Raw genomic sequence first — 116,208 nt, 5'->3', positions numbered from 1 at the left:
TATAGACTAGGTTGCTCAAAGCCTCATCCAACCTGGCCTTGAACACTTCCAGGGAGTGGGCAGCCACAGCTTCTCTCTTCCTAATATCCAGTCTAAACATAGTCTCCTAGAGTTTAAAACCATTTCCCCTTGTCCTATTGCTGTACAATCTTATGAAAAGTCCCTCTCTAGCCTGGCTGTAGGTTCCCTTTGGGTATTTTAAGGCACCTATAAGGTCTCTTTGGAGTCTTCTCTTCTTCAGGCTGAACAATCAAAGCTCTTTCAGCCTCTCCTCACAGCAGAGGTGCTCCAGCACCTGGATCATCTTTGTGGCCTACCTCAAGCAGCTTGAACTGTGGAGAAACATCCATCTGCCTGTGAGCCTGGAGCTGGCTCCTCCTTACTCCTGTCAAGGGGGGGTCCTCCTGCTCCAAAGTTCTTCATGAGCACTTGCTTCTGTGGTGGAGAGCAGAGCTGCCCACTGGATGGCACCAGGACTGCATACATTTGGCTCCAGGAGAGTGCAGGCTGCCCTGCAGCATCCCTGAGTGTCCCAGCAGCAGGCTGAGCCATGCTGTACAAACACACACAGGAGGACCCTGGAAGCAAAAGGCCACAGCAAGAGGAGTATGTAGATATTGGGAGATTTAGCACATTTTAACTGCAGGATTCTCTGCATTAAAGTGTATTGGCCTCCCAGAGGTGACCCAAGTCAGAGATATTGATGCTGCTACAGTGGAAATACATTTTTAGGTATCTCTACAGAAAGTGCACGCAGCAAACCTGTGGCAGATATTTTATAGAGTAATGTTCAAGTAAGTGCTGATAATGCTTTTCTCCACAGAAAATGAATCTGGGCTTGCTGCCTGACTGTACATCTTAATGTACTTACTGAAGCCAACAAGCTTTACTGAAGTCATGAAAGAATGGGGAGGTATTTGGAACTTTAGCATTGAACTCCATTCCATTGTAATTCTTAATATTCTCTGATGACTGGTTATTTATTTGTCACTTCTCAGGCAGAAATGTAATAACCTGTGAAACTGAAGCCAGCCCCAAATTTACTTAAGAAACTGCTCCTGGTGGCAGCAAGGAATAAGAGCAGCCCAAGACTGAGGTGTTTGTGGTGAGCGCCCACCTAGGTACTCCGAGGCTGTGCAATAACCTTGAGGAGCAGCCTTCCTCACAGCTTGGATGGCAGAGGTCAGTGGGTTCTAGGTGTGGGATGCAAACCCAGGAACTTCTACCTGAGGCTTAGAGTACCATGTCCAGCAGCTCTTTCAAACCTGCTGTTTATTTTTTTTCTACCTCAACAAAACAGCAAGGGCCAGTGTATGTAGAGGAAGAAAAGCTAAGAGCATTGCCTAGACATGAAAGGGACCAGCAGCCAAAAATCTCTGTCCCACCACCCTGGAGTGGGAAAGCAGAGATAGAGACCCAGCCTTGACTGTCATATCAGGGCTGCAGGCTGGGCTGCTGTCAGAGGTGGCAGCAGGGACACTGTGGGGACCACAGGCTGAACCAGAACAATGCAGAGATGTTTTTAAACCACATCCTGTTATAATTGAAAATTCCCTCACTCGGGAGTCAAATAAAAATCAAGAATGAATGTCCTGGGAATATTACCAAGGGCAGGTTCATGCTCCTTCCAAGATGTGTTAACTAAAGGAAAAGATTATTTTACTATTGACATTTTTTCTGTACATTCAACATCTGGGCAGGTTACATGTGACCCAAGTACCATCAGCAAGGCCTTGGGTTCCTCCAGACAGCCTCCTTCTGAAGGCATCAATATTCCCCTCTGCTCCTAAGCCACAGAGAGGGCAGATGAGTTTTCTGGTTTTGTAGGATTTTGCTGGAGGGAGCTCTCTGAGTTAGTGAGAGGGAAAGTTCCTGCTACAACCCCTGTGTCCAGGCTGGGTAAGGTGCTTACCCCTGAGAGTACAGAGAGCACATTGTTCATCCAAACAGCTGCCTAAAAAGCTGATGGCTTCAAAGGGTCAGAGCTCCATGGCTAAATTTATATAAAATTACCTGAATAACTCTCCCACTAAGCTGCCACAAAAGTCATCCAGATTTAATAGAGGAGTTAAGGGACAGCAGATGCTCTGCCTGTCTCCTGGGGAGATGCTGCACCACCTGACATTGAAACATGGTGTAAACAAGTACCTTCCTCTTTATAACACAAACAAAGCTCTCCTGAAACTAATATCCTGTCTCCTTACACCCTTTCTCTTTAAATTTAATCCTTGAATATTAAAACCAAGGGATGACAATAAGTAGCACAGCTTCTCATCCACCAGTGGAGCTGACCTAAACTCTCTTCAGTGGGCTGGGGTGGGAGCAGAGCTTTCTCCCAGAGAAAATTGGGAGAGGAAAAGCTTTCTCGTGTCTCATCCCCTTGTGTCTCATCCCTCTCTGAGATACTGAGTGAAGTGAGTGTTTTAAATTTAATTTTCATATCAAGACAAGGAAAGCTACCAGTGGCTGATAGGCACAAGGCTGTCTTATGTTAGACATGGTAAATGATGGGTTTTTTTCTCCTTTTGTTTGTCATTGTATAATTCTGTAATTTGTTGAAAAATTAAAGCATCTTCATTTAAAAAATCAGGAAATTAAAGGAATGAGGGTCAGTAACAATTATAATTCACTTTTCTAAATTTTGCCTGCATAAGAGGTTGATTTTCCTTGATTTCATGATATGATCCCAAAGCCACAGGACTAGATGTGTAACTTTTATTCCTATTCTTCTCACTTGTTAAAATTTTAGCAATTTCCACTGATATGTCCAGGGTTCATTTTGCTTTTCTTATCTTTTGTCTTTTGCTCACATGAAAAAGACAATAAAATAAAGCTCTAAAGAGACAATTATATCCATTACATTCCCAAAGAATGGAGAAGTTGGGAAAGATCAATATACTTGAAATATGTTAAATTTTGTAGGTAATGTGTATTTTTACAGATATCAGTGAGAAAAAAAAAATGGGTCGTCTTTGTTTTTTAAAGTAGAACTTAAAGAAAAAAAAAAAAAAAAAAAAAGGATGGATTTGAGACTAAGATTCCAGACAGACTGTCAGGACGTCAGGACGTCAGGACGTTTAGGTGCCATTGCAATACTCCACAGCCCCAGTGAGGTCCAGGCCAGGCGGTTTTCTTCCTCATTTCCAGCAATTCTTTCCTTTCACCTGGGTTAAGAGCCACCTGCATGCTCAGGTATTTCCTCCCCTCTTGGCCATGACCTGTTCAATGGTTTTTTCCCTCAGCAAGGCTATGGTTGGCTTATTTAGTAAATTTGATCTATATTTCTTGAAAGTGCCAGAAGTTCTGAGATTCAGAGAAAGGTAATTGACAAAAAAACAAAACAAACACACAAAGAAAAGAAAAAAAAGAAAAAAAGCATTATTACAGTAAGGTGAAATACTTGTCAGTAGAATAATGAAATGAAAAAGAAGCGTAGTATAAATTTACACTTTCAATTTAAATTTGTTTAAATTAGACCCGCGCTTTAATAGTCTGCAGTTGAAAAAAGATTTAAAAATCTAATTTTCTGAAATGCCAGGAGTGAAACATCACCTTTTTTGCTTGTCACAATTCCCTGTCACTCAGCAAAGAGAATAACTCTGCAGTGCTTATTTATAGAATGTGCTTTGTGAAGCTGTCCTTTGTACCTTCCTGCCAGACAGAGGTAAAACAGTGCAGGAGGAAAGTGAAAGAAGATTTTGGATTTGTTAATATTTAGGTAGATTAGGGGGGGGCAAAGCCTTTTGGAAGCACATCAAGCTGAAGAACAGAAGCTACTGCTGGTGCTCATAACACTGTGAAAACTTACAAAGTTGAAATGAAGTTACTGAAGGAGAGAGAGCATTAATTCAGAGTAAAGCAAGTCTGTCTCCTTGAATTCAGGGTTCAGGAGTTCCTTCTTGCACATCTATCAGTCCCAGGCTGTGCTTGCCACAGGCAGTGCTGGACCCTGGATCAGCTGAAGGATCAATAACCTCACCAATCAATCACCTGATGAAAAGGGGCTGATGAGTAAATAGGAAAGGACTTTGCCTTTAGAAAAAGGACAAGTGCACAGGTTATTTTAGGGTGAGTTTTCTGTGTTTGCTTTCATGCATTACCTTCAACCCAGATTATTTTTTTTTTATTTTTGTTAGAGCATTATATTGTATTTTAATGTGGCTTTGGACTATGAGCTTTTGCTTCATACAAGAAAACACAAGCCCAGCTGATCTGATGGATCTGTGATACTAGAAAATCTGAACCATTTTATACAAACCCAGAGACAGACAAATAAAGCATTAGGAATTTTAACTCTAGTTAGATAAATGCTTACTTACACTTGGTGGAAGACATTGAAAAAAATCCTATTTAATTATGGTTACTGGTTTGTATTTTGGAGGTAACAAATATCTTTATTAAGAGTTAGAACACCTCCTTAAATTCAAGTATAAAATGGTTATGGAACTTACTGCCATGGAGAGCCATTATGTGTACACATATATATTTAGACTTTGCAGGGAAACAAAAGTGTACAAATCCAATTAAAAACAAATGAAAGCAACAAATGGCTTTTGCACAGTCTCCTTTAAAAATCCATCTGTGAAAATGCCTGACTGTGAGTTCAGACATGGCTATTTGCATAGCTGTACAAACAGACCTCAGTACCCTGACAAATAAGCAGCCCAGACAATGAAAAGCCCTTCTCCTCCCCTCTGACAAAAACTGGCACCCCAGTGAGATTATGGTGGGACCCCACAGTTCAAAGCTGCCTCTCCTGTCACTTCAGGAATAGGAAATCCATGATGGTTGTGCTGCAGTCTCCTGAGAGCTGTTGGCTTTTCAGCTGGGAGAACTCCCTGTGTGTTTCTCAGGGAAAGGGTATAGATCTCACAGAGGTTGACTGGGTTTTTCCTAATTTTTTTATCTGTCTGCAGCAAAAACAAATGACCCAGTCATACACATTTCTTGTTCTGTTTTAGTGACTGAGGTTGCTCAGTGTCTGCATAAGCCCAGACCTTCAATGCAGGAGACTTCCACCTAGCAGTGGAACTGTCCCTGAGGCTGGCAGGAGCCATTGCATGCTCCACATCTACTGCTGCTCTCAACTTACCCGTTATCTTCTCTTCGGTCATGCAAGACTGAGAAGTCTTCGTTTTACCAGCTGCAAGTTTAACAAACCTATTCTGCTCCCCAGCAAGAGCATGAGCCCCAGTCCCAAGAGAACTTCTTCCACAAAACCTTTGTCCTGAGATCTACCTCATGGTGGAAGCCTCTACTCTTCCTCATCACTTAGCTTGGGTCTGAGAGGCCAGAAACCCTGAAGAAAATAATGTGATTTTGGCATATAAATAATCAGTTTTGTCAGTGCATAACTAGAGGGAGTGAGAGGGTGAGGAGAGAGGGCAGAATGAAAATAACTCTGGTTTTGACCGTTCCCATTTCTGATTTCCTGTAAACATCTCCCAAAGAGCATGGATTTAGATTCTGAGCATCCATAGGTACCTTTCCTCACCTTCTCCTTCTGGACTGACAGCTGAAGTTAGAGTGGAAACAAGACATAAGAGGAAGTATAAAGGCAACCCACTTGGAAAAACTTGTGCCTACAGGCGTAAAAAATCAACTTTTGCTGATGTTTGAATCTAGAAACATCCTCGATGCTCTTGCTGCTGGTACTTTCTGTGACCACCAATGGACAGAAAGTACTTGCCTTCCATCTACCACTCTGTGTAAAGTAATGAACTAGTTTGTCAGGACCTTACACCTCCTTCTCTTCCCCTGCCTCCTTATCTTGAAGCAGCCCTTGCTGGAGCTGCTTATGTCTGAAGAACCAGATACCTTTTAGGCAATGGGTGAGATGGAGGTCTCTTCACCCTCCCAGCACAACACGACTGTGGCAATGAGCCCTTGCTGTAGGTATGAATTCAGCTTGCAAATAATGGAGCGGTGATTTATGGCATCCACTGCTAATAATTAAAGACACGGACTTATATGTGGTGTATTAAAGGGCATTTGAACCCCAGAACTTTGAGCAGCCATGTGATAGTTTCTGGGATCTGAGCAGCCTGTAAATCAGATGGGCAACTTTCCATTCTCATGAGTCAACAAAATTCTACCTGAGAGAGAGTGATCCAGTAAAGTCTTGAAAAAATGAGACCTGATGAGAGTTTCAGTTTGTTTTTTCATGTGCCTTTGATCAAAACTGGTTCCTGCACAAACAGTTATTTCTCAGATGTTGCTATCCTGCCTCTTAAGACATTGTGTCTCTTTCCTCCAGTCTGGAATGCCTTCATCTGGTGAGTCACCTAATGTGTTTGTGTTAAGATGAGACTAAATAACCTCTGGAAAAGCCCTTGGTTTTGACCATAAAGGAAAATTGGACTGAGTAGCTCAGACAGACACATCCATTTTATTCCCATTTAAGTGAAAGCAAATTAATGCCTTCAAGCACTACAGGCAGAAAGGTCCCTTCCAACCCAAGCTATACTATCATTCTAGGATTCTATCTAAACCAGAAGGAGCTTTCTCTCACCTTTGTGGGACTGCAGAGATGCCTGCAGTTAGGTAAGGACATAGAGAAGGCACTTGTCACTTGCACTTGTCCCTTTTTAGAAGTGCTTTACATCCACTTTTTTAGCCATTGTTTGGGTTTGGGTTTGCCTTGGCAGTATTTGTGAAAACTTCTTGCACGTGGCGTTTAGATGCTACCATGAAAATACTGAATCTGGGAAGAGAATGAAAGAATAATCAAATGTAAAACTGGTTCTTAGTCCAGAATGTTTCCACCGAGGCTATTAATTTGTGCATCACTAACATTCACATCTTTATTGGTTGCACAGTTTTGAATGTTATTAATAAATAACCAGGACAGGTCATGTTCTTTGCTGCAATGTGCCATCAGCCCATTTCTCACAACCTCAAGGGCAGATTGACAGTGACTGGTTTGTGTTTTTGTTTTGCAGATGTTGTAGAGTTTTCCAATGGAAAGGCTGGTGTTTCTGATAACCTTTTCTTCCTTGCTGTCGAATACACAGCAAGCACCATCGTAAGTATATTTTATTAATTATTTTTCTCTCCTAAAAAAGCCCTTGAAGGAGAAAGTAGGAATGCTCATTGTCCTAAAAGGGAATCAACAAAGCCAATTTCTCAGGCCACTGAAAATTTGTGTAACCTTAAATAGGTGAAAAGTAAAAAGCTTAAATCTACCCATTTAAGGGGAAAGTTCTCTGTTCAGTAAAAAATAATTAAAAAGGTCCTACTAAAGCTTGATGTTCATGTTGTCATTGCTGCTTGCTTGTCTTCAGTTTATGAGATTTACTGGATTGGAAAATCTCGGGAAAATGTCACTCTCTCCTTTCTGTATTTGATTTATACATTGCAGAGAGCGAAGTCTTTGCATTTGAGAGAGCTTCAGAATTTTTCTGTATTTATCCTCTGTTTTACTGAAGATTTACATATGTTGATACTTTTAGTTGGAAAAAAATCCTGGGTTTAGGAAACAGATGTAATATTTTAAGAGGCATGTTAAAATTCCTTTAAAAATGACCTTTATCTGTCGGGCAGAGGTACAGAAGACTATTGCTTTGTTCCCACCACACTCGAGTACATTCAGATACTTGCCATAGCCAGAGGAGTTCTTTGATGAGCACTTGGGTCAGGTAATCCCAAGCAGAAATAGAGCTTGAGCATAGAATTCTTCCCCTCTAATCTGCTCTGAGTCCCCACCTGGAATGCTGCCTCTACTTCTGGAACCTCCAGCACAGTCAGGACATGGAGCTGTTGGAGCGAGCCAAGGAGGACCACCCAGATAATCAGAGGGCTGGAACAGCTCTCCTACTAAAACAGAATTGGGAGTACTGAGAGAATTGGGGTTTTTCAGACTGGAGAAGAGAAGACTTTGGATGAACATTAGAGCAGCCTTCCAGTAGCTGAAGGGGATCTACAGGAAAGCTGTGGAGTGACTTCGTACAGGGGTGTGCAGCAGTGGATGAGCGGAATGGCTTTTAATGAAAGAAAGTAGATTTAGGTTGGACATTAGGAAGAAATTCTTCAATATGAGAGTGATGAGATGCTGGCAGAGGTTGCCCAAGGAAATTGTAGATGCCCCATCTCTGGAAGTGTTTAAGAACAAGCTGGACAGGTCATGGAATAACTTGTTTCAGTGGAAGGCATCCCTTCCCATGGCAGGGTGGGTTGGAACTAGATAATCTTAAAGGTCTTTTCCAACACCAACCATCCTGTGATTCTATGACTTTATGATATTTGAGCAGGCAAGACAAAACCTTCCTCCTCTTCCATGTCAGCTCAACTTTGATGTTATCTCCAGTCCCAAATACTTATTTCTAGTTTTTAGCCAGGTGCAGGCTCCTGTCTGCAGTCTCACGTGGACCTCCAGTATCCTCAAAAATCAGGCTACTTAGTGGCCAATCTGTTTGTGTGCTGTTTCAGGTTTCTCATTACTGCCCCAAATGTGGTGCATTTGGGAACACGTGAGACAGTAACTGTGCAAGTCCATGGAGCACAAAACCCTCTGCAAGTTACTGCATACTTCAAAGATGAGACCAAAAATAAGCTCCTATCAGAGAAGACTGTCTTTAACCTTAACCAAAATAACAACTACCAAGAGATGAAAGAACTAATGGTGAGTCTACCATCATAGTGTTGTAAAGCTGGTGACAGAAAATACACAGTCTATACGAGGAATATATTGGAACAGAGAAAACTCTGAATGTTGGGAATAGATGGCAAAACATCAATTCCAGTGAGAGCAGCACCCGATTTACCCAACCAGCTAATAAAACAGTGCCTGATATAATTTCAGTGGTGATTGTGAGTGCCCTTTTGTGGCCAACAAGCAGGCTTGAGATTTGGTCTCATGACAATGAAAGATCTCCTCATTGCTATAGATTGGTGATAAAATTAAATGCATTTAATTGTTTTATCATTGTTGTTCTGCAGCACTTACACTATGACTGCATTAATGCCTGTAGCATTGCAGGAATTAATTATTAATTATTATTAATAATTATTAATTATTACAAAACAGGAGAATCCTTTAAAATTTAAAATATTTCAGACCAAAAATATGAAAAAATATCTATTTTTGCAAACCTATAAGCTGATTAATGCTTCTTTATATCCTGCTTTATACGTGATTTGATTCTAACATGATTCTTTGAAGTCTGGCAGCATTTAGTTCAAGAGTACTAGTTTGGGTTATTTAGTTGCAAGACTCAGTTTAGCTCCCAACTTACTCCCAGAGCTAAAAGCTGAGCTTCAAATCAGGTTCCTCTTAAGCATGGTGTCTAGTAACATTATATTAACCTGCATGAGGTAAAGTTCTGATCTCATGGCCAAAATTTTAACAAGTGAAAGATCAGAGGATGCTACCACAGCTAGCAAATGACTTGGTAACAGGAATTTAAGTGTACATGCATGTAGATTAAGTCACTGGGCTTGAGTTACTGCCACTGGGTGGAAGAATGTGTATTTCTATGGTGGAAAATGGGTCATTATATAGTATTTCTACTTGCAAAGAAATATCTAGTAAGAAATATATATTTTATTATCTTTTCTTGAATGGTACTAATAAATTTATTTAAGTATTTGAGCTGCTTTTGGTCCTCAGCTGTTGTGGCTCTGAAGTTACTGTCTTCATAGATGACACTGGGGGGTTTTTTTTCTTCTGTCCTCTTCAGGTCAAGCCACAGCATCAGGATCTGTTCAAGAAGGGTGAACAGCCATATGTTCTTCTGGTCACTGAAAGCAGGGACCTTTATAAGGAGACTGTTCAAAGCATGCGCATCCCTCTGTCTTCCAAGAAAGGCTACATTTTCATCCAGACAGATAAGCCTATCTATACACCAAGTTCCAAAGGTTAAAATACAAATTATGCATTTATGCATTTCAGATGATGAACATAGATATTAAGGGCATGATTTAAAAAAAAAAAAAAAAAAAAAGTAATAGTAACTTGATCCTTCCAAGGTAAATCCTTCACATTTTACCTCAGCTATCTCTGTGCTTATCAGCCCAGATTTTAAACCCCACCTTCTGCAGCCAGGACTTGTGAAGGGTCTGCACTCTGCATTGTAGCAAGCCATGGAATGGTGGAAATGACACCAGACTAAAAAAGTTGTTCTCTCTTCTGACAGGAGCAAAACAAAAACTTCTCCTTCTTGTTCAAAAAGCTTAATGATGACTTCCCTTTGGAAAACAAAACTGTGAGAAACCTGCAAAAACTTCCTCTTGCTTCTGTTTGCCACAGGAGCACTAAGTATCCTTTACACTTTATGACCACAGCTGTTTTGTTACTTAGCAATTTAATTTAGTAACAAGACTGGGAAACCAAAAAAGTTGAGTTTGGTTGCAGGCCTTGACTGCAGAAGGAATACAAAACTAAGTGAAGCACCTGAAACAAATTCCAAGCAATACTCAAATAATATTTGATTGGTCATGTATCACATAAAGCCTAAGAAAGAATGTAATTCTTTTTGTTAAATTTCTCAGGCTTCTTTTCATGAAAAGAAAGTATTTTATCTCTTTTATCACTTGTAATAATTACTATCTGGAAAGACCAGAAATAAATATGTGAACACATTTTTTCTTCTGTCAAACAGTAAGATACAGGATCTTCATTCTGGACAATGCCATGAGGCCAGCAGATGAGACAGTCACAATTGCTGTGCTAGTAAGTACACAAAAACAAAACAAAACAAAACAAAAAACTGGTAATGAGCACTTCTTCAGCACAGAAACCAAGAAAAAAAATCCACAAAAAATCCAAGACTAAAACTATAGCTACCAGTGCTCTCCAGAAATCAGTATTTACACATTATGAGATAGCCCCTGGGAAGTTGTGGCTGCCCCCTCCCTGGAAGTGTTCAAGGCCAGGTTGGATGGGGCTTTGAGCAGCCTGGTCTGGTGGGAGGTGTCCCCACTTGTGCAGGAGGTTTGGGACTGGATGATCTTTAAGTTCCCTTCCAACTCAAACCATTCTATGATTCCACAATTTTTGGCCAATATCAGAAGCATGGAGTGAATTTTTATGTGAATATAAATGTAGGAAAGTAAGCATAACATTTTGTCTTCCTTAGGACTACTATATGAGCTAGAGTTTTTGGATGTAGTATTTGTCATCCAGTGCATAATTTTATGTTTGCTTTCTCTCTCTCAACAGAATTCAAAAGGATTGGTGGTTAAAAAGTCAGACAGGAAAATAAAAACTGTGTTCAGTGAAAACTTTGAAATACCTGACATTGCTGAGTATGTTACAGCTGTTCCTTGTGTATTAAAACAGCTCATGTGTCAAGAATGTCTCTTACAGCAACACTATCTTCAAGCCCTTCTTTCTGCTCTGCTCCCCTGTCTTTCTTTCTTCATTTTTTTTTTCTTTACTGCCTATTGCCTGCTTTGCCATTTCTTTAGAGCAGACAGATTTGCTCAGATCCCACTTGGGAAGCTTGCCATGGCAGAGCCTGGCAGCAGGGAACCCAGCATAGTTTCCCTGGAGCCTCCTCTCTTTTAGGGGTCTACACCTGAGGTGGTCACCCCACATTCCCTCCTCTGACACTGGAGAGAAAGTCACATATTTAGGCAGCAGTTCCGCTCATCTGTTTGAGATGTTGATGTCAGGATGAGATGTACCCTGCCTCAGCACTCGGGTTTTCTCCATTGTCTGCAGAGAACCCTGAGGGGACTTCTGAGATGGAAATCCCCACAGTATAATGGCTGAAGTGAGGAGGAATAACCCCACCTCCAATTAGCAGGATCAAATTACCCAGGTTGATTCCCTTTACCTGTTGAAGTACTTAAGATTTTTAACCACTGGATTACCATTCAGAATTGTCTTTCTCTCCATTGGAGCAGAGATTGGTTAATCCCCTTTTGCATTTAAGCACCTCATTTTGGAGAGATGAGACCTGGCTGTAACACTAATATGCTGCAATTAGTAACATTTATCCCAATAAGAAACAATTTAGCAAACTGCTTAAAAATCTCAACCATGAGACCATCCATACCTTCATGAGACAAATTCTGCAAGGCAAGGGCTCAGTTTGAAAAATCTACTTAATAACCTCTAATTCCAAGCAGTCAAGCTTCCACTTAATATTCAGTGTGTTCTTGCATGCTAGATAATCTGATTTTGACATTGCTCTGAAACTATAGAAAATGTACAATGACTTCTCATGTTTTTTTGGCTTTTCAAGGACAAGGTATCTTGCATGGGGGTTGCAAATATTTTATCTTTTAGTTCCCCATAAAGCCTTTTTGAGTGTTTCCTAGGACATCTGGAAATATATTGCTGGTTCCTCTCAGCAAAGAGAAACCCATTTATAAACTGGGATGAGATCAAATCAAGCAAAATAGTAGCATTTACTGATAATATAATATATTAGCATGATGAAATATCAGAGTTCTCCTAATTAATTCTTTTCTGCTGAATTTGAACTTTAGGCCTGGAACTTGGAAAATCAAAGCCTGGTTTCATCATTATGGAATGTCTAATGTTTCTGCTGAATTTGAAGTTAAAAATTATGGTAATAAATATTTAATTTGCATTATAAATCTATGAAATCATCACTATGTGTTAAAAGTTTTCATTAAAGATTAGAATGAAGAAAAAGGTACCTATTTTCTCATAGTAGGATTCAGTTTGGAAGTTGGTTTAAGTTGTTGCTATATTGGGATATGCCTTTTTAAAGAAAAGTAAGTGAAGGAAAAAGAGAAAATTAGAAATTTAATAATTTGGAGTAAGAAATTGTGATCTGTGTTGAAATTATGCATTCTTGTAAAATTTAGTGTGGGTTTTTGGGTGGTTTGTTTGTTTGTTCTTAAAGGCAAAAAGAGCCTCAGGATTACATGACAATTTCAGTTTAACAAAACTGGTTGTACCTTAGCTAGTGGATGTAACAGAATAGTGGAGACCACCACATCCTCTGCAAACACCAACATCCAGGAGCAAAATTTTCTGGCTATATCTACAGTAGCCAAAAATTTGGCTTTCTAGACACAAATTGCAGAGTGACACAGCTGATGCTAAGGATCTCCTGTACACACTCAACCCACCTCAGGGTGGGTTTTCTTCAGGCTGCTTCTAGACCAGGGTTAGAAATGATCTTCTGGTTTATCTTCATGGTAAATAAATCATTTTTTTACACTCCAAGACTGCCCTACTGTGTGTAGCAAAGCAGAATAAGGGGAAAAAATAGGTTTGCTTCAGAAGTGCACTGCTAATTCAAACTAAAACATCCTCTCACTGCATCTGCAACCTCCCAATGGATGATAGGAGTTCAAGGTATGTTTGAAATTCATGTCATGATCTTTTGTCTTCTTATTTATTTTTTTTTTTTCATGCAGAACTTCCATCTTTTGAAGTCAAACTCACCCCACTTCAGCCGTACTACCACATCTGGAATGAAAACTTTGTGTTTGATATCGAGGCAAAGTAGGTGTGCTCACAACAAGGGGGTTTTAGGTGGCTGATAAGGCAATAATGAACTTTGCAGCTTCTTCCTTTTTCTTGTCATTATCAGCTGATCAGCTTCTGGCTTTACTTGAGTCTTATTTTGGTCATATATACTCTCCTTTTCCACCACTTACTTCAGCAGTCAGTGTAAAATGCTGTCTGAGTCCAGGTGGTGATCAAAATGGAACCAGGTTCTTTGAATATTTTAGTTTGCTAATAGAAGGTGAGTATTTAGGGGTCTCATCTCTGTTGCTTGCTAAGGTTCCAGGCAAACTGATAACATGCTCTTCTTTATATATCTTGGTTTAGATATTTAGAAACATTCTGGCAGCTCAGATGTTGCTATTTATGTAATTGAAATAGAAATGGATTCAACTCTGTGTTTGAATAAATGCAGTTAATAGAGGAGTTTCCATGACCATCATTCCAGACACTGATCTGGAGATGTGGCTACAAAGCTCTCAGGCTGGCCATATAGAATAAACTACACCCAATCCTCTAATAAATCAGAATGGCATCAAACACAGAGAAACTTAGAAAATCTGCAATGAAAATTTAACCCTATAAAATATTTTTGATACTTTGGAAGAATCAGGCTGAACCTCGATTGACCAAGTATTTTGCATGGTGTGGCTCTGCTATTTTTGACTAAATTTGCTGTATGATCTAACCCTGGATCATCAGCATGTATGAAGCCTTCTTGGCTGTTTTATTTTCAAGTTTCTTAGGAGTGGTAATACAAGCCAGCTGCCTGTTAGGAGAGTGTTCATCCTTTATTTACCACTCAGCTGGAATCCAAAATTACTAGAAATGTCTTGACCACCTTGCACTTTGGTAAGATGGAGAGAGAAATCAAATAGTTAATCTGGAGGCTCAGCAATGCATCTGCTTTTCACTGAAGTCACCATTCCTGCATCTAAAGTTGATGACTTTGGTAGGATACATTTATAGGTCTAGGAGCTATGTGTCAGTCACTTAAGTTGCATTAGTTCAGATGTTATAAGCTTCATCTACAGTTAGATTTTAAACCTGTTTTAAAGATGACCTTTTGCAAAAAGAAAAAATAATCTCAGTCATAAAATGTTATCACATTGTTTACAGAGTATGTAAAGTCACTTAGTGAAAAATAATATACTAGAAATTGGCAAAAACAAACTTTATATTACACTTGAACAGAAAATTATTATGTTTTCTGAAGTCAAAGAACCTCTGCATTAAAAGTTAGACAAATTAATGCCCCCAGGGTAACACTAATGTTTAGCCAACACTAAATTAGAACTTGATACTTTTTTTTTTTCTTTTTCTGAAGAAGAATGAATTTATTTCATGAAAACAGGCAGCTGAAGGCAGGTGGTCTTCTCATTGCTGGGAGAAATTTGATTTTGCTACATGGACCCCAGCACTGTAGTCCACCCCAAGTGGAAGACTGATTCTCCACAAGCTCTAGAGGGTTTTATTTCTCATTTAAATTCATCCCTGTCCATCTCATACCCTAGTGGTCTTCTGTCTGCTGTCCTTGACCTCTGCGCCTTGACTGTGTTGATCCCTCCTGTCCCCAGCAAACCTTGAGAGAGCAAACAGAACCCTCTGTCCTTCTCCTTTTGCTTGGATGAACAAACTCTTTTAATCTTGGACACCTTCAATTTCTTTATTTGCTTCTAATGAATAATTAATTATTAGCTTTAATCATGATTACTTGATATTGTGATACGAAACGGTGTCAGATAACTGGGTTTAATATACTAATCCTTCCTACATTATGTTATTGTAGCACTTAATTTTCAGTTTATGGACTGTGCAAATCCTTCATACATACTTCCCTACTCATTAACATCATGGGGTTGACAACCCCCCAAAAATAAGGTTGCATAACTAGATACTTTTGTCTATTGGAAAAAGTCCTAGTGGTGCTACACAGGCCTGCCTGACTTTTATCAAAATCAACACAAGGAATTCCCAATAATTGAATTTATTTCTCTATTGAGCTGGCCATGTGTGTAATGAACTGTTAGTTGGTATATTGGCTGTTGTTTTCTGCAGTTGTTAGTTATGGCAATTGAAGCAGTTTCCATAAGAAGTGCATCTCAGTTAGTTTCACAGGTATAGATGCTTCACAGGCTGCTGACCAGGTCAATTGGAAAGTGGTTTTATTTAAACAAAAATAAGCTATTACATAACTAAGAAACAAGATTTTCACAAGCAAAAGCCAATATCATGGCGGTGACAGGTCTCAGGTAGAGAGAATTCTCCACATGGAGAGTTCAGGACTGTTCTGGTCAGATGCCCATATGCCAATATTTCACTTGCAATCGGTCCCTATGCTATACCAAATAAATCCATAGGAGATACATGGAGTAAAGGGTGTCTGCTCTGCTTAATGCTGATACTAAAATTTCATCAGGTATGATTTCTCTCTGGAGATCTTCAGAGGTACTAAATATTTCAGATTAGTACCCGAGATGATTCTCTAGCCTCTTATTTTACATATTGCTCATACAAAAGAATTGCCTGTTCATCCAAGCTAAATAGAAATGATGCCCCCACATGTTATTTTACCAGTGATATGCACCATATATTTGTCTGCATTTGAAACCCTCACTTTGTATATGGATCTTCATGTTTGTAATGTCAGTGAGTGCATCTGTTTTTCTGGTTTCATGCTATTAGTCATAAATGAGATTCCTACAGAGATCCCAATTTTATCTCAGCATAAAATGATTAGTCTGATTTATGCTTGCTTTTTATTGGTGTCTTTTTTTAATTATTATCTCCTTTCTCTTTTTCCTTCCAAAGACACTTTTATGGGAAAGGGATTCAAGGGGTTGCATATGTGAGATTTGGCATAATTGATGAAAATGAGAAAAAAGTATTTCTTCCAGGCCTGGAACAACAGATATCAGTAAGTACTGAAGTTCAGTGGAACAATTCTGATTTAACTCATGTGAGCTGAATATTGTCAGAAATTATAGAAATATTATTCCCTGTAAAACTGTAGTCATTCTATAAGCAACATTTTTTAAAATTTTAATTGCAGCAAACCATTGAAGGGTTGTCACATTTTTTTTTCCACTTTTGCTTTAGATTCAAAATGGAAAAGGAAGAGTTACTTTAAATACAACACTTCTGGAAGAGAAATCAAAAAAGAGCATTTTTACTCTGGAAGGCTTTCATTTATATGTTGCTGTTACCACTGTAGAAACTGCAAGTGAGTACCCTATGGCTTGGCTGGTACATTAACATAACTATTACAAGCAGTTTTTCTAGTGTAATCTTCATGTTGGAAATTTTGTCTCACTGGGCCAGTCTCACTGCTGGATCATGGTTTGTGCATGAGTTTTGTTCATCTGACCCCCTTCTGTGCACAGACTGATGTGAGGTGGGATCTGCTCATCTGAATACTGATGTCCAGTATCAGTTTAAATGCCCTGTGCAGTCCTGTGTGGCCTTCCACTGATGCTCCAGAAATGCCCGTGTCTCCTGGAAGTACCCCCTATAGGGTCTGTCCCACATAAAACATCCCTGTGGGAATATAGAAGATATCCTTGTCCATCTGAAGTGGCACCAGACACTTGTATGAATCCAAATTATTTGCTCCCCTTGCACTTGCCTCAGGTGTATTTATGGCACTCCTGCCATAAATACACAGTTATGAGTTGGGCTTGGTATCTGAGGCTGATTGGTACTTCAGGTGGCTAAGCTATCAGCCTAGGTCTACAAAGATGATCAGTGTACTGGAGCTTGTCTCTTATGAGTAAAGTCTGAGAGAGCTGGGGCTGGGGAGAGAAGACTGAGAGGGGATCTTACCAGTGCTTATAAACATCTACAGGGCAGGTGTCAAGGGGACGGGGCCAGGCTCTGTACAGTGGTGCCCAGTGACAGGATGAGCAACAATGAGCACAAACTGAACACAGGAAGTTATATCTGAACATGAACCAAAACTTCTTTGAATCCTAAAATTAGATCAAATGCATTGCAGCTGTGCAGTTCTTTAGTATAGTCTGTGAGAGGTACTTACATGCACTATTGCTGCAACATTTACTGCTGAGAGCCCTCCCATTGCCACACCAACATGATGGACATAAGATCTTGCGGTATGGAGTTATCTTCACTATGCTGTGCATGCTGCTTCTTTCCTCTGTGTGCTGACTGCCTCCACATTCTTGTACTTGCTGGTTTGGTACTAGTTATAGGTATGACAGGGCAGAGCTGGGTTGGTTTCTAATACATCTCAACCTTGGAGTGTTAAAGTGGAAAATAAGAATGTGGAAAGTATGCATTTAGTTTAAATCAAGCCATGCAACTGGTCTTTTGAAAGTAGTTATGGATAGTTTTTTAGCTAGAAGTTAACTAGAAGAATGAAGGGCTTAACTAGAAGAATCTTAATTGAGAAGCAGATGCTCAAGCTGCCTTGTAGGTGCAAAGTTGCAGAAGATTAAACTAGGCAATACTAATCCTCACCAACAGTCAAATATGGAAAAAAAAATCCCTTTCAGAAAATGAGAGGTTTACGCCACAAACCTTTCCTGCTGATGATTCTGAATGATTTTTATGTAGGGTTTCAATGTAGCCTTACCCCAGGGATAAAACCCTGACAGCTTGGAAAGGGAGGGACACAGTCACAGCAGCTTCTGTGATGCCTTAATTTGCAGGCACCTTGTTCCAATCAATGAGTTAGATGGGAATTTTTATGCTTTGAGTAACAAACTGCTTTGCAAGGCTCCGTGTCTGAGCTGTTGAGAGCACACATCTGCTAGTGCTGGAGCACTGCACGCATCACACAGCCCTTCCACTGGCCTGGTTCTGGTCCTGCTTCCCACTCGCCTGCACCCACCTCTTCCTCTTCTCAGGACTGAAGATCTTTAGTGAGGGTTCATATTTCTGCTTTCTTTACATACACTGCTAAAAACGCAATTAATCTTGAAAACAGAAGTGGTGGATGCTACGGTAATATGTAGGTACATAGTTATTCCTCCCTTAGCAACATGTACTGTTTGATATTTACAGGTGGTGAGATGAGGGAAGAGGAACTCAGCAATGTGAAGTTTGTGAAATCTCCTTATGCTGTTGATCTGTCTAACACCAAGAAGTATTTTGTGCCTGGAGCCCCCTTCACTGTTATGGTATGGAGTATCTAGCTGACTGCGTTCATTTGCCTCCGTAAGAAGGGATTTACATATGTCCTGTTTGTAAAATCCTGACTTGATCCAATAGGAGCTCTACAGGACAGAGGCCTTCAGGATCAGGTCCAACATGGAGTTACTGTTTCTGTCTGTTTTTTCTTGTTTCTGTACATACAGAGCCTGAGCAGGGAAGGTGTAGTCAGAATGTGCCGGTTTCTGTTCTGGAAATCATCCGTGCACTGTTGCACTACAATGTTTTCCTTACTTCCATAACAAAAGATTAGAATAATAATTTAGGTTAGACACTAGGGAGAAATTCTTTACTGTGAGGGTGGTGAGACACTGGCACAGGTTGCCCAGGGAGGTTGAGCCTGCTCCCTACCTGGAGATGTTCAAGGCCAGGTTGGATGGGGCTTCGAGCAACCTGATCTGGAGGGAGGTGTTCCAGCCCATGGCAGGGAGGTTGGGACCAGAGGATCTCCAAGGTCCCAGGCCATTCTATGGTTCTATTTTTCTATTTTAATGTTGTATAAAATTAATCCCATATCAAATAAAATTCTGAAAATTAAACCACGAAATTATTTTTTTCTTTTTTTCTTTTTCTTTTTTTTTGCATTTTAATTTTAGAGTTCTTAAACCTCACAACTTCAACTTTTTCCAAAAGATTTCTGTAATGAGTCAAAGTTAGAAATTTACCTTGTAATAGCTGAAGACAAATGTCTCTGGGATAAGCTGAGATCTACTAGATGCTAAGTGAAAACCTGGGGTAGCTCTTAATCTGTGTTCACAGATTTTTATCTTAGCTGGAGTCCAGATTGAATCCATTGCTACCTCCTCTCAAAGCTCAAATTTTCAAACACTAATGTGTAGGGTTTTGTATTTCTCCTCTGTTTATAGAAGTAATTTTGCATTGTTTGTAGGTATTTTCTAAACCCAGCCATTTCCTTGAAGTAACAAAAAAACTTTTTTTTTCCAATAGGCAAGTGTCACTTTGACTGATGGGGCTCCTGCTACCTTTATAGCTGTCACTGCTACAGTCACCATGCCTGGAAAACCTCCAATGAAGAAGACTGCACTCTCTAATAAAAAGGGCTTAGTTCCCTTTACATTTGACATTCCTGGAGATGCTCAGAATCTTCAAATAGTGGTAAAGAAAAAACAAACCTCCATGTTAAAAAATATACCATTGATAAGAGCTCATAAGACAGATACAGACTTGAGGTTTATTAATGTTCACTAAACCAGCACAGAGGGTGGAACTTGAATTCTTCTACCACCTGCACAGCTTTGTCCAGATTATGTAATACATTTTGGAGAGAAATTCCAATTCCTCAGGGGTCTGAGGAATGTTGTGAATGAAGTGAAGGACACTCTTGTACATCAGAGCTTTGGGAATAAATGCTAGCAGTTGTTGGATGGTAGTGGTACTTTTGTTTTGTGGTTCAGATATGCATTTTCCTGGCATGAAGGATGAGAATGGGGCTGTAAGGAATATCCCCAAGAAATGTTACCAAAAATTATGAGAAGACAGTGAAGGAAAAGGTCCTGAGCAATATATACACTAGGTTGCACCTGAACACTAGAGGGTTCAATTATGAGTGCAATATAAAAAGAGGGGAAAAATGTGATTTTTAGTCATTAATTCTGACTCAGGAAGAGTCAAGCCTGAAAAATATCAAATGCAAATACAGCAAGAGACAAACGAGGGTGAGAGAATCAAATGGTTACAATCCTATTTTTTTATTCCAGGTTCTGCTGATGAGGTGTCAGCAGTAACTTGTGTCATATCCCAGCATGTTCTGAATAACCTGGCAAGATATGTATTATGGGTGTCACTATTTTTGTCTCCTGAGGGATACTTCACTCATTCTGTCCTTTTCTTCTCTAACAGGTAAAGGCTAGAGAGGGTAAAGAAAAATTAGAATCACCTGAAACAAGTATCAGAGCTGAAAGATACCAGTCTGCTTCCCCGAGTTACCTTAGCATCAGCATCCCCCACACTGTTGTGGCACCTGGAGATACCTTAAGCATCACTTTGAATGATATTCACCAGTCTGGCAGTGGAAAGATTGACTATTTCTATTATATGGTAAGCAGAATGGTAGCATATCAGCAATTTCTTTTAGAAATTATACAACCCAGAACATCTATCTGGTTACTAATACAGGGGAAACCAAAGGGATAAAACAAAAGGCAACTGAGGTGATCACTGTCCTCACACACCTGAGCTACCAAGAGATGCTGAGGGAACTGGGCTTGCTGGGTTTGGTGAAGAGGCTACAAACGAGTTAACAGCAATTTAAAGTTACTTGAAGAGGAGCTGCAGATATAATAGAGATGAACTATCTTAGATGGTGCCATGCAATATAACAAGAGACAAACGCTACAAATTATGGCCTGGAAGGTTCCTTTTGGAAAAATTTTTTTCACTAGTGATGAATGCAACGCTGTAAGAGGTTCTCCAGAGGGGTCAGGGAGTTGCCATCCTCAGAAGCATTCACCACTTAACTAGAGAAAGCCACATCTGAACTGATCTGATCTGATGCTGGTGATATCTCATTGTTGACCAGGCAGCTGGACTAGAGACCTCCATAGGCCCCTTTCAGAAACTATTTTGATTATTCTGTTATTTTTATATATTTGCTTATATTTTTGTGTATGTAAAACATAAATCTTTGTAAATTTTTCTTCAGAAGAAGGACACAGGAGTACAAATTTTAGTATGTAGTCTATAATACATTCCAGAGTGGGAATTTATGTGGATATTTGTGAAAAATACTAAACTGACAGCCTTGAACTCTGAAATACTAGACAGATTTCTATGATGCCTATGACAATTTCCTTGCATATCTTGCTCTTTCTCATTCCTTCCAGTCAGAATTCTTTCTTCATAAGAAGCCAATGTTTTTATTGGCCTGATTCACATAAATACCTTCTTCTCAGCTATTATAGAACTGCCCACCTACTTGTAGGCAGATCACACATATACATTGCTGCAAGTAGAAAACCTAATTGGGCTTTAGGGGACCTTTAATACCTCAGAAAATGCCTTTTGTAGTTAATTATGGTTTATTTCATGAATAAATAACACATGATTCTTCTGTTAGTGGAGGTCCATGTTGCCTCCACCTGATTTCATTTATGATGTTGTGTCCAGCAAATAAGGTCTCAAGGCATTCGCTGCTATGGCCCTAAACAGCAATCTGAAATTAGGACTAAAAAACAGTTCTATAGATGGAAAATCCAGGAAACAATCCTGCTCAGCCTCGGCCCAGTAATGCAAAGTATTTATTTTGCTGAAGGAGACAAATTTGTTCATTAATACATTCCAGAAGTGAATCTGTTGAGTGCCAAATATGTTTAAGTCTCCTTCTCCTTCTCTTCATCCTAATTTCCCTTGGCAGCTTAAATTTCCCAGGATGATGAGCACCACGAGCACCTGTTCCCATTTATTTTTAATAAGACTTACATATATTGGAATAATTATATCCTTAGGAGTTAAATTTGGGGTTTGAGGTTTATTTTCATTGAATGACATAGCATAGGGTTGTAATTACCTCTTCTGAACTCTGTGAAGGGCTGGGTTGGTGGAAGACACTGCTGGACCTCAGTGGTGATGCTGTCTGCCAAACTTTGGCCACCTAAATGAAGGCAGTGACAATCTAGGACCATGCTTTGTTTTGAGTTGTTTTTTGGGTTTATTTTTTTTCCTGAAGCCTGTATATGGTGTGCTTAGTAAAGCTGCATGCATTTTGCTCAGGGAAGAGCAGTATCCATCCAGCCACTGTGTCTGTTTTCCACTCCTCTGACAATCCATGGATAATTACCATAACATGGGAACAAAGGAGTTAAATAATGCAAGATGGGCTGAAATCCACTAAAGACCAGTGTGTGTTACTTTATCCTGAAAAATACTTTTTGAGTTAACGTCCTGCTACAACCTCTCAGTAGTGATGACAGATTAAATAACACTTACCCTGTCCAGGGGGTGGTGGATTGTTATTGTAGAAGGCAATAATAAGACTGCAAACTCATTTTCAAGCTGTAAGAATTGGTGGAGGGAGGTACATTTGGGTTCAAACTTGGGCCATAGGATGAGTACATCAGAGGCTTATCCCCATTCTCCTGTATTAGAGGCACTGGGTGCTGATCTCTTCCAAAGTATTGGTATGAAGATTATGAATTAAAACTATTAGGTGACATTAGAAGAGGACAAAATTTAAAATTCTCAAAAAATTCTATAAATGTATGTAAAATTATGCAAAGTAGGGCCCATATATATTCAAAATACTTGATTTCTGTTTGTTGTTTCTTCTTTGCAGGTTGTGACGAGGGGACAAACTGAGCTTTTGGGAAGGGTTCCCTCCTCAAATAAAGTCATAAACCTCAGAATCACCCACAAGATGGTGCCTGCCTTTCGGTTTTTAGCTTACTACTTCATTGCAAATGAGGGCCGGGAAGAGATTGTTGCTGATTCTGCATGGATAGATGTCATGGATGTCTGTGAAGGAGAGGTACTTTCCAAAAAGTGGCTTCTTTATTCTGTTCTAAAATAAAGAGAAAAACATGGGGTATGAGCAGAGAAAGTGCAGACCTGGGGTTAAAAAGTGAAAGACATGGTGGAAATTTTGATTTTTATTGAAAGAGAGTCATCAGGATTCTGTTTAACAGCTCAGAAAGGTTCCCAGGAGTGACAGCAGAGATGGCTTTCTTCCATAGGACAATTTGTGCCAGAAAGAGATGAAAAATATAGTTTCATACAGATAAATCCTCCTCTGCATATATCTATAGAATGGCAAAACACAATGAAACACCCAGAGAGTTGTTGACAGATAGACAGTCTTTTTGTTTCTATAGTGAGGTTCATCAAATGAAAACGAAGTAATTTTAGTAATTTTCTAGAAAATTAAAAAAAAAAAAAAAGGAATTTGAAGTAATTTTCAAGCTCTTTAGTTTCTGACATTTTCTAGCACTTCAAAAGCACTTTAAAACAATACATAACAGTTTACATTAGAAAAGTCTCATCTGTCTTAGAAAGCATTCCCCAGCCTCTGACAGTCACAGCTGGCAGTATCCCTAGCCCAAAGAGTCTTCCCTTTTCATTAACGAGTGTGACTTTTTTATCTCCATCTTTTCTATTTAGATTAAAGTGAGAACAGAACAAGAGATATACGAACCAACAGAGAACATCAATTTAATGATTGAAACAGACCATGCAGGAACAGTTGCCTTAGCTGTGGTTGATAAAGCAGTTTCTACTCTGAACAAGAAAAATAAACTTACAGACAAAAAAGTAAGTTATCTGTAAGAAGAAAATACCATATTTATTACTCAAGCAAAATTTTCTATGACTATTGAAAGCATCAAAATTGAATTAATGGCTACTAATTGCTTAATCAGAGAGTTGCTAAACTTTGAAATGCTCTTAGTTTTGCAATTTAGGATCTATTTAAGATGAATGATATATTTAACATGAGGTTTTCCATGCTACAGCAAGCAACCTGGTAAATTAAAAAGCATTACTCAAAGCATTCTCCAACTAAAACATCCCTCAGCTCTAATCTCAGTTTTCAAATGTAGCTCACACCAATAGTTTGTCTTGCTTCTGTGAATCAAAGGCTACAATGTTGGGGTTTTTAATACACATTAAAAAAAAAAATTACATTTTGCAAGCATATTCAGTCCATCTATGCTATTTTATTTGGCAGGTATTTAGTGCTATGAATTCATATGATCTCGGGTGTTCTGCAGGTGGTGGTGCAGATAATGTTCAAGTTTTTACTGATGTTGGTCTGGCCTTCTTATCAAATACAATTAAGTCAAATATTCAGGAAGGTAAGTTCAATCTGCCCTTTTTTAGATGTTTATTCAAGACCATTACAGATCTGGGTAGGCTGATTGCTTAAAAATTAGGAACATATTGTCATGATGTTGTAAGAACTTCCTTGCCTATCAATTTTTCTTTTTCCACTGGCAGCTCAGATAGCCCAGAACCTTAGTTGGTGGCCCTTTGGTCCCCAGCTCTGAAAGACCAGGCTGGTGTTGTTGCAATATGATGACCAAGCTCTTCTGTTCTGCTTTCCCAGGCTATAAATGCCACCAGGGTACCGGAAGGCAGAAGAGATCTTTGGATTTTCAGAAGGAAATGTCAGGAATTGGTATGTGTGCCCAAACAGGTGGTCTGAAAGGTTTAGCAACAGGAGGCAAAGGGATGTGGCTGATATTCAGAGGTCAAGAAGTGATGAGATAGTAAAGGATACTGAGGTATTCAGAGTCTCAGTTCTTACATTAAGTGGCATAAGATCACACAAGTATGCTATGCCCTGTGACCTGATGCATCATCTATCAAGACATCCCAAACAACAAAACCAGGGTGGTCCAATTACAAATGGAAACAAATTCACCAGTTTATAACCCCAAATGTGAAATGCTTCTACTAGATATAATGTCATGGAAGCACTAGTGGCTTTAAAGTTTTTCAACATTATTTGTACGTCCAAAAAATGTTTTATAGTTGCTACTTTTTTTCCTCGACATTCTGTTTTAAAGTTTTGCCACCTCTGGTACTCTGCCTCAGTTAATAGAACAGCTAGGATAGCTGATCTTTTTTTTTTTTTTTTTTTTTTAAGTTACTCTGAATTTAAAAAAGCAAAAGGTTTTCTTTTAGACCTATTTACACAAATTGATATTTGTGTAAATGACACAATCTTCCCTATTTTTTAAATCGGTCTCTTTATTCAAGAATGAGAACACTGCCATGACTCTCCAGATATATGACATCAGTGTGCCAAGGAGGGGGTTTTAATTCACTGCCTGGATTTGAAGAGAAGGTTTAGAATAAAATATTTAGGATGCTGGAGGGCTCATGCTTTCCTTCTGTGCTTGTAGACTCTTTTTAGGATGCAGAACAGGTCCCTGGCTGAAGGTAGGCTGTTGCAATAACAATTACCATTGACTGCAATGAATAACATGAGTTAGCTCAGTTAACACCTTTGCACTTATTGCTACTTCCTCAGCACTAATTCTGATTCTTAATTATCCTGCAGCCAGTACATACCTAAACACTGATCTGCAGAAATGCTGTGAAGATGGAATGAAATTGAATCCCATGAGGTTTTCTTGTCTGAAAAGGCTGACAAAGGTGGCCAGGTCCTCCGAATGCCGGAAAGCCTTCCAAGAGTGCTGTGAGAAAGCCACTGCCCTCAGGAAGAAAGCCAAGAGGATCAGAGTGGGCTTGGCACGATGTAAAGAATGGTGACATACAGCTGCCTACAGAAAAATCCCATTCCTATGGTGACAAGGAAGGGCTGAAGGGCATTTAATGCTGTGGGGCAGGGGGGAAAGGTCTCGTGTCACCATTTCAGTGAGCCCTGGTATGGTGCAGCACCTGCACACCTTTGCATCTTCACAGTTGTACAGTGTGAAGGTGGGAGTGAGACAGGATAACTTCTTGGGTCAAGAAAGAAATCACTTTAACCACTTTTGGACCCAGGACTGCCTTACAGAGGAGCTGGGGGCTTCTGTCCACACCCCAGAAGACTCCACTGTGAACAGTGGAACAGAATAAGGGGGTGTTTACCACCATTCCAGGCTCTGAGTGATCTCTGATTGATGACTATTTTATTAGTTCTACTATTATAACATTCAAATACCTCCTAAACAGTCCTTGATGAGAAGAGGCCACTTCAGACAAGGATAATTTTGTGTCTTTCTTCTTTTCCTCTCCCCAGTCTGTCTCTGATCACAGAGGAGCTCATGTCACACCCAAAGAATATTTTGTGTTGAAAATGACTATTCAAAGTGTAATTTCTGATATTTTCTCAGAGTTCCCCTTTCACACTCTGCCTGTCACACCTATGGGATAGTGGGAACATATTTGCTACACTTTACTAAAATGGAATATTTTTATTGTTTGGCAATTTCTAATTATTGAACTTAGAAAGAAGAATTAGCCTTTTTTTCAATTACAATCTTTGGTCATGGCTTCTCTTTTTTTCAGCATTTTTTTTAATGCAGAGGATGAAATCTTTCCATTTGGAGGATTTATCCTGCTGCTTTCTCTCTGACAAACCAACATCCTGCAACACACTTTAAGGTCAGTAGAAGAAAGCCCTGGTCTTATTTTACAGACTATGACGACCACGAAGAATGGTTTGATGAAAGCTCTGTCAGCTTGCGTAGTTATTTTCCTGAGAGCTGGTGGTGGAACCTTGAAGAAGTGGAAAACCCTGGAAATCATAGGTACTGCATTCCCTGACTAGGGGAATATCTCTAAATTTGTACAATAAACTGCCTATAAGTATCTGTTGCATGTGTTATCTGGTGCAGAGAACTTCAGAATATTTGAAAATCTCAGCAACAGAGAGCATGTTTTTCTCCCTTACAATATTTAAACTTAAGCAAATAGCAATGTTTACATTTTTATGTCCTTCCTAACACATTTTACTTTGTGTTTCATAGTGTAGGAAATGTTGTTCCTGACTCTATAACTACCTGGGAAGTTCAGGCAATCAGCATATCTCCCCAAAAAGGTATAGGTGTTGGGTATTTTATTTGGTTTCTTTGTACAGATGAACAGAGAATATTTTTTTAAAACAGAGATACAATGCTACATTGACAAAGTGGACAGTCTGTTCTGAAAAACACCAAGTATTTTGATCATATTTGTTCCTTTCTTTTACCATATTAAAGCCCAGCTAGAATGTAAGGGATTATATGTTTCTCACACACACAGGAAACCACAAGAAAGGCAGCAGTAATAACACCACTTTTATTTTAATATTTCTGGGGGCAAGTTTTGACCATCTCAGAGAAATATGGAAGCCTTTGGTCTCTGGAAAGCAAGAGAAGAGCACCAGGAGAGTAGCAAAGGATGAGCAAGGGCTGGAAAACAGAGACACCAGGTTCCCAGATGCTGCTCTCTGGGAGCATCTAGGTATTGTCCAGGACCACAAAAGGGGACCAAATGGTCCATCTGGTGGGTGCTGCTCACTCCCTTTTGTAAAGGGAAGCTCATCTAGGGGTGCAGTGGTGGGTATGCAGTTTATTTACAGAAAGTGAGGAAAGGTTGCTCTGTTTTATACAGAGTCTTGGCAAGAAAGCTGGGCCACATTTCACTCACAAATGATGCAGATACTGCTGACAAATTTTACCTGTGGAAAATTATAGCAGCAGTGGTGACTCTAGGGGGGCAAATCATCCACCCCTGACATAAGTCTCTAGGACAGAACATTGAAATGCTCTCTGGAGGTGTCTGCCTCTGTCTCCTGCTCTTGACCTCAAGGGAGACCAGGCAATTAGTATTAATTAGACATCTAACTTTTTATCAGTTTATGTTGTGTAATTCTCAGCTCTGATTTTTGTTGTGTTGTTTTGTTTTTTTTTTCTCTTTCCAGGATTTTGCATAGCTGAGCCTCACACTTTTGCAGTTTTTAAAGACTTTTTTGTATCCATGAGATTACCATTCTCAGTCAAACGACATGAACAACTAGAAATAAAAGCAGTGATTTACAACTATAAGCCCATGGCTCTCAAGGTACCACCAACTACTGTCCTATACACATCAAGATATATAGCAATGTGATAATTTAATGTAAATGACCCAGCCACCTTTCAGTGTCCTCCTACAGCTCAGACAACCTGCTCCCATTTTGGAAGCTTCCCCAAGGATCCAGTTCTACTTGTTAGTCAAAATTAGCATACAAACCAGGTTTTGTTTACTGTATTACCCAGCCCAAATCTTTATCTTTGGAGACATCTTCTCCATGAAGCAACCAGCTCCTTTTTTGCTGCCTACTGATCTGGCTGACACACAGCTGCTGATAAAGGAGGTATACAAGATATAGAGCTAAATTGTGAGCACACAATCTGATACGCTAGCCAGAAAATTCTTTGTGCATCAATGCCAAACCACTGCCTGCCTGCAAGGAACACTTATCCAGCTCTGCATATGGACACAGTTGTCACTGAGCTTAGGGCCTCCAGGATCTTCAGGCTGATGTTTTCTTTCACCTCTTCCCATCTCTCAGGCAGCTCTGCTTCACCAGCATCTTCTGAATTTTGCTCTGTGATGTAGAGTTGGGATGTATGTACTATGCTGCTTACTTCCCTGTAAGTCAGGCATAGGCCAAAACTGTTGCAAATTCAGAGCACACTGAAGAAATACTGGATAATTTATCTTCACAGCCTTAGTTAATGTAGATGAATGTTCACAGACAATAGGGTAAGAGAATAATTTAGGTTGGAAAGTACCTCCAGAGGTGTCTAGTCCAACCTGCTGCTCAGAGCAGATCCAGTTAGAGCAATTTGTTCAGGGTCTTGTTCAGCCAAATACTGAGTATCTACAAGGAGGAAGACTCCACCACCTCTTTACATAACATGTAAAGAGCCACTGTGCCAGCATTTGATCACTTTATGGTGGAAAAAGTTTTCCCATTTTATAGGTGGAAAATAGGAAATTCAGGGGAGGAGTAGTGGGAAACATTTTCCCTCTTGCAAAATACCCACATTCCTATTTCTTTCTTAAGCAAAATTCAAAGTCTTATGTGACACTTCCTTTTGCTTTCCCATTCTTACGTAGACATGGTGGAGCTGGAATATATTTCCTGGGAATATTTTCCCGGTGTATTCCCAGCAATACACTGAGCCTGCTCACAGGCATTGCCTTGTCCCCACAGGTTAGAGTGAAGATGGATGCAGCAGAGGGGCTGTGCACTGCAGAGGTGAAGGAGAAGGCTGTGCAGCTGGAGCTGATGGCTGAGAGGAACTCTGCAACAGCAGCCTACTTCTCCGTGGTCCCTCTGACAGTGGGAGAAATCCCAATTACAATTACTGCTTTTGACATGATTTCTGGGGACAGTGACAGCATCAGGAAGAGCCTCAATGTTGTGGTAGGTTGAACTAGCTGAGGGAAGGCACTGCATGAATATGTGTGTCTCCTCAAAGAGAATATTCAGTGTGGGGGGAGTTTTCAGGGAGGGAGTAAATCCCTAGAAACATAACTTCAGGAAAGCTGTTTTGCAGCAAGGACTGGGCTGTAGCAGGGGGAAACAATTTAACCCTGTGATGACTTTGTGGGTAGTGTATATGAAATGAATTGTTCTGCAATGCAAAAAGGCACCCTTCTTCCCATGACACAGCAACAACTTCCTTCATACAGACCATGCTCATCTCTTATCTTTTAATTTCCACCTGCTTCATCAGGATTTATAAAAAGGCTTTGTCCCTTATGAAGCCAAAATGGATGTTCCCCTAGCAATATTTTGAGGGGGAAATAGCCTCTGCTAGACATGAATTTTAACCCTATCTTATTCCTTCTAGTTACTAGATCTTCAAGCTTACAATTGCATAGATAAAATACATACAGGCAAACAAACACAATGTACTGATTATTTAATACCTTGGTTCTCTTTCAAAATTATGAAAAGGAGGAGCCCTTCAGTAAAGATGACTTTCTGAGAATCAGCACTGGCTGACACAGACCCATTACTCTACCCAAGTAGTTCACACAAAAAGTGTAAAATAAGAAACCTTAAATCTTTACTGCCAAGGTATAGCCTTGTAGGTAAGGATAAGGCATGGGAAGTTGGAATCCTGTTGTCATCACGGGTCATAACTTTTCTAGAGATAGACACAGTCTCCGAGTTAAGTACTACAACAGAATATTAAAAGTGTCTGCAAAAAGAGCTTTACTACAAGATATAATGTTGGAAGAAGAACAACTGGAAATAAGAAGAAAAATTTTTGTTTTACCAAGAAGATGAGCTCAGAGCTTGGTGGATTTCACATATGAGAGGTTTATAAAAGTAAATAACGTCTTGAACTTGACTTGCATAGCTTACAAAGCTGAGAATAAAATGTGAAGTTTATTTTATTCTGAATTTTTTTTTCCAAGAAATCTCATTTTGGGAATATGTCTAATAATAAGAAAAAAGTCAACAGAGTTCACTAACATTTCACCTGGGAGACTGAAATTCTGATTGCCAGCTTTATATTTACCTGGAGAGAAATCTCACTCCAAAATAACCTATTTCTTCCACCTGCTGGTCTAATGCAAGGGCAGAGATCATGGCTTCCATGCAGCTCTATTTTATCTGTGGGTGCTTGCAAAAGTTTTGACTTTTGTTTCCTTAATTGTACAGGCTGAAGGTGTTTTACAGAGAGAAGAAAAGACCATTTGCATTAACAGTGACTGTAAGTTACACAAAAAAGATGATGAGGTTTGGGGTAGGGACAAGCCTGATGTGAATTCCTAATGGGTGCAGTGAACTACTTCTTGAGAGACACATGTTGCTTTGGCCAGAAATTGTCACAGATCTCTTCATCCAATACACAGCATGAGACTCAAAAAGGAAAAATAAATTAATTCTAAATGGTTAAAATTGATTTGGCTATGCTTCAAGGTAGCATTCTTTAAATATTAAGTAGACATCTCTTGTTTGCCAGTGGCTCTTAAAGGTACTAAACCCAAGCCTCATTCAAAACAAAAATATTACAAATAATTGTAAATTAAATCAATATAAGAAATACAAATATATTTCCATTCAGAAATTTCCATTTAACTTTTCCAATAACATTTCTGTCATAATTGCCATCCACTGTGAGATGGCAATTGAGCAACAGGAAAAGCCTGTTCTAAAATGATACTGTGTGTTTTTATGTTGAAAGAGTTTGGATGTAGATCTCTTCATTATTTATTTACAGTAAAGTCCCACACACTCGACCTAAGCAGACCATCTGATATGGTACCGGGTTCTGATAGCCACGTGTTTGTTAGCCTGCAAGGTAAACATAATTTTTTTTGTTACAGTTATTTGTTATAGTTTTTCCATACATTAAAAGTGACATGTCCCTTTTTGCTGAATTTTAACAAGATGCTACTCCAGCCTGATTTTTCTGTCATGACTCAAGCAGTCTGTGCAGTATGGTCATTAAACAAAATTGCCTCAAGGCTGATTCAGTACCTTTCCTCTTTTTAATTACTCCTTCTTACTTATATTTTATATAAGAGTTTTACACAGTCTGTCCTGCTTCACTGTGCCTAGGCTAACTTTATGGGAAGGCCAGAGAAGAAGGGAAGACTTCATCTTCTTTATTATTTTCACACTGCAGGTAGTTATGTAGAAATCTGCTTTATTACTCCAAAATAATAATGCCCAACTCTGCTGTATAAGTTCTGGAAACTTCTGTTTTTCTAAAGAGAAGACATGTGCAATCATGTATTTGTTAAATCAAATGATTGTATACATATATGCATGTGTATGTGTAGTTATGCATATGTATTTTTAAAACATCTACTAGTGAGTATTTGTATTAATTATTAAAACATTTTTTTCCCCAGAAAATACAAAATAATGCACTCTTGACATGAAGACTATTGGCTTCCATTTCAAATCCCTGTTCTAAAGTATGGGGATGCTTGAATTCATTAAATAAGAAATACACCAAACGGTCTGCACAGCGAGTTTGGCATGATTAAGGCATGATCTTTTTGCCCTCTGTGGGAGGATCAAGTCTGGTTTGACAAGACTTGTTCAGCCTGAACCTGAAGCACCTGTCTTTCCCCTTCTCCTTGCTTCCATGCCTTCAGTAGCCTCCGGGTTCTTTCTCCTCCATTCTCCTTCCGTTCCCCAGCCTCCTTTCTCCACTGTGCCAATCCTTGTCCTTCTCCAGCCTTACAAAGTCAGAAGTAGCTGAAAAGAGGGTTTATCACAGAGAAGCATCAGGCCATGTTGGAATGTCAGCCTACACTTAATAGCACCTTTCTTCTTGTTACATCAGCTAGCTTTAAACATGGTATGTATTATGGCTTGTGTTTTTCACAACAGGGAATATTATGGATGAGTCTGTCGAAAACTGTCTTAGTCTCACTGGAGTTGAGAAACTCATTAAAGTGCCCACAGGCTGTGCAGAGCAAACAATGGTGAAAATGGCCCCTACAGTCTATGCTTTTGAGTACCTGGATGCCAGCAAGCAGTGGGAGGACTTGAAACCTGAACAGAAGGAAGAAGCCATTCAGATGATTGAAAAAGGTAGGCAACAAAATCCCCAGGGAGCAGCTGGCACTGTCTTTGTTATCCCCCTGCACTACCCACTGACCATTGCCAAAGGACCCTGAACACAGCCACAGAGCAAAGCCTCTGACAGTCTGCAGACAGACATGAGACACAGAACTGATGAGCAGGATTTAGGTGACTCATTGCCCACATCTGATGTTGCAGGTATTGACATCCATAGGCCACCCTCTCTCTGTCTTGCCTTTTTTAGAATCAGAAAGTAAAATATGAGGTGATCAATGTCAACTCTTTTCAGAGTAAATGGTCAGCAAAGGCCAGCTGAAAATTTCCTCCTAATGTAGATGTGCAAAACAGATCAAGATTAATCACGTATTAAAAATGCTTATTTCTCCCCACGGATCAGACAGTCCTTAGGATCGAGCTGAAACATAAACATCCCTGCTGGAGATGTCTGTAGTTAGCAAGAGAATTATCTTTTGACAATTAATGCAGCTCCCAGAGGTAACCATGCTGCTGGCACTTTCTCTTCCACGCTCCTGTACGTGAGCTTAAATTACTCCAACAGCCTTGGACCAATCCAGGGAGGGATTTCACTCAGGGAGAGGACAGATGTAAGGCTGCTGCTTGAGGAGGTCGCTCCAAGGTGGGATCTGGAGTTAGATGCTCAGCAAAGCCAGGACAACAGCATGTGGAAGGGATGTTCCAGTGCACAGGCAATGATGTAGAGACCAAGAGTTATTAATATTGTAGCAGGTAGCAGCTGATCTTTTTATTGTTGTTGTGTCCACACTGTGCACCTCTCTTCATGATCTTCAAATGACACGCAATGCACATTTCATTAATGAAAAAAAATAAGGGCAGAGGTAGGGATTAAAAACATGCTAACTGTTGCAGAATTGAGTACTTTGCCTATTTACCTAAGATCGTCTCAGGTAACATGAGATCCTGCTGATGAGTATTTGGAATTAGCAGCAGCATTTAGTCCCTAGAGTACACATTTATTTATTCTTATCAAAGTTCACCAGGGTAGAAAATTAGTGGTGCAGCTCTGACACAGATTTTGTCAAGATAATAACAGTGAAGATATGAGGTCCCAACTTATAATTTCTAAGCCTATGTCTGACTCAAGAGATGATGTTTTCTATAGTTTTTTGACTCCATGGACCATAAATTGAACAGCTTGAAAAACTGTCTTTAATGGCAAATAGGTGTCCCAAGATTCCCTACACAGAAAATGCTCTTCAACTATAGATCCCTGCAGTTTTCAGATTATTCTGATGGGTCAATTAAGTCAAACAAGAGAGAAAGCCTTCTAAGCCTAAAACTGTTTCTGTGTCAAAGGCCTGCTGACTCAGTCATTTCCTGCTTAATTTACTGATGAATACCTCCATGTAGTCTGCCACTTGACAATACTGAACATGTCCATGTAAATACAAGTAATGTATGAAAATGCCCAAGAAATATGTATATTCTCTGAACAGTTATGTGCTGTCGTTCATGCAGGTTATACCAGACTGCTTGAGTTTCAGAAGGTGGATGGCTCCTATGGAGCATTTAAAAGCACCCCCAGTAGTGTATGGCAAGTATATTTTACATTTTGTTTGGCTGCTTGGGGTTGTGTTTGTTTGTTTTTTGTGCTGTGGGGGATTTTTTTCCCTCCCAAAAAATCTCTTATAATTTGATACATCAGAAGTTTCTTGGGGGGAGGAGAATTGTATTTTTGAAATCTGGTGGGCATGGTGTTGCCTAAGTATCTTTGTCATGGGTAGTCAATCTGAACATGTTTAGTCCTTGATGAAGGATACTTTTACTGAGCCACTGTTTATTTTCCATTTGTCACAGAGTAGAAATGTTCACACTAATACCAAAAGATAACTCTCCAGTTTCCAGTGAGTGCATTGTGTTGAATATAAGTCCATATACCAAACTAGTACGCTTCTTTTTCTGCCATTATACTATTCTATAAATATGTCAGCACAAGTTTAGAACATTTTCTCTTGTACAGGTTAACTGCATTCATTGTTAAAGTGCTCATAAGGTGCAGAGAATACATTAGTATCCAAGACAGTCACATACAGAACTCAATTTCCTACTTGATTAAGCAACAGCAGGAAGATGATTCATTCCATGATCATCACCCAGTATTGGACAGGACTATGCAGGTACATCATCCATATTTAATAAAATCTGTTGCATATATAAGGCTGCTAGGGACTGAAAGGAATATTGCAAGTTGTTAAGCAACATGAAAAGTATCTAAAAAGATCTGTAATGTAGCAGGTACGAAATCTGCAATGTCAAATGAATTTGTTAAAAGGTCTGTTATGTCAGAGATGCAGAACATTTCATCAGTTTTACCATTTTAATCCAGTTTAAGATAATTTTGCAGCTGGCCTGTACTTCTAGAGAACTTGGAAAATTAGTTCTGAGAGCTTTGTGCTTGGTAAAAATGTATGCCCTTTATTGCCAAAGGCAACAGAGCCATAGAATTGTAATTTAGTTTTGAAGGGACATGCAGAGGTCACCTAGTCCAGCTCCTGCTCAGAAGAGGTCTAGTTAGATCAGATTTCACAGGGCCATGTCCAGCTGAATCTTGAGTACTTCCAAGGATGGTGATCCAACAGTTTCTCTGGGTAACCTGTTTCATTTAGCCACTTCCATGATGAAAAGACATCATCACTATACCTAATCTGAATTTCCAATTGTTATTCTACACATTCCCTATCAGTGTGCAGAAACACAAAGTTGTTACGCTGTCCATGCATCTAAAATATGTAAATAATGCACATCTTCCAAATTTCACTAAAAAAGAAGATACCTTTGTAGAGATCTTATACCAAAAAAATGCAATAATTTTATAAATTTTCTTTGTCAAATCACTAGTGAGACTTTTACCCTCAAAGCCAGTTCCACAGTTGGTGTTATACTGTTGGTAAGAGCAGGAAAACGGTTCAAGAATTTAGCAAAGATTTTCTTGACCTCTGTTCATTCTGAGATATTTTGGGTTTACATTTGCTTCAGGAGTTGTGCAAGATAATTTTGTACAAAGGCTTAAGTCTTTCCAAGCAAACAACCTCTCTCCTAAGAATAAATATTTGCTGCTGAGTGAAGGAGAAGATTAATGTCAAAAGTCATTTAGGATTCTAAGATTGTTGTCAAAAAGAGCATGAGCAAAAGAATCGTGAGGAATAACAGGAATGAAAAGCACAGATCTTTACAGAAAAAAGCTGCTGAGTGTTTAGTTTATCAAGAAGAGGAATAAGAAATAGAATGTAAATACCTTTGCAGGAGAAAAGTTCTGGTTCTTTAGGCTATAGGAAGTGATTGGAAATTGAAACCATGAATATTCCAATGAGAAGTGGTAGACTTTTAACTATAAGCTAAATAATTAAATGTATGATTACCAGCTAAAGGATGTGGCAATTTCCTGATCTCTCTACATTGTTTAATGCAAGGTGACTGGATTTATAGAAGATTTACTTTAGGTGGACACAAGTTATTGTGCAAGATTAAAGTGTAAAACTATGTTGTCTATGGTCAAATGATTTACAAGAAGGTCTCTGACTTTATGACAAGTGGTTTTCTAAGTTTAATCATAAGCTTGTAAGTGCACATTTAACTTTTCATGTTTCATCTTTCAGGGTGGCATTAGGTCAGCAGAAGAGGATTTGGCTTTGACAGCCTTTGTAACTATAGCATTGCAACAGGCTCTCCAGGTCTACGATTCACCTGATGTGGTAGGGAGACTGATTATTTATTGCTCAATGGCCTGCACACCCTGCTATCTCCTCATGATAATGTGTAATGATGGTGATAATGATAATGGGGAGGTAAAAGTGAATTTATATCTCTGGTGGTTAGGATAAGAAATTGTGGCCTCATATAAAACTAAATGTTTTGAGCTATGCACTCCTTCAATCATATACAAAAATTATTAAAATTATCTCAAAAATTATTTATAGTGAAGTATTCTAATTTCCCAGTACTCTCACCAGCAGTAACATAGGTCCAAATAACCTTTCAGATGGATCCATTCTGTTTTCACAGGTACAGGTGATTAGCAAAGCAGTGGGTTACATGAGAAACCAACTTCCAAGGAGTACTAATTGCTATTCTACAGCCATCACTGCTTATGCTCTGACACTTGTGAAATCTGATAGTGAAGAAGCTCGGTCTGCTAAAGAAAAATTAAGGGGCTGTTCTGCTTTTGATGCAGGTACTGGTGACCAGTCTTAAAAATTCATAAAGAAAGCACTTTGACAAATTAGAGCACTTTGAGCACTCTTATATGATCAAAACAAATTCAAGGAAATTAAGTCTGTTTGATTTTATAGAAGTGTGCATGTATATGTGTAATATACTTAATAATGTGTAATATACTTAATTATTCAAATTACATCACTAAATATTTCAATGTTGAAATTGTAATATGTGATTTATATAATTAGTATCATTATGAAGTAACAACTGAGCATGGTGAAGTTTGGATCATGATCCTATCTGATATCAAAATTGGAACAAACTCTCGTAAATAGTCATTTAACTTCTCTGCTTCCTTTGCTGCCTACCAGAATTTCCACACCTCTGAAGTGTGAGTGGAAAACTACAAATGGGAGTAGTCCAGGTTGGATTTGTGATCAAGAGGGAAAGGGATAATTTCCAGCCCACCTCAAGTGGCTTGTTCCAACTCCACCTGAATGTCACCTCTTCCCACTTTGGTTGTGGTCAATGTTGAGTTGGTTTGTTGGGTGGCTGCATTGCCATGCTATTAATTTCTCCCTCTTTTTTTTTTGGTAAATTCATTACAGTTTAATAGCCATAGTTTAAGCATGGGGAATATGCATCTCCTTAATCAAGACTGGACTTACAGGCATAATTATATAATACTACTGTCTCTCAGGGAACACCAGACACAATGCTACCACATTATCAGATGGACATTACTGTACAACAGGGTCATTATACTGTGATGATTGCATAAGTTAAAACTTAAAACTGGGGTTTTGCTTTTCCATCATCTCTGCTTCCCAACAGATTTATTGCTCTCGTGACAGCACCTGCGTCTTGTGGTTCCTCAGGGCCATGATATGAGCTATCAGCTGTGTAGAAAACCAGCCATTTCTTGGCAAATTTCTTTACCAAGGGGATTCAAGACTGGGTTATTCTTGCAGAAAAGCAGCAGCGTTACTGGGGAAATGGCAACGATGCAGTCTCAGTGGAAACCACTGCCTATGCACTGCTTCAAACACTGCTCCTGGAAGACCTGGAGTATGCAAGGCCTATTGCTACGTGGCTGACAGAAAGAAGGAATTATGGTGGAGGATACTGTTCTACACAGGTGCCTGACCACCACTATAGGTGGAGTTTCAGGGGGTGGGAAGAAAATGGGAACCTCATAGAAACTTTCGTTTAGATTTGAAAGCATCATAACAGTTAACCCTGAAATTCTTTGGTCTCTGTATCATGAAAGACTTTGGCTCATTAATAAAAAATGGGTCAAAATAGAATTTTTATAAACAAGCAAAGATTCCTTGTCTTTATGCAGACTTATGATAAATGACAGTCAGAACTACAGTGATCTTAGGAAGCTAGGAAATTAAATAGTCTGTGCAGGTAGGAACTGACAGACACAGGAAAACTTCAAATCAGAAAAAAACATAAAATGAAAAATAGCTCCAGATAACTAATCATGTCACCATATAGGCTGTTGAAATAACCTGGCAAGATTGTTAAGTTTTTTGCATTTATTTCTCCCTTAGGACACAGTGGTGGCCCTAGAAGCTCTGTCAGCATACAGCATAGAGACACTGAACACTGCATCCACCAACCTGACTGTGAATCTGGGAACACCTGGGAGACAAAAAGACTACAGTATTACTCTGACTGATGCCGAGGACATGATTCACAAGAAGCTAGAGGTGCACAGTCATCCATTGTTTCAGTGCTTCTTTCACTCAAAACATTGAGGAGAAACATGGAGTCATCTAGCCTAGGTTTTCTTATGCTAAGCAATCATGATGTAGCTGGTTTATAGTATTTTTAAATAATTTAATCTGTAAAGCAACAGAATCTTTTTTAAGAAAAAAGAAAGAAATCAACAGATGCTTAGCAGCACACTTTAGACACACTTTCCTGCCTGTCCAAGGCCTTTGGTGATATGAATCTCCCCCAGTAGTGAAGAACAGCCAGGAGCCCAAGTCTTGCTAGGAAATGAGGAAGAAGAGGAATATATTCTGATATTCAATGCCTTTTGGACCAGTGAAAATGTCAAATCCAGAGGAGAGAGTGAAGCTGGGAAAATATGTCTCCCAGTCCCTAGAATGGCAGAGTAAGAGGCACCAGCATAGCATGTTAAAAATGAGACTTGAGGTCTTCTGTTTCCATAGTTTTCCTTACTCCAGTTCTGAGGGTTAAAGGCAGAGAATACCACCCAGATTGCAGGGAAGCAATAGGTCAATTGCTGAGCTGATAAAATGCTGACTAGATCTCTTTTTCTTTTTTTTTTTCTTTTTTTTTTTTTCTTGGTTTGCAGTTTGAACTTGGGAGGAAACTTGAAGTGTCTGTACATGGCAGAGGAAATGGGACAATGAGTGTAAGCTGTAAACCAGAAATTTGTAGTCCAATTGGACTTTTTAAAACTGTTTTTGGAAACACAGAGAGAAATTACTTGCTGTGTCTTCATCATTTGTGCTCCTACCTCAAATTTGGGGCCTACAGACTGCCTTGATGGGCAGTCAAGTCGTCCTGTTTTTAACTTTAATTCTGTGGGATGGCAATGCTAACAGAAGAGGATGGAGTTTCAAAGACCCCTTTGTGCTTGGGAACAAAGAGTTATCCCAAAGGTCCCACACTATTTGTGATTTTCATCTCCTGCTTATACACAGTGTGTATACACACTGTGACCAGTCTGTGCCTCTGGAAGTCTGGTGTTTCTCTTCCCAGTCCCATGACCCATCAACATTTGCTGAAATCCTGGATGAGTAAATCTCTTGTCATTTGAATTATATATTTAGTAGCTGGCTGTTTGTGTGTTCATCTTAGGTATTAAAAGTGTACTGGTCTTCTGAGCTGAAGAACAACTCATGTAATGATGTGATTTTGACAGTGGAAGTGGAAGGAAGAGTTAAGTATGATGGTGAGTGAAAAGGGGAGGGGCTGGGTACCACTTTTGGCCACCTGCTAATAATGATACTTTATGGCTTTCCATCCTTGGAAAGTGGGAATAAATGAATGAAACAAGGTAAGAGAGAGACTTCTGAACTCTCTCTGGCTGTTGTTTCATTCAGCTTATTAATAAATAGTTCTGTAACTATCTGCAAGATAGTAGGTGCAGCAGATACCTAACAGGTACACAGGTATTATTAGTAACTTCTTTGCTACTGGGAGAAGGCAAACTCCCTTCATGGTGCTCCTGACTGCCATGAGGGGAAAGCTCAGCTCAGTAGTAAGGGATCTATCATGGGGCCTTAAAAATTTTCTGGGGCAGATCTGTCATAGGTTTCTCATATAAGCAACACTGTTTTCCATCCTCTCAAGTGTGAACTCACCATCCTCACTGCCAATGTCTGACTTTTTTTCTCTTTGAATATCTAAGTTTTGGAGGCAGGGATTGTTGTTTACATATCTATGCATAGCCTAATCCATGTTTTAGCTAGATCTGTTTGTTCCCCTGACTATAATTATGCCTAAAGTTTTAACTCTAAATGAATTAGACATACTGGTGTGGTGTACAGCAAACTTTTATATAACCCATAGAGACTGCATGACTGCTGACTGGTATTTATCATTATACACAAAGGAACTAAAGTACCAGGTCCTTGGTCAAATTTCTGCATGACTGATCATGTCTGTCATCTCCAGAACCTGAATACTCTTATGAAAGCTATGATTATTTCGAAGACTCAGTTGCTGCAGAAAACAGCATGTTTGAGCCACTGTCTCAAATCGAGTGGTTTGATATCCACAGCAGAAGGAAAAGGGATGTGGTCTCTCCCAGTAAAGCAGGACCACTGCAGTACAAAGTCTGTGTCAGGTAGGTCTGTGAGATAGCTCTTCATTAGAAAATGCATTCATTTTTGTTTCTAATTCTTCTTGGTCACCCTCTTCATACCTGCAAGCTCAGCATTCAACGTGGTGATCTGCATGCACGGTGAACCTGAATCCCCTCTCTTTTGGCAAGAGAATAGGTTCCCACAAGATGCAATAGGTTTAGACAGTTTGCATAGAGCTTATATGTGCATTTCAGTTTCTACCCCATCAGACACTGGAGATACTCTAAAGCAGCTGCCTGGCTAATAAGTTGAAAGAAGTCTTTTATTAAAGAAAGTTGGAATTGGAATAGAGTAATAACATATTTAGAGAGTGTCATTACTTTCTGGAGAGATACTGTTAATTCCTTCATGGTCATACTCTGGCCTTGTAAAACAGAAGGAATAAGATGTCTACCACTATTTCAGAGACTAAAGGAGGCAGAAAGGATGCCCCATTGTGGCAATCAAGAAGTGGCCAAGGGCAGAGCTAGTGAGAAAGGAATCGTCCCAGGCAGAATAAGAGCAAAACACCTGCTTTTTCTGCCTTTCACAGTCTGGCAGGGGTTGCAGAGACACAAAGTAGAGGCTGTCCTAAGTTCCCCTTCTAGAGAGGTGCAGGGCAGCAGAAGCAGAGTTTGCTCCCCTGTAGAATTTAGCTTTTCCACTGACTCTTGAGAAAGCCTCAGAGGCACTGATTTTTATCCCTCCTCCAAAACAGTAGCAAGAATAATGGCAGGGGAGGACTCAAGTTACCCTAATTCCCAGGTTTTGTTTTTCCTACTTAAACATGAGTTCAGTGAACCATGTGCTGGCTGAAGCATTGTTTTCTATCAGCTATCAGATCCACTGTCCTGCAGGACATTGCTAAGGCTTAAACAATAATGTGATGCTCCCTTTGTTGTAGTTAAGAGGAGAAAAAACTGAAAACACTGACTATATCACTATACCACAACTGCATTTTCCAGCAATGACACAGCTACCTGATTTTTGAGAAGGTGGAAGCAGAAAAGACTAGAAGTCCAATGTATATACTTAGTGGATAGAGAGATGAGTATTATTGCCTTGGACAGCAAAGGTGATGTAAATTTGATTTTGTCCATAAAGAATGTGGATAAACTCATTTCCTCAATCCACACTCTAGATAACTGAGAACAGACACTTTGTCAGTATTGCTTAGCTTCCCAATCTTCAACGGTGTTTTTATGGTGGGATGAGCTGCCTTTTGAAGGTGATTGTTTCTGCCTACCAGACAGAAAGAAAGCCTAGATGACAAGGTCAAGCAAGACACCTGGGTTTTAGATAACCATTTGTCTACTATAGATGACTATTTTTGCCTCATGGCATTTAATGAGGTAGGCAGCTGTATTTCAATTAAAATCCACTTAGGAAAGTTAAATGGAGTGGAACATTTTGTTTCACCATTAGTGAGTCTGAAGAGCCAAGTTCTTCAGTGCAATCTGGCTGTTGAGTGCAGATGTTCACTGGTGACTGTCTCCCCTCCAAAGGTCCATGGGTTCCAATGCACCAAAGATGTCCTTGGTTGATCTCACTCTGCTGAGTGGCCTGGAGCCTGACAGGAAGGATCTTGAGCAGGTTAGGAACACACTTTTCTGTGAAATCTTTTATAGTCCTTTCCATAGAAAATTTGTCTTCCTAAATATTTTCAAAGTCCACAGAATAAAGAAGGGAAAGCAGGGTTTGGATCTTTTCTTTTCTTTTCTTTTCTTTTCTTTTCTTTTCTTTTCTTTTCTTTTCTTTTCTTTTCTTTTCTTTTCTTTTCTTTTCTTTTTTTTCTTTTCTTTTCTTTTCTTTTCTTTTCTTTTCTTTTCTTTTCTTTCCTTTCCTTTCCTTTCCTTTCCTTTCCTTTCCTTTCCTTTCCTTTCCTTTCCTTTCCTTTCCTTTCCTTTCCTTTCCTTTCCTTTCCTTTCCTTCCTTTCCTTTCCTTTCCTTTCCTTTCCTTTCCTTTCCTTTCCTTTCCTTTCCTTTCCTTTCCTTTCCTTTCCTTTCCTTTCCTTTCCCTTTCCTTTCCCCTTTCCTTTCCCCTTTCCTTTCCCTTTCCTTTCCCCTTTCCTTTCCCCTTTCCTTTCCCCTTTCCCCTTTCCTTTTCCTTTCCCCTTTCCTTTCCCCTTTCCTTTCCCCTTTCCTTTCCCCTTTCCTTTCCCCTTTCCTTTCCCCTTTCCTTTCCCCTTTCCTTTCCCCTTTCCTTTCCCCTTCCTTTCCCCTTTCCTTTCCCCTTTCCTTTCCCCTTTCCTTTCCCCTTTCCTTTCCCCTTTCCTTTCCCCTTTCCTTTCCCCTTTCCTTTCCCCTTTCCTTCCCCTTTCCTTTCCCCTTTCCTTTCCCCTTTCCTTTCCCCTTTCCTTTCCCCTTTCCTTTCCCCTTTCCTTTCCCCTTTCCTTTCCCCTTTCCTTTCCCCTTTCCTTTCCCCTTTCCTTTCCCCTTTCCTTTCCCCTTTCCTTTCCTTTCCCCTTTCCTTTCCTCTCTTCTTTTATCTTCTTTTCTCCTCTTTTCTTTTCTCTTCTTTTCTCTTCTTTTCTCTTCTTTTCTCTTCTTTTCTCTTCTTCTTTTTCTTCTCTTTCTTTTTTTTTTGTTCTGATAAAATATTTGCTGAATATACACAAGAAATTAAAACCTTGTGGTGAACAGAGTTAGGTTTTCTTAATCCTTTGTAACAGAAATTAGGGCAAAACTCAGCAAGACACTTAAATACCTGCCTGTCCAAACATGGATTTCTGTCCCCACTGGCACTGTTGTCCCCTGACTGCCAGGACGGTCTGTCCTGTGCTTGAGGGGGACAAGGCAAGCACAGCTTTTAGAGGCAGCTGCCAGCAGGGCACAGTGACAGGCAGATTGGGCACAGCACTCTGCAAAGGTGGCCACAGAGTTCTGGATTCTGGAGCCTGCTCATTTGGTTTGCTCAGGTTCATGCTCCCAGGGACTTTCTCTTAGGAAGGAATAAAGAGGGCAGCATAAAGCAAACAGCTGAACAAAGCAAACTGGAATATACAGGGTGGTAGCAAAGGTGTTCCTGTTATGCTGTGTTTTCATTCTGATTTGTTTGTTTATTTTCCTGAAGCTGGTGATGTCTTCAGACCAGTACATCCAGCACTATGAGTACAAAAAAGGAAGGGTTTTGCTCTACTTTGGTGAGGTAAGTACATATAGACTGCTTTTCAAACTTTATTGTTATTGTTTTTCACACTCCATTACCCCCCTGTGATTTATATATTATATTATTATTGAACAACTGAAAAAGGAAGGAGGAGGGGAAGAAGGAAAATATGCACCTTCATTCTCCACCTTGCTGTGTTCCAGGAGATGTATCCCATGTTTGATATTCTGGCTTTGGCACCAAAAAAAGTTCCTTTCTAGAGAGAAGAGCTGTTTCTTATTCAAGATTAACAGTGTTAACTGGTGGTTGTAACTGGTGGTTGTGTAAAAATTCCACATAGACACCTTGCATGTGAAATTCAGTATTTCTGGATTAAGAAATAGATAGTGACCAATGTAAACATCAAGGTCTCCAGTTCCTGTGTATATTTCCACATATTTTGGATAATGACTTGACCCTATACCCACTTGTATTGATTTACTTTCACAGCCAAGGCAAGGGAGTCCTGCACAGGCAGGATAATGATGATTTTAACCAGAAAACAGACAAATGAAAAAATGCAAATGGTATTGCTACTATGACTGTCCTCTTAGGTAGTTTGTGTATTACGGTAGATCAGAAGCTGTTCCTGACCTTAGCATTTTACTAATGGAATTGTATATGCTGATGACCACCAGTATGTGATACAAGGTGAATGTAAGACCCAGTTACTTCAGTGCCAGGTGGCTTGACTCAAAAGATAAAATGTAAACAGCAAAGCAGTGATGATGTGATTCCAGATCAGACAGTCTCAGGCAGAGGACAGCTTCACACATCTCACAAAACTACCTTTGCCAGACTTAGCTCATCCACCAAATCTCACAATAAATTAATGGAATGAAAGGGAATGCCTTCTTCAAGTTGAGGCTACAGACAACAGGATTAACTCACCTTTGCCATCAGAAACAAGTATTGAACAGTGGTACATGCATAAATGAAAGAGAAACTGAATGGGGACAGTTAGTTTATTCATCACAACTATCTTTCCTCTTTTCTCCAGCTCACAACTGGGCCAGACCCAGACTGTATATCTTTTGGTGCAGAGCAAATCAATCCCATGGGTTTGGTCCAGCCAGCAAATGCCATCCTTTATGACTTTTACAACCCAGGTAAGGGCACAGAAAAATTATACATAATTCACTGGAAAAGAGACCCTCAAAACCAAATTCCAGTCTATAAAAAGGTGGTTTTGATGTAGCATGTGGAAACTCATGCTTTTGTTGAGTCTGAAAATAAGCTGCCTCAAATATTCTCTTCTCCTACAACGGCCCTTACTGCAAACAAACTGAAAATACAAACTTTTACACTCATAGACTTTAAAATCAGGATCCTTAGTTCCTGTTTTTTCATGATACTTTAAAGCAAGTTCCATTCATATTATCTTTTTGGTCAGACTGTCTCTCCATCCATCCAAAATAGGCAATCTTAGAAGTCTGGCTAATGTCCTGTGTTTGCTGGGGAAACCAGTCTCACTCCCCATTCAAAGAAGGTTAATTGCAAATAATCCCCATTCACCAAAATTACAGAAACAATGTTTAAAAATTAGGTTGAATCTGTACCTTGTCTGAAGCTGAGTAATGCCAGACAGTTTCCACTAGGTTTAGACCCCTAATTAATGGTGATTCTACCTCCTTCTGAACCAGTAGAGTCTGTGATGGAAAGATGGATGTTTTTTAGAGGATTTAACCTAATCCAAACCAAACCAGAAAAATAATTAAACAAAGAATCCAAAACAATGCTCTCCCCTCAAAAAACAAAAACAAAACCAAAAAACAACCCAAAACCAAACAAAAAAACCCCCAACCCCCACCAACCCACAAACAAAAAAACCCAGAAACAGCCCAAGCTGCTGCCCAGATGAAAAGCAAGGTGATCTCGGGGTGCCCAGGTTATAGGGCTTCTTGGATAGCTGATGTGATCTTTAGTGCTCTGATTTCTCTGGGCCAGGGAAAAGCTGGGCTGCAAACGTAGGTTCTGCTGCAGAGGCATTTCCAGCTGAGCTCCCTGAGACAACCCTTTTTTGCTTCTTCTCCATAGATAGAAAGTGCAGTGTGTTCTACAGTGCCCCCAGGCACAGCACCATGCTGTCAAAGGTGTGCAACGACAAGGTGTGCCAGTGTGCAGAAGGTAAGGAGTGACTAAAGAGGCTGGTCTAAAGGAAGATAGTTACATCTAAGAACCATTAACCTGTTTGTTAAGCCCAGAAGAGATTATGTAAGTATCCTAATGCATAATACAGGACACAGAGCATCCTCTACTATGTTCAGTATCAAACAAATTTTTTTTAAGATACCAATGACTGATTTTTACAGTTGAATGTCATATCTGCATACATACACATATGTATGTAAAAATCCTTCATCACACCTCTAAGTGGTTATCTTCCATTTTATTTTATTATTTGTTATAACTTTGAGTCAATGAGTACATGCAAACTCTATCTCTTTAAATATCCATTGCTACAGAGACAGATATTTATTTTCTTTGCCCTAGGTCCCTGCCCAAGACAAAGATCAACTTTCAGTAAATCCCTAACACCAAACACACGTGTTAGTTTTGTCTGCTACGATCCTATTGTGGATTATGGTAAGGCATAAAAGGCAATTGTCAGTTTAGTTTAAACATAGTTCCTTTTTTAATAAGGAAAAAAATTGTAGCTCTGTGTGGCCAGACCTCTCCTGAAGTAAGTAGAGTTTCTGTATCTAGCCCAGTAGGCTGAGATGAAAGCAAGTCATGTGCTACTCAAGTCATCAGGGGGATGAAGCGGAAAAGTAAAGGTCTCAGGAAGATGAAGTTAGGTGTTGGGGGCAGGAAACATGGACAACATTATGCTACATGGTTAGAAAAGACATGTGGTGTGAGAACCAGCATCCACTTCTTCTCTAATGTTACAGGACAGAGACAAAGAGCAGCCTTTCCATGGTATGCCACAGCTCAGTAGTTTCTTCTGTGGAGCTAGGCAAATTTTTCTCCTTTGTTAATTTGCCTTTCTGGCCTTTTCTTTGGATGGAAAGTTGGAAGAGCTACTGAAGAAAGACTGCTGAGCAGTTTCAGTAAGTTAGTTGCTAACAGGACAGGAAAAAAGGTGAAAAACTAATCATATAGCATCTTCTTTAAAAAAACAGCACAAGTCCAGAGGTTGTTTATGTCTAAAAGCATATTAGGTATACAGTATTACTATCCTGTTGTCTCTCATATCCACACAATTGGTGGGTACAGCAGCCTCTGGAAATAGACATCTGGCTAAAGCAGTTTTTCAGTTTTGGAAATCATTTCATATTTCCATATGGCCTCACACAGTTGTTTGTTGCAGTGTATGAAGTGGAGATCCTCAGCAGTACACAGAAGAATGTTTTTGATTACTATGAGGCCAAAATCCACAGGATCCTTAAAGCCAGTAAGTATCAAAATGTTTGTCTCCTTTCATTCACCTGTTGGAAAACTACATTAATTATGTCTGAGCCATGCATGTGTCTTCTCTTGCTGTAGAAAGAAGGGTCAGACACACTTCTACACCAGGTTTGCAAGAAGATTAATTTCTTGCAAGGCTCATTTGGTGCTGCTACCTCACTGCTCAGGTCAGTTCAGGGGTTGGTTGCTTTGGCTCACATTGTGCAGCAGTCCCAGAGCACATGAGATCCAACCCCTGCAGATTAATTTAAACTAGAAGAAGACACATTCCAGCTGCATTCAGTCCATGACTGACAGCTAGTCTAAGATAAACCTTCCAAAAACATGCATAGTGTGGGTATTAGGTCTTCTGCATCATCTGTTTAACTTTATAAACTGCTGCTATTGAGCCACGTTTGTTTCTACTGTAGACACATCCTCTGACCTCTGTTTGATGCTAGATGAATATTTGAACCCTTACAGAACAGGCCAAGAGTTGTCCACAATGACTTTCTTGTAGTCACTGAACAGAGGAAAACTTTTATAACTTTGATTTAATGATAACAATAACAACAAAGAAGACTTTCTCTCTGTTTCTTTAGATGCACTCTAAGATTTGCACTGTTCTCAGAAAATGTTCTTTGGCAGGCCTGCCATTCCAGCTGTCCCCACTGAACCTTATCAGCAGCATCAGTGAATGCTCATATTCTTCAAAGTAATTTGTGGAGAGGCTGTCAGGTGACATCTCAGCCTTCAACCACTGGGATATCATGTGGTTGTCAGTTTTGAATTTGGCAGCCAGAGTTTGCCTCTAAAAACCAACTTCAAAGATTTCAAAATCTTCCCTGTCTGGAAGAGAATCATTATCTCATTTCTTTGATCTCTGCCCAGGGGACTGGCAATGTCACCCAGTACATCACAGTCACAGCACACAACTTGTGATCTGAGGCCAATGTCCATTTCCTGTTGGAAAATCAGGTCCACACTTTGTGAGGCCTGAAACAGCATTGGTCATATCCAGGACCTTCCTTATACAGGGAAATTCAAACAGCAGCTGTGGGAGATTAATGTACCATGATAAAAAGTTTCACAAATCCCTTCAGGAAACCTAGAGGATGTAAAATTTTTTAGTTCTCTGGGCCCCATTTTGTTTGTACTCACAGCTTTTGGGCAAGCACTGGATTTTTTTTCTTGACAACTAAGAGAAACATCCTTTAAATCTGAAGTTAAAGGGCAGAGATGACTTCTCTCATTCTCATCTCCTTCTTTTTGATCCCTTTAAAATCCCTTGTGGTTTGTGCTGATGCAGTTCATGACATCAGCAAGCTCCAACAGGCTTGGGAAAGGCTGGGAAGGGGCACAAAGCCGTGATGATGAAGAAAAACTAAAGTGCTACATACAAAACAGCTCCTGACTGAACTAGAGTTGTTATCTTCTGTGTTTTCTGGGGCTATTTTGGCTGTTGCCATTACCAAGGTTAGGTGAGAATTAGTAGGGTGAATTCTCACTCCCTGGACCCCTGGCATTATTTCAGTACCAATCCTTGCAAATTAAAGTTTGATTCAGAGGACAGATGGTGGGAACATTGATTTGTGTTTGGGAGCAAAAGATAATTTTGCAGATGTGTGCTCTTTGGATTACCTTGAATATTAATAGAATTAGTGCACATGTTTTGAATGGCTCATACTCATACTTTCCTATGAGTCCTTCAGGGAAACAGTGCAGCTCATGAAAAATAACACAGAATCATGGGGTTTTTTCACACTTTATAGACTCTAAAACCTAAGCAATTGCTTCCCTTAAATCCTGCCTGGATGCTATTGTATTTTAATTTTTTAATTGGAGATTTATAACTGAAAATTACATAATAATGTGATAAAGTAATAACTCAAATGCTTAAGATCCTGAGACTGGACAAGCCCAGCAATGCTACAGGCTTGGAGAAGAGTGGCTGGAAAGCTGCCTGGCAGAAAAAGACCTTGGTGTATTGATTGACAGTCAGCTGCGTATGAGCCAGCAATGTGCCCAGGTGGCCAAGAAGGCCAATGGCATCCTGGCTTGTGTCAGAAATTGTGTGACCAGCAGGACTGGGGAAGTGATCCTGACCCTGTACTTGGCACTGGCGAGGCCCCACCTCAAGTACTGTGTTCAGTTTTGGGCACCTCAATACAAAAAGGGACATTGAGGTGTTGGAGCAGGTCCAAAGAAGGGCAACAGAGCTGGTGAAGGGTTTGGAAAACATCCCCTATGAGGAGTGACTGAGAGTGTTGGGGCTGTTTAGTCTGAGGAAAAGGAGGTTGAGGGGAGACCTTATCACTCTTTACAAATACCTGAAGGGAGGTTGTAGTGAGAGTGGGGTTGGTATCTTCTCAATGGTGACAGGTGACAGGACAAGGGGAAATGGCCTCAAGCTGCATCAGGGGAGATTTAGGTTGGATATCAGGAGAAACTTCTTTACAGGAAGGGTTGTTAGGCTCTGGAACAGGCTCCACAGGGAGGTGGTTGAGTCTCTGTCTCTGAATATGTTTAAAAATCATCTGAATGTGGTACCTGGGGACATAGTTTAGTGGTGGATCATCAGGAATAGGGTAAAAAAGTTAGGATGAGGCTGGACTCAATGATCTTGAAGGTCTTTTACAGCCTGAGCAATTCTATGAATTTATGATTCTACATGAGACCATTTGCAAAGCGTATGAAACAAGTTAACATCATGGTAATTTAAGCACAGTGAACCTGAGGCATAACATCATCTTTTTCTCAAGTAGTTCCAATTCAACTTTGCATTCCCTGAACTAAGTAAAAAATAAGGGCACCATATAGCATAGGAACAACAGAAAGGACTTGGGTTATATGAGAAAACCTACAGTACTCTATCATGCTTTGGAAAATGCAGGTGTAAACCAGCATATAATACCGAAGAGTGACTTTCCTCTGGCCTGTCAGTACCGTATGGAAAATGAATATAAGTTCTAACTAGGAAAAATGTAAAGATCTTAGTGCTAGGTTTCTCATATTAGCACTCTCTGTCCAATTATCTGAAATCTTATTAGTGTTAAAATATTCTACTGCACATTTTTATTCTACTCTTAGGATTTTCTTTTGAATACTGGACTTTCCACACTTGTAATACTTTGAGACCAGTAAGATGCACAAGCTTCTGGAAACTGATAGACTATGGTGTCTTACCTGTAATTTAAGCTGCTTTTGTGTTGAATTTGTCATCACATTTGTGCATGACATTTTACATTATAGTTAGAAAGAGAGTAATAAATTAGAATATTGCTGTTTGGTTTTTTTTTTTTTTCAAATGGGCTTTGAAAACTCTTGTTCAGCTAAGCCAGAAATGCCTTATTTTTTGTCAGGTAATGTTAAAAGACCCTACCACAGCAAAGCCGTTTATTCCCATGCCAAACCACAACTCTCAAATTAAATATTAACTTCACTTAGCAGGGGTGTAAATCATCCCAAGAGGTTGTGTTTATGAGCCACAGTTCTACTTTTTCCTTTTAGTTCATGGGGGTTTTCTCTTCTCTTTCCACAGCTGCTGATGAGAGCATCCAAGTGGGTGCGCACCGACAGTTCCTGAAGCGCTCCGCATGCAGGTTAAAGGTGGTCCCTGGCAAACGGTACCTCCTGATGGGGAAAGATGGGAAACTGGTTGACTGCAACAACCAGTAAGTGCAATGGGTTTTGAGCAGCAGCTGCTGGTGCAGGGACAGTGATTCCAGAGGGGACTCAGTGAGAATACCTGCAGAAAGCAAAGGGAAGGCCAAATTTCTGAAGGATTGATTCTGCTGGCTTTACTAAAATGCAGAGTGCCACTCTATAGTCAGAAAGCAAGCTCTGGGGAACAATTCAGCTACCTGAATCCATCAGCTCATCTATCTGTGCAAAACCTGCTTCTCATTCTTCTCAGAATCAAAATCTGGTCCTTATTCCACTGGGTTAAAAAATCAGTTCTAGAACAAGAAATGGGAAATGCTACACAGTTCCATCTACTGCAGATGCCTTACACATTTCATGTGTTGGGGCCTGGGTGGGACTGTGGCTAAGAGCACCTCTCAAAGTTTCTGTTATATCATGCATGCAAACAGCATATTCTTCTGATTTCTCATGGTAGTGCTTTAATGAAAGAAGGGAATGTGTCTGAGGAAGATTTAGTCACCAAGGAAGCTATAAATGTTTCATATCCCTTCACAGTGTCTCTGAAAGCCTCTAGGAGATCTCAATCAAACTGAGCACCTTTTCTTTAAAAAGTCCTCTTTTCTCATCTCTGTATGATACCAATGTGAGTGCTGAAGCCAGGGGTCTGATTCAACAGAAGGCTGAAAACTCCAGCAGAGGTGAAACCTCTGAAGTCTTCTGCAGTCATAAAATGCCAGAAGCTACACAGCTTCATACCACAGAAAATTCAGAAACATTTTGGGGTAGTCAATAGAAATTAAACCCCCTTTCTCTGTGTCCCACTGATGTGCACTGGGGCTTTTTTGTGCCACTTTGGAAAACTCCAAAGGGACTTTTGTAGAAAATGTAGTCCAAGATTCCCTGGTGTCACTCAAAGCACAGGTACAGCCAGGTTCATCCAAGCTTGGCACTGACCCTTTCCAAACTTTATTCAAAGCTCACCTATCCTGCTGGTGAAACTCTGTTCCAGGCAAGTTTCTTAGTTAATGGAACTCCTCCTGCTCTTAGAGTAGGGATTCAATATTTTGGGGTTTAGTCTTTCCCATTGCTCCAGTTCACCAGCAACAACTCACCTCTTTTCCCTGTCCCTCTTGCCCTCAGGATGCAGTACTTCCTTGATGCACAAACCTGGGTCGAGAAAATTCCAGGGGACAGTGAGTGCCGCACCACCCTGCACCGGCAAGCCTGTGCTGACCTGCAGGACTTCATGAGCAAGGATGACAACCTCTGCCTCTTCTGAAGGGCTCCTCTGCTCCCCACATCCTATCCGTGGGACTGGGACTTGGATTCTTCCCAAAATTTTCTTGCAATGTCCATCTTTTTGGGCTTCAGCAGCAGAGCAGCACCTGAGGCTCTGCAGAGCTGCTTCTATTGCTATCTGTTTTGCTGATTGGGGCATCTTCTCGCAGATGTATGGGGGAGGAGGGTGTAATACAACAAAAAATTGCAGTTACTCTGCTAGTTATTGTTCTTATTGTCCCTGACACGGGTGAAGAGACAGCAGGAATTTGTGTCTCCCTGGTCAATTATACAACGATGCAATTATCTGGCAGGGGATCAAATAAAAAATCATTGGGTTCACAGGGCCTCTTAATTCCAGCAGCCACTATGATACTATCAATGGAAAACCAAAACAATATGAAACCAAACCAAACCAACAAAACAAAACAAAACGTGGCCAAGAAATTTGCATGGCTCAGAAAGAAGGGTGGGAGTTCATGGCCTTATCAAGCAGAGCCTGTGTTACGCTGCTACCAAAAGAAAAGAGACACTAATTCTCACACTTCAGCACATCAGTTAATTTCTGATGTTAATTGTGAGTCCTCAGTCAGCAAACAGATATCTCCACTTGCAACACAGCGGGATTCCCATACACACTTCTGAACAGGAACCCACCCAGCATCAAAGATGGGCAACTGGAATGGATGTGTCCTGTGCCCAACCCAGGCTAGTTAGTGCTGGTAGCTCACTGAAGGCACAGAATTGCTTCTTAATTGCACTCTGTAGTCACATGTCTCTAAAGATATTTTTTTTTCATTTTTTTAGAGTTGAATTAATTTTTAATTACTTTAAAAATAATTTTTTAAATCTGTAGTTGCACTTCTCTAAAGCTTTGCTGCTTCTGTGGCTATGCAAACAGCTCTGCAATGAAGATGCAGTATTTGCCAGGGAAAGGTGAGGGTTTTGCTGCCACAGCTATGGAAGCTGTATTTATATACATATTTATATATATATATATATATGGAAGCTATAGAGGCTTCCATGAATGTCAAACTAAGTTGACAACAAAAGTAATCCCAAAACTCAAGCTCTCTCTTTTTTTTTTTTAATAACATTGATAAGTAGATGACTTGCAAGTACAGGTTTTACTTCTTTAGTTTGCCAACAAAAAGCCATTTGGCAGGCATGCCTGAAGCACAGAAGAGCTGAAATGAGAAGAAGCTGTGTCTGGTGGGCAGGCCACTATCCTCAGATGCTCATAGCACTGTCTTTGTCCCATCACCTTCTGCACAACTACTTCCTGACATCATCAAAGCAGGATGAGAAACCTCCTGAAGGTGCAAGACAAGCACTTAAGTTGACATAGGACAGGTTGTTTCCTTTGAGGTTCGCCCAGCTTTCAGATTTAGGAAACGTGACTGTGATGCCTGGACAGATAATCTCTTCCTTTAGTTGCAAAGCTGAGGTCAGTAAAGCAAGTGCTAATTTCTACTCATAGAAGACAACGTATAGGCTATTCTGCTGACATACCAACTATCCTGTAACTCTGCAAATAGTTATGGAAGAATGCCTCTAAGGTTAGAGGCTAAATCCTTCTTTCCACTCCACGGGACTTGAGTTAAATACCAGAATCTGACCCTTCTGCTGTGTGGAGTACATCAAGAGCACAGAAGTTCCTGCTTAGCAGACAAATAATCAAATATTTTCTACACTCAAGACTCTGTAAAATGTGGTGAAAAGCATCATTAAAATTTCATATTAGGTCTAACATGCATTTTATGTATTTTATTGCATTTTGCATATTTTCTTCTATTTCACTTGGAGATGAGCCTAAGATGAAGCTGTTGAGTGGCTGAACTAATAAAGTTGGTGAAAATGAAAATGATAGGACTAGAGGGAATGGTTTCAAACTAGAGGAGGGTAGATTTAGATTAGATATTAGGAAGAAGTTCTTCACCATGAGGGTGGTGAGGCCCAGAGAGGAGGTGGAAGTCCCATCCCTGGAAATTTTTAAGGCCAGGCTGGACAGGGGTCTGAGCAACCTGATCTAGTGGGAGGTGTCCCTGCCCGTGGCAGGGGGGGTTAGAACTAGGTGATCTTAAAGGTCTTCCAACCCTGAAAATTCTATGATTCTATATTCTAAGTCTCCTAATGCTGGTGCTATATGTTATTATCAAATTATTTTTACTCTTATTTTCAGAGGACCCAAGCATGCTTCAACTTTTGCTCTGGAAAAGCCCTTGCTTCCCGGGAAACCCTTCAAATCTCTCTGCCTGAGGAGTTAGTGCAGAACAGTCTCTATCCCCCCTTATTTTTCTGCCCTAAACTCTCAAGCATATTTATAGGGAACGGGATGACAATGGTGGAATTATTCTCTGCTGCCAGGGTTGTTAATGTTTGCAGGTAGCGCAGCTGGAGACCTGCTGAAGACTCAGCCAGCACCATGGATGCTTGTTTGAGGGCCTTGGAAGCATTCATTTCTCCCTCTGCTGCTACAACCTGTAGAGTAAGAGAAAAGGAAAAGCCACTGCAACACTGCCTATACCCTGAAAAATCCACCTTCACAATGAGGAGGAAACCAACAGGCACTTGGATGCCTGGGACAGGCATATGAAAGCTTGGGAGTAGACATTGCCATGGGTCTCACCTGAGCTCTTGCTTCTCGAGCAGCCTCTGCTTCAACTGCCAGTGCCCTCTGCATGGTGGCAGGGATCCTCACATCTCTGATCTCCACACGGGCCACTCGGATACCCCACTGCTCTGTGGTACTGTCGAGGACAGCCTTAGGGACAAGGAGACAATGCACCATGAAGAGCACAATGCTGGCAGAGAGAAGAGCAGGCAATGTGCCCTGCTGCTCAGAGAGAAGGAAAGGCCATGTACAGTCCTGCATAACAGAGTCAAAGCCCTCCTGGCACACTCCTGTCCAACATGGTGCGTGTACAGCAGGCACCACAACCGTATGAAACTCCTGATGATCAACATTGGTGTTTCCTGTATGACCTCTCCACTTGCCTCCTAAGTTATGAACCCCATCCTTTCTTTAGGTGGGCACTTACCAAACTTCTCCCTTTTACAAAGTAATACTACAGTGACAGCACAACAAAAAACAACACAATACTGTGAAAGCAGACAAAAGCACACTGTGGGTGAAAACCACCATACGTTATCACATACAGCCACCATACACTATCACACACAACCACCATACACTATCACACTATTCTGTGCTCAGGCTCCTGGGCACCTCTGCAACCCCCATCACCACCATGACCTCAGCTCTGCTCAGCACCACACTCGTGGCTGCAGAGCAGTACAGTCTCTCTCTGACTGGACTTTGCCTTGACTGAAAAGAGTAAATCAGGGGTTGAATTTCTTCTCTATTCTTCCTTGGCTGCAAAACAAAAAAACCAAAGGGTGGTAAGACACTGGCACAGCTGTCCAAGGAAGCTGTGGGTCCCTCTCCCTGGAAGTGTTCAAGGCCAGGTTGGATGGGTCTTGGAGCAACCTGGTCTAGAGGAGGGTGTCTCTGCTCATGGCTGGGGAGCTGGAACTGGATGATCCTTAAGGTCCCTTCCAACCCAAACCATTCTATGATTCTATGTTTCCTGGGTATTTTAAAGCATGAAACAATTTGGTTCTGAATTCTTAATTGTTATAACAGGAGCTACAAGCCTTCCTATGATTAAACCTCAATCAAGGATCTGCTCAAGACAGATGGAATTTGCCATGAGCAGTAGCCTCTGTGCAAAGACTAAACTGACTTTTTCAAGTCATTGGATTATTTCAGAATCTTCATTCCTTTTTGATAGTAAATATCTCTTCTACAACAACCTGGGAAAAAAACCTTTAGAATAACTCTTTCTGACTCCAGCAATGAGATGTATAATTAAAAACAAAACAAAACAAAAAACCCCAAGAAATAAACATAAAGGAAGATTTTGTTGCCATTGTTGAAGGAAAAAAAGAGATATTTTTTCTAATATGCTACTCCCCAGGACACATCTCCAGGCTTGCAAGTGAATTTTGAGAGCCAGATTTACCTGGATACTGTGCATAATCTCCTCACGACTGGACAGGATCTGAGCCAAGCTCTGTGTACCAAGGACATTTCTCAGGGTTGTCTGTGCCAGGAGCAAGGTAGCTGAGTGGACATCAGTGACATTAGCAACAGCACTGACAGCACTGTGGATCCTGTAGGACACCACCCCATCAACTTGGACAGTGACAGCATCTTTTGTGAGAATCTGCATGCGAGAAATGTACAAAATTAGGCAAAGCTCCAACATAACATCCTTTGCCAAGGAAGGGAAATAATTTTTTCCCTCTGGCTGCTAGAGAATAGTTACCTCTTGTGGAGGGATGTTACAGGTAACAGTTCTAAGATCGACTTTAATAAATGTATCTGTACATGGAAGTATGAGGATCAAGCCTGAAAAATAAAAACAATGAGATGAAACACTTGTTTCTGAAAGCTAGGTCTAGAGCCAGGTATCCCATACAAAGCAAACAGATGGAAATATCCACAAGGTGGGAAATGAGCCCACCTTACTGCTACAGCTGTCCTTTCTGCTATGGGAGGTGACAACAGTGAGGTTTTGTATTTCCAAATAGCAGAGGGAAATGCAGATATCTTTAGTAAAGTGAATGTATTACAGTTCAATGGCCTAGGGAACTGGAATGAAAATGGGCAGATTGCAGTTCTAGTCTCAAATCTGAAATGAGACTTTTGGCAAAAACTCCTTCCATAACTTTCTTTATTCTTCCCTCTTTAAGTCATAAGCCATTTATGGCAGTGTGTCCCCAGGAAAGACATCTCCCAGCTCCAGATTCCTATAGGCTCCCACATGAGGAGGAATGTTATCCTAAGATCTGACTCATACTGTAAAGGAGTCCCCAGTCTGACTTTCTTCTAATCTCAGCACCTTACTCAGCTGCCCAGAGTCACACAGAAGAGTTCTGCTCGTGTCTTGGCTGCTCTTTGGATCACATGGCTCCCATTCAAGAGGATGGACAAGTATCTGGAAAGTCCTTTTTCCTCTTACTTCCACTTCCAGTTTGTCCAGTTTCATTGCACAGAGACAGTAACTACACCAATGGAAACACCTCATGTTGTTTGGTTTGTCTTTGTGATTTGTAGCATGGGTGGCTGTGACCAACTCTGTAAAAAATGCAGTGTCCCTGTCCTGTCACATTTGCCATTTTCAGGGCTTTATTTTCTCTCCAGAAAAACAAAACAAAACAAAACAAAACAAAACTGCCTACAGGGAAAGGAACTGCAGCAGGGAGGATCAGCTTGTCCACCTTTATCTTATGAAGAAGGGTTTAAAGAATCTCTGCAATTCTCTGTGTGGTTAGAGTGCATCATTATAAAATAATAACAGTGAATCTTAGTGGAATAAACCAGCATGCATTCACCTGGTCCCTTTGCTTTCTTAGACAGTATTCGTCCCAGCCGAAATACAACAGCACGTTCATATTCTCTGATGACCTAGAAAAATATTTTAAATTTAGAATTTTACAACCAGCTCTATTCCTGCTCTCTGGTTTGATTTTTTTAAATCTTTGACATCCACACTATATTTGAATATAAAAAATACAGGAACCAATAAATCTCAAATCACTAAGCATTTTACATCTTTTCCTCACCTCGTGCTTTGCTGGAAATACTCAGACCCTGCCCTTGCAGACAGGATACAAACCAGATTAAATATGAAAGATCAGACACTGATCTAATGAGGTTTCCCACAACTCTCTCAACATCAGTGTTACACTCAGAGGAGCTGTAGGCAAAGTATGTTTCATTTCAGATAATCTATCTAACTACTGCAATTATTGTACCAGGACTTCTCTTGGCCTGGTGTTCAGATCACCCTGGTGTTCAGATCAGGTGTGGCAGCTCACCCCTAAAACCTGCTTTAAATTAATCAAATTATGACTGTGTCTTGAAGGGGCATTTTGTGTGTTTAGGTTATCTAGTCACTCTATGCAGGGAACCATGTCCCCATGTACTCGTGTTCATTACTATGGCTGCCAGCATCAAATAGAAATCCTTCAGAACAGTTTGTAGACTTCTTATCCCAGTGTTGTAAAGCAGGGAAGTTTACCTGATGGTGGAAGTTGAGACTGGAAGAAAGTATGAGCAAGTTGTGATGATACAGAAAGTCAGTGGAAAAACATGGATCTCAGTCCCAGACCACATCTTTGCTACAAGCCCTTGTGATTTCCAAAAAATGAATGTGAAGTGCCTTGCCTTAACAAAATCAATAAACATGACAGCAATGCTAATAGAGAATCCTTCAAGCACCCCAAATATCATTAGCTTACCTTGGTACATGCCCAGATGGAAATAGGAAAGGTAATAAGCACCAGGAGGAAGGAAAGAGAAACCAGGATCCAACCACAGACACCAATTCCTTCTCTCCTGTCAGCTATAAAAAATATCAATAAAAATAAATCATTGGGTGGAGTACGCATGGATATGAATCAGTCTCAGTGTGCCATGGCTGGGGTAAAGATTTAGTTTGCATGGCAACAATTTATGATTTAACAAGGTAGCAAGGAAAATGAGGGGAATTCTTGCTGACTTTAGATTAATGTTTTGAGGAATCCTGATGGACCAATTCATCCGCTGGACCATAAGCTTCAAAATCAGTGTTTGTCAAAACACATGCCCATCCATTCTGAGCAGGTCTCTCACTGTGTGCAATTCATCTCATCCCCAAATTTCATTATAATGGAATTTCATTATTTCACTATAATGAAACCAGGGTATTTCAAAATAGTTTCATTATTTTAGTACCTGAAGGGAAGGCAGTGATAAGTTTTTGTTTAGGTGCTAAAAGTTTGGGAGGCTCTTCATAAAGAAGAGGTGATCAAGGAGCAGCTGCTCTTCAAAGAGCAGCTGGAGCTACTAAGGTCTTCAAAGAGGCACTGAGGCAGGCAAAGAGAAAACCAGGATAATTCTGCCACAAGGACACAGCACTGCAAGGTCCAATGAGTTTTGCTGAATGCAGAAATGCCTTGGATCAGGAGAGTCATGAGATAAGCAGCAGCAGCAGCAGGGATGGGGGCTGGGCTAGCCCCAAGGGCAGCCCAATTTGGGCCAGGAAAGGTTTTTTGCAGGCATGAGCATCAGCTGCAAGAAAGCTGAATGCCAGAACCTGTTTCCCATCACAAGGGGAAGAGGCAGGAGAAAGTTCAGAGATCTCCTCAGATAATCTCCTGCATGCTGATGGGAAAATACAATGTGTCTTGAATGTGTTACTCCAAAGGTATAGGGTAGCACTGACATAAAATAAAACATACATGTAGATGTAACTGATAAAAAGATAACAACTAATTTTATACAAATTGAAAAGTTGTATACATTTATACAAACTGGTGAAAGAACTTGTCACCACAGTGGAACAGTTACACAGCCTGAGGCCACCTGATCTGTAAGTCACAAACTAACAGCAGCAGAGCAGGACCAAGAGGTTTGTCAGAAAAGCCCCAGCGAGGCCAGAGGAGGAGACAACACACACAACCCTCCTGCAGCTCCTTCCCCTCTCCCCTACTCTGGGCATGGCTGGGCTTTGGCCCCGGGGAATGCCAACTGCAAACCTGGGGGTTACAACCATGCCTTTTGCTGCCTGCCCTTCCTGATGCTTGGGAACATCCCTGAGGAGAAGGACTTGGGGGGGGTGATGGACCAGAAGCTTAACATGAGCCAGCAATGTGTACTTTCAGCCCAGAAAGCCATTTGGGTCTTGGGCTGCATCAGAAGAAGCGTGGCCAGCAGGTTGAGGAAGGGGATTCTCCCCCTCTGCTCCACTTCAGTGAGATTCCATTCCTGTGTCCAGTTCTGGAGCCCCCGATACAGGAAGGACATGGAGCTGTTGGAGTGATACCAGAGGAGGGCACAAAGATGCCCAGAGGGCTGGGGCACCTCTCTATGAAGACAGACTGAGAGAGTTGGGTTTGTTCAGTCTGGAGAGGAGAAGGCTCCAGGGACACCTTAGAGAAGCATTCCAGTACCTGAAGGGGCCTACAGGAAAGCTGGGGAGGAAGGGATTTTTTTGCAAGGGCATGGAGTGATAGGTAATGGCCTTAAGATGGGAGAGAGTAGACTTAGGTTAGATATTTGGGAGAGATTCTGTACTGTGAGGGTGGCGAGACGCTGGCACAGGTTGCCCAGGGAAGGTGTGGCTGCCCCCTCCCTGGCAGTGTTCAAGGCCAGGTTGGATGGGGCTCTGAGAAACCTGGTCTGGTGGGAGGTGTCCCTGCCCATGCAGGAGGGTTGGAACTGGATGATCTTTGAGGTCCATTCCAACCCAAACCATTCCATGATTCTGCTTCTGAGGTCTCTGCTGCAGTTTTAATCACTCACACATGAATGGGTTTGTGTCCACAGGGGCCAAGGCCTCCTTTTGACTCTCTGTGGTGGGTGCAGAACTATTGTACAGGAGCCTGGGTTTCCTCCCAACCCTTTCCAATCAGCAGTAATTTTAAATCCCTGATTGTTTCATGAGGTATCCTCAGTCATGCTGCAGTCAGTGACAGGAAAGACTTGAGAAGCTCCCCTGAGTAAATTATCATGCAAATGTTAAGGCCATGTGCATGAAGACAGGACTTTTAGGATTTAACATGAAAATCTTTCATGCTTTCACTGCTGCTTGTATGCAACACAGTGTTTTTCAGGCTACACTAGGCATGTGTCAGGCTACGTGAAGAAACATAGTCAAGAGCCCTTCAGTCAGTGGAAAGAGATCAAGGAAACTCAAGGAAACTCATCACTCCTAGTTCTATATCTGAACTTTGGGGGATGTAATCACAAAGGGATGTTCTGTTCAGCAGAGCTCAGCATTCCTCTCTCTCTTTATTTCACCTAAATTATTAGCTTGCAGAAAAATGTCTGAAGATCTTTCTCTCCAGTGCCAAACTTGGTTATGAAGAACCTCTTGAAAAGCAATTTTGGATTGTAACATCAGCTGCCATCATCTATGTGAGATGACTGTGAAGATTTCTGGTAGGAATGACACAATCCACAGATTGGGGAAACTGACTGGGAGCAAATGCCTGCACTCTGTAGACTGGTATTCAGGTATCTGAGAAAAGATAGGTCAAGTCTCACTTATCAGCACTATGGGCAAAAAAGCCCACATCCAAAACTTGACAAAGTCCATGTGAATCCTTCTCTGTAATAATTGTCCTAAAGATCCTGGTTGATGCCAACGTAGCTTCCAATGAGAAAAGGATATGTCGGAATGCTTTTTTAATAGTAAATCCAGATCTACATCTCAAAAAAAAAAAAAAAAAAAAAAAAAAGAAAAAACTCAAATGTTCCCAGAATACCCCAAAGTTTCAAGCCATTGAACCACAAGACAAATGGAAGAGTCCAGAAAAACACAATAGTGAAGAATTAGGATCAGTCACAACTCAGCATATCTGGTATTGCCAAGCCTGTATATGGATTCCTATAGTCACAACCACAAAAAACAAACCAAACCAAAACTCACTTGGGTATACAGTCCAGAGCACACTAGGAGTCACAATGTGCTGCAGAATGTGAGAGCTCATCAGCTGGCAGTTGTGGAAAAGCTACAGAACACTCAGAATATTAACTTTGTTTTTTTCTCAATGTACTTATTTGCTGTTGGACTTGATAATCTTAAAAGTTCTCTTCCAGCCTAAATGATTCTATTTCTATGATCATGAACACACTTGATAGACAAAACCATGTGGGTATGAAACTTAAGCAAATAAAAAACTTATGCCTCTATTGTCTTGTGAAAATTATAAAGAATGGGGGGAAAAAAACATCTATCAAACCTCCTACGGCAACAAAGAGATGGAGTAGCCTCAGTCTTTTTTAGCTACTATGTCCCCTCCTGCTTTCTACCCAATCAAGGCTCATACTTGTCCCACCACATTCTCCATATTTCTGTCCAGACATAAAGGTGAAAAAAGCACACATTGGCACAACAGCTTTGGTTCAGTAGCAATTCCATTGCTTGAAGAGAGCAAGTTCGTCACACAAGTTCAAACACATCAAATGTCCTCTTGGAGCTTCCTTAGCTAACTTGTATTTTCCCCTTGCCACCTTATGCAGACATACAGAAGTTTGTATAGAACTGGAATCAGCTGTTTCAGCCCCATGGCTCGTTTTGCTGGGAGGCAGATGCTGACACAACCTGGGAGGGCAGTGCAAGGTGATTTATCCTGTCAACCACAGTGGCAGATTCTGAATTTTCATCTCCATCTTATACAGGAGAAACCATGACTGCCTGAATTCAAACATACTTTTTTTTAAAATTAGTTTTACTCCTTTTCATTATTAAAAAACAGACCACCACACACACAGAGGCTTACCAATTAGATGCTCTGTGTTGTTTTTCTTGGGTGTCACTCTCTGGGGATCCATCCCATTTGAGGTAAGCTCAGAAGCCCTAAAGATGAGACAGCAACACACCTCAAAACAGCACAGTGAAGCAGTGAAAAGAGAAGTGTGAGAGAAGGAGAAATCCCCACCTGTGTAAGAGTCCTCTGGGAGCCAGTTACCTGGTGAGGAAAGAATGTTTACACAGTGTTGTGGATCAGAGTTTTCTCAGAAGTAACTCCATGGTCTTATGGCTGGAAATGCACTTGACCCAGCTGGTTTTACACCTCACAAAACCCAAGTTGAAAATTATTTCTAGAAATCACTAGCATGTCACCAGAAAGAAGAAACAAGAACAAGACAGAAAAAGGAGATAAAGAAAGAATAAGCCCTATGAGGAACAGCTGAAGAAACTGGGGCTGCATAGTCTGCAGAAAAGGAAACTGAGGGGAGACCTTATTGCTCTCCACAGCTACCAAAAAAGAGGTTGTAGTAAGGTCAGTGTTGGCCTTGTCTCCCAAGTAACAATAGGAAGAGAGTAAATGGCCTTTAAGTTGCACAAGGGGAGGTTGTCAAGCACTGGAATGGGCTGCCCAGGTAAGTGGTGAGAAGCTCATCATTCCTGAAGGTATTTTAAAGGTTTGTAGATGTGGCACTTAGGGACATGTGGTGGACTTGTCAGCGTTAGGTTAACAGTTGGACTCCATGATCTTAAAGGTCTTTTCCAATTCAAATTACACTAAAGCCAGAGGATACAGATTGAGGACTGTTCCTCTGTTGTACAGGTCTTAATATTATGGGGCTCAGCTTCTGTTCAGCCCTCAAACACTATCAACACAATTAGGCTCCAGGAGAGGTTCCCTGGAGGGCTGTACAGATTAGCTCATCATACACTTCTTGATACTGTACATCACAATAGGTTTAATCCTAAAAGTACAACCTAAAAATCCACAGCAGAAGCATTCCAGCTTTGAAGTCTTGAAATTTTTCCCCTGAATATTTTTCACAAAATGCTTTTTAATACTGGCAATCAAACCAAGCACAGCATTTCAGACTAAGTCATTCCTGAAGCCTGTGGTGGCAGAGAGCAGCTTCCTTAAAGGACACAAATCTGTTGCTTGCTATTTGTGAAAAAAATGAGACATGGCTTTTTGTATGTAGTTTATTAGTTTGACCTAGAGCTGCATTAATTATATGGCTGTTTTCTATGGGCATCCATCATCTAGAACATCTTGAAAGCTTTGGCTCCATCTTCATTTCACCCAAGTCTTCATCCCCACCAGTAATCACTTTGGCCCCAGATGGGTCAGTCAAAACCAACTGCTCCCCAGAGAATCCTTGCCCAGCCTAAAAGAGGAGACCACCATTCAATGTTTTAAATCACAGTGAAAACCAGCAGAACAAACAGCTTGCAAAACTGGGATTGGCACCCTTATTGCTACACCCTCACAAATATGTGACAATATCCATATGAAGTCACTTGTAGCATTTCCCTGATTAATTGGCTTCGCACATCAGATCAAATCTGCTCAGGACAGATACCTACTAGAAGGGCAGCAAGGGTGAACAGTCAGAATAAAAACATGCTTTTAGTTATTTCACAACATACTAGAACATACTATGCCAAACTACCTCAACATATAGTTTTAATTTTAAAGGAACTTGATTTTATTGAAAATAACATTATTCCAAGACATGTGAATGCCAGAACTGCTTACATCATCAGATGAGCAAAGCATATTAAAATCTAACTGAAATAATTGTTCCCTGCTGTTTATTGATAAATCCCTGAATAGCTTGCAAATAATATCCTTTGAAAGGTGACTAAAGCAGAAGGCATTTTTCTTGTATGTTCAGGAACATCGCTGTATTAGTTTTTCTTTGTTACCTTCAGCTGTATCTTTACTCCCTATTTCAAAAATGTGAAGTCAAAGGCAGGGCAATCTTATTACTTTCTCCTTGGGACTATACTGGGGCCATGTAAATAATTCATGACCCAAAGTGCTGTAAAACTCAAGAAAATAAAATACACGAGGGCTCTGGAGGAAAGCAGTTTAAAAGCTGCAAATTGATGGTGCTAAAGAGCCAGACACAGCCTTGTGTCACAAAGCAGAACAGCAAAGAAATCCAGTTTGAGTCCAAAGCCACTCTTGAAAAACTTACTGTCTTAGAAGCAACTGGTTTGGGTCAGTGGCAGGTCAGCTTTTCTATAGCATGCTCGTGTAGCTAAAGCCTTCAATTATTCCAAAGGCAGCATAAAGGCTCCAGTCAGCTGTGATCATTAGGCATTTACCTGTAGCCAGGCCATTCTCCATCAGTTCTCCAAACCAGCTGCTCCATTTGCAAATTGCACCAGTTCTTTACAGTTTCCCTGAAGTGTCCAGTTGCTCCCACTTATCTCATTATCCAGTTTTAAAGACTTAATCCTACAGACCAAGCACCCATCCCAAAGTTTCCTGAGAACAGAATGGGAATTCTTACACTCAGCCATTTCTAAATAATGCCAATCAAAAAAGTAATCAGGAAAGCTGGATGGAGGGGGCTTGGAGCAACCTGGTCTAGTGGGAGGCGTCCCTGCCCATGCTGAGAGGGTGGAACTTGATGATCTTAAAGTTCCCTTCCAAACCAAACCATTCTATAATTCCAAGCCTTCTGGGTCCAGCCAAACTCACAGCCAAACACTCACTTGCAAATCAGAAAAGGACAGAAAATTGCTCTGTCTCTCTCATATTCAGTATAGCTGCAATTAAATCAGTTCAAGAAATACTGAAACTTTTATCAGCCAAAACAATTCAAATATGTTCTTCGTTGTTCCAAATAAAGATTTTATTTAAAAGATAGGTTCACTACACCTTATTTTTGCAGTCTGTCAACATGGCTGAAATACTGCAGTAATATGCAACTTGAAGAATGGAAAAAGTCTAGAATGAAGTCATACAGCAACAGCCCTTCCCCAGCACAGGCTCAGTGTGAGATTGGTTATGATTTGCCTCAGGAGCAGACTCTTCCTTGGCTTTTTAAAAATGGTGCTCAGATAAGCATGAAAGAGCTCAGGACAAATCACCCCCTTCAGAAATTCCAAGGCTGGGCCACAGGAGTTTGCTGCAATGCAGAACACAGACTATTCCTGAAGAGAAAAAAATCAATAGAAAACAATTTTACATCAGGAGAAACATATAAGAAACAGAAACTTACCTTAATCCTACTCTCTAGAAAGACCAATTTACAAAATCTTGCTCAATATGAGTAACTAAGAACCAAAGAGTCCATTCTAGACAAAAAGACTTGGCAGTTTTAACACTGCTGCATGAAACTTTTTTTTTCTGGGTAAAGATGAAGTGGCTAGACACCACTTAGGAAGTACATTGTTTCAGAAGAATAGCATTTCATACAGTGGATATTCACTACCTCTCACATTCTCAGGTGGAGAAAGAGGGTTTCTCAGACTCCTAGGTATCTTTGAGTTGTCTTATGTTCAGACAGAAAAATACACACACCCCACTCCCCATGACCATTCAACAGATGCTTTCAGAAACAACCATTCAAACTGCTTACTTTTTGATAAAATGCTGCATAGCAGCTTGTGTCTGTATTTGTTACATGTTACTTGTTTTTGACAGCAAGGTAATGTGAATTAGTTTAAAATTTGGTTGCTTGACAGGGAAACTAGAACTCAAATCAGAGATCAAACTCAGCACCTCAGTAAAGTTACAGTATGATTACTGACCTTGAACTATTTCACATTCATATCTATGGGGCAAACCCCAATTTGTTCTTGAGAAGATACCTATGTTTTTACCTGCTCCTTCTCCAATTGGTTTACAAATATACAAAGAACAAGTCATGAAAAGAATGTGATGGAAAGTGTAATGAAAGATGATAGAGATATTTTCCACACAGTTCCTGAATCAAGAGATAAAGCACCTATTTTAAAACCTCTTTTTAAAGCAGTTCAGAGTTAAGAATCATTGGAATTCAGCAGGTGTCACAAAAGAAAAAAATGTAGAAGAGCAATACGCTTTTATCTTTAAAGTAGTAAGTACATTTGATTATTAAAATGCAAGACTACCCAATCACTGACAGGTATTGAGGATACTATTTAAAATTTTTATCTAAATACTTAATGGGATATTTCTATTGCCACTCTTTAGGAAACCAGTTTTATAATCCAGTATATAATTTTGCATCATAAAGAAACAGCATCAGCAAGATCAAACACTAGGAAGTGTCTCAGTAAAAATGAGTTTATTCATCTGTATTTTAGGTAAATATGTAAATAGTCAGTAAAGCCTTTTTGCCATGACTGTAAACTTTTTATTTAAAAAAAATGTGTTAAAAACCAATACAGGAATTTCCATTAATGTTCTAAAAAATTCTGTTCACATCTTGAAAGAAAATACATTAGCAACATCTCCCAGCAGAATTAATCTTTAAAAAAGTAAAACTCCAGGTGCAGAGCTTTTCTACAGTATAGTATCCTTTACATTTTAATTTAATCACAGGATTGAATATCATTCCTCTCTGTTGTCTCTAGAACATGACTGAGAGTTTACCTTAAATAGATGATATTCAATAGTGTGTTACACATTGCCACAGGTACTAACATTAGAAGAGTGCACAACTGAATTTCACTAACAAAGCAAGACCTTCCTATATGCTGCATCATAATCCATCCTAACCAATACAGTTAATTAGCTATATGCCTTTAAAATCATGTATGTTTTCCAAGGAAAAATACCAAAAAACCCATGGTCCAAATTCTGCTCCCACTTACATTCACAGGATAACTTAAGCACCATCAGTTGTGGTTTATAGCTGAAAAGCATATAGAAAACCAGTGATTTTATGAGTGTAAGGGGGAGAAGAACTTGACCCATGTCTGTAAACATTCACAAAAGTCTGCAGTCAAAAGTGCTGGATAGGCAGCCTATCAGCAGTACAATTATTTCATTCACAGAGAGGTGTGGGGGCAGGGAGAGTGTTATAGAGAATTATTTTAGAGGCAAATTAAAATGCTTTTCTGTACTTTGGAAAGATATATTCTCAGCTAGCTAAACCATACTCCAATAAAACATAATCCACGTCTACTGAAATACAGTATAGCATCACTTCCTAGACCTCCTGATCAGATTCAGACAAAGGAGCATTCAGTTCAGCAGCAAGCCCATGACAGTATTTCAAAGTATAAGAACCCCCCCACACCCCTCTGATCTAGCCTCCCCTTAACATACTGCTGATGCTAACAGATCCTCACACATACAAAGATCCAAAGAACCATCAAGTGACCTGGATCTGTGATCAAGGTCTGTGCACACACAAGATGTGCATCTAGATGAAGGATCACCTACATCTTTAAGTATCTAGTTTCAGTCTAGATCTCATTCTATATTAAATACATATACCATACAAAACATGACAGAAGGATAGGTGCTTATACACACTATTAAGTATACTTGTTCTCCCTGTTCAGTTTGACAGCCAACTGCTCTATTTACATAAATGTCTGTTTGAACGTTCCTGATCCTATAAGATACCAAACATTCCTTTTAGCTTATGAACTGAAAGTCAAGGATGCTCAGCAATTCACAGGATCAGATCCTGAATCAGCTAAATGAAATCACAGATTAGATTTGACATCTGGCACAGCCTCCTGGGAACATTTTGCCCTTAGGTTTTCCCCCTCTTTCCCCAATTCAGACCATGCCCCTGAATAGGATAAGGCTCTGTCAAGCAGCCACGGCAGTCTTTAAAAATGTCTTGTAATTATTGCCATCCACTTTGGGGCAGACTTGTCTGCAATGAAAATGGTGTTCCTGGTGTTGATGGATAGTTAGCAAAACCTTCAGGCTGAGCTGTATAGTTCTCCAGAGCAGAAGCAGAATGTGCCTTCAAGGAAGAGAAGAAGTTAGGAAACAGCACGCATAAAAACAAAGAAACAAACAAAAACCTGAATCAAGCTAAATTTCAGGCACAGTACCAGTCCTACTCAAGCCAAAACAAATGAAGTATAATCTGAATTATGCAAAGAGCAGAGATGAGCAGTGCACCTATAGGCAGGTGTTACACTGTAGTGCAATCATTGCTCTGAAATAGCAGGGCATGAGGAAAGCAGTTGGATTAACAGGAAAAATGAAGAAGTGTTAATGGCATGTACTTTCCAGTGAAGTAAACCACAAATGATTTGGAAGGCATAGTTTAATTAAGTGCTGTAGCATTTCACTGACTTTAAACTTTATTTTCATTGCTTGAGTAGCTATGTGTGAATTTTAGTGATTTCAATTTGTGAACAAGAAAACGGACATTTCCTTAATATGATCTGGGTACATAGACTTCTACAGGATAAATATATTCCTGAGCTGCAAAAGCATCATGGCCTAGATCAAGTAACATGCTTCTTCCAATCTGTTCCCCAATATTCAATATCTGACAATATTCTGCATATTGAACAGTACATAGACACATACTTCGTTTCAAAACCTGGTATCTCACAGAAGAGAGAAACATTAATCCAAGACACTCAACTGCCTCTCTTAGTATCTTAGTATTTTGTAGAGGACTAAGTTCCTAACAGAATCCTTAATTTGTAAAGAGGTCATTTTTAACAAAAGGCAAACTAAACATCTAAATATAAACTGATGATAGTTTCAGCTAACTTACCTAACTTGATGATGTAATTATACATTTCCTAAGGTCACCTCAAGCTTCTGTTACAACAACTGTATTTGGGGGAATTATCAAGAGAAAGGCACAACCACAGCAGACACAAATTCAGGACAATCTGATTGGGTTTGTAGCAAGGCACATAACTCACAATAAAGTGTTTTTCCACAAAACTATTTAAGCATTAAAATGTCAGAATAGAACTGAGCACAGGTCTTGCAATTAAATGGTCATCTCATTAGTTTAAACACAAACCTATCAAAAAATTTGACTTGCTTATCTTTTCTTTTTAGTTTTGTGCCTCCTGATTTTACAGGGAGTTTTCAAAGAGTGCGATTAAACTCATCCAGAAGAAGAAGTGATTTTAATCATTTACTAACAACCTAATCCCAATACGTTACCACACAAGTACAGGCTGAAACAGTTACTGGAAGCAAAATAGTATTAAAAAGAAGGCACATTACCTGTAGTAATGCTGACTGTGCAGCTGCACTATGCTGCAGTTCCTGCAAGGAAGATTGTGCAGCACTTTGGGGAAAGCCAGGGATACCAGGGAGAGATAAAAGACCAGGAAAAACTGCATTTCCTGGGGTCTGCAGTCCAGAAGTCAAGCTGAAAGAATGTCAAGATGCAGCTATTATTAGAAACATCTGCATCATGTTTTATCCTGTGTTTCTCTCTATGCTTATGCCTATATAAATTAGAAAAGCACCTCTTTTTCTAAAACTCATATAAGCTCAAATTTCCAAAGAGAAATCCAATTCCTACTCACCTACAAATTATTCATGCACACACAAACCAAGACTACCTGGAGCACACCTAAGAAGGGAATTTTTGTACCTTGGCTGTGGCTACAATTCACGCACAAAAAACTTTATAGACAAAAACTAATGCTGAGTGCTTCTTTAAAACATGGGAACATCTGAGAATTTGTCTGCTATTACCTGGATGTGTTAATGGATGCCCATGTGGAATCCGTTCTTGTAAAAGCCTAACATCACTCAGCATCTCACTGGATTAGACTATTGTAATGGGGACTACTGAGGACAACCTATTTAGCACCTACTTTATCAGTTTCTAAAGACAGGTGGAAATCTACCGGTTAACCATCTTTAAAAATTAACTGTAATTACTATGAGTGAAAATAATGCCTACACCTGAAGTAAAATCAGTGTTTTGCTCATGAGAAAAAGAAATGGTTCTGACCTCCTTCAGAAACAGACACATACCCAGCCTGTGCAACAAGCGCAGAGTTGAAGTTTGAGCTAAAGGCCGAGGCAAACCCTGGCAGGACCGGAGCCGGAGATGGGGCTGTGGCAGCTGCTGGCAACGGTGCAACTGCTGCTACTGCAGAAGATGCCTGGAGGCCAGGGAAAGAAGGGAGAGCAGGAGTGACAGAGGGTGTGTTAGAGACAGGAAAACCAGGGAAGGATGGGTTTGATGATCCCAGAGGTCCCTGGGCAACAGAAAAAAGGGAAGGGACGGCACTGGACAAGTTAAGCGAGAAGGGTGGAGCGGAGGCTGTTGCTGAGGAGGGGAGTCCAGAGAGAACTGCAGCAGAGGAAGTGGCATGAGGGACAGGGACAGCTGAAGCGGTTGTAGAGGGAGCAGGTAACAGAGACCCTGGGAGAGTGACAGGGGGGGTAAGTGCTGGATTACCAGTAAAAGCAAAGTTACTGGTTAAAGACGTAAAAGGAGGAAGCCCATTGAATACGGGGGCGATGGGAGCAGAGGAGCCATGTGGGGTGAGGGAAATGGAAGCCAGAGAACTGGAATTGTTGAGAGGTGCACTCAGAGAGGAGAGACCCGAGAGTGCTGGATTCAGGGAACTGGGTAAGCTGACAGGTACTGAAGCTGTTGAGGTGTATGCACGCCCAAGAGCTGACAGTCCTATAGTGCCATGAGAAGAGCCAGCTGAGTGAGAAGGACCTTTGAAGGCCGAGAGGGTAGGACTCATGGGTTCTGTTTTGACCAGAACTGGGATATTTGTGGCAGCTGCGGCTGCTGAGAGCTGCTGGTCAGGATTAGTAGGGCTTGTGCCATGCAAGAGGGAGGCTGAAGAGCCACAGTTGACTGGCATAATCGGTGGAGAAGTGGTTAAAGGTGACTGTGCAGGCAATGCTGGTGGAGTGGAACTAGAATTGGCCACAGATGGTGATGGAAGACCTGGAAAAATGGCCAGCCCAGGTGTGGAGGACCGCTGTGGAGTGGGGGTGGCTGATGGAGTATAACATTTGTTGACAGAGGAAGTGGGAGGGTCAGAGCTTTGGTTAGCAAGAGAAGATAAAGAAGCAAGCTCACTTGTCATAGCAGAAGGTAAAGCAGATGAATTGATTAATGAAGTGTCATTTGATGTCAGAAATCCTTTTAGGACAGACAAAATCGGGTTAGGCAAGCTAAGTGAACCAGGAATGGTAGTGGCAGGAGAATTAGCAATTGTAGATAGAACAGGACTAGAAATCCCTTGAGCATTGGGAGGCAAGGACAAAGGGAGGCCAGCAAAAACTGATGACAATGGAGTGGGATTATTAGCAGAAGCAATTGAAGAGGTTGCAGAGAAGGGGAGGCCAGCAAATGGTGCAGCAGCAGATGCAAAAGCTTCACTAGGTGCAGGTGTGGCACATGGCGTGGAAGAACTTTGAGGTGCTGGTGTACCAGTGGGTATAGAAGCCAGCCCAGAGAAAACTGCAGGGATGGGGGTAGAGGTTGCATTGTGAACAGATGTGACAGGAACACCAGGCAGTGAAAGGGATTTGATGACAGTAGGGGTTGGGGTGGATGACTGAGATGTATGGATGGAAGAGGAAACCTGTCCTGGAAAAACAGGAAGGACAGGGGTAGACATGTTCATCCCAGAGATGAGTGGAGTTGCAGGTGCTAATGGATGGCTTATTGCCTTGACAGGTGATGGGGTAGGGACTGGAGTAGCAGCAGGTGTTGAAGAATTAGAACCATGAGGAGTAAAAAGCTGATTCGCTTGTGCAGAAAAAGCTGCAAAGAAACAAAACTGGTAAGAATAGTTGAAACCATCAGAAATATTTGAAATTAATACAAACACATTTTATACAGCATTTCAAAATATGACACACAGACAACAGCTAACATACAATGTCTCTACATAAACAAAAAACACTAGAGCCTACGAAAACATAACAACAAGGTATGTACGAACACATCACACAAACTGTACATCATGGAGGCTACCACTCCTCTTTAAAACACTTCATGACATCTGCTACTGCTTCAGGATCTCATGCAAGACAGCTAGATAAGCAAATACATTCCATACGGAAGTCCAAGTGAACCAGGTGAACACCCTCCCTCTGGTCCCTAACACCTGGCAGTACCCAAACCAGATCTAATATTCCATGGGCATCAGATCACCCAGGCTCCTCTGCATCCACTCTCACTCAAGGTCAGAATTTCCTTCAGAACCAGTTAATTCAATGTATCATGATTTCAGAGAAGTTAAGTCAACAATTGAAGAAACCTGATTTCAGGTGCTGGTATGTTTCTCTCCTTCAAAATCAGGTCACTCTCTTCACCGTTTCCTTCAGATTTGGATTCTAAGATGGTATACTTTTAAATTTATGTATCACACTACAGTATTAAACTAACATTGGCACTTGACTTTATCAATAAATATTTAAGTCTTAAGTCAGGTGTCTATAATGGAGGCAAGCACCAGCTAATAGTAGTATCAGCTTATACCAATCCTACAAAGTAAATCAAAGAGATTTAAGTCAAGCTAGTGGAAAACAGGCAGGAAGACCGTGAATGAGAATGTGGAGCTAAATGGAAAAAAACTGCATTTATGAACACTGGCATGTCCAGAACCTTGATATACCTCTATCTAGTTTTCTGTGGAATGTGAATGTATTAATTAATCATTCCTCTCAAACAACCCTCCTGCTTCATTCTACTTTTAAAATAATCTCTTCAATCTTAAGCAAATCACTGATCCAACCAGTCAAACTCATCACCCATAACTGTAACAGCTTAGATGCTCAGATTATACAAACACACAAACCTAAAAATGGAATCTTTAAAATCTTGGACCTAACTTGATATGACAAACTCCTGTTTTATGGATCTTGAAACTCTAAAACTAACGAGTTTGCAAACAAACTATTTCTTTCTACATATTCTCTTCCAAAAACCTAAACTGAAATCGCTTGACTGTCCTTTCCTATCATGTTTCCAAGCTGAAGAATCTCCTAAAGGATCACAGTTGTTATTCCTGACAGATAAACACCAATGAAATACAACTGCAATAGAATCCAGAGCTGTGATTGAATTTGTCTTCCAAAAAGAAAATTTCACTCCTTACACTGTGTTCATTAAACTGTATAAAATAACTTGGATTTTTTTTTGTCTTAGAAATATTTACAGGAGGTAAACTTATAACTTTATCTATTTTGGGTATTTGTTAATATGGTTGACTCAAAAGATTCTCACTCCTATTTGTCAAACTTAATAAAGTATTAGCAAAGCCTTTGTGTAAGTAGTTCATAATTGATTTTGTTATTTGTACTAAGTGCACAAAGCATATGGAATACCATACAAATAGAGACAAAAAATAATAATAAAAATGCACAATTCTCTATTCAGAAAAAAGAATTAGATTTTAAAGAGCAAGACGAAACTCCAGGTAGACATAGTGGGATGTAAGAGTGTGGGATAAGACATTTTACACTTGGATTTCAACATACAATAAAAAAAAAAAAAAAATCTTTCTCTTGTTTTTCTAGCTTCTCATTGCAAGTAATATATGAAAACAGAAAGTGACTTAGTTTTCCAATAAATGTCTAGGCTTTTAACAACTTGAAAGGTATCACTGAAGTGTTTCAGTGCACTACATTGCAAGCGTATTTTGATTTAGCTTTTTACATGACTTCTCATATATTTACATGCTGAAGAATCTATAACTTTAATGAGCTAACATGAAAGGAAGAATTCTAGTGTTTCAATGCTCCTAAGTGCCAAATGCCTGAGATAATTTTTTTTCTAAACTCCAAAGAAACTATTCCAGCAGGCTATTCCAACAGTAGCTAAATACTTAGAGGGTTATGCAAATCCTGCTAAACAAGTAAGTTGTTTACATTTTCTGAACAAATAACAAAGATACAATTGACAGAAAAATCCCCCTATGGATTTGCAATTTACCTTGATTTTGGGAAGGTTTTGCCTGGCTGGAAAGGTCTTCATTTTCTAAATGGAGAACAATAGCTTGTTATTTAAAAGCAAATGAAACTCTAGCAGTGAACATCCACTCACAACAATGATTAGAGAAACTACCATCAGCATTTTTAAAGGTATGCATGTTTTACCTGATACCACTTGATTAGCATTGTATGGTGGAGGAGCTGGTAAGCCTGGAGCTATGACATTAGCCATTGGAACTAAGCCTGCATTGTTGTAAGCACCTGAAAGAACAAATACAATATAAATACCAGCTGTCAGAAGAACTCTATATAAATCAACCAATAAGTGCTCTTTAAAATAACATTTTCAAGACTGTAAGACATTTCTCCAGCAAGAAGCCAGACCAGTTAACCATCCAGTCTGGATACAGGCTTTTGACAATTTCTGCCTGACTGTCATGCACTGTGATCCAAATGTTTGGATCACAAACATTTTGAAAGGGTCTTTGAACTTTAAAATTAGAGTCTGGAACAGTCAGGTTTCAATTGCTTTCAGTGCCCTTTGCTTGAAAAACTCAAAGGGGAAGTGATTCAGAGCATCTGAAGCCTCATTTGTTCTTTCTTTAACTTAAAGGCTATTGCAACTCCTCCAACATGAAAGCCTTGACAAACAAAAGAACCAAACATACATCATTGCCCATGACCAGCCAGTCTTTCAACATTAGTCATAAAATACAGAGAAAAATGTCCTATCTCAAATGCTTCAATATTTCAATATTTCAAATGCTTCAATATTTCTCTAATGTTAAGAAATTCAAGTAGGTTGGCAAATTACTTGTAAACACCTACTGTACATGACATAAAGATATAAAGATAAAGATATATATATAGATAAATATAGATATATATAGATAAATATATATAGATAAAGATATAAAAATATAAAGATATATCTTTTTTTTCATCCCTTATTCTTTGGAGGAACTCAAACTGTTAAACTGCTGGGGTATACAGTTCTGATGAAAAACATCAGAATTTAAATCACAGGAAGAGATAAAATCCACATTGATCCTAGATTATTATGTCAAGTACTTAAGAACTTACCCTTCAAGGGCAAAGAGCATGTGAACAATACTCAAAGGGCAGTAATGTCAGACACAAGTCCCTTCTGATTTCACTGATTTCCTAACAGTTGTACCTCATGTTAAGATTTCTTGCATGACAACTGTTAGTTGGAAATTGAAAAAGTAACTAACAAGCATTGCAACATCCAGGAAGGGAATGTTAAACCAATACATTTAGAGGCAGAAAACAAAATATCATTCTGACACTTGGGAGCGTTGCTTGAAAACAATCTCATTCAACAGTTGCAAATCAGCATCTGGAATCTCATTAAAAACGTATATATATATATGTGCATATAAAAAAAATATATAATTGGTCATCAATTCTATTGTCACAAGAGGGTTTTTTTTTAAAAAAAGAGTTGCAGCATAATACAGCCCTGAAACTACAAAAGCTCTAACATAGTCTAAAATGTACTAATACATCCAGTCACAGACCAAATTTTGTGCTCAAATTTGTTTTATTTAATATAAATTTGAGGTAGTCTGAGAGTTTCCTGAACACTTTCTGTGGAACAAGTAATTTCTAGGGCACAAATCATCAGACTTACTTTAGCCACTAGTAGTGCCCATTTTTCCAAACCAACTGTAAAGACTTGCAGACATCAAGCTGCTTAGATGACATATCCTTCGATATAAATGCTAACAGCTCTACCATACTTTCTTATCAGGTATCTTAAAAACCCTCTGAAGTCTATAATATCAGTGAAAAGCAAGATTCCTACCCATAATACTTGTTTCCAGACTCTTTGTACAAAGAAATGGCAATTGCCTTGCTCCCTTCCCAAAATGTCTGGAATCAAACAAATGATGCAGTAGAGCAAAGACAGAGGAGTTTATGAAGAAAAACTCAACCTTACCTAAGGCAGAAGGCTAGGAATAGTCAGATCAAACACAAGAAAAGGCAAACACTATGTCCCTTCTGATTCTGATATCTACAAGCCTAATGTTTTCTTTAGAAAACTGATTTCCACTGTGATGAAAAGAAAGTAAAGCTGAAGGCAGATGAGAAACAGATAACCATCCTTCATCCATTTCTGCCCAATCCAGGGCTGTGTCTGAACATATTCTAAGTTTGGTACAACAGGAACAAACCAATAGACTTGCCAAGCCAAAGCCCAAAGCCTAGTCAAAATATTTCAACAAAGACACAGCCCTAGTCTTGTCTGACATGCATAATGCCTCCTTTAAATGAAGTGTTTTGTCACCAGAACAGGACTGTGAATTCTTCTTTTGATGCAGATGTTGGAAAAAGAAGCCAATACATTCCTCTTTTTATCAACTGTGCAGTCATGACAGGAAGAAGTAGAAACTCAGTACCCAGAGGAGGCTTAGGGAGTGCAAGCCAATTTCAGGTATGACTGTGGTCAGAGAAACTGACACTTGACACTTAACACTTAATGGGTGAAATAATAGCAAAAAGACACAGAAGCCTTACTTGGTGCAATAGTTGCATGTGGCCGACAGGGTGGGATGGGGTATGGGACTGGTTTGTGTGGATTGTAGGTTGATGGAGCCTATATAAAAAAAAAAAAAACAAACAGAAGAAGCAATAATGAAAGCATTACCTAAAGTTTTTCAGAGAAAAAGCTAACATTCAGATACTACTACAGACAGCTGCTCCTCACTGGAAAAATCAATGATTTCAAATTTCTTCATAATACTGCTAGTGACAGCAAATATTTCACTCTTTCTGAAAATAATGAAACAAACATCACTAATATACTTTTAAACTTTAATAAAATACTGAACACAGATGGAGAAGGGGACTCCTTCCTGCCTTCTAGTCTTCACACTCTGCAGTCTTGGAATGATTTCTCATTTTAAAGATTTAGCACATTTAAAACACATTTAAAGATTTAGCACATTTAAAAAATATTTATGAAGTTACCTGTCACTTTAAAATAATACAACTTAGTGGGAAGCATCTCATTATGAAAATAAAACATTTGGACAATACTTCAAAGCAGTGTACTAGGTTCATTGAGAGTTTGTTCCACATACTTATTTTGAAATACAGATCAGTTGTGTTGTTAAGAAACAAGAACCTCCTTCTAAGGCACTGGTGTACTTCAAGCATTCAGGATGCAGGCATTTTTTATGTTTGTGTGGGAAACCATCAGTGACTTTCATAAAAAAATCTCATGTATTTGTATCTAAAACTTCCACTAGCTCATGATGAATTACTAAAATGCTTTTTGTCTTCTATTACTGTAGTTTAAATCCTGCCTTAAAATGCACACACATTCTACCCACTAGAGAATCCTATCCTCCACAGATATAAACCAGAGCTTCAAGTTATATACAAAAATACTAGGTCATGTTACCTTCATTACAGAAGCTTAGCTTTGTTTAAACTGCTGCTCTACAGTCCTCCTGCAACATAACAGCTTTTTATATAAAAGTCAAATTGAATTGCCTGGCAGACAGAATTTTGTTTCTTAAAAGCTTCCTTTATCTATTCATTTATTTGACATACTGGTTTGGATGGTCCAAGTATACGGGCTGCTATTCCTTTTCCTTCATTAGTACATTCTTCTGTGTCCTTTTTGATAGGGGTTCCCTGAAACAAAAGAGAATTAAACTATGAAGTAATAATTTAGAAGTAAATCCTGCTACAGAATTTCTGCCATATTTAATTTTTTTCTAAGCTACATTCAAGTTTTTTGATATTCTGAAAGTGACACTTAACCATGTTTGTTGGGAAAAAAGAAGTTGTGTTCTAGGCTTGTAAAGTCTAATTAAGGATTCCTCTGATAGCCTGGTTTATACCACTGAACTTTTGTAAAGAGATGTATATCAAAGAGTCCATGTTTCTGCATAATTAGAATTCTGAATTTTGATTTGTGGACATGGTAACTTACATGTTGCAGTCCCTTAAGAGTTCACAAGAAATACTTAATATGTTTTTTCAAGAATACTCTAAGATTAGTGGTAGTACTGTTCTGAGAATATCAGGACATCTTATCAGTCTGCCTCTAAGACTCTTTACACCTCTGCCAATTCTGCCAAGTGTTGAAGGAGTTTATAATGTTTTCTTTACAGGAACAATGTCTTAGTAACACAGTAATCTTTACTTGAAGCAGCACAGAAAGAAGATGCAAATAAATATAATGTAAGCTCCCTGTAAATGTGTAATAGGATAATAAAACATATATTAAAATGCTTTTTATTCCACTCCCTCCATATATATGTCTACTGGCTTTGGTTATACTATACTGAATCCTAAATCAAGGACATTATGAAAATCAAAAGCATAGGATCTTGCTTACTGGGAAAATTCCATTTATGCGGCTTGGTTTGCCCTTGGGATAAGGGTTGCCAGGAATCATGCCACAGGATGATATCATAGCATGAGGAGCCTTACAACCTGTTTTTGAAGCCTGCAAAATAATCAAGAAAGTATGTTATCTGCTATCAAATCCAATGCTTTAAAGAAATGATTCATTGTTTTGTGACATTTAGACTGCATGAATTGAACTACAGTGAACAAATCAAAGCTTTGTGCCAAATCTTCTTCCCAAATACTCCAAACAGTGCGAGGTTCTGCCAAAGGCCCCTTTGTTTTGAGTAATTCTACTCAGACCACCTCTGCTTCTCCTGAATTTGGTGTTCTCTTGAAACTGTTCTCTAAAAAACTGCAGACTGTTTCTTTCAGCATTGGCTGTAACTCTGTGCCCCTTTTTTCATATGATCCTAATGCCTGACAGAAACTTCCCCTTTTTTTACACGTATGTTACATAGCTCTTATCTTTTGAAGCTGCTGCTTTCAGCTTGTCTTCCACCAGTACTTTCCAGCTGCCATCACATTAAGTCCTGACCCCACAAAGACCATATGGATGGGGACAATGCTGCATTTGACAGAATCAAGCATACCATAGTATCTTGACTACCTGCTCAAGAATTCTTCTGCATCTTTTCTTCTCTGACATATTAATTCTGAACAGATCTTCAATAAGGCGATAATTCTGAGCATCAACAATGTTCCTATAAATAAAGACATTGAGAGATGATGACTGTCATTCCATATGCTTATCAGAAATATTGCAATACTATCAAGTGATCAATGCTTATTCAGCCAGTATCCAACAGTACATTGAAAAAACACAATTGGTTCAGATCATAATATTACTGTTACTAATTATGTAAAAACCCTGGGCTTAAACATGGACTTTAAAGCTGAAAGTGAAACATGGTATTGGGATTAAATATTAACACAGAACAATGGACAATGACAGTTAGACTTTATGCAAAGCAGATGTATTTAATGAAAAAAAAAAAAAAAAAAAGCCCAAAGGAGAACAACACTTCATGGAACAAATCCCCTACACCAGGCAGAGGAGCTCCAATATAAACATAGGTAAAAGGCAGACCATTTGAAGCAGCTCTTGAGTGAAAAAACCCAGCTCTCTGTGTAACATACATCTAGAATACCTATTCACTTCTACAGATGTTATATCTGTACATCAAACATGTCAATTTAAGAGATGTATTTAATTCATTTTTACTTATGTAATGTTTAGAGAGGTCTTTTCAAATTCAAAAGTGCCAATGCCCAGAATAGCTTTTAACATTTCAGTGAGCAGAAAGAAGCTTAAGGTCCTCTTAATTCTCTACAAGATTTGAAGATCACTGTAAAAACACAGGCAAAGTGGCAGTTTTCCAGCAGTCTTAAGCCCACACAGCAGCTCGCTTAAGGCTCAGATGAACTATTGAATTTTCCACATCTACTTTCAATTCTTTTCACAGCTCTATCAATAATGTATTTGTGTTTTACCTTAACTGGCCACAGTGTTTCCCTCTAGAAATATCCTAAAATATGATATATTTAAACATTAGCAAAACCAATACAACTGAAGGAAATATAACATGAGAAATACTCACGAAGCTAAGATTTCAAGGGCAATAAGTTTATCTTTACTGAACGTGAAGCAGTTGAGAATATTAACCATTTTTGATGCGGGAACTGCCACTATTTTCTGCCAAGTAAAGAAGAAAAAATTATGTATCAAATAAGACAGCACAATTATTTTAAACCCAGAATGCTACTTAGTAGCAGATTCATATAATGTATTGCAGTAAACATTTATTCTCTCCCTCCCACTGGGAAAGAGACTAAATCCTGAAGGAGAAATGAGCAAAGGTAACAAATAGTTACATAGCAACTCTATTCTTGTGATACAGGGGAATACCCTAGTTAAAAGTATTCTGATACAACTGAAAAAGATGAAGAGGAAACTGAAGATTCAGGGGCGGATTGACCCTTCTGCTGTAAAAGCAGCCATCACGAAATTGAAGTGAGATGAAGAGGGAAAAACTATTTCACAAGATCATGCCACAAGAACTTACATGTTGTAAAGCCTTTATTGCCTTGAGCTGTGGTTCAGCCCATGAAAAGTATCTCAGTAACTCAACAACCTGCAACAGAAGGGCCTTCAATTAATCTTATATACATGTGTTAAAAATTTATACTAACAGCATCAATGTTCATTTTTTGAGTACGGTGGTATACTGCTGATAAACATGTCTGTCTCTGATGTTTGATTACATCTAATGTTCTTTTTATGTCTAAGTAGGCTTCTAAAAATTCTGTTATGAGACTAGAATATAAAAAAGTCTTTCTGAAAAAGCTTATAAGCATTCAGTATCTCAAAAAGCATATTCAAAAAACTTACACCAAAAAAAAAAAATCCAGAAGAAAAAGAAACAGGTAAAACAATCTACATAGTACTAAAATAACTTGGATACTTATTACTACATGCCAGTTTGGAAAATACATGCAAAATAATCCTACATTCCATGATGATCAAGGGTGTGGAACATCTCCCTTATGAGGAAAGGCTGAAGGAGCTGGAGCTCTTCAGCTTGGAGGAGACTGAGGGGTGACCTCATTAATGTTTATAAATATGTAAGGGGCAAGTGCCAGGAAGATGAAGCAAAGCTTTTCTCAGGGGTGATAAATAATAGGACAAGGGGCAATGGTTACAAACTGGAGCACGGGCAGCTCTGTATAAATATAAGGAGGAATTTTTTCACTGTGAGGGTGACAGAGCACTGGCACAGGCTGCCCAGGAAGGCTGTGGAGCCTCCCTCCCTGGAGACATTCAAACCCCACCTTATCTCACCCTGCTTGGGCCAGGGAGGGGGTTGGACTAGATGATATTTCAAGGTCCCTTCCAACCCCTAACTTTCTGATTCTATCACCAATTTCTCCAATTTCACCACTACCCCTACAATCCCAACAGGAACAAAAATGTAATGATTTTGATAACAAAAAATTTTGGAACTATTTCAGCAAATTAATGCTGATCTAGTAATAAGGAATAAAATCTCTTCAGTTAAAAAATAAAAAAGGTAGTGTGATCAGTCTCAATATGACTAGAAACACTGTCTTTCTGTATTACTGAATACACAAAACCAGTTGTTCCCATAGAGCCCATGACATCGTTGACTTTTACCTGTTCACTAGAAAAATATCCATGGACATACTCAATAGCTTTCAATTTGTACTCAGTCAATACAGCCTAGAAGAAATAGAAATAAAGACATAATTAGTCCCTCAAAAATTATAATTACAGCATACCCATCTGCTAACTATTAAAGTAAAAACATCTGACCTTAAGAATGACATTTACAACAATTGCACTTCAATATTTCTAATAGTATGCTCCTTAGATAACTGAGAGAACAAAGAAAATAAGAGGTGTAATTTAATTCTTTTTTTTAAAGTTATTTTTAAATTTTGTTTTGCTTTTTGTTGTTGCTAAAAAAAAACCATACTGATTCACTCCTTTTTCCTTCAAGGTTTAAATTAACTTCATGTTACACAAGATAATAAAGTTGATGATTCATACAATCTCTTTGTATGTTCCCTGTAAAACAATCAGCACAGCATCTTACTTTGGTGAATCTGGATAGCAAGTCTGTACAGACAGAATTAAGTATACAAGAAAGGTCATTCCAGAGGGTGTTTTCTTGTCATTACTCTCCCATAATTCAAACACCAATGTGCAAGGACACAAGAAAAAGGCAGCAGCTTGCTTTAACACAGTACTGGATGCCACTTTTGACTTAATGACAAGACACCTCTGTTGATGATCATGTAGGCTTTGTAATAGCCACGACCTCCTCTCTCATGCTCAGCTCACTGATACAGGTACAAGACATAACAATGACAGATAATGAATGGCTGAATTCCTGCCCCAAAGTGATGCATGCACTTTTCTTCCCCAGTTTCCAAGGCCCCTGTCTCTCATGCTTATTCCTAAATCACCTCCAGCAACACCCACAGACAACTTCTATCTGCTCTCCAAAAGCCCTAAAACCTACCCCTGCACCTTCTTTTTTTGTCCTTCTCCCTCACACAGTCAGATGTGAAGTTCAACATCACTACAACCTGACTGTGAGTAGCACAGCTGCTCAGAGCCCCACTTGCATCCTGTTATGAGGCAATTCCCTTCCTTTCTGTCCCTCATTAAGAGATCCACACTACCACACTCTCTGAAGTCACAGGGAAAAAGGACTTCTCTTTTCATGCTCAATTTTTCTTTTCTCCCTTCCTTCTCTTTACATAGTTTGGAAAACACCTGGTATGTCATATTGCAACTTCCTTACCAAAACAAATGTCACTCTCCCTCAGTAAATCAACTGAATGACTTTAATATAAAATTTCTATTAACAAATATGAACAAAAAGCACTACTATGTATATTTATGAAGAGAAACAAAAAACAAAACCAAACCTCAGAGTTTATTTTATTAATAGTAAACATACATGGGGTAAGATAGAATGAAGCTCCACACTAAGACACTTAAATAATTGTTCCTGCTACTTGTAGGACTGAAAATGAAACACATCAACACAACCTGACTTGAGAATCACATAATAAAAAAGGTTATAATGGAGAGCTAGACATGAAGTTTAAACAAAGGCCTAGCAACAAGGACACAAAACAAGCATTTGGAAAATGTACACTGTGCCTCAACAGCACAGATATTATTAACACAGCACAGAACTGATCCCTAGATCAACATTAAGTTAGGTTTACAGGGACACAGGCAGACAGGAAACAAAACTGCCTAAAGCCACATGTTAAAACCTCTTTTGTTTGAAGTCTTTGGTAATCACAGAGTGTATTCTAAAGGGCTGCACTGCAGCAGTAATATCTGAAACATAACTCCCTCCCACCATCAATTCTCAGAGAGAGTATTCATGTGCAAATTGTTCCTTGACTCCTCCACATTTCTCCTTATAAAAATTGAAGCTGAGAGGGAACTCAACAGCCTGAAATATCCTAGGCTGTCACGTTTTCAGCTGGTTACACAGCATGGAACACACCTGTTTTATAAAGGAGAATTTATTGCCATGACCTCATGCAAAAATGCTAACAAGTGCAGTTGTGATGACAAAGAGTCATCACCAGGACTTTTACACCTCAATGTGCTCCAATATGTTAATCCAGAGATTTAACACCTCAGCTGCAGCCGTCACTGCATCTCACTGAACTGAGGCTGAACTGAAAGTCAACTCAGTAACACTCAAGTCCAAATAAAGGAAATTACCTCTCCTGGAACACCCGTTGTAACAAAAAGCACCTATCACAAAAACGCCAGTGTATCTTATTCTGACTTAAAGCAATCTTCTCCTAAACAAGCCCTTTATTTTCACACCGTGACAGCTTTAGCAGGACACACAACTGTTCTACTGTGACATGTAAGCCTCTGCTTAACTACAGCAAAATAAATACATCATCCCAGCTTTCTCCTTCCCGCACAAGACAGGAACCACAGTTCTATTAATCTGCGAGGTTCTGAAAAGACCCACTCATTTCCATCTCCTTTTCCCACTTCCAGCATTGAGGGAACCGTCCCCACAGGAAACTCCTGTTAAAATCAGACCTCTCTGCAGAAAGAAACGAGTTCCTCATAGACACCAAGAAAGCCGAGTTTTGTACCTCTCCTTCCCACAACCAGCAGGTATTTTACTCCGAGTTTTTATGGGGTGATGCACAAGCCAATTTCAGAGCACACAAGAAACCCAAGTCCCTCACATCCCGGAGGAAAATGTGAGCACACTCCTGAGCTGTAGGATGTGTAGCTTTGAACAAGGACAGCAGAGAGCAGCTTTGAAATCGGCCACTCGCGTCCCGTTTGTGTTTTCTCCCCTAAACCACCGTGTGGATACCCCACACTCGAACTCCCCATCTCAGGTCAGGCCAAGCAAACGCAGTCCCTCCCCCCATACAAGAGATATATTTGACAATTTTAGCTTTTCTCCTACATTTTCCTTGACAGGGAAAACGCCGGGATAAACTTAATTCAAACGCTCATTTCGAATGAGCACTTTTCAAGCACACGTTGTCAGCTCAGTGGTTGGCAGTCTGGGCATTCAGGTTTTCTGAGAAAATAAATATCTCTTAAAAGAGACCAAACATGTCACAGCAGCTTTGCACTGTTAAATCCGACATACAAAAATGGGGATACATCAACAACACAGGACTACGGTGCTTCACAAGGAGGGGAAACTCAGTCGTTATTGAATCCTGAAGTGGCTATTAAAGAACACATAACACCCAACATGGTGTCTTCATCAAGAGGAATGTTCACCATCAAATGGTTAAAACTAACATGCAAAACGAGAAATTACCTTTCTAATTTCATCCAGCACGGTTTCAAATGATTTCTTATCCATTTTTATTAGTTCATTCAACGCAGATATTTAAACATGAAAAAAAAAATATAAAATATCCAGGCCAGAGACTTTACTCAGTAAAGTCGGAAGAAAAAATTAATAATACTTAAAAAAACCAAAGCAGGGGACGAAGGGCAGCCTGGAATCTTGTCAGCCCCTGGGAGCTTCTGCTGGACACAGCTCAGGAGACAAAGGCAGAGCGCCGGGAGCTACCCGCGCCCCTCACCGTGCGTTTCCAGGCCGTTCTCCCGGAGCAGGAAGAGGCAAGGCCTGGGGCAGAGGGGGCAGGAGGAAGGAGCGGCCGCCGCGGCCCCCGGGAGGGAGTTCCGCTCCCCTCAGCACGCGACTCCCAGGCCCGCCGGGCCCGCGCCGTTCTGCGGGGCGCCCCCGCGCCCCATGCTTCGCCGGGCCACCCCCCCTGAACTGCCGGCGGTCAGAGGCCGAGACCCGCCCGAGCGGCGGTGGGTCACGGCTGGGCAGCGGCGGAGGCGGCCCGGGACACGGCGAGCAGCCCGGAGCCACCGACAGCACACACCGCTCCACCGGCCCTGCCGCTCCGCTGTCGCGCTCCTATGACATCACAGCGCGGACGGGAAGGCCCCTTCCATGCTGGTCTAACACAACGCAGCCTGCACAGAAACGGCAAAAACTCGAACCCTACTCGCCCCCCTTCCAGTCCTTGTGTGCCGCCCCGACACGATGATCCCCGTCTCACGGGCCGCCACGCTCTCTGGCTGGCCTCCGCTGCTCGGGTCGCAGCCGGCAGAGCCAGGGACAGCCCGGGGCTGGGAGCAGCGGTGACGACGGCCGCGCCCCAGCTCCGCCCTGAACCGCCGGGGGGCGGGCGGGGCCGGTCACATGGTTGCCATGGCAACGCGGCCCGCCCTCCCGGCGGTCCCGCCCCGGCCCGGCCCGGCCTCCATGAGGAGGAAGCGGCCGAAGGGTCAGTGGCTGGTGATGGCAGGCACCTTGCTGGTCCTCCTGGCCCTGCTCCGGGCCGCGCAGGTAGGAGACGGACGGAGGCGAAGCGCCGGGTTTTGTGCGAGCCCCCCGGTTACGGCTTCTGTCCTGAAGGCAGATGCCGGGGAAGGGGGTCGGCAGCCGGTCGGGAGGAGTGTGTCTGGGGGCTGTTTGGGGGTGCGGTGCCTGTCTGTCCCCATACGCCCCAGAGCGTAGGGAACCGGGTCCCGGTTCCTCCCCGGTTCCTTCCCTCTTGGTTTGTGCCGTCCTGGGCTGCGGCTTCGTTGCGTTGCTGTACGTGCGAACGAGTACCCTCGTTATTTTATGGGCTTCCAGGCACTGTGGTCTGCTTAAAGGAGAGAAAAATGCTCTATGAGTGAGTAACTTTGCCTTTGTTACTGTCGCATTTCCTCCCTGCTCAATGCCTCTTGTTTTTTCTTTATCGTAGTCCGGCTTTCCTTACGCTCTTGGTAGTTCTGTGACATCAACTTCGCTCTGCTTCTGACAAGGAAAGTAACAGAAATGTTAAATGGCCCTGCACCTTCAGGGTCATCACCTGTTAGTTCTGGGCTGAGTGCTTGGATCTCCATCCAGTACTTGCCGTAGCATAGCTGTCCTTAGCTTCCTCCTTCTGCTGGAAAAATAAAGAAAAAAGGCGGAAGATTCCTTTTTTCCATAATGGCTTAAAATGTCTACATCGACTTGAGCTTTTCTGTGCCTGGTGTCTTAAACTGCCCCATTTCTAAGATGGAGCTTTCTTTCTTGATCTGTATTTTTCCTTTTTTCTGGTTGTCTATTTTTGTTTTGTTTTGTTTTTTCTTATTTTCATATCTTCTTGAAGTGATTACTTACTGTGTTGCATTCAGAACCTTCTCTACTGTTTTCCTCGTGTTGGTGTGCTTTACAGGTAATACCAGCTCTGTGTAAGAAATTTCTAAGTGTGTTTTTTGCCTTCTAATTCTAGAGCTCCCCAGTCCAGTGGGGTTCATTACCTAATTTTATGTTGCCAAAGCAGAAAGTTACTTTGTTCTCATGGTTCCTCAGATCCCATCATTATGGGATTTAACCACTAATGGATATTTACTTTTGTATTTCTAGGTTTTAAAAGCATTTGATTACCCTTCTTCTTGGGAGGGACAGGAACAGATGTTCAAGCTGGACATGGGTTGGCCTAAAAATCCAGAATACTTCACTGGAGAACCATTTTGTGTTGCTGTTGACTCTCTTCATGGTTTGGTCTATGTGGGTCAAGTGAGTCAGAATACAGTATTTCTCTCTTTATTTTTACCATTAAAGAGTCTGGTTTAGGTTAAGATATATATACATACATGAATAATGTGTCAAAATTATTGAAAATGTATGCATAGATGTCTCTGCTATCCATTCTTAAAAACAGTTCTGGAAAGGTACTTGCTTGTGTTATTAAAAGCATTTAAATTCTGTGATCTGAATGCTTGATCCAACTTAACTGAGATACAGTAGCTTCTTCTCTAAGTGTAAAGCAAACTGTGTTTCTGGGGCAGCTGGCTTTCCTTCTGCTCTTTCAGCCTTGGTCCCATGAAATCAAAACCATGCAGCTCTTTTTCAGCCAGTTACAGCTGTTGGAGTTCAGTTATTTGCTTTACTCAGTTCCATACATTGGTATCTCTAGTCACGGGTAAGACATTTTCTCCATGGAAAGTGGTGGGATTTAATGATAAAGCACAGGATCAGTACTTGAGTGCCATGCAGCTTGTCAGTACAGTTACATGTTTTCACACCTGGGTAATGCTCAGCATATTTTTCAGCTGGAACATAAAAACATTATTGAAAATGAGGACGAAGGTAGCTGCAGGAGCTTGGTTGCTCTAAAGATTGGACTCTATGAGTTAAGCTGAAAGTCCAGAATGAGCAAAAGGGTTTGTGTGCTAAACTTAGATAATTATCTCTCTTTTCTAACAGGAAAAAATGAAGTCTAGCAAACAATCCCAGAAAACTTGTGATTCATGAAATGTTGCAAAAAGCTTACAAAGAAGAGTTTAAAAAATATGATTACTTGATTAATATGTTTTCCTAACAGGCCTTTTTTTAATTTTTTTTTTTTTCTTTTCAGAGGGGAGATAATGTACCAAAGGTGCTTGTATTCTCAGAGGAAGGTTATTTTCTTAACTCCTGGAATGACACAGTTGAAAAGCCTCATGGTATCTTTGTACTGAACACGGCAACAGATAGTTCAGTATGGATCACAGATGTTGGAAGAGGTATGCGTGGTGGTGATAGGAGAAGTATTAGGTGGGGAAGAAAACACTAATATTGCAAATACTACTTTAAACAACTCATCCAAGTCTGTCATACAATTCTGAGACAGAGTTGTGCTTCTCTTGCCATGAACAAGCGTATCATGTGGTGTGCAAAATGCTCTTAAGGTTCATGAGTTGGGCTCTATGTCTGCTTATAGCTTCTCAACTTAGTAAGCAAGTTTCTTCATGTTTTGTTTTGTTGGGGTTTTTTCCCCCAGAAGTATTGGGTAAGTGGGGAAAATCTGGCTAGCCTTATCTTCTGTCCTAGAGGTTTGTTGGTTTAATACAATCATAGATTTACCAACCCACAGTCATATTCTCACTGTAGAATTTTATCTGATTTATTAATGTCAGTTGTAAGTATCAGTAGATATTTCTTTTTAATCTTTGTTATCAGCTGTAATACTTGCATTTGTTTTTGTAATGATTTTTTGCATCTTTTTTTTCCTTTATTTAGGGAAATATGGGCACACTGTGAAACAGTACAGCCCTTCAGGTAAACTTCTGCAGACCTTGGGCACACCAGGTAATGCTGGTTCAAGTTTGATTCCCCTGCAGTTTGATCAGCCAGCAGATATCTTTGTGGAGGACTCTGGAGATATGTATGTTGTGGATGGAGATGGTGGAATGAATAACAGATTACTCAAACTGTCCAACGGTATGGAAAAATTAACTTCTGTAGCAGTTGACCATTGAGAATGGAAATATAAATTACATGCCTTGAAAATGTATTAAAGCAGTAGTAGGTAGAGCTGTCATTTAACTAACATTAGATTGAAGACTTTGTTGGATGAGGTCCTGTTTTACTGCTTGACACTTAAGGACAAATCTCCTAATTGCTTATGACAAGAGGCTGAGAGATTGCCTTTGTTCAGTTTTCAAGTGAGAAGTATAAGGAGGGTTTTTATTGCTGTCTTTGATAGTGGCAGATAGTGGGAGGGTATAGAGAAGGCAGAGCCATGCATTTTTTGGAGATGCACACTGAAGAATGAGGAATACTGAGTGTAAAATGCAAGAGAGGGAAATTTCAGTTTGATTTTTGGATGGAAAGATTCACCATGAGAGTGATCAGACTGAACAGTTTGCCCAGAGAGGATGTGCAGTCTCCACTCTTGGAGGTGCTAAAAAATGAGTGAGTTATGAACAGCCTGACCTAGGCTGGTCCTTTGAGAAGCAGGTTGGACCTGATCGAGTCTGGATATCTTTTATACTTAATTTTTTCTGAGTCTAATTAGCTTGCTCATATTTTTTCAGTGAGATGGTCAGTGTTGGGTAGGGCTGTGACTGAGGAGACTGCATGTCTGCAGCTGGGGAAGAGAGGAGCTACCATTTCTCTTCTGTGCCATCATAAAACAGCTGGTTTGCTAACATAGAGTTTGCAAAACGATAAATTATTAAAACTTAAAACTGCAAGGGAACAACAAATGTAAAAAATAAATTAAGGAAACAAGTGCATATCATAGCCAGCTGTTTCTGGGTTTTTTGTGTGTGGTGTATTTGTTGGTTTTGGGTTTTTTTTCTTAATACCTTGCTTAACAGAGCCGTGGACTGTGGTATTTATGTACTAGTGGCTATATTTCTGTAACCATAATCTTGAAAACACTGATAACAATCCAGCAGTCCCTGTCACACTTTCTGTATTTCTTCAGTTTATGCATTTGGAGTACACTGTTTAAAAAGAATGAGTTTAGAAATTCCACCTTTTTAAAAATTATTCAAAGTAAGTTTGCAAGGGAATTACTTAAAGTTTTTGTTGTTGTTGTTTTCTTACTGTGATTTTTATTTTACTTTTGCTCACTGTTTAGATTACAAAGAAATATGGATGGCTGGAACAAATGGGTCTGGCATTGGTCAGTTCAAGATTCCTCACAGTGTAACAGTGGATCCTTTTGGACGGGTAAATAATGGGAGAAATTTGCTTCATTTTCCAACATAAACTTGTTTACATGTATTTGAACAAAGCCAATTGTATTTCTTTTTAATTGAACTGTTGTGATCTGGGTCATTTTTATGTGGGTTACAGTTTTCAGCATGATAGCTGTCATCAGCTGAAGTTTTGCGCTGCAGATCCTACTGAAGTAGCTGTTAGCCAGGTAAACACAGGGGTTCTGACTGGTTACCTTGTTGATGCCCATACAACAATAGACTGTTCCTCCTGCAGCTTCTAAGAGGTTGCCATTCTGGGGGTACAGGAGAGTTTAATCTGTAACAAATATCTATCCAAGCATTTAAGTTTCTCTAGGGAACTTTCATAGAATCAATCATAGAATTGGCTGGGTTGGAAGGGACCTCTGAGATCATCGAGTCCAACTCTTGAACCACCGTTGCGGTTGCTAGACCATGGCACTGAGTGCCACATCCAGTCTCTTTTTAAATATCTCCAGGGACGGAGAATCCACTACTTCCCTGGGCAGCCCATTCCAATGCCGGATCACTCCGTAAAGAAATTCTTTCTAATATCTAACGTAAACTTCCCCTGGCACAACTTAAGACCATGCCCTCTTGTCTTGTTGAAAGTCATTTGGCAAAAGAGACCAACCCCCCCCTGGCTCCAACCTCCTTTCAGGTAGTTGTAGACAGCGATGAGGTCTCCCCTGAGCCGCCTCTTCTTTAGGCTGAACAACCCCAGCTCTCTCAGCCTCTCCTCATAGGGTCTGTGCTCGAGTCCCTGTGAAACTTTAAAGTGAAGCTTTAATTTCATATTTGGAAATTCCAAATATACTTAAGATGAAAGGCTCTGGTTAGATTGTGAACATCAGTCCTTTTCCACATGCAGCTCAAGGCATTCAAGACCCTGCTTCTGCCAGGCATTAATCGTAGTCTGGTATTTGTCATGTTGCTCTTAGAGAGGAAAGATGTGGTCCCTCCTTAATCTGAAATAAGAAAATAAGATAACTTAAATAAATCATCTTAAATCACTTGACTGGGCTAATTCTGCTGATATTGTCTGAACCAGAATAAGAAGCATATATAAAAATCATTTCTCTGCCAAAAATGGCAGGGTGAGAGGAAGGAGAGATATGGCTGCTTTGTGTTGAAGGGTAATAGTGAATATATACAAAGACAGCAGTTGTGCTGGGCAATGATTTTATTGCCAAGGTGAGGTGTTGATCCCAGCCTATGTTAGAAATAATTGTCAATTCTAGAGAAATCTTAAGAGACTGCTGTAGCAGTGCTTCATTTAAAAAGCACATTTAAAAGGAAAGATTGCAGGTCAGCTGGTTTATTGCACCCTTTTGGGTAATATCCCAGAAAAATCATGAAGGTTACAGTTGTCAACAACTAAAATGTCAATCTTTGTATGCAGGCAAGGCATTCACTGGAATCACCTATTAGTATTGCTAGCTTGCAGTGTTTGTGAACCCAGTTAACATGGAGTGGAACAGAGACAAGCTCTACAAAACTGGTTAGACAAACCATGCTGAAAATGCTCTTGATGTTTAAGTTTGTCAATATTTATAGAAGTATTAGGCATATCAGAGTGTTTGCAGATGCAGTCATCACAGACCTGGATCATGAAACAGACTACTGTTGAAAAACAGGTTGTTACTGAGTCACAGACCAGTACCTTTAGAATTAAATAGGTAGGAATGTGTTCTCACTGGGGGAGGGGAAAATCATGCTAAATATATCCATATCTTAGCCACAGAACTGAAGACACTAAACTCTGCTGAAGTAATACAAAATAGTTGTTAAACAAGATATTAACCGTGTGTCTGTTTTGTTTTATATCTGGAACTCATATCTAATTATTTAGTTTTGAAAAAGGTACATTCTGTCCAGTTGTACTTCTTTTTTTTACTACAGGATTTATTACTACTTTCTTTTTTGCTTGTGTTAGAAACCAGTGCATTTGTTTCGTTCTGTTTGTGAACAGCCATTTGTTCTTAACAGGTATGGGTTGCAGACAGAGAGAATAGAAGAATCCAAGTTTTTGATAAAATGACAGGGGAATGGCTCGGGTCTTGGAACAGGTGTTTTTCAGAAGAAGGACCCTATTCTGTCAGGTATGGTTGAGTAGTTCTTCTGGAAGCATACAGTTACATAAATAAGGTCTACTCTTAATAGTGAATTAAAATGTTGCTATTTAATGCCTGATGACAGGGAGTTAACCAGTTTACCTAAGAGAGTGCTGGTCTCTAGTCTTTTGCAAATATCTGCAAATCCCTAGGGGTTTGACTGCAGGATTGGGAACTTCATTTTGAAGCTGTCGTGTGTTGGTGACCTTACTGTTGGAAATTCTACAGGTAGATTGTCACGAATGAGTTTTCTTTGTCATAATCTGTCTCAAGAGCAGCAAAATGTGGAGTGAGGCTTATATGTTAATTCTCAGTGTTTCACTACATTTAGTCTGTTACTGCATTCAAAACCTTGACTGTTATTGGGGGCTTTGTTTAAAAGTGTATGGTTTTGTTAAGATTACCTGTTATAAGGAGTTAATAATTAAAAAATGTATTTGTTTTTCAGATTCACTGCCAATTACAAATACCTGATTGTAGCTCAGCTGAATATCAACCGGTTAGCAATCTTGGCAGCACCACCAGTTGGCTCTATCAGGGACTGTGTTATGGTGAACACAGTCCAAATGGCAGATGAAACCAAACCACACCTTGTGGATGTAGACATGAAGAGTGGAGCAGTCTATGTTGCACAGATTGGAGCTCAACAAGTACAAAAATACATCCCCTTAAGCTAATGGTTTCCCACAACTGCTATGGCACAAGCTGTATGACATACAAGACCTATGACCACATTTCCTTGTTTTATGTAGCTAATGTTTCCTTAAGCACAGGACAGTGTACACCAAGAAATGTAGAGCTAAGAATCTGCCCTAGATGTTCTGCAGAGCTGGGGAAGAAATACTTGGTCTTCAGTTGTCACTCATTTTAGTAATGCCATTTTGGGTTCTGCTTCTGTTGCTGGGAATTGTAAAATGATTTTGATAGGCATCTTAATTTGATTTCATCAAGCTTTAAAAACACAGCTGCTGTTCTTAAATGTAAAGCCTCATCTTGGGGCTGCCCCATGTAGCCTCTGTGCATTGTTGAATGAAGGACAGAACTGACTGAAGCAAGTGCACTTATTTAAATGATGTCCTGGGAGCTGAGCACCTCATTTGAATATTAATTCATTTGTTGGGGTTTTGTTGTTTTGTTTTCCCTTGTGGGGTTTTGGGTTTGGTTTTTTTTGTTTGTTTGGTTGGTTTTGGTTTTTTAAATCATGCTGATACTGCCCAGTGCTGGATGTTGGGATGCATTATGGTGTTGAAAAATACGCTGCTGGATACTGGTGTCAGTGCTGATACTGGCATCTGCCTCTGGTAGTTGATGAGATAAGCATTGAAACCTAGGTTTTCAGTTCTAGCTGAAGTGATAAAGTCTGTAATAAGCTTAAGTTAAATTGATATCAGGCACTTCAAACTAAATTAAAAGCATGTACACAGCAGTCAAGTCTTGATTCTTAATTTAATCAATTCTTGACCTGATTTGATTTATATCAGCATGAGTTTTCTGTTCTGTAAAATGTAATAGTGGAACATATTGAAGTTAATTCATTTAAGTTCCTCAAGATAAACAAATTGCAATTTTTTAGGAAAGTCTTAATTACTTTTTGGGATTGGGAGACATGTGATTCTCCCAATTTTATTGAAACTCTGTCAGTTAGGAACAGTAAATCTGTTCTGGTTTGGGAATTTTTAACCAGTTTATAATCAGAACTTAGACTTGATCAACTCCATTAATATCTAAAGTTTTGATGGTCTAACAGATGTCTCCAAGCTCTGTCCTCTTTCCATTCCCAGTCCAGAATACTCTGTTTTCTTTATATATTGCTACAAGATTTTAAGTCATCTCACTTTATAGAAGAGAGGAAACTGGGTATAGGAAAATGGGATGGGGAGAATGGCATGGCATAAAGGAGACAGTGAGTAAAGCTCTGCCTCTGTAAAGCTGTGGACCTACATTCTGTATCTACTAGCTCTTCAAAACATTTAGGAGGATTTTTGCTGTTTCCACATTCTTATTCTATTTGATGGACTATTTTAATGCTAATTACCAGCTAAGAAAATGGTGGGATTTTTTTGTTTTGTACTTCCTTTGAAAAAGGTATATGGGAAGTACAATTATTCTGATGGGAAAGATTCACTTCAGTCAATGTTATCAAAATCAAATGCTACTTAATTTGGCAGGTTTCAACCCATGATCACGAATTTGTGGGTCAGCAGATGGAAAATCTGTCCAGAAAAGTCAGATTCATATTTTCTGTGGAAAACAGTTAAAATGCAAATGGTTTATTTTTAGCTACATCCACATTAACAAAACCAGATCTTACCTGGCTGCCTTCATGCAAGCCTTAAAACCAGAACTTGAGGATTATACATAAGCAAACACGGTCCATCATTCCCATGGTCTTGAATGGGAGCCAGTAGGCAATATTTACTAGCTGAAAAAGTAGCATTGCTTCCACTAGACGTAGATGAATAGGTCCACATTGCTTCGCAGTGTGTTGTGTGGATTTCTGACTATGTGTACACTATCTCAGGGATCTCTGCTCTGTGTGCATTTCCCCTATTTCTCACCTATATAGTGTGTATTTCTTTTAAAAAATATTAATGTAATGCCATAACGCTATATTTGAGTGTATCTTGGTGGTGTAAAGGACCCAAGCACAACCATTCTTTGTACTCTCCTTGCTTATTTTTCCTTTGTCACATCCATTTGAACCTGGACTAGAAGCTCTGTGGGAACTTGCTTCTGTGTTCAGTGAAGGCATAAAACACCTTCAGGTGGTGGTGGATAAGTAATTTCCACAGAGTTATCTTTGCTGTGTGGATCTGCTCTCAACTCTTCTTTTTACATGGGCTTTTGCAGCCCCTAGAAATGAAGAGCAGTCATCCAGTTTTGTCTGGGTTTAATAAAGTAAGCCACAGAGCCAAAATATGCCTTGCCCCAAGCATTTGGGTATCTGTGATAATAAGGGATGCTCATTATTAGTTCATGTGAGATGCTGAGACACGTTTTTACTTCTGCATCTGTGACCAGACTGAGAAAATTATTGATTTATGCATTAACTTGCTAATTCTCTAAAGGTTTTTCTATTTATCATCTCAAAACTGTTTTCTGGAAAATTGCATGGGGGATAATTTGATAAAATAAATTGAGAATTCACCATTATGAGAGGAGTGGTGCTTTATTTCTGTACTAATATCAACACATTTCAGTGGATTGCTTTTCAAAATATGGGAACCTCAACACTTTAATAAGGTATTTAATAATTTCTGATATTCAAATGTAATCTAAAATTCTGTGTTTTGTTTTTATGTTACTATTTTTGTGGCACATCTTTTGCATTCTAATTTCTGTAAAATAAAGGCACATAAATATCTCCCAGATGTTTTCCTCTGAGTAATTGGTAAAATGAGGCAATGGGTTACATAAGTTCCAAGTAGAAAATAAAATATTTAAACTTTATACTCTTTTGTTACTAATAGGCAAATTAAAAACAAGCTACCAAAACACTTCTTAATACTGAATGAATGGTTTGTTTTGTTTGGGTTTGTTTTTCTTCCAGAAGATATACTAAGCAATACTGTTTGGTTTTTAGAGGATCAAGAAGGGACTGCTCTATGTGTTAAAAATAATAAGAAAAACATGCTACTGGTGTTAACAGTAATGAAAGAACAGACATGAAAGAAAACCTAAGGTGGTTGTTGGAAGCCCTCAAAAATCTAACTTGAGATAATAATTTTCACTGTGAGAAGTAATCACTGGAGTACCCAACTAGAGGAAATACATGTATTCCATATTTTGTTTTCTCCAACACTGTGGACTTTAGTTTTATAATGGATCCTTTTTGGGGGGTAAGTACCTAGATTGTTAGCTGGCTGATGCTCCCAGCAGATAAAACATTGGTAATTTCAGAGAAGTCATTAGTCCTCCCTCTTCTTATGTGTTACTAGAGGTCATGTTGATCTTTCTGTGGTGCTAACCAGCCTTCTGGTTTGAGTTGGGTTTATTTTTGTGGTTGGTTTGGTTGGGTCTGTTATCATAGTCATCTACTGATGAACAGTATCTGAATCAGGTTTGTACCATGCCAGATCAGTTTACTGAGACAGAACTGTCTCAATAACAGCTGGAGGGGGAGGAAGGTACAGAGGGACTGTAAGTTTCCCACCCTAAAATTATTTTTAACCTTTTAGAATAATTAAATAGGTATCTTAGATGAAACTTTCTTAACAATTTGGAACCTGAGAAGCCTTCAAGTGTGATCACTGAAGTTGCTTATATAAAACATAAGAGGGCACCAAACCTCTGCTGATGCTTGGCATACCAGTGTATGCCATCAGATGTGGTGTGTGTATATATATGTATATACATATATATACATACATATATACATACGCTAGCAAATGTAAACAGCTGGTAATATCTGAAGATTTGGGGTAAATCAGCAAAGATAGTGAATTGCTGTGGACTTCCTTTCTCTTTTCAAAATAGATTGCTTAAACATAAGCAGATGATTGTATTATAGCCATTTTGGGCTTATTACTAAGGGATTTATATCCATCTTTTATTTATTTCCGTTGTTTTTCCTAGAAAAAAGAAAAATCAGTAAGTAGGTGTCCAGAGACAACATGGATTTTTCTACTTGTTTTATCATTGATTTCAACGGAATTGCTCCTGTTATATTGCTTTGAAAACAGTAATTTGTCATAGTGTAACTATAGCAGCATAATTATACCAAGAGAGCAATGCCAGTATATTTCCCTACAGAACTGACCCTGAGTGAAATTAGAGCTAAGCTTATGGGATCTCATTCACCAGTTTTATTCTATTCCTTCTTTCTCAACTTTTTTCCAAAAACCTTGCTCTGATTTTGTATTATTATTCTATTCTACTTTGGGGGGGGGGGGGGGGCTGCATCTGCAACAATTCTATTTGCCAGAAGCTGTCATGGAAAATTTTGAACGTGGGCTGTCCTCGGGGTAAGTGATTCAAAATATTTGTCTTTCAGTGTTTATCAAGCACCTAAATCATGTTTCTTATAATGAAATTTGAAATGAGCATATTAATAGAGGCATACAGGATGATTTGTCACTGCATTGAAGCCAAAGTAGCACTGATACAAGTGAGATATTGAATAGACACACTTTATTATAAGATCACATGGTTTTGAGCTGAGTAAACCAAGTATGATTGTGTAAATCAAGTATGATTCTATCTGCAAAACAGCCATAAAATTTTTGCCCACTTACAACAGAAATAAGCTTATTCTGCCTGAACTATGATGGGATCACTTCCAAGCAAATTAAGATTTAAGAAATATCTTTAATAACTAAGGTCTGTGTGTTTTAATCCTTCTTAGTAGTCAATGAACACCCTTATAAAGAGCAAACTTTACAGTTAGTCTGGATTTGTCTTCAACCTCATGTTTTCTGTTTTCAGGTAGTTTGGAGAACTAGTATGGAAATTTTTTTTTTTCTTATCCCCATGGAGTCATTTACACATAATAACTGAGTCATCTCTTGCTCTGTTCCTTGTCTAAACTGTATAGATAACAAACCTTGCCTTGCAGTGGAAAACTGGTAAGGCTTTAATTTCAAAATGTTTTCACAGCATTTTTTATTAAAAACTAATCTAAAAGAATGTTTAACATGTGACAAAGTCTGGATATTAGAACTTGCAACACTAAACCTGTCTGTGTGCTGTGCAGGAGCCAACACTGCCTTCCCAGGATTTGATGTGGCTGGATTTGTTTCTGCTTTGAGCTCTTAGTACAGTACTGTCTCTGACAGTTGTCAAAGGATTTGGGTGACTAGGTGGTCAAAGTGTAAATACCAACCAACCAAAAAACTGTCTGGAAGAAGAGAGAAGAGATACTGACTTTTTTAATTTATACTTGCTGTTACAGAATCATAGAATGTTTAGGTTAGAGGAAACCTCCGAGATCATCCAGTCCAACTTTGGACCAATACCATCTTCTAACTACTAAACTGTGTCCTTAAGGACCAGGTCCAAGCATGTTTTAAATACTTCCAGGAATGGTGACTCCAGCACTGTCCTGGGCAGGACATTCCAATGCCTGACAACCCTCTCAGTGAAAAAATATTTCCTAACATCCAGCCTAAACCTCCCCTGGTGCAGCTCCCATCCATTCCCTCTGGTTCTATCCCAGATCGCAAGGAGGAGAGGCTGTTTCCCTCCTCCCTCCAACTTCCCTTGAGGCAGTTGAAGAGAGCTGTAAAACTTTCTATGCTGTTAACTTTTTTTGACGGTCTTAATCAGAAGATCTGGCTGAAATGGAAGTGTCAGTAAATGACTTGTTAAACTGACGAGTTGCTAGCAGGTGTTCAATTCATTAAGGTGAATTCCAGAAGACTTCTGAAATACTAACTTCTGCTTCAAAATGTCTTAATACCAGGGGAAAGGGAAAAATGGCAAATATGCCTTAAAGGAAACAAAAACAACAAACAAACCAACAAAAAACACACCCTGGATTCACTATCAGGGAGATGAACTAATGTCTGTACCTTGCCAATTAACATAAGCCATAATGAAAGAGTAGATGCATTGGATATGCAACTGTGAACTCTATTTATTACAGGGGTTTGGAAGCATCTCTGAACATGTCTGTCAGGTTGTGTGAAGTTTGTGTGTGAAGTGTGTCTGTCAGGCTAGTGAAGTTTGCTTGATTTTTCAGAAAGCTCTCAACAGCATCTCTTGCCAAGCGTTCAGGAAGTCATTGTGTGGAATAAGAAAGAAGGGTTAATTTTGGATGTCCAGTCAAAAGATTATAAATCTATAGATGACTATATAAAATATTATAAAAGTCTATTAAAAACTAGTTCTGTGGAGCTTAGTGTATCAATAAATGACCTGGAAATGGATTTAGGAAGTCAGGGGTAGAATTTACTGACAACACCAAGCTACTCAGGCTTGATAGTAAAGACAAAAGCTGCAATGACTTGCAGAAAAGTAGCATGAGACTGAATAACTGGGCAGTAAAATGGCAAGTGGCTTATAACATTGATAAATATGAGATCAGGTACAATTTTTTAAAAGTTTAATTTTATATAATCTATGGTAGCTTAGATACATACTGGCTTTTAGGAAATGATCACTGGCTATGTAGAAGATGGTTCTATGAAAAAATCAGCTGCCAAACTTGGCAGGAATTAGAAATCAAAGAGAATAATAGGAGGTACAAAGAAAGTACCAGGTGATCAAAGAGAAAGCATTTCAATGCAATGATGTGAATTTCTGATGCACGCTCATTTTGAATACTCCAGCCAATTCTGGCTGTTATTTCCCATTCCAATCTCAGGAAGGCTACAGTGTAACTCGAAATACCAGAAAGAAGGGGAAGAAGAGTCTGTTAAAAAACCTTGACTATAGCTAGCTACCATGTTTGATACCATCAGCATCTCATCATTTAAGGCTTCTGTGTGAGCATGCCTTCTTCCCTACAAATTAGCTTGCTAATTAGTTTGCTCCAAATTAGTTTGGCTTCAGAACTCAGTGAGGACATAGAGTCTGCTGGTATGCAAAGGTGATATGAAGAATAAAGCTGGGCAGAGATATGGTGTCTGGTATGCAGGAGAAGAGAGCTTGAAAGGAATATGAGAGTTTGCAAATATAAGGTTTTGGTGTTGAAGGTACTTTCTGAATACAACATAGTCAGGAAGTTCATTCATTGGTCTTACTGAAAATGGAAAGCTTTGGCAGCGGTGGCTGAACTTGCCCTTACTTCAGTTTGGTCAGCTTAGATAGTGTCCCCAAGGTGCATACCTTGGCAGCTTGTGGCACATGTACACTGTCCTAAAGATGAAAAGCACTATATTTGCTGCCTCAGGTAATGAAATAGCAAAAATACTACATTTTGCTGATACACATCAACACCTGTGGTCTGACACAAATGTGAGGTAGGCCAAGCGAAAGCTAACTTTGTTCAGGGACTGTAGTACTTGAAAAAAACTTGGAATGAAAATGAAGGTGTTTTGTCAAGCATTTTAATAATCTCCAGCTAAGACACAAGGGTGATGGTTGTGTTGGTTCATCCTCATGTGCATGGGTGTATCTGGAACTAGAAGAAGATAACTGCTAGCTCTCAAATGGGGCCTCTTCCTATGTCCCAGATGCAATGTTCATAGCAGTGGGAGATTGATCTGCAAGCAATTACCCACACTTATCTCTACAGGGATGCTGTAAAATTGAAAGGAAGGAAGATATCATCATATTAGGGACATATGCTTCAAGGTGTATAAATCTTGCAGTGGAGATGCTTTTAATCAGCTAAGGAGGAGACATGGAGGTCAGGGGGAAGAGAGGGGAGTGATTCTACTTAGCATATTCCACACTTGGTCTTCAGCAGGGCTTGCAGCCCAGTTTAACTTCAAAGACTTTATGAATGAAAACTCCAGAAAAATGCTCCTAGAGTGGGAGATGGTACAATACCTAAGAGATACCACAATGTGCCCCTGGGGTGGTGCCTTAATGGGGCTTTGTGATGGAGACTGGGCAAACAGAAAATCAGGAGCTCTCTGCTGGGCCATGCATCCCCATAAGAACAACATTTTCAAAGGTACTGCCCTAAAAGTTTTTTTTTATTCCTCCAGCTTGTTTAAGTTTTATGGATTATTCAAACTCCTTGTTGCAAATTTCATTCTTTCTCACAGGCAATGGAGTCAGTAGAAAACACAGATTACAGCCAGTATTTATAAAACACATCTTATTAATTAATCTATTACTATTAATAGAGTCAAGCTGTTCTAGTAGCAGACAACTATTTCCCAGTGCCTCTGCCTCCCTGCTCCCAGTGCTCAGGTACACAGAGCTGCCCTTCCAGCTCTCCCAGGAGCACAGGGTCACCCTGGAGTTATGAGGAAGCCCCTCAGGGGACCCAGTGCTTCATGTGGTGCCTACCTGTCCTGTGAGCACACAGCAGACACCTTCTCCCTGCATGTGGCCAAGCTGCATGGCCATGGGGCCTGTCCCCAGCCAAGCTGTCTGGGTCCAACTCCGGAGCTCACCCAGCTGCTGAGGGCTGCTACTCCCAGCCCCCAGTATGTTCTTACCTCCTCTCTGTCCTGCTGCTTTCTGGTCACTGCTTCTCCATCCCCATGCATCTTTTTAGCAATGTGTCTTCATCCTTACACACAGCTCCTTGGCAGTGCATGGGAGAAGAAGGATGGATTGCAAGTCAGGAAATCCTGACAGCACTGGAGTGGCTTATGTTAAAAAAGGTTGTTTTCTTCACTAGCCATTGCAAAGAAGGACACAGCTTACCTGAAAAAGCAGACTAACCTTCCTTCTCCAGCAGAGGAAGCAATCACACTGTTTTGGGTAAAAACCCTCAGTGGTCTGCAAACAGAAGCATGGTCACATCTGTGAGGAAAAAATAGTGTCTCTTATTAGTGCAGCTGTGGCACTGTAAGATGGGAGATGAGATTTTGGGGATGCAAGACGTTGTGCAATTATTTTATTTTTTAAGCTATCTTACTAGGTATAATAAAGGATGTCACTTTCCCCAGCAAATCTTGATTTGCTCAAGAAGAAGTCCTGTTACAAATTCTAGCTTGTATGTATTGCATCTCCTACATATGAACATATACATATATATATATATAAAACCAAAGATATTAGGAGAAGTGCACTTAGCAGATGCAGTATCTATAATCTGATATTCATATATATATGTATGTCATTTTTATTTAATCTTTATTGATGTTGTCTGGGTCAGAGGCATGCTGGGAGAGAAGAGCAGTAACTAATGCTTCCATAATGAAGCAGCCTACGTGACCCAGTATCAGCAGCATTTCCCTGCTGTGTTTGCACTGTACATGTATGCAACAGACAGGCCCTGCCCTGGGGGCCATTGCCAAGGAAATGGGTTGGTGTAAAGGCAAAGCAATATGTGAGGCAGTAAGACCAATAAGCCAACCCAAAACCTCCATGCTTCCAAAAGAAGGTTCACTTTGATGTGAAAGTGTCCAAAAAAGTGCTATTGTGCCCATCTAACTCACTGCATAAATCCCAGTGTACGGGTTTTAATGGATTTTATGACATACTCAGTTCTCACTGTTCTACTTCAGGGAAATTTCATCTGGGATAAGAAAGGAATAATAGCTACTTGACCCAAAATCTTTATCAGAGAAGAAACATTTGCAGCTTGATCTAAAAATCTTGAATTTTTAATTGTTGTACTGTAATTCTGTAAATCTTGAACTGTAATTGTTTCAAAAGAAAGAAGTGCTTGGCACTACACAATACATGAGATGAAAGGCTGCATCTTGCCAAGAGAGCTTGACATAAGCACATTGCAGATAATGGAAACAGTGCAAAAATAAAGAGAGAGGATCCTCTCTGAGCACCTTCTAAAAAGTTTTATTATTAACATACTTATTAGCCTGTGGAAGGATTTATTTATCTCTGTAATGTGTTTTGAGGTGAACCCAAGTAAACAAAGCATTCAGAATTTAAGGAGACCACAGTGACATTTAATGAGTCTATGAGACAGGCTGGAAATATATCCATTTTCTTAGACAAAGCTTTATGTAAGCCTAATGAAATTAAATGTGATTACAGGGGCATACATTTAGAGAGCTAGTGCTGGGATTGAGCTATCCCTGGGATCCTGGTTTAAAATCTGAAGTGTTTAAAATCCTGAAGTGTTTTTAAATCCTGGTTTAAAATCCAAAGCAGGAATGGCAATTTGTGATATTTAAATAAACTAGGGCAGGCTGAATGGCTGGTAATCCTACTGCTCATCGTTTGCTAGCCCGTGCCTCCTGGGCGAGGCTGAGTGGCAAAACTGGGTGCATCCTCTGAAGCGTAAAAATTCAACGAGCTGAGTCCTGAACAGCTGGGTGTTCAAAATGCAAATGCTGCTGCTTTTTTAAAATTCAGCAGAGAATTTTTTTAGCCTTTTATATAGCTCAAGTATCAGATGCAGTGGGGGAGGGATGAAGGGCAAAACTGAAGCCACACTGGCAACCCAGAAGCTATGGGAAAAATGGGACTAGGTTGCTTCATTCTTGTTACTGGATAAGACTATTTTAGCTGCCATGGTTGCTTTAATTGCCTGACCTTAGTCTTTTAAGTGGGTGAATGCAAGACCTAGCCCCTTGCGTTTGTCCTCTTTTTTTTCCCTCTCACTCCAATAAAACAGGGAAGCTGGCTGCTGCTCCTGTACCTGTCAGGTGCATGAATGTCTCTCCACAGCCTGGAGAATGCTTTGGATCCTTAACGTGAGTGGATTTCGTTTTATATCAACCCCACTCACCTAGAGAATACCCTGAAGGAACAGCATCAACCCCAGACACCTCCTACTCCCAGTTTTAAGCAGGAGTCTTATTTTGGGACAAGTGTTAGGGTGACCTCTGGTGTCCCCTTCCTATTTTTCAACAAGACTGCTGAACAAAATCCCAGGGATCACAGAGGGCTTATAAAAATATGAGCTGTGTGGTAAGTAAAGTTAACTGTCTCCAAACTGCAAGTTTCCTGTATTTGCCTTTATTAGGTACTGGTTTTCTTTGCTTTTGACCTCTGAAGCTGAACTATCCAGGACAGGCTGAAATAATCAATGCAGTAGATTTGTTATATACACTGCTGGATTCAGTGACTTCTAGAAAAGTATATTGCTTTCCACTTATTTAGAAAAACTATAAAACATGTAAAAGCTCTAGTGCCTTCCTACTAAATATGGCCTTAAATTCAGCAAAGGACATATCCTCTGCATGAGATAATTTCCACTTGTTATTCCTGTGGAAAATATGTGCATGTTTGGCATTGCAGTGAGCCTGGAGATGTCTGAGGAACAGGGAACTGGAGGAGGAGCATCCAGCAGAGGACACTGAATAGGACAGGAGGCCCTGGGGAGAAAATAAATTGGCAATCACATTATTAAAGATTGTAGCCATGATGCATGTAGGGAAAAGACAGATTGAGGATAACAACAGATAGCATTAACTCTGACACTTCCCACGTTTTTGCCTGCTGGAGGTAGTAGACTTAATAAGGTTTTTAATGTTCATATGTGCATATAAATAATGTTTTTGACGATGTCTCTTTAACCTGGCAATCCTGTTCACAATTCATAATACCTTAGCATACAGCATCACATGGTGAAAATAACTGTGCAAAGTGAACCTTAACACATAGCTGGGTAGCACGTGAAATTACAATGCAAAGTGGGCTTTTGGTGTTACTGAGAAAGAAAATATTCCATGCCACCAGAGATGACCAGAGAATCTTATTCTCTTTTTCTTGTTTTCCTTACAGCTGGTGTCTAATGGTGTTTCCAGTATATGGGAGAAAACTGTTCAGTGTAAGTCTCGAGGACCTACAACAAATGCATTCTTCCTGATTTGCCAGTTACAGAGTTTTGTTACTTCTGCAGTCAGCTATATCTTTGCTCCTTTCTAGCTTTAATTTTTTTCTTTCTCAACCTGTCTGTACACAGATACACATAGAGAAGAGTTGTCTCCCCTCTCAGTGTCAGATTAAAAAAACAAAACAAACAAAAAAAACTTTTAATGAAAGATGCTTCCAGTCTTTTGAAAACAGAAATAGTAACTTGAGTCACAAGAAGTATTAAACAAATAATTTCCTGTACTGAGCTACAATAGGTGTTGTACAATCTTTAGAGAGGAAAACCACTATTTCTAATTACTCACTATTATTCTTATTGCTTATATAGCTTTTTGGGTTTTAATGTGCTTAAGATACTTCTTCAGAGTATTCTTCTAGATTCTGATGAGCAGGGTTATTTTATGGTTGGTCCTTTCATCTTCTTAACATTTAGTTTATCAGTTAAGATTTTAGTATTTAATCCATTCTTGCTAAAATTTGCAAATCAAATTGCTTTAAATTTAAAGGAGAACAACTTGATGGTAGTGTCTGCTGGGTTCAGTTAAAATAAATCAAAACACACTCAGTGTAGTTGAAATTTTCTTGAAAGCAGAAAGGCAGTTGCACTGTAAATGTGTGGGGGTGGAGGTGATGAATTATGGTGTGAAAGAAAATGAAAACCAGATGGCAATTGCCAAACACCAACACAGGGCAATTTATGCATAGTTGGAGGCATAACCACACAGCACGTACACAAACCTCTTGCCTAGATCCTCACCAGCCTGCTGCTGAGTTCAGGGAAGTTGGAGTTTCGCTGAGATGTCTGGTGACATCAGGGTTTTGCAAGATGAAGACAAAGCAGCAGCTTGGGCTGCAGGAGTCCAAGGTAGAGATGAGAAGATGGGAGGGCAGTTTGCCAGGATGGCCCTGGCACTAGTGGCTTTGGTGCTGGATGGTTTCCAGCCCCCACCAGTGCCTGTGGGGCAGAGTGCTGGCTGCTCCCAGAACAGGGAATGGGGGTGGGGGATGTGTTGAAGTCTGAGTTTGAACAGAATGTCTTTCCCACTGCTCAGGCATCAGTTTCTTTTTAAAAAGATTACTTCAGATGTGTCATGGATCCAAGCTGTGTATCAGAGGAATGCAGACTTCATATAGGAAGAGAAAAAACTTGCAGGAAAGATTAAAATCCTGACTGCACTGCAGCCAATTACAATTGTCACTGATGACTCAAAACCAGTGTCTTCCCCTGTGCAAATACATAACATTTTTTTGTTGTTGTTGCTAATATGACCCCATTTATTAGGACTATGACAAACAGCACCAGACACAATCTGGTAATGACATGGTTGGTTCTGCTGCTCCATGATGCTCCAGAGCATCCATGTTTACAAGCTAGGGAGCAGAGCTGTAAGTGAACAAGAGCTTTTGCACAGTAAGTTATTGCTTATTAAATGTTGTTGTTCAAATTTCCTTGCAACTTTAAAGCAGATATTCCAATCAACAGATGAGTCATTCCCCTAATCCTTTTTATTTTGCCAACAGAGAAGTAAAAAGATCCAGCTGATGTACAGCTTGGCATGTTGCCATTTTATGATTCAATTTACTATCATAATAGTTTGCTGTTCTGCTTTATTTCTGTGAAATTGATGGATTATAATAATTATTTTGCATATTGTATTTCTGTTAGTCCTTAGATCTAGGAGATGTTTGGACCAGTTTTCATGCAAGTGAACCACAGTAGGAGAATGCCTTTTTTATTTAGAGATACCTAGGTTCTCTTTATTATCAACTTCTGCAATTAGCAACATTAAAGAGGAAAATCAATTCTCAAGAAAATCTTTCTGGGCTCTTTCCCATCAACTAAAAGGTCATGGTACTACGGAGTTAAGACCTCACCATCTTTGCATGACTATTCTTGCTGGGTTTGTTCCAGTTAAAATATCTTGTGAGATGGTCATATGAGTGCTTCATGATTGAATGAAGCAATTTATAGAAGATACGTCTGCTTTGGCTGGAATTTTCCGTGCTGCAGCTGAGGTGCAGCAGCTGACAGCATGCCTGGTGCAAAGGAAGGTACAGAAAAAAAAGGGAGATGTAACAGACTGTGTAGGTGCACATGTATAAGGGTTCTGCCATGCTGTGGTCCTGCAAGATGCTCAAGCTGAAAAAATTTGGTCCTTTTATAAAGCAAAACTGAGCGCTCCAACTCGTGTGGATGTTGCACTTTGCAACACAGAAAGTTTCTCTGTGGTGAGAGCTTCCAGATGAGATCTCTCAGCTACCATGTTGTGCAGGCAAGGGTCTGATATATCTATCAGCTATTTTTGTTGCTAAAGCCTCCTGCCAGAGGTAGCTAGGGCAGGGGCAGGGCTGGCCTTGAGATGTGCAGCTCCTGGCAGCTGCTCTGATTTACTCCTGCCTGATGCTCTCCATGGGAAAACGATGTTTGCTTCTTCCTTAGGGCACCTGGAGGAGAGTCTGAATTCCACTATACCAAGCTGAAAGGCTAGACAGCAAAAGCTATGCCTACATTGCTAAAAATAATAAAACAGAGGACTTGCTCCCTTTCCCAGAGTAACATGGACTGTCTCACATCCTCACTGCCCAGCGTATGCCCCTTCTGCATCACTCCCACCCCATCCTCTCCCTGGATGTCCTTGGGGACACCATTGATGCCCCTTAGGTGAAAGAATCATGATTTGGATGAGTAGGAAGGGTATGGAGCTTTTCCTTCTTTTCTTTTTCTTCATTTAAAGTGTCTGAAATAATCCAAAGTTTGCACTGCAGCTCTGAGTATCATGAACCTGCAAGTGGGTGTTGATTCACACCAGTGTATGGTATGGGGCTATAGGGCCATGTTGAAGAGTCAGGCTCACCCATGGTGCCTTCTGGGAGGAATTGCTACAAAAAATCTCTCCCCAGAAGCATGCCCGGGCTTTGTCTGGAGAAAAAACAAAACCCACTGACTGGCCAGACCAGCCTGTGAGCAAATAAAAATCCATCAGAGAAGAGTCTGGGGAGCAGTGCCCAGCCCCACTCCGTGCCCTATGTTTATTTAGCAGTACTGGCATAACCAGGAGCCAGCAACTTCTTTGAGCCAGAACGGTGTCATTAAATGAGCAGAAAGGGAGTGACACAAATCATATCTAACACTGCACAAACTCACTCTCTGCCAGGAGGTAGACATTGCCATTGGACACTGTTAGTTTAATCTCCCCCCAAAATTATTTATATATATATATATATATATGTATATATCTGGCACTGAAGGATCTTATGTCCCCTAAGTCAAAGGACCTCCTGAGACTTGTCCTAGGGAACTAAGTGCATGCTCCAACTCCTGCTCAAGGTCCCATCCAAAATTATGGTTTCATCTTATGCAAAATAGTCTAAGTTTTTGGCAGACTACTTGCAAATGAATACTGCAGCAGAATCATGAAAATTCTTCTTTTTAATAGGATTTTCTGCCTGGCTAATAAATAATTTGTCTTTCAAATGAAAGCTGCCTCTGACTGTTCTCCCACTGGATTCCGGCCCAGCTAAGAGAGAAAGAAAGGTCAGAGGAATTCTGCTCTCTCTGACAATGATCAGTGCTGTTGAGTGACATGTAATGGCAGTATCATTAAATATTTATTTATTGATTTGCCATCAATTGCATTGCTGCCTGTTGTCTCTCATCAGTTTAACAGGAATGTTATACTTTGGGTTGTTGTTGTTGATTTCCTCCCAGTGCTTTTGCCATTTACCTGGGTTTTGTTTTGTTGTTGTTGTTGTTGTTGTCTCCAGACTTCCATCCCTGGGGACAGACAGTCAGTTTGCTGCCATCATCATCTTTTATCCATTTTAGGGTTAGGTCTTGCAGTCCTTCTTCCCTAGGGGTAGGTGAATGGTTGGAAAAATAGGGCCAACAGTGAATGAAAGCCAGAGGACCACGTAATACAGCAGGAACTGATGCTGACTTAGCCAGCACTGCTTTAGACAATCAAAGTTTCTTCAGGGTTACCTTGCTGGTCCCAATCTCTATGGGGAGTTGTTGTGCTGTGTAGAAAAAAGCTCCTCAGACCAACAAATAGAAATTTTTATTTATCCGTGAGGCAACCAGCACAGCAGCAGCGTTTCTGAAAGTAGATGGTAATTCACTTCTGGCACTGTCTTATGCTGTGTTAATATGAAAATGCAGTGCTGATTTTGTTTGTTTGTTTTGTGTAAGAAGATTGATGCTAAATTTCCCCCTGCAAATCCAGCAGGATCGTTGTGGTTGAAGATAATTGCATTGCTTAGCATAGCTGTAAAACTGCAGTTGATTCTGGCACTGAGAGCCTGCCTTTGATGTGCCTCAGGTTCATCTCCTGAAATGGAGTGCCAGTTTGTTCAATGATCCATCATTTATTTATTTATTTAAATGTAAATTTAAAGTAATCAAGATAGGTTTCCTTGGCTCTGTGGACCAACCATAATAAATTATGCAAAAATACTATTAAGTTAAACCTTAGCAGTTCAGTCAGCCAGCTCTCTGCCTCTGTTGGCAGCTGGAAAGCATGTCTCTCCCTCCTCTGAAAACTCTCTCATGTTAATGTCTTTTGCAGTGTGCCTGGAAAGTCAGCAAATTTTATGTCTTCAAAAGGAAAAGGGGAGCAATCTCCAGAGCCATCAAACGTAACTCTTTGCAAATGCTGTGCTTTTCCCACATTCTGTGTTCTAGAGCTTCTGAAGAGAGGTGTTCGGTGTTTCAGGGCCAGTCCAGAGAAGATTCCATTGTGCACACAAACCTGAGTTTGTGTGAGGATGTGACACCCGTTGTCCAAATTAATGAACTTGGAGAAAAAGTAAAACTGCAAGGGAAGGCCACAAATATTCTTTCCCTTCTTTTCCAGGCAAACACCATAAACTCCAAGTAGACTCCAAGGCACTGAACACAGCTCCTGAGACACTTATGCTCCTAAATATTCTGCCTGGATATCAGCTGTTATGCTTCATGAGGTGTGTTACTGTCATCTAACACTGAGGTAGCTATCATATGGATCACATTGCCAGTGATTGTGCTCAAGAGGGGAGGATATATGTGCCTGATAAGACACACATGATGAAAACTGACTGAAGAGGATGCTAGTTATCTAAGAATGAAGAAGAAGAATGAAGTTATGAATAAAGCAGGCCTAAAACAAACAAACAAACAAACAAAAGGTGTAATTATTTTAGCTATGATTTCCTCTTTCCAAGTTGGTTCACTTTGTCCACTTTGCTTTGGTCCACTTGGTTCACTTTGCTTTGTCCATTAAAGCCCTGGGATTAACTAAATAACTTCCCAACTTCCCAACAACTTATTTCTTTCTCCTCTTGCCAGTGCTGGGGCACAAAATGACCTATGCTTATACTATTGAACTCCCTTTCCCCTCAAAATGCATGGCCACATGCAGTTTGCATAATGGCACTGCTCTTTCACCTATAGTAACTCCTGTGCTCATGAACAGTCTCCTTGTGGGCCCAGGACAAAACCATACCAAGGACTCTTCATATCAATTCAGCACAACTTAGGCAATTTTCAGTTGCATGAAGCATTTCCTGCAACCAATGGAGAGCAACATGTCCAGCCAAGGATGCTGTCTATCCAACAAAGCTCCTGACCTGGGAGTCTCAACCTCTATGGCTGAACCTGGCCCTGTTGCCCACTCCATCTTTGGTTGTTGTCCTGTATGGGTTTAGGATAGCAGATCAGAGTGTGTGGACATACAAAGTAAAATTTTAGTATAAATTGTAATAATGGTGTGATTGAGCTAAATGAGATAAATCAGAATATCAGAATATCTACTACACCACAGTCTACAATGTAAGTGCTACAGCAACTACTTAGAACTAGAACAATAACCAAAGCAGCATCTTAAAGGAATAGTTTAAAGCTGGGCTAATTATTATACAGGGATAGATTGATGTTAGGGATTTACCTCCTGGAAAGCAGCTCTAGGGAGAAGTACCTTGGAGTCTTAGTGGACAGCAAGTTAACCATGAGCCAGAATTTTGCCCTTGTGACCAAGAAAGCAAATGATATCCTGGGGTGCCCCAAGAAGAGGGTGGCCAGCAGATCAAGGGATGTTATTCTCAACTTCTTTGCCCTGGGGAGGCCACATCTGTAGTACTGTGTCCACTTCTGGGGCCCCAGTTAAAAGGGATAGGGATATATTAGATAGAGTCCAAAGGAGGACTTTGAGGGTGATCAAAGGACTGAAGCATCTGTCTTAAGAGGAAAGGCTGAGAGACCTGGGTCTACTTAGCCTGGGAAAACCTGTGGGGGGATCTTACCAATGCTTATAAATATCTACAGGGCAGGCATCAGTGATGTTGGCTACTTATTGAAATAGGTACAATTTGGGGGGGAAAAAATCACATAAAAGAGAACAAAGAGGCACATAAAATAAAAACAGAGCTTACATAACACTGAGACAGGAAGAATTAGAGAAAAACACATCCCAGGTAGTCAACAACCTATCCTTGAAACATAAGCCTGGAAGACAGATTAGAGAGAAGGAAAGAAGTACTCCCTACAACTTATCTTGGTCACAGCCTTGAGCTCTAGGTAGAAAACACTGACTAACTTTATGAACATATCATGAGTATAATAATGTACCACTAGCATACCCCCCATAGGCTAGAGGTACCCCTACCAACAAAAAAGCTCCCTACCCTTTGAGCATGCATGGCAAAATTTTTAAGCACTGTCATTATAAATGGAAACAAAGAACTAATTAAGCAGTCATGTGTACGAGTCATAGAATCTACTGAGAGATGAAGTAATTGTACATGTTTCTGAGTATAAAGCTAACCATGTTTCAGGAAGCTGAGCTTGCTTTATAGAATACCACCTAGGTGCCTTTTCTGCACAGAACTGGATATTAAACCAAATGCCTCATCTCTAGTTGTGGATTGCACACTGGGTGATGGACCATGCTTTTGGGACTACATCAGGAGGATGGGGCCAGACTCTTTTCAGTGTTGCCCAGTGACAGGACAAGGGACAATGGGCACAAACAGGAACATAGGAAGTTCCATCTGAATATAAGGAAAAACTCCTTTACTTTGAGGGTGACAGAGCACTGGGACAGGCTGCCCAGAGAGGTTGTGAAGTATCCTTCTGTGGAGATTTTTAAAACCTACCTGGATGCCATCCTGTGCCACCTGCTCCAGGTGAACCTGCTCTAGCAGAGGGGTTAGATTATCTGTCTAGATGATCTCCAGAGGTCCCTCCCAACCCCTACCACTGTGTGAATCTCTGATTCTGATTCCTGTCCTCTCCGATGACCACCGGGTTGGTCCCTTTCTCTCAACCTCTGAGGAATAACTGGTCAAGGGGCATCCCTGCTCAGGGCAGGGAGTATCAAACACCTCTCACAGGCAAAGTGTGAAAAAATCTCTCATTATCAAGAATGGGACTGGGTTTTTATAGAAAAATAAAGTGACTATCAGCCGTTCATTGCTAAGCAAAATCTTTCCTTTCTCAGGGATCCTAAGGTAGTTGCAAAATACTTTTATCTCATAAAGACACTGTCTCTTTCTTTATCAGTTCTCTGTTATTCTCTCAGTGTAGGCCCAGCTGCTTTGGAGTGTCTTCCAACACTGAGGTACAACATGACCTTCTATCTTATCTGGTTGTTGTTTTTCACCAGAGAGCAACAACAGAGTAGAACAAATCTTGAGGTTTTTTTCCCACAGAGGCCTGCTGAGGCAGAGAATCCTGCTACAGTCACCTCAATGGCTGTGCCTTGGGATGGACTCTAAGAAGAGTCCAAGCAGACTGTGGGCCCAGTCCCAAATGGGAATAAATCCCCCTTCTGAAATCTGGTTACTAAATACCCAAAAGGGAGGGGTAATGGAAACTCAACTGAACTGAGGCTAGGCTTTAATTAGATCCCTAAATCCCTTCTTTCCAGATCAGATCTCTAGACTGTAGAGTACCAAGTAGAGCCAAAACCAAACACTTTCAAATGTGAGTTACACTCTCTTTGAAAATCATCCTCTGCAGGCTTCAGCAAAGGCCACATGCCAAATGGGGAGAACTATGGAGTTCTGTCTTTCAGCATTTCAGTAAAAAAGCAGCCTCGTGGGAATGCTAAACACCCTGGGACCAGTGTTGGTTATTGTGTCACGTGTGAAGGCACTTGCTCTATTCAGTATGTTCTGAGTTAAACACTCCTTAGAATGGGAAAAAAGTAAAAGTCTATAGAGTGTTTCCATGTGTTCAGGGATTTCAAAATCAGAAGCAGTAGCATGATCATCTGTTAAACATTCTATTAACTGTGGCTGCATGTTGCCCTTTCCAACATGGCTTTGCCTCTAAAACAACCAAGCTTTCAAACTTGTAAGAGTGCTAAAAGATTATTCAAGGATCAAAGAGCACAATCCAGAGAAATGAAGTGGAAGACTCTTCAACGATTTTTGAAGAAAGTACCAGTGTGTGTAATTAAATCACACATATACATGCTGCACATTTCAGCATAGTTGCATTTAAGCTGCTTTTCTTCTTGAAAGACAACTCCATCTTTCCCACAGGTGAATGCAATTTAGATGTGTTCATAGGTAAAGCAGACACAGCAGTTGCAGGCTTAATTAAATGTTGCCTAACCACCTAAAAAGACAGTGATGTATCTTCACAGCATCTGGCAGTTTAACCATTCACTAGACATACTCTAATTAGCATGCTGGTGAATTTAATAGAAAACTGTTCTAACGTAGTACCAGATGGCCCTTCTGACTGACAAGGTGAATGACAATTTCTGTCATGTTTACTTCCAGGGTGGCAGAACAGTCAAAAAGATCCTCCTTAGAGCACAACACTGATGAAGTATGAGGTTACATTTGCTGTCTTCAGCAAGCAATGGCTTTTAATGTTGCTATATGGAGTATGAATATTTCCAGGCTTCTCATGAAAAGTTTTGCTTGGCTTTCCTTGATTATTTCTCCTATTTTGAAAGGCATGTTTGCAGGAGAGCTTTTTTATAAGCATCCTGAGGTCCTGTGGGACAGGAGGAGGTGGGGTACATAAGAGTAGTAATAAGAGAAGTCTGTTTTGTAGTGAGGCCTGTGAGTTGACCCCTGACCATCTCAGTGGAGCTTTAAATTAGCCCCAGCACTACACAAGTGACTTTGCTACAGCTCCATCCATTAGAGAAATTAACTTTTACAAAGCAACTAGGGAAATGGCAAGGACACTAAAATGAGGAACAACCATGGAGGAGAAAATTAAAAGACAGAGGCGCTTTTGCTGTTGATAAATGAAGACAATTTTATGTAGCCAGTGGAGAATTTCAATAAACTTTAGTATAGTTCTGAAGTTTGAAATAGATTTTAGTGGAATCAGTAGTCAGACTATAGCAATCTTGTTATCAGAGTGTCTTGTAACTAAGAACCTATGGGAGAAGATGCCACGAATGACAGAGAAATCTCAGTGGTTCCTTCATTTTGAAGCTGGATGCAGCCTGATAGGCAAAGTCTCCTCATGACAGGTATCGATCATGTTCCAGCTGTGCTCCAACTAACATTTTGAACATTAAATCTTGCTGACTGGTTTTCATTCAGCCAGTGTCTCTATAATCCCTTCTTCTTAAATAATAAAACTTTGATTGTTCCATCCATCTTTACTGTCAAAATGTCAGTGTAGTTACTTCTTACAGACTGTTGCCAGCATGAACAACACATTCCATACTCCAATATCCTTAAGCCCCATTTACAGAGGAAAACTGCTCTTAACATGAAGCTCTTTCAAATCATATCCTGACTGATGAAGATCTCAAACTACTTAAATGGCCCTCTGCAGTTATTCTGACCCGAAGACCATTGCACATCAAGGATTAGTGATCCATACAAGAGTGAACCCGTGTAGGTGCAGGCCTGTTCTGTGCTGCACACACAGCGCAGCCCTCAGGCCTGTGCCGTGCTGCACCTTTCCCTCGGTGCTGAGCAGACACAGCCCAGTGATGGGAAACGAGGAGCTCTCAGGCAGCTCCCACTCGTTACCAGTGATACCACCACCTTTATCTAGCAAGTTCTCATGCAAACATCCACTCTGTTTTGACAGCAGAAATGATGAATGGGTTTGTTTTCTTTTAAGAAATCCTATAAAAGCACGAATGACCAGGAAGGGCCATTGCTTCCTACCGATGAGGTCTGCAAGGGATGCTGCACGTGGATGGGAGACCTGCCTGGTGCGACACAGCTCAGGGTTCCCGGCTACTAAAGGGGCGTAAGATTAACTATATTATTCTCCTTCTTTATACTGTTAGCTCTTATAACTAAGATTTTTAGTAATTTACAGAATCCAGGGGTCTTCCTACTGGGATCGTAAAGTTTTAGGTGCAAAACACTTGTGGAAGTCGGTCGGTCCCGGCGAGAAAAGCCTTTCTGGAGATAAGATCCCAAGGTAGATCGGGTATCTCCGCGGTGCCTCGGGGAAGCCAGGTGGGATCGCCTGGACGCCTCGCCTTAGTGGAAGCATTGTCGGGGCTCAGAGGTGGTGGGACAGGGAAAGGAAAAGCCGGGGAAAGCGTGCGCTGCGTCCGGCTGCTCCTGAAGCCGAGCCTCCCCGGGTAGCCCCGCAGCCGGCGGGCAGCTAGATGCCGGAAGGGGCCAGCCCGGGGCGGGCAGCTCGGAGCCGCGGGCTGGCTGGAGTGTGGCTGGGGTGGCGGTGGGACGGAGACCTGGGGGGTTTCGTGCGTGAGGGGGGGACGGAAAGGTGGGGGGGCCCGGCTGCCGGTGACTACCGAGGGGAGAGGGCGAATGGGGAGGCTATGCCCCGACCCGCCGGGGCGATGCTCCGTCCCCCTCCGCCCTCTCTCCCCCTCCTGCCCGGCCCACAGGGAACGGGAGCGGAGCCCACACGCCGTCCGCTGCTTGTAATTATCCCGGGCTCGGCGCTGGCGGAATAAGCAAGGGGAAATGGGTATGCCAGGCGGCGGGGCGGGATGACCCTTATTGACAGAAACCCGCCCCGTCGCCCCAAAAATGAACGGATAAATGTGAACGTGTTGGGGGATGGGAGGGGGGGATGGGGGGTGAGGGAGATCGTAGAATTACAAAGATGTTTGTGTTGGAAGGAATCCTTAGGCCAGCAACAAGGTCTCCCCGGAGTCTTTCTTCTCCAGGCTAAACAACCCCCAATCTCTGAACCTGTCCCCGTGTCAGAGGTGTTCCAGCCTACCGATAATTTTTTCCATGTCTTTCCTATGCTGAGAACTCCAGAACTGGACACAGATCTCCAGGTGGGGTTTCAAAAGGGCAGACTAGAGGGGCAGAATCCCTTCCCTCGACCCTGCTGGCCATGCGGCTTTTGATGCAGCCCAGGATGCGATTCACCCTCTGGGCTATGAGGGCACATTTCCTGCTTATCTCCAGCTTTTCATCTCCATTTCCCCAAGTCTTTCTCTGCAAAGCTGCTCTCAATCTCTTTATTCTCCAGCCTGTAGTACCAGGAGGTGGCCTCAGCTCCTCAAGCCTGCCAGGGTTCCTCTGGATGGCATCCCTGCCCTCTACAAAATCAGGGGCACCATTCAGCTCTGTGTCATAGAATGGTTAGGATTGGAAGGGACCTTAAAGGTCATCAAGA

At 40.3% G+C, this 116,208-nt stretch overlaps 4 protein-coding genes across 6 annotated transcripts; 2 read left to right on the top strand and 2 right to left on the bottom strand.

The window, feature by feature from the left end:
• Nucleotides 1–6,900: 6,900 nt before the first annotated feature.
• Nucleotides 6,901–52,471, top strand: LOC103530548 (complement C4). 2 transcript variants are annotated; one of them, XM_008496118.2, is made up of 41 exons: nucleotides 6,901–7,024; nucleotides 8,428–8,620; nucleotides 9,678–9,855; nucleotides 10,599–10,669; nucleotides 11,159–11,244; nucleotides 12,436–12,518; nucleotides 13,339–13,426; nucleotides 16,241–16,346; nucleotides 16,529–16,652; nucleotides 18,452–18,567; nucleotides 19,547–19,714; nucleotides 20,459–20,656; nucleotides 22,890–23,081; nucleotides 23,711–23,860; nucleotides 24,276–24,402; nucleotides 24,654–24,725; nucleotides 25,614–25,811; nucleotides 26,697–26,808; nucleotides 27,028–27,098; nucleotides 27,963–28,102; nucleotides 29,244–29,456; nucleotides 30,708–30,759; nucleotides 31,270–31,350; nucleotides 32,394–32,597; nucleotides 34,086–34,161; nucleotides 34,588–34,744; nucleotides 36,224–36,319; nucleotides 36,630–36,798; nucleotides 37,754–37,920; nucleotides 38,342–38,500; nucleotides 39,115–39,174; nucleotides 39,624–39,717; nucleotides 40,443–40,614; nucleotides 42,118–42,205; nucleotides 43,686–43,760; nucleotides 44,761–44,869; nucleotides 45,798–45,887; nucleotides 46,254–46,346; nucleotides 47,074–47,157; nucleotides 50,692–50,824; nucleotides 51,936–52,471. In XM_008496118.2, exons 1-41 carry the CDS (start codon nucleotides 6,960–6,962, stop codon nucleotides 52,072–52,074), a joined length of 5,049 nt encoding a protein of 1,682 aa, XP_008494340.2. In that variant the 5' UTR covers nucleotides 6,901–6,959; the 3' UTR covers nucleotides 52,075–52,471. The 2 variants fall into 2 exon arrangements, with proteins under 2 accessions (XP_008494340.2, XP_030313627.1); XM_030457767.1 differs by lacking the exons at nucleotides 6,901–7,024; nucleotides 8,428–8,620; nucleotides 9,678–9,855; ... (1 more) ...; nucleotides 16,241–16,346; nucleotides 16,529–16,652 and having other exon boundaries at nucleotides 11,160–11,244.
• Nucleotides 52,472–54,353: 1,882 nt separating this feature from the next.
• STOML3 (stomatin like 3) lies at nucleotides 54,354–62,475 on the bottom strand. Its single transcript, XM_008496119.2, has 7 exons — nucleotides 62,409–62,475; nucleotides 58,383–58,486; nucleotides 57,474–57,546; nucleotides 56,405–56,487; nucleotides 56,099–56,302; nucleotides 54,703–54,837; nucleotides 54,354–54,554 (listed from the first exon to the last, which is right to left on the bottom strand). Exons 1-7 carry the CDS (start codon nucleotides 62,458–62,460, stop codon nucleotides 54,354–54,356), a joined length of 852 nt encoding a protein of 283 aa, XP_008494341.2. The 5' UTR covers nucleotides 62,461–62,475.
• A 2,748-nt stretch (nucleotides 62,476–65,223) lies between these two features.
• Nucleotides 65,224–85,581, bottom strand: PROSER1 (proline and serine rich 1). 2 transcript variants are annotated; one of them, XM_030466479.1, is made up of 13 exons: nucleotides 84,989–85,581; nucleotides 81,802–81,867; nucleotides 80,693–80,761; nucleotides 80,228–80,322; nucleotides 79,237–79,330; nucleotides 78,616–78,726; nucleotides 77,823–77,906; nucleotides 76,782–76,860; nucleotides 74,406–74,501; nucleotides 74,242–74,286; nucleotides 70,305–72,066; nucleotides 69,540–69,687; nucleotides 65,224–65,542 (listed from the first exon to the last, which is right to left on the bottom strand). In XM_030466479.1, exons 1-13 carry the CDS (start codon nucleotides 85,031–85,033, stop codon nucleotides 65,537–65,539), a joined length of 2,700 nt encoding a protein of 899 aa, XP_030322339.1. In that variant the 5' UTR covers nucleotides 85,034–85,581; the 3' UTR covers nucleotides 65,224–65,536. The 2 variants fall into 2 exon arrangements, with proteins under 2 accessions (XP_030322339.1, XP_030322331.1); XM_030466471.1 differs by lacking the exon at nucleotides 65,224–65,542 and adding an exon at nucleotides 67,654–68,301.
• Nucleotides 85,582–85,922: 341 nt separating this feature from the next.
• On the top strand, nucleotides 85,923–94,884 carry NHLRC3 (NHL repeat containing 3). Its single transcript, XM_030469084.1, has 7 exons — nucleotides 85,923–86,038; nucleotides 87,092–87,244; nucleotides 88,086–88,233; nucleotides 88,730–88,930; nucleotides 90,078–90,169; nucleotides 92,167–92,279; nucleotides 92,740–94,884. The coding sequence occupies exons 1-7, from the start codon at nucleotides 85,955–85,957 to the stop codon at nucleotides 92,966–92,968; spliced, it is 1,020 nt and encodes a 339-aa protein (XP_030324944.1). The 5' UTR covers nucleotides 85,923–85,954; the 3' UTR covers nucleotides 92,969–94,884.
• Nucleotides 94,885–116,208: the final 21,324 nt, after the last annotated feature.

Source organism: Calypte anna, chromosome 1, assembly GCF_003957555.1.
Source record: "Calypte anna isolate BGI_N300 chromosome 1, bCalAnn1_v1.p, whole genome shotgun sequence".
Taxonomy (NCBI): Eukaryota; Metazoa; Chordata; class Aves; order Apodiformes; family Trochilidae; genus Calypte; species Calypte anna.
This window is presented reverse-complemented; position numbering and strand designations above follow the sequence as displayed.

What these genes read in the sequence shown, in the direction of transcription:
- PROSER1 (XM_030466471.1), bottom strand. Translation starts at nt 85,033, where the DNA reads ATGGATAAGAAATCATTTGAAACCGTGCTGGATGAAATTAGAAAG. An exon ending in CAATAAAGGCTTTACAACAT is followed by an intron (nt 80,323 to 80,692) that starts GTAAGTTCTTGT and finishes TTTACTTGGCAG; the next exon opens with AAAATAGTGGCAGTTCCCGC. An exon ending in CACAGTCAGCATTACTACAG is followed by an intron (nt 68,302 to 69,539) that starts GTAATGTGCCTT and finishes TCTTCCTTGAAG; the next exon opens with GCACATTCTGCTTCTGCTCT.
- STOML3 (XM_008496119.2), bottom strand. Translation starts at nt 62,460, where the DNA reads ATGGATCCCCAGAGAGTGACACCCAAGAAAAACAACACAGAGCATCTA. An exon ending in TAAGAAAGCAAAGGGACCAG is followed by an intron (nt 56,488 to 57,473) that starts GTGAATGCATGC and finishes TTTATTTTTCAG; the next exon opens with GCTTGATCCTCATACTTCCA. An exon ending in GTAACATCCCTCCACAAGAG is followed by an intron (nt 56,303 to 56,404) that starts GTAACTATTCTC and finishes TCTCGCATGCAG; the next exon opens with ATTCTCACAAAAGATGCTGT.
- NHLRC3 (XM_030469084.1), top strand. Translation starts at nt 85,955, where the DNA reads ATGAGGAGGAAGCGGCCGAAGGGTCAGTGGCTGGTGATGGCAGGCACC. An exon ending in CCCTGCTCCGGGCCGCGCAG is followed by an intron (nt 86,039 to 87,091) that starts GTAGGAGACGGA and finishes TTGTATTTCTAG; the next exon opens with GTTTTAAAAGCATTTGATTA. An exon ending in GTTTGGTCTATGTGGGTCAA is followed by an intron (nt 87,245 to 88,085) that starts GTGAGTCAGAAT and finishes TTTTCTTTTCAG; the next exon opens with AGGGGAGATAATGTACCAAA.
- LOC103530548 (XM_008496118.2), top strand. Translation starts at nt 6,960, where the DNA reads ATGGAAAGGCTGGTGTTTCTGATAACCTTTTCTTCCTTGCTGTCGAAT. An exon ending in GGAAGAGCCTCAATGTTGTG is followed by an intron (nt 29,457 to 30,707) that starts GTAGGTTGAACT and finishes TTAATTGTACAG; the next exon opens with GCTGAAGGTGTTTTACAGAG. An exon ending in CGTGTTTGTTAGCCTGCAAG is followed by an intron (nt 31,351 to 32,393) that starts GTAAACATAATT and finishes TTTTCACAACAG; the next exon opens with GGAATATTATGGATGAGTCT.